The sequence below is a fragment of the Mesoplodon mirus genome (genome assembly GCF_964341445.2).
Source record: "Mesoplodon mirus genome assembly, chromosome: 14".
In the NCBI taxonomy this organism is placed as follows: Eukaryota; Metazoa; Chordata; class Mammalia; order Artiodactyla; family Ziphiidae; genus Mesoplodon; species Mesoplodon mirus.
This window is the reverse complement of record NC_138990.1, coordinates 11,878,350-11,998,689: the sequence shown is the minus strand read 5'-3', so window position 1 is coordinate 11,998,689 and position 120,340 is coordinate 11,878,350. Positions and strand designations below refer to the sequence as shown.

At 51.2% G+C, this 120,340-nt stretch overlaps 1 protein-coding gene across 1 annotated transcript; it reads right to left on the bottom strand.

The window, feature by feature from the left end:
- Positions 1-10,286: 10,286 nt before the first annotated feature.
- Positions 10,287-68,554, bottom strand: PAX8 (paired box 8). The gene is made up of 12 exons (XM_082642787.1): positions 68,501-68,554; positions 68,058-68,165; positions 37,024-37,189; positions 34,363-34,560; positions 32,920-33,008; positions 32,512-32,637; positions 32,104-32,279; positions 27,717-27,837; positions 27,054-27,260; positions 19,877-19,978; positions 12,896-12,982; positions 10,287-11,430 (listed from the first exon to the last, which is right to left on the bottom strand). The coding sequence occupies exons 2-12, from the start codon at positions 68,080-68,082 to the stop codon at positions 11,354-11,356; spliced, it is 1,374 nt and encodes a 457-aa protein (XP_082498913.1). The 5' UTR covers positions 68,083-68,165; positions 68,501-68,554; the 3' UTR covers positions 10,287-11,353.
- Positions 68,555-120,340: the final 51,786 nt, after the last annotated feature.

Genomic DNA, 120,340 nt, shown 5'->3' with positions numbered 1-120,340 from the left:
GTTTGGCTTTAAGAAGATGGAATGACTTGAGTGAGCCTAGAATAGGGTAGATTATGGCCTGGAGATGTTTTTATACTATGCATGCAAATTTTCTGTAAGTCTAAAATAAAAAGGGGCGGGGGGAGAGAATGCCCTGGAACCTTGGGACAACCTGGCTATCCACATCTGGCCACATCCCTCTCCCTTTCCCCGATCCCCCAACTTGCTTGCTGCCTGTACTTAGGGGGTTTCCTGAATGCCACACTCTGTGTAAGGGCCCCTTTCCACTGCTTCCTCTGCCAACACCTTTGCCTCCAGCTATCCTGCATCTAACTGGCCCCCATCTCTACCTGTTCCCTGCCTTCTGAGGAAGCGATGCTCCGTGCATTCTTGGAACTGACCGCCACCCCCTCGTGCCCACACCCCTCCCCCTCCCCGTGTCCTGCCTACCCTGACCTCGCCCTCAGGGGTCCCATCTGGGTTTTCGGCCTATGCTTTACCTCTTCATTATCTTGCCTCGAAAACAACTTGAGGTATCGCCATCATGAGGAAAAAGAAAAGCCTGCACTTGACCGTCTGCTGCCTGTAGCCGAGATCCACGGATGTGTGGTCTTTTCCAGCCCTTTCCCTCCCTCCCCTGGTCCCGTTCACACCTGGCACGTTGGCCTCCAGCCACTGCTCCCCACTTACGACCCTCAATCATCAAATCCAAAGCCTTTCCAGCTTCCTCACCTCTCGGCGACCTTTGGCCCCATCTGCCCCCGATCTGTGGAACCTGCACAAGGCCCAGTGTGATCTGGTCAGTTTGTTAGCTTCTTGTGCTTCCGTTTGCTTCTCTATAAAATGGGGATAATGGCACTACTTACCTCACAGAGTTCTTGTGAAGATTAAGTGAAATTATGCACGTAAACAGCTCAGAACAATGCCTGGCACAGAAGGAAAGCCTGTTAGCTATTAGTACCGGCCTTGCTGGCCTTCCTCAGGCACCCTCCCGCCTCTGGACTCCGGTTCACATTCTGCCCTCAAACGCGGGGTCCTGCTCCGAGGCTGGGCCTCTGCACTCAGCTCTCCCTCTGCCTGGACTTTGCAAGTGACAGATGTAAACTCACATGGGCTTTAGCAGAATAGGACATCGTTTGGCTCCAGTAACTGGACAGTCTTTGTCCAGGTCGGGCTCCACACTGAGCCAGGAATCTGTTTTTCTCTTGTTCTTCTCCCAGGCCTAGGAGGGCAGGGGCAACCCTCACGGTACCGAGGTGGCCCCAAGAGCTCCCAAGACTCCCTCTTCTTGGTACAAATCTAGTGCGCAGAGAATGTCTGCTCGTTGGAAATTTCAAACTCAAGTCCAGGGTAGGGTCTCTTTTTTTTTTGCGGTACGTGGGCCTCTCACTGTTGTGGCCTCTCCCGTTGCGGAGCACAGGCTCCGGACGCGCAGGCTCAGTAGTTGTGGCTCACAGGCCCAGCCACTCCGCGGCACATGGGATCTTCCCGGACCGGGGCACGAACCCGTGTCCCCTGCATCGGCAGGCGGACTCTCAACCACTGGGCCACCAGGGAAGCCCTAGGGTAGGGTCTCTTTGAGCAGCATACCTTGGGCCATGTGCCCACCTCTGAGCCAATCACTAGAGGCCTCCTTCCGAGATGGGGGTGGGGTGTGGAGGCAATGCCACCCAAAGGATGGGGGGGACCAGCTGCTGAGAAATTCGGAGTGCTAGCACTGGGAAGAGGCAAAATCCATTGCCGTCCACCTGCCACCTCCCCCGTGAAGCCTTCCTTGACTCTTTCTCCCACCGTTATTCCCTATCACATCAAAGCCTAACTTTCTACACCCCTCCCCTGCCCTCCCCTCCTGTCTTTCCTGTCTCTTTGCTCCCAGTAGAACATAAACCTCCCAAGGGCGGGAACAGGGCTGGTTGTTTTCCATCGTATCCCAGGGCCTGACTCCTGGTGTTGAAAAAGGGAAATCTCAAAACCTTATCCTCCCTGGGCTTCCGGTACTCCATGTTCTCCTGGTTCGTCTTCTACTTTCTTGCATGTTCTCTTCTGTCTTTCCTCCGCTTGTAACCTCCCCCTGGCCCAGCCTGAACTCAGCCTTTTCCCAAGGGGGGGACTCTCAGCGATCTCAGCCGGCTGACTACAGGGCCGTCGGTTTAGCTTCTGGGAAAAGCCTCCAAATCTAAGCTTTCAGTCCTGATCTTTGCTCTGAATTTCAGACCTGGAGTTCTGTCTGCAGGACGTGGTCCTTCAACAAATCCTCGTGGAAGTGGTAACTTTCTGTACAGATGTTACTCATTACACGGCAGAGTGAACTTAGGATCATCTCCCCTAAACCTGTCCCCAGCTGACTCCCCTTTTCTATGGATGATTCTGTGACAGGTCGTCCATTGCTTTGAAAGACAACATACCAGGATGATGAGGAGATGTGAGCCAGATGGGCCTTTGCTTCACCTTGGGTGTCAGGTAGAAGCTTCTGATTTTCTGGATCTCTTTGTCCCCATCTGGTGTGACACAGGCAGGGTGGGGAGGAAGTCCACGCACAGAGAGGCGCTGACTCCCTCACTGAATGAATGAGGCCTGGTCAGTGACCGTGACAACCCTTTCACCTGGCCGCCAAGGGACTCCAGGCCGATTTGCAGCTCAGGTGCAGCCACTCAGGACCCGCTCTTCCACCCGTTCTTTATTTTCTGTGCTCCCGATGCTTTCTTTCTTATTTGTATTTCACTAATTTATGGCATGCATTTCCTGTGAGCTGTCTCAAATCCTCTCTGGAACAAGGTGGGAATACATTAATATTTAAAATAAAATAAACAAAATGTCAGCTTGTGTGTGTGTCTTAGGCTGGAAATTCCTTAAGGGCAGGGACCATGTCTGTTTATATAGCACCTGGCACGGTGTCAAATTGAGGCTTAACAAATGCATTTTGATGAGGACGAGAAAGAAGCTGCCGGCACGAAGATACAGAAGTTTGGATCTCACCCTCGGGCCAAACCTCATCCAAACCCCCTTTTCGCAAGGGGTAACCTTCCTCAGGCCCCAGCCAAATCCTCACCCAGTTCCTGACCATCCAGGCTCCTTTCCGTCACCACCGCCCGTCCGGACTCCCCGTAACCAACCCCGTCCTCACCTCACTCCACTCTCACGAATGCTCCCCTTTTCCCCAGTCACCCCGCACTCGGGTCTTCACCCCAACACGCCCAGCCCACCCTTCGACCCTTTCACCCCGTGCCCCAGCCCCGCGGGCCCAGGCTGGGCAGCAGCGTGTGCTGCTAGGCGATGCCACCGGCTGAGTGTTTCAGGTGCCAAGGCACGCGTAGGGACCTCCAGCCAGGCGGGGACCTGGAAGAGGGAGGGGAGGGGTTGAGGTGCTTCAAACCTCCAGATGCAGCAGTTAAAAAGAGGACAGGGGCAATGATCCTTCAAATTGCCACATCTGTATAATCTGCCTTTTATTTTCTGCTTCATGAAGTTTTATTTCCCATTATTTATTCACCTCCCCCTCCTCCCCTCCCCCACCCCTGCTCCTCCTTTAGCAGGCGACATGCTCAGATGGGCCCGGAGCCTTGGCCTGGGTCTCCGCCCCCCACCCCCGCCCGGCTGCTGGGAGAAGGCACCTGGTCCCCCTCCGATGACGCCCTCTCCTCTCCCCATCGTTGTGTTTCAGCCCCTAAATGCCCCTCCCTCCCTCCTCCAAGGAGAGCTTGGTGGAAATGTGCATGGGGGAAGGGGTCACAGAGGTGAGGCCTGTCCCCAAGGCCCCGGTCCCCGTAACCACCCCGAGCCAGAGCTTATGGCCGGGAAGGACCCAGGAGATGGAGATGTTGACCTCACAGCCAGGTGGTGTCTCCCCGCCACGCGCCACCCGCCTGCCTCCCCTCCCGGGCCTCTTCCCCACCCTCTCTACCCAGGACCCTCTTCATCGTCCCTTCCCTCCAGTTCTTGGACCTGTGGTCAGTGTGCAGGGGGTTACTGAGATGGGAAGGAGGCGGACCAGCCAGGGCTGCAGGGAAGTGAGCTTTTAGAGGCCTTGAGCATCCCCTCACACACACCCCCCGCACCCCGCTCCCACTGTAGGAACAAAGATGCAGCTCAGAGAAAGACCCGGGCCATCAGGTTCTAGTTAGTCATGGGGGGCGGGGGGAGGCAGGCCTGCAGTGGCTGCAGTGGGGTGAGAGGGTGTTTGGGAAAGGGCGCTTACGTTGTGAGTCTCCTCGACGTTGAGTCTTCTTGCCTAGCGCCCTCCTTAGCTGTCCATGGGACACAGAAGCTCGGGACAATAGCCCTTTTTCAGGCCCGAGGTTGAGGGTTTGCAGTCAGTGTTCTTAGAGGCTTCTTCTTGAAGAAGCTATGGAGGCTCAAGAAAGGCCTGGGAGGGGCATGAGGGATTTTGCAAATCTTACCTGAAACCGGACAGCACTTTGTAACACCTCTCTTTTGGCTTTCATCCCTTTCCCATCTTGCTCTATACCGACTTTTATAAAAGTCTCATTTTTTTTTTGCCGTACGTGGGCCTCTCACTGCTGTGGACTCTCCCGTTGCGGAGCACAGGCTCCGGACGCGCAGGCTCAGTGGCCATGGCTCACAGGTCCAGCCGCTCCGGGGCATGAACCCGTGTCCCTGCATCGGCAGGCGGACTCTCAACCACTGTGCCACCAGGGAAGCCCAAAAGTCTCATTTTTAAAATAAAAGCTCTGAAGTTTCTTAGTTTTATTTCGGGTGACGGCGGTGGTGGTATAATCCCGTCCAGTTCATCTTATTTTCTTCTAGGTGCCTACCACAGGGTCTGGCACAGAACAGGTGGTTTATGAACTATTTCTGAATGAACGAATGAATCAATGAATGTGAGAACTATGCCTTCTCAGGCCCCAGACTGTATTAACTGTGGCTAATTCACTTCACTCAGGTTTCTGATTTCTGTCCCAGCCTGGAATCCTCTGGAAGCCTGGCTTTAGCCCAGCCAGCTGAGGCAGGACCCCAGGGCCCCGGGTGGGTGGGCGACCAGAAACCAATCCCCCCGCCAACCCCAAACAGAGACCAGATTCCGCATATGGAAATATGGTGTTTGCCTGATGGAAAATTACCAGGGGAATTTGGGAGAAAGAGGGCTTCATACCTGAACCAGTCAGATGAGTCCCGTAATGCCTTTCACTGCCCAGGTGACTACTGAATCACGGTGTGACGGCTGGACATCATTCTGGCCCGAGCCACGCATTTTACGGCCAAGGAAGCTGAGGATTTCCCTGGGGTTGCCAACCGGGAGGCAACCAGGGCGGGGACACAGCCCCACACCCAGGCCTGAGCTCTGGAGCAACGCTGTCCCCCAGGGGGGTAAACAGAGGTGTTATGACGACCATAAGTGACAGCTCCAGCGACACCACAACCTCAGCCCCTAGACTGGCCGGCCAGCAGGCCCTTTCCCTCGTCGTCACCATCCGCAAAGAGGGCGGCTCTGGGGAGGGCGCGGCTGTACTTTCTACAAGTAAAACCTCAGTCCTCACCGCGGCCAAGAGGCCTTGCCCCACTTCCTTCTTTCTTACCCTCTTCTCTCTTTCTTCCCTTTGGTGGAGAAGTAAGTTTCCATTCAGACCGAGCTCACCCGTATTGATGAGCAATGTCTTTGCCGCAGCAAGGTCCCCTGGGGAGGCATGTGGGCGGGCTGGGGGATGCTCTCAGGGCCGGGCCCACGGGGGTGCACTCCTCTCCCCAGGGGGTGTATGGGGGGAGCCAACGTTGCCCACAGCTAGGGGCCTCCACTCAGGGCCCCCAGGAGGCAGGAGCAGGACGTGAAAATCGGGGCCTGATGGCAGTGGAAGGGTGGGCTGGAGGGGAACGAGAGTTCCCAGGCCTGGGCTGTTCGTGAAGCTAAGTAACGCCCTCCTCCCTGTAAAAAGCAAACACATCTAAAACAAACGAAAAGATTTATTTGTAAATGAAAGCGGTTCTCATTCAAGGCCGGCCCCGGGAAGGAGTCGAGGCAGCCAGCAGTCGGGCTGTGTGTGTGTGATTGTGCGCGCACGCACGTGTGGGCTTGGGCTCCCGTTACACGGGGGAGGACGCCTTGGCTGGAGAGGAGGGGGAGGGGAGGTGGGGAGTCTCAGAGGAGGGGGGGACCGGGAGGCGCGGTGGGGGGAAGGGAGTGGGCTTCATGCTGGTACTAGTTTGATTTATCCCTAATGAGTTCTCAGCACATGGCTGCTCCCGGCTCACTCCGGGGGCCAGCGCGGCCTCCCATGGGCCCCAGCCCGCCCCCGACTTCAGAACAGACGCCACTCACTCAGAAAAGAGCCAATTTCCACACTGCACAGTCTGCTTCACTCAAGGGGAAATCACATTTCCCCGGGAGAGCCGGAGGCAGCGCTTCACTCCCCAGCCTGGCCGGCTGCCACCGGGTACAGATGCCAAGGAGCTGGGCCCCGACCTCCCTTCTCCCCCAGAACAAAGCCCCACTTCCCCCAGCCCTCGCCCCAAATCTCAGGGCAGCCTCTCAGCAGCTGGGGCTTAGCCTTTGCCGCTCAGCGAGAGAAGGAGGAAGGGTGACGTCCAGGGCAGGATGCTGCCGGGGCCGGGACCGGCCTTGCCTGCTTCCTCCAGCTTTGTCCAGGAAGCCAGGCACCTGGTTTGGTTTGAGGGGCTTAGAGATGTGGCGATGGGGTTGCTGGTGGTGTGTGTGGGTGCATGCGCTCGAGCAGGGAGCAGTAGGGAATCGGGATCTGCCATCAGGAGATAAGGACCTCCAGCATCCGTGTCCCGAGAGCCCCCAAGAGCCAGAGGAAGAGAATAAAGTAATGAGAAGAGTAAGAAACCGGAAGGGATGGAAGGAGGGAGAAATGCTTCCAGCCTTTCCTGAGCAGACACGGGGAAAGTCTAAGCCCTCCCGAACATTCACTGCAGACACAAAGGTCTCTCAAAGGAATAATTGCTTCGGACTCAGCAGAAGAGAGACTGGAATAAGAAATTAAAAGAGGTGGGAAAAGGAAAGAGAAAGGTGCGAGGGAACCGGGATGCTTTCATCACAATCACAGCGGGCGGCTGTGGGTAGCAGGCTGGGTCACTCCCTGTCTGCGGGTGTCACACAAACTGAGGCAGAGGAACAATCAGACCGCTGCCTGCGGTGGAAATGCTTTATGACCCTAAAAGTTGGAGAAGGGGCGGCCTGGGGGGACATTAAGGGTCAAGGATGGAGGCTCCCCCAGCACTCCCCTCCAGCCCCAGAGCTCCTTCCCGGCCTGCAGGCTGACCTCTGGGCCTTTCATCCAGGACTATTCCCCAAGTTGGGAGTATATGGCAGTGCCCCAGGTGGCCACATAACTCCATCCCTTCCTACAAAGTGATGGGAGCCTGAGGTCTCTGCAGAAGCCTGGCCACATCCAGCTACTCGAGGACTTAGATTGGGATGCAGATTTGGCCTCAGATTAGGGGTCGGGCTGTGGCCCCAGCTCCTCTGAATGACCTTGAAAGATCAAGTCATCTCTTGCTCTCAGTTTCCCCAAGGGCAAAATGGGGCTGGATGTTCAGAATTGGAGACACAAATGGATGTGAATGAGTTTTGTAAACAGACAGAAACTAAGCCTATGGGAGAAGGGTTATTCTATCTTCTGAGGATGGGGGAGTTCAGGGAGGGCCAGGGAGGGAGCCCCAATCCCCCCTGAAGCTCAGGGCACTGACTCGGGACCCCGAGGTCTCCAGCCCCCTTGTCCTGTGCCCACCCCCAAAGGACGAGCCTTAGGAAGACTCTGGTGGGAAAAGTTGTGAGTATTTGGGGAGGGGGCCGGGAGGATGGTGAGCGCAGTGGGAGAGGGGAAACCTTCGCAAGCCCCTCACCTCCTCTGGCCTCCTACTTCCCCATGTGTAGACTGTGGCCACGCTCTCCTCTCACCTGAGGTTGTTGTGAGGGTTGAATGTGTGTCTGGCACACGACGGGCAGAAGGTACATGTTCTTTAGTAACAACAAATGCCAAGAATATTGGCGAAGAGACAGGAGGGGCTGGCCTCGGAGCAGGACTCCCAGCTGCCCCTGCCTCCCCCTGCCGCAGGCCGTGGGGTAGGGGCCAGAGGGTCACAGCAGCTCCAGTCCACCTTAGAAAGGTGGGTTCTGCCCCACCTGGTGGGCCCAGGTAGGGCTCTAGCTGCTCTGTCTTCCAGCAGGAAACCCACCACCGTGCAGGGGCTGCCTGGCCCACACAGACCGCTGAGCTCCAGGCACCCTGGGCTCTCCTGGCCGATGCTAGGAGGGCAGGGGGCACTGCAGGAGGAAGGGTGAGGATGACAGGCCGGGGAGAAGGGCCTGGAAAGCTGAGGAAGACTCTCTACACAGGCAGTGAGAGGGATGGCTCCAGGGTGCAACGGGGGTGGGGCGTGGGGGGGTGGGGGTGGCAGGGCCCTCGCTGCCCTGGGAACGCCTCGGGCCCAGGCTTCGTCCCCAGTTCTCCCGCCAACACACACACTACTCCCATATGCCTTCAGAAAAACCAGGGCTTCGACCCTGCTACAGAGTCAACTACCTCTCCGCCACTTCCCACGCAGCTACCCACGGACACTCCCCACACTCCCCAGCAGGAAAGCCCCTTTCTGTGCATCTGTGCCTCCCATCACCTGTCCTCCCCACCCTTCCCCTCCTACTCTTTCTTCACCACGACCCCGTCATGTACCTCGCCAACTTGTCCCAACACCACCCCCGATGTCAGGGCACCTGAGATCATCTCTCTCCCCAAGCACACAGACGGCTGTATTTTCCAAGCCCCGAAAGGGGGACCTGCGGTTTGACTGTGGACGGAGTGTCTGGAGCGCTCCTGGCCGGGACCTGCTGCACCTGGGCCATGCCACACACTCGCCGACACCTGCTCTGAGCAGAGTGTCCTGGGGGGGCTCAGCTCACTTCGAGAAGGAACGGGAGAGCTGAACCACAGTCAGCCAGCAAAAGCCCAGCCCAGGTCCCTTTGTCATTCAGGGCTGGGAGAGGCTGCCAGGGCACCAGTGTCCCCAGAAAGGGTCTGGCTGTGAATACAAAGGATCGCTCTGCAGGCTCTGGTGGGGCACCATCCACCTCTCAAGGTGATTCCTGGGTGGGGACTGTCTTAGGGCTCTCAGGAACCCAGATATAATGGGATGCAGTCCTGCCACCATGGCTCGTGGCTGGAGGAAAATCCTGTTATTGAAAACTGAGCCTCATCTCAGATCCGCTCAGAAGTCATGGGGACTGGTCTTCTTTGTGGGGGGCCCACTCTATGCCATCCTCAGCGAGCATTCCTCGCCTCTCCTTTGGGAGGACCAGGGAGGTCAGAGGCCCGTCTCTTAGCCGCTGCCTTCCCAGCCTGGGAGCCCCTGGTTGGGGTGCTAGTGGGGGATGAGGAAGCCCCTCCTCCACCCGACTCGACCTCAGCTGTTATCTGCCCAGCTGTCGGCATTAATCTGGCCATCCTGCCCCCCGCTCCAGCTGGGTCCCTCATGGAGAGGGTCCACGCAGACACCAGGCAGCCGCTGGTGGTCCAGGCACCCTCTTGGGGGCAGAGACCTGGCAGTCACCATTGTGACATGTCCTCTAAAATCTCACAGAAGGAGGTTGTCCTGAGTCCTTATAGTAGCTCCCTCACCCCTTCCTGGCCTCAGCTGCTTGATTGCACAGTCTTGCCAAATACTTAGGAACCAAACCCCAAAAAATTAAACTCTCGGTGGCAGTCTCAGAACTTCCCTTGGGTCTAGAACCCCCTGGCATCCCTGATGAGAGAGCCCTGTGCAGTTGGGTGAAAGTGCTGGACTTAAGGTAAGAGGACTTGATTGAATCTACCACTTCCTGCCTTGGGCAAGTTATTTCATTTTCTTCTGAGCCTCAGTTTCTCCATATGTAAAATAGGGCAAATGGCAGCTTAATTTATGTGAGGCCCCCATCCAGCAGAGCCCAGTAACCGTCTTCTCCCTTCCCTCCTCTCCCACCTCAGGGATCCTAAGAGCTGTTTACGTGGGCTCCAGTGTAGAGCTGTTCCCGGATCTGCCACCACCAACCTTCCTGGCTGATTCTCTGGCTTCCTGTTAATTACAACAGCAACTACCTGTGGGGAGTCTGTGATTGGCCAGGCACTGGGCCACGTGCTTATTTGATGCTCGCGTTTACTCAGAGTTGGCACAGTCAAAGCTTGGGAGACGTGATTTGCCCGGTGCTGACCATCTCTTTGGGGCAGAGGGTGAATGCTAAGTCAGGGGCTCTCTCCCTTGGGCATTCGTGGTCCTTTCAATGCCTGGCCCCAACGTGAGTTCGCTGGCCACTGGGCTCTGAGGTTCTCTGGAGAAAACCCAGCCAACCCCAAAGCTGGAGACTAAGAGTCATGGTTTATTGAGTCACGTGGCAGTGGTGGGTTGTCTTTAAAAAAAAAGAAAGAAGCGTCAAGGGGAGAAGCCCGACATGGCAGGGAGACAGGTCACTGAGAGGAAAAGGGCAGCTTGACTCAAGCAGAGCCTCCTTTACAGTATTTACAGTCAGGCCTGGGGAGGGGAGGGCAGGAACGGTGGGAGCCAGAGAGGAAACCGCCATGGCTGGCTTTGCGGGGGTTGTCTTAGGGTCTCTCGGGTAGCTGTGGGCTTGGCAGGGCTGTTGGGAGGGGAGGCGGGTCCCCAGCCATTGTGCCTGGCTCTGCCCTGGGCAGGGCTGCACCCCACCCCCAGGAGCCCGGGGGCTTTGGAATGTCTGTCTCAAGCTGCAGTAGGCTCAGCCAGGCTGAGGTCTGGCTGCCAAGGGGTGGTTCCGTGGCGGGGAGCACCTGGGATGGAGCTCCTACGTTCACAGCAGCAGGTAAAAGGAAGGCGGATGACCACCTTGACCACCAGGCGGAGCTCCTGGTTGGCTGGACCCAGCATTCAGCCTGTGGGCCAAGAGGGAGAGGAGCAGAAAGATCCAAGCAAGCTGCACAGAGAAGGTGGTGCCTCTCAAGGCAGCGGTGCGGGAGAGCCTTCGCACCCGCTGCGGCTTGTGGGCTGGACGGAAGCGCTTACAGCCCGCGGCTGCTAGAGCGTGTCGGTGATGGAGCCACAAAGGTGCCTCTGTGTGTCCCTGACCCCGTCGTGGGCCCCATGTGCCTCTCAAGCCTCTGGCCGTCCCCTTTTCCCCCCCCACTTCTCCTCCGAGTTTGTCTTTTTGGAATGGGACAGTTCTGTCCCCCTGGGACTCCTGCCCCTCATTAAGGAGTCCTGGAGGACAGCGTGGTCTTCTCCAACGTCGTCCGGTCTCTCATGGTTCATTGAGTCAACCACACAGGGAGGGAGCCGTGATGCTGGATTTGTGGTTATTTTTCATGTAATAAATAAAGATTCCTTTGTGTGACTCTCTGGGGCCCGTCCCAGGCCGAGTCCTTCTGTGGCTCAGTCGCTCCCACTGTCCCCATGGCAACTACAGATGGTCAAAGGCCGCGGCAGTGGTAGGTGGCGCGCTTGGCCTTGATGTGGAACTGTAATAATACGGGGAACCTGGACACGTTCGCAAAAAGAACAACAACACTGCTGGTCAGGAGGGGAACCTGCACCGCACAGCCTCTCCCTGCCTCCGCCAACCTTTAAGACAGCACAGGTTAATCATTGATCCCCAGGCCTATCTGATCATCAAAGATTAACTCCCCTCTGGCCCTATTTCCTCCTTCTCTGGCCTCACCTTTGAGTTTCTGGCCAGAAGGAGAACAGTGGCTTCTTGCCCCTCCCGCCATGACTCCTTTGACCTTCAACACCCTTGTATCAGGGAGAGGGCAAGAGAGAGCAGTTACATTTGGGACCCTGGAGAGCCAAGTTCACATGGGGAGATCACTGGGGCTTTCCCCAGCCTTGCCCAAAAGGTGTGAGGCCAGAGGATCTTCTTCTGGGGAAGCAGGGGGACTGGATCCTGACCGGTCAAGGGGGATGCACATTTGAGGGCCTGCACCGGGCAGCTCTGCACACCTGCAGGACGGACAGCCCGGGAAGGTTCCATGGGAAGGGCCTGTCTCAATGCTGTCAGCCTTTCCGGCTAAATCGAACAGAAGGGTGGCTTGAACTTATCTGGCAAACAGAACCCAGCTCAGCCAGCCTCCTAGTCATTTCTGGAGCATCAGGAGGAGAGGGAGCGTCTTGGGAATGGACGGTCCTGCCAGGCCTGCGACGGCGCCCTTGCGGGTGGCCGTACCGCACTGCGGCTTCTGTCCGGCTCAGGTTTGCTCCGAGACCCTTAAGGCCATCCCTCACGGAGACTCCAGTGGGATCCCTCACGTTCCCCATTAAGGGGCCTGGTTTCCTGAAAAGGTTCTCTACCCAGCCCAGGCCCAGGGGGAGACAGGGGCTGAGGAGCAGCCCCACAGCTCACTCTCTGTTCCTCCTGAAGCCTGTCCACATCTCAAGCCAAATAACAGGAATGTGGTGGAACAGAGAATTTCTGTGTAAGGGCTCAGGTGCTGAATCGTGAGTATTTTTGAGTCGCTTAGATGGTTAATGCGGGCGACAGGATGGCATTGTTCGCAATCAGGGTGCTCCCCAGCAGGGCAGCTGGCACTCCTGCAGGGCGCCCCTGCGACAGCGTCTGCAGCTGTGGGACTCTAAGTCCCTGAAGGCAGGGAGTCCCCCTCCAAGACTTTTCTGGAGTCCACTCACCATTGCCCTCCCAAAGCCTGAGCCCTGAATCTTACACAAAACAAAAGATGTAATAGAAATGGCCTTGGGATGGAGAAGAGAGAGAGTGATGCACGGAAGTCTCTCTTTCTCCTGCCTCTTCTCCCAGGTAACCCGGTACCCTGCCTTCCCTCTATCTGCTTGGATTACGGAAAACACCTGTCTTCCCGGGCCCTCCATCTAACTGGGGCCTCCCAGGTCTCAGACAACTTTTGGCTCAGCCTTGCACCCCACCCCCCCCACCCCCCCCACCACCACCACCGCAGAGCAGAGGGCCTGGGCAGCCCCAGAGGCAACTTACTCAGCAAGCTGGAGTTGGGGAAGCGCCAGGCCTCGCTGTAGGAGGAGTAGGGGGTGTGGCCATAGGCGTTGCCAGAGTATTCGCTTCCTGTGGGAAGAGAATGTGAGAGACCCATGAGGTGGAGGCACCAGTGGAAGGCTGGGGATGGGGGACAATGGTCTGCAGGGCAGGCATCGAGCGAGTCCTCCTCCATCAGTCCTTCGAGGGCCCCTCAGTCTGCATCATTTGGGGCAGTGCCTTTTCCATCAGGAACTGGAGGTCCTGCCCCATCAAGATCAGCCCTCACAGGACCCCCAGGAGGTAGATGTTAGTATTGTGCCCATTTGCCAGATGAGGAAACAGAGGCTTGGGGATCTGCAGAAGCTCACACAGCTGGAGGGTTTGGTGGAATTTGGAAGCTGTGCTGTGACCAGGGCCCAGGTTCTAACCACTTCTGCTGCTGCCTGGACCTTCTGTAAAAAGGTCTTTCCAGGAAGGGCCAATGGGAGTGAGAGGGGTTAGGGGTCATGGAAGGACTCAGTAAGGATAAGCTTTGTAGCCTCCCTAAGTATGGTTTGTTAGGGAGGGGCGTGTGTTTGGTTGGGGGGGGGTTTGCTGAGGATGAAGGGAAGGAGAGGGGAGGGCATCTGTGTCCTGGGACTTGCTCCATAGAGATGTGTGTCTCATTTCAAATCTGCCACTGCAAGCCAATTCAGTGCACGATTTACACAAAGCAAATCAGATCACCTCTTTCTGCGAGTGGATTCTTGGCTTCACCAATGGAATTACTTACCAAAAAAATTACTTAAGAATTCCCTTAAATAACAAAGCAGACCACCGCAATTACTGCTGGGGCTTGGGACGGAGCGTAAAGTTGGCAAAACACTTTCCCACACAGTAAGCCCCTTTATTCTCATAACCTTCCGATGAAGTGCTCATCAGTAGCCTCTATAGAAGAGGCAACTGGAGTACGGCACCAGTGAGTAGGGGGCCTCAAATCACACAGCTGGGAAATGACAGAGCAGAAGTTGACCTGAGGGCTCTTAACTTGAAGTTCCAGATCATCCATTTATGTACTTAGGAGACAATTTCATCCACAAAGCCAGGTTCCCGCCAACCCTGAGCTCTGGTGAATCCACACGGCCTTCCAGAATCTGATCTGCTGTTGTGAGCCTTGTGCTTTCTGTGGTTCCTTCCTGATCTCCTTCCCAGAGTCTAGAAGAGAGGCTCAAAGCTGCCTGGCTCTGGAGCTGGCCTGCCTGGACCCAAATCTCCATGCTCCATTTCCTAGCTGTGCAACCTTGGACAAGTCACTGAACCCCTCTGAGCCTTGGTTTCCTCATCTGTAAAATGGGGCAGATTATTGTCCCTATCTCATGGGGTTTTGCTGAAGATTCAATTTGATAACACACATCAAATGCTTAATGAGCACCATGCTTGGAATATAAGAAGCAGTCAAGAAATGCCAGCTTTTATGATTTTCCCATTAGGTAGGCACTAAAATAAAGCTCAGTAGAGCCTCACACCAGTCATCCAACCAGTGTTAAAGCCTGAGCTGGGGTCAGTAGGGGCTTCTTCCCTGCCATAGAAGAAGGCAATTGCACAGCAGGAATGGAAGCGAGGAGGAAGAGCCTGAAGCAGAGGAAGGTAGTAACCTGGTCCTTGTCCAGGGGGTCAGCATAGGCAGTGGTAACAGGAAGTTCCTTAGGGGCGGGGCCTAAGTCTAACACAGGTCAGGAGCCCAACAAGTACATGTATAAGAAGGGAGGGAGAAGAAAAGCAAAGGGATACATACAGAAAGACAGAAACTAAGAAATGATCTCATCCAGGGATTTCCCTGGCGGCCCAGTGGTTAAGTCTTTGCCTTCCAGTGCAGGGAGTATGGGTTCGATCCCTGGTCGGGGAGCTAGCTTCCCACATGCCTCGAGGCAAAAAAAACAAAACATAAAACAGAAGCAATATTGTAACAAATTCAATAAAGACTTTAAAAATGGTCACATCAAAAAGAATTTTGTAAAATTAAATATAGTAAAAAAAAAAACAACAAAAGAAAAGAAATGATCTCATCCAACCGTTCATTTCACAAATGAAGAAACTGCTGCCCAGAGAGGGACATTTGCCCAAGGCCACATGCTCCCTTAGAGCCTGCTAGGACTCTAGCCCCCAGTACTTTTTCCTGTATTCACAATGCGACCTGTCCTGCTTACTGCTGGGTTCAGCGCACCCTGGAAGAAGCCGATTCTACGTTGGTTGCCCAGCAACGCCCTCGGGCTTTGACCCCACCTCACCCAATGCCAACCTCAGCGGCTCCAAAGGACAGGAAGAGAGGTGGAAAGTTCAATGTGTTTGCCCTCTCGCCGTGTTACTTCTTCATGCATTCACTCACTCACTTGCTCACTTATTCACTTATCCAACACACACTTACAGAGTACCTATCTGCTTCGGTCACTTAGAAGTTGGAGTAGGGTACGGTACGCAGGAGGTGGTACACCCCCTGGGTGCAGCATCCTCCCACCACCAGATCTGTCAACCCACCTGCAGCCAAAGCAGATGAAATGTCCCTGCACCCATGAAAGGCCAACCCATCCTCTTTGCTCTGCATCCTGCCTCACTCCCCTGTCTGAGGATTTGGTCCCTACAGTTTATCCCTTCTCTGTACTCTTCATCAACGTCTCCCTTTCCAATTCATCACTCCCTTAGCCAGCACACAGGCTCTGCCATCTTCTCTTTTAAAAATCCTCTTCTTACCCCACATGCCTCTCCAGCTACCAGCCCTTCTCCGCTCCATGGTCTCTGCCCTCACCTCCTCATCCCCCTCCAATCAGGCCAACGCTGATCTCTTCACATCTCCACGACCTCTACCCCGATCACTCCAGTGGTCACCTCCATGTCCATCACCCTCCTCAACCTCTTAGCTGGCTTTGATTCAGTTCACCACTCCCTCCGTGCCTCTGGGTTTCATGATGCCAGTTCTCCTGGTTTGCCTCCTAACCCAAGGGCCTTTCTGACTCACGGGCCCTGCTCGTTCCTTCTCTGCTACGTCTCTGAATGTTGAAGACTAGCCCAGGGCTTGGTTTGTGAGCCTTCTGTGATTTTCCATTCACATTCTCTTTCTAGTGATCTTGTGTAATCCCTTGGCGTTACATAACCGCTTTGTACAATGGCTGAGATGTATGCCCTAGCCAGGATTCTTTCCTGACTTCAGACACACATCATGTGCCTACGGATGTATTCAACTGGTTATCCAGGCGGTGTCTCAATCCTCATATGGCCCAATGGAACTCTTGACTCCCACATGCCGAGTGCTCTACCCTTCCTCTTCTAACCTCCCACATATATACTTGTCACCGCCGTCCATGCCGTTCCCCAAGCCCCAAACCAGGGACTCACGCTTGTTTACAAGCAGCCAATTCACTAGTAAGTGCAGTTGGTTCTACCACCAAAATCCATCCTCAGCGTCTCTGTTCTCCTCCCCTGCTACCTCCATGGCCCACACCACTGTTATGTCCTGTACGAGCTACTGCAGTTGTCCTTCAGTTGGTCCGTTGGTCTCTGTGCTTCCTCTCCTGACTGTCTACAATTTGCTTTCCCAGCGGCCTGAGTAGCTTTAAAATTCGACCCATCCACAAACAACATCTCCTCATTCTGTAGCGCTTTCGCCACTCATTCACTGGTCTTAGATATTTCACCCTCTTTCTTTGTGTGATCATGCTACACTAGTTCCTGCCTTGGGGCCTTTGCACTTGCTGTTCTTTTGGGCTGGGGTCGGTCTGCCCCAGTTTACCACTTGGCTGACCACTTTGAACACCTTCTCAGAGAGGCCTCTCCGGATCACCCAATCTAAAGTAGTTATCTTCTCTCCCTGTGGCTCTTTATTACATCACCCCATTTTATTGTCTCCCCAGGGCTTATCACTATCTGAAATTATCTTGTTTATTCATTCACTGACTTTTTTACTACACTTTTTTCTCCACTATTAGGCTGTAAGCTCCATAAATCGAGGGACCTGTCTTGTTCACTGCTAGATCCCCAGCATCCCATACCATAGATCCTCAACCACTCTTTGTTAAGTGAAACATGGTGAATGGATGGTAGGATGCAAGGATGGTTGAGAGGGTGGATAATGGATAGATGAAGAATGGATACGTGAAAAGATGTATGGAAGGATGGATAGAAGGATGGATGGATGAATGGATGGGTGGATGGATAGATGGATGGATGATGGAAGGATAGAAGAAGGGATGGATGGATAGAAGGATGGGTGAATGGATGGGTGGATGGATGGATGAATAGAAGGATGAATGATAGAAGGATGGAAGAATAGATGAGAAGATACACGGACGTATGTAAAAATGTGTGTAAAGATGAATGGATGGAAAGATGGAGAGATGGGTGGATGGATCCATCTATCGGAGCTCTCGGTACAGCTCCAGAACTGGTTAGAGGGTCATTAACTGGATCGATGAGACAGGAACAACAGCAACAACAATCAGAAGGCACAACAGAAGATGAATGGATAAGAGAAATCTGTGCCCTGATCTGGGTCCTATGTTGCTCTCCTAAAACACATGTCATTATTTCTGGTTTGGTGGGAAGCAGCGTGGTGTAGTATGCTAGATCTGAAAGAATGCTAGATTTGAAATCAAAAAAACTGTGTTTGAACAACCCAGCCACTTAGTATGGTTATGACCCCGAGCACACTACTTCGCTTTTCTATGCTTGTTTCCTTATCTACATAAAACTAAGATCATACCAGCTTCCCAGTCTTATGGTGAGGATTAAATGAGAAATAAATGTATTCCTCTGAATGGCCAGGCACACAGAAAGTGCCTGACAAATGATCTCTTCCTTCCTTCCACAACTGATTGAAGAATGTCATTGGTATGCCTTGCTTTGAGCATTTTGTCTGTACCTAGCACACAGTAGGTGCTCAAGGAAGGTTTGATTTTAATGGAAGGAATCTCGCTTCAGTCAACTTGGAGATTGTAACCACTGGTAAGAGATGGACACGAATACTTTTTCTACAAAAAAATTCCTTAAGAGTTCATTTGCACCATGGAGTTCCTAGGAACCAGGGATGCATTTAAGTAACATTGCATTTTCTGAAAACTGATTTGCATGTAACTTACTGGGAGCCCATCCACCTTGCCAGGCAAGCCCCCTCTTGGAATTCACTTTGCAGTCCATGCTGTACCTGTGTTATTATTATTTTTTTTTTCCACAACACCTACTCAGGGTGAGGTCTTTATGGAAACAACCTGGGGGCCTTTGATGAGAGGCCCAAGCCTTCCAGCTACCTCACAGGTCAGACTCTGGGCCCCAGGAACCACCCCTTGCCCTGGGCCTGCCCCCAGGAACGATCCATAATTAAGAGAAAAGCCCTGTGCTTTACGTCTCCTCCTCCTCTTCTAAGCAGGCGGCAGGGAAAGGTGGAGAGGTTGGAAGGGGAATGGGGGGAGCTGACTGGAGCCTGGGATTTTGATTGAGAGGCCCCATTATCCACACTCTTAAAAAAATAACCAAATCTTTTCCTTTTTTATCTGGACCAATCTCATTTCACGCTCCAGAAGAGGAAGGGAGGGAGGGAGGGAGTCTGGGGCCAGGAGGGAGAGAGGAGTCAGTATTCTGTATTTTCAACGCTGCATTAAGCACATCGCCAAGGTAACCAGGCAGCAACAAGTGCCAGCTCAGCGGGTTCCCAGGGAGCGCAGAGCCTCCTTCCCTCCCGCGCTCCTCCCTCCCCTCCCTCTGCCCAGGAGAGCCCAGCCCACCTGCCTCGCACAGGGCACCCGAGTGGGTGGCTGGTAAAGAATAACCCCTGCCAGTGGGGGAGGGATACAGGCCTGGGTGAATGCCTTGAGTCTCTGGAGTCAAAGCCAGAGAGGCTGGTCCAGGGCTGGCAGGGAGGTCACAGATGCCCTGATTGATTCAGCGCCCCTTCCAGAAGCTCCAGGTCCTCAGGCCTCTCTGGGCAGTGCAAATGGTTCTATTCGACCCTATCCATCCTGGGGTCCTTCCTATATGTTTCCTAAAAGAGTGAGACTCGTCCAAAGAAACTCTCATTGTCCTCACTTGTCCAGACCTTGATACCCCGGGTCACTGCTGGGTGAGGACCACACTGGTGGACAAAGAGACCCCAGTGACTGGCAGGGAGGATTCCAGAACAGTCCAAGTGATGATGGAGAAGTACTCCCAGCTCATCTCACACTTTATAGTACCTTTGGAGTTCTCAGGCCACGGGTCCTGCCTGTGCAGGGTTGAGTGAGTGTGAGGTGTGAAGAAGGTTGTATTTCAACCATCTTCACTGCCATCATCACCAACACCATGCAAACTACCTTCCCATGCAAAATGGGAAGGTAGTCAAACCTTCCCATTCTGGAGACCCCACCTAACCTGCTGATTTTCTCTCCATCTACACCACGTGCCAACAACCACAATGCTTCACCCTTGTACCTTCTTCCATTGCCCCATGTCCTGCAGGCCCATGAGATTCTGCCTCATCCAAGGACTCTTGGCCAGGTGACAAGACATCCTGTTCTGCCCAGGTCATGATTTTACAGAAAGGGTAAACTGGGATTCACCAGAGTTAAAGAACTGGGAGACCACGGGTTGCTTATAGGCTAGGCTTAGGTTTAGCTCACAGTGTTCTGATGGCCCCCAGCGGCCTCTCCATCAAGGCTCACTGCATCACTGGAAGAAATGGCAGAGTTCCGATTTGAACACCAGTCTGTCTCAGTCCCTCCCTTTTCATCATGGTGGGTAAAACAGGAGCATCTGGGAAGAAGATGCTGGGGCTGAGCTGGAGAGAGTTATGGAGCCAGGACTGCACTGAAGTCTCTTCTCCAGGCATTTATAAGAAGATGCACCTCTCAGTCCACCCTTCCTTGCCCTTTGGGAAGCCTGTGCGAGGGGCACAGCTCACCTCTTGCCCTCTCTTGCTCTGCCTGGGGCCACCACTTCCTCTTTGCAATGCTTCCCCTCCTGCCCAGCCCCTCCCCTTACCTGCCACCATGCCTGCGATGGCAGAAGAGGCATAGCTGCCCTGTCCACTGGTGGGGATGTGGGGTGGGTATCCAGGCAGCGTGGGCCCCACCATCTCTCGCCCTGGAAAAATACAGCAAAGTGTCATCAGGTGGGCCACTGTGGGCTCCTGTACTTACTGTCTTGCTCCCCTGAGGCTCAGCAAGCCTTCCCTCTGCCATTCCTGCTCTCTCCCAAGTCATTCTCCAAACCCACTTCCTCCCCCGCCCTCCTCCTCTGAGCCCAGGCTCCTCTCTCCTCTGCTGGCCTTGACCAGGCCACAGGCTCCACCATGCAGGGTGTCCTGGTTACTGCAGTCCTCTATGGTTCCCTGTTCTCCAATGATTTTATTTACACAAATCTTATTCATCCATAAAAATGTCATGGTATTGGAGGGAGGCTGAGGGCTATGTCTTCTGGGTCTTTGTGGTCCCCCCTGGCATCCACATAGCAGCCAGCACAGCTTGACCTAAATAAATACATTAGAGGCCACTGGACTCAAAGCTCACATCTCCAGCTCCGAGGAGAACCAGGAACAAGGCCCTATGAAGGGATGGCAAAGGTGTGGCCTGGTGGCCCATCACTCTCCTTTTCCAAACCTGTGGCAGATCTTGCTAATCAATCACTGCACTCTTTGCCGCTGAGCCAGAGGGAGGGTCCTGCCACTCGACCTGGCCTTTCAGGTGGATACAACCTATCAGAGTTGCAAGAGACGTGAAACATATCGCCTCTTCCTGACGTGGAAAGGAGATGTGGGCTGACAGACCGTGTTTACACAGGCCCGTGAACCACTGACATCTGTCCACGCCATTCCTGAAAAGAACCATCTCTCTCTCTGTTTATCTATAAGTTGTGGGTAATACTCTGGCCTTGGTGACACAGAGGCTGCTCTGTGAAGTCCTGATTTCCCTGGCTTTGCCTCTCCTCCACATCAGGTAGTCAAACCTTCCCATTCTGGAGACCCCACCTGACCTGCTGAGTTTCTCTCCATCTACACCACGTGCCAACAACCACAATGCTTCCCCCTTGGCCCTTCCTCCATTGCCCCGTGTCCTGCAGGCCCATGAGATTCTGCCTCATCCAAGGACTCTTGGCCAGGTGACAAGACATCCTGTTCTGCCCAGGTCCTGAACACTGTCCCAGCACATTTATGAATAACTCCCATTCCACTCTCAAAATGCCCCAGTTTGAATGATGAAATTATTGGGTCGTCCTAGCTTGTGGCGATGTTTTTACAAGGGTTCTGAACCTCAGACCTATTGACACTTGGGGAGAGATAATTGTCTGTGAGGAACTGTCTTGTGCATTATAGGATGTTGGGTCTACCCACTAGATGCCAGGAGCAGTTCCCACCCAGTGTGACAACCCAAAATGTCTCCAGATATTGTCATATGTCCCCAGGGGGGCAAAATCACCTCTGAATGAGAACCTGTGTGTTAGATTATCACCATTACCAGAATGCCTTTACCTTTTCCACACTGGGGGCTAGGACTTCCATAGCCTCCCTGTGACCCTCTGTCAACCAGCTTACCGAGTCCACCCCCTCCATGGCACTGTTTGTCCAACTTTCCTCCCATCCATCCCCCCGAGGCCCTTCATATGTCGGGCGCTTCAGGGGGTGCCTAGTAACAATGGGAGGGAAGGTACCTCGCATGGAACCCTGTAAGTTGTCAATACAGCAGTATCTCCCTCCTTACCTCTAGTTCTAGAGGTTCCCTGAAGACCGTTCATTCATTGGACAAATACTGATGGAGTAACTCTGATATCCTAGGCACTTTTCAAAGCACTTGGGGATACAGCAGTAAGCAAGAATGCTAAATTAGCAAGGCTAGGCGCTACGTCATGATGGGGATAGACTGGGATGGGCATTGGAGCCAAGTCCAAGTCTGGGGGGGGCGGTCAACAAACAAGACCAGGCCTACTGGACTTCTGCCTTTCCTCTGCAGGGAAGGGTCCAGGAACCAGAGGACTTTGGTCCTCATTCTGCTTCTACAACTAATTTTCCAAGTGCCCGAGACCAGCCACCTACGTACCTCAAGCCTCAGTTTCTTCACATGCAAAATGGGATAAAAAATAAGAGTAGCCTTATACACCTTGTTACTATTACCAGAATGTTATCAGCATAATTCAGAGCTAAGGTTACATGCCACAGGTGAACACTGATTCGTGCAAAGGACACATTCTATAAATTGTTACATGTCAAGGGAAACCTTATAGAATAAATCCTATTGGAAAGGAGCCATCGGTTTATTATTTAAAATTGTGTGAATGTTTTTGTAAAAATGAACAACACCGCCTAATTTCCTAATTTGTTTGAGTATAATGTCCAGCAGTGGTCAGTGCTGGACCAAACAGAAAGGAACCCACTGGAATCCGACAGATGGGTCCAGTTCACTTGACACAGGCCTGAACAAATGAGGGCTTGGCCACACAGGTGAGGAAAGGGAAATTTCAATATATTTAGAAGGATAGGGAGAAGTAGGCAGAAGATATACCAAGGGAAAATCTGATCTTTCTTCGAAAAAGACTGCAATACGATCAGCTCTCAGACTCAGCCCCTTGGACCCTTGGATGAAGCCCCTGGTCAGGTACCAGAGCCCATGAGAGGCAAGGAGTGACATGAAGCCTGTGTGGGCAGGAGGAGGACACATGGTGTACGTGACATGAGTAGGAGAGTGATGGAAGAGGGTGGTGGCTCATTCAGGCCTGATGCCTTTTCCCTTTCCTCTTCCCTCCCTACTTCCGAGAGAGAGACAGACAGACAGACAGACAGACATCTAGGTCCAGATTGTGGCTGAGGAACAAAGTACTTAATTTTCCTGACCTGCACCTTCCCGTCTGTCTCAAGAGGAGCTAGGCTAGATGACAGATTATAAATTGGGCTCACCTTAATTAATATTTGACTGATTGGTAGGGGGCTTCCTGGTGCATTGTGTTGAGAAGGATTCTGAGGCCGCATCTGTGTCTGCTGTGATTGGGGTTGGTGGTATAGCTTGGCTCTCAGGCCACCTATTGGCTAGGGTTGGCCTAGGGGCTCTACAGAGCTCTTTCCGGCCCTGGAGCCCTGTGGTCCCACATTCCCCTTCATTCTCCTCTTATCCTGTCCCTTTCCATCACCTGGTCCTGCTGCTTCTTGAGCTTTGCAGCTCAGCGGGCAGACCACCAGGGTGCAAACTCCCCTTAAGCCACAACTTAATTTAGTCACCGTTGCACCCATGGGTCCCATCCCACGAGAACTAGCTCCCAAACTGCTCCTTGGGAAACTGAATTCACCAGCCTCACTCCCCTGTATTCTGAGATTTTTCATCTTCGTCTCCCCTTAGTCACCTAACTTTCTCCTAGTGGGATGGAGGTTTCTGAATCAGATGCTGGAGCAAACTCCTGAAGCCTTCCTCCCCTGAAGCTTGGCCCCCTTGAAAAGCCTGCTGAGACAGTCTTCAGGACGGCCTTCACCCGGACTCCGTACCATCAACTTTCCCACCAATCTCGCAAGACTCTGCTTCAATTCCTTAAATATGTGGGTTTCTCCCAAAGCCAAGAACTTTGCAACCTTCTTAGAAATGAAACCACAGAAGCCATAAGGCGGAGGCACCCTTTCACAGCCTATTTTATGGACTTAATTGATTTTTAAGGCTCTTCACCACAAGTTTATCTTTGGTTTGTAATTCCATCTCCTCTGTACTCAAATATACTTCCACTACAGTCCTATGTTTAAGAAGCTGACACAGACACAGGTCTACATTGACTGGCTGGGAAATGGGGTTTTAGCAGAGAACACTAGCACCCCAGAAATACCGGTAAATGTTCTAAATATCGGTAGAGGCCAGGATCAGAGCCAGGACTTGCAGGAATTCTGAGGGTAGAGGTGATTTCAGACCATTTTATCCGCTCCCTTTGATGTCTGCCCTCTCTGTGACCTCTTTTCAACTCCTTATCTTGCTCTGATAGCAAGGAGAATTTATGGCAATCCAGAAATCTCTTTGGCAGGATTAAATATAATTTTGCACAAAAGGATGGAGGCGGGTCATGGGCACTTTGATGATAAAACCGAAGTCAGGGCTTTCTCATCAGCTGAGCGGGACTCAGCCCTGGAACAGCCAGGACAAGGACAGCCTCAATACTGCTCTCGGCCAGTGTGCTGGGACCCCAGACTGGGGCATCTGATGGGAACTGGGAGTAGAGTTAGGATCAATCCTCCTGTTCCCCAAACCCCGAGGTTTCTTCTTTCTTGGCTGATTAGGGAGAAGTTGAGACGCGGATAATACCACCCCGGACATCGTACTGGCAGAGACACTGGGCTGGGAGGGGACTTGACCCCAGGGAGGCGGGCAGAGACCTGGCGGGAGGTGGCAGGCAAGGTCCATAGGAAGCTACTCGGAGGAGGAGAGCTGGGAGGGTTCACGTAGGTGACATCTCATTATGGAATGAAAATTCGCCTGGTCCTCCTTCGTCTCCTCTGTCTGCAGCAGCAGTACCTCGGATTAACTTGGTCTGGACTTCCTTTTGTTTTTTTCAAGCTCACCTCTTCCTCCTTTGGATAGGTTTCCAGCCCCCAGACTCTTGAGATCATTCCCCTCCTTTTTTTTTTTGGCTGTGCTTCATGGCTTGTAAGATCTTAGTTCCCCAACCAGGGATTGAACCCAGGCCCACGGCAGTGAAAGAGCTAAGTCCTAACCACTGGACTTCCAGGGAACTCCCAGATCATTCCCCTCCTAAGCTGCTTTCTCTCTGCCGTGTCCCCCCAAGTCCGCTCACTGTGGCTCAGCCACGTGGGAAGTATTTAGGTCCAATCTTGACCAGAGGCGGCAGGGGGGACACTCCTTCAGGAGCTCCAGGCCAACACATGGGCTCAGCACGGATTCTGCCATCATGGGCCTTGTGCCTGATCCACGGGGCGGGCCTAGCTCTGTGAACTGCGGCCTTGACTTGCCTCCTGTTCTCGGCAACCTCCTGGACCCAGCCGCTCCAAGCCTGGCCACTGCTTGCTCTTCTCAGAGCCCCTGCCTCTGGGGGGGGGGTGCCTCTTCAGCCCTCAGGCTGGGCTCTGCAGACTTCACGGGGGTCACACCCTGCACATCGGCCTCACCTGGGCCTGGCTCCGGGGGCCAGCTGTCTAAATGACCACTGGGTGTCTGCTGCCCACTGCTTTGTCCCATGGGGGCCTGACCTCCCAGTCCTGCAGCTGGCTCGGAGAGGGGGCACATCGATTAAACTAAGAGCTCACAGAAGTTGGAAGCATCAGCCCTGATGTGACTGCATGGTGGCTGGGGGTGCTTGAAGCCCTAAAAGGGGAGAAAGCGTGGGAGCTTTGGGGCAGGGACTTTGCACTGAGCTGTTGCCACCACACTTCACACCACCACCCAGGTCTGTGCTCTGATATATCTGCTTCCCACTGCCCTGTGTCCCTCCCGCTCCTCTCTGGCTGGTCCTGCCAAGACTCTCCACAGCTCCCACTGCAAGTGAAGAACTGCTCCCCGTCACCGCATGCTTCACCCACACCCTCATCCCTTACCTGCCTCATCCCAGCCCTCCTGGCCCCGGCCCACCATGCGCACAAGGCAGGCAGTCTTGCCCGGTGACTGGGCCGGTCCACCCCACAGTGGATGTGAGTCTCTTCTATTCCCCCCTCCCTCCCTCCCCATCCCATTTTCTCTGGCTGACATCACTTCACTCAGCTCACAGAGTTTTCTTCTTTAATCACTTTGGTCAAAACAAATGACCCATCTCCGCTGACTTCACCCTCTTTTGAAATTCTGCACTGAATCAACACTTTCCTCCTTGCTTCAGACCCTTACACATTGCCTCTCTGCCCACACACTGGGCTTCCTTTATGAATCCTTTGTCTCTGTGCCCACCTCTTCCAAGAGGACCTCCCTCATTAGACGCAGGGATGCACAGAGGAAAAAAAAAAATCCTAGGTGCCAGACAGACATAAAACATACAGACAGTTACAAGAAAGGGTCAGTGAACTTGAATAAGAGGACCGTGTGGTCCCTCTGGGCGGGCAGAGGTCTGGTTCTTTTGGTGCAGTGATTTTCAAGTCCAAGGGCTTTCCGTGGGCAGAGCCCCTACTTCAGACAGAGCAGCTCTTCATTTGTCTGGTTTGGATACCTGGCTTCTGTCAAAGGTTTCATTTCAAGAGAGTGCTGCGAGGTCCAGCAAGTTTGAAAACCACTGGTCCAGAAGGGCTGGCCCACTCCTGGCTTCCCCCATGGGTCCTGGTTCAATGCCTTGGACCCACATCTGAAACTGTCTCATCTCTGTGGCAGCCCTTTAGATACCTGAAGACTGTTATGGGTCTCTGCCCCCCCATCCCTACCCCTCACTCCACCTCAGGCCTTCTCCCTGGCCAAGCCAAACACCTCCGACTTTTTCAGCCACTGCTCAGACCCTGGCTAGACGGGCTGATGTCCTTTTGCCAGGGAGACCCAGCTCTGCTGGGGTCTGACCCACATGCTGCATGCAGGCGGAGCCCTCACCATGGTCCTATTCAGGGACTTCGGCCAGGCCCTTCTCTCTGGGCCTGTCGCCCATCAGTGTAAGGAGAGATTTGGTCTAAATGCCCCTAAGATGCTTCCAGCTTTAAATGTTTTGAGTTGGATGAGGTTCCTGATGGGAGGTCCCTGCTCCCCCCTCTCTTGGGTTGGTGAGTCACTCTGCTTGAGTGTCCTCCAAGGGTGACACTCTTAAGCTGGGCACAAGGAGAGTTACACTATGGAGATCCAACTGGGGCTTACCCTCTGTCTTTAGAAATTTGATCCAGAATTTGGCTCCCAAAGCCAATGCCTTTCTCCCTCCAAAGTTTTCTTTTTTCCTTCTTTTGTATGTTTTACCCAGACCAAGTGTTCAGGGCTTTACGGAGCCTGGCTCCTGGCCTTAGGGTCCCTGTTCTTCCATGGGGCCTTGGGTGGAGGTTCTGGAAATCTGCCGGGCACCCCCAGAGTGCCTGCCACCCCGACGGTCTGACTCTGCAGGCTCGGAGGGGGAACATCTTGGCACCTCCACAAGTTGCCGGAGGAATCAGGAAATGGGGTGATGGTGGAGAGGACTGGGGGCCGGAGAGGGGGCTGGACCCACAGCAGGGGACCGGCGTCCGGCCCTGAGGACCCCCCTCCCTCCCCCCACGATGGCTGCACAGCCCGGGACCTCCCTGTCGTACCTGAGAGGAGGGCCTGGCCCGTGAACTGCCCGTACACGGAGGCAGCATGGGGAAAGGCATTGAAGGGCGGGACCGAGGCACCTGCTGGGACCCCGGAGCCGACTTGCTGCAGATCCAAAAAGGCGGAGCTAGATAAAGAGGAAGGGGTGGAGCTAGAACTGGACACCTCGGGGGTTTCCTGCTTTATGGCGAAGGGTGAATGAGGATCTGCCGGAGGGAGGGAGACAACAAGGAGAGAGGGGTGTGAGATGATGGGGTGGGAACATGCACAAACCAAGCCATGAGGTGCGGGAGGGGTGCGGCGGCGCGGGGCCGGGGGGCGGGCTGCTCCCTGAGGCTGGGCGTGGAGGGGGGAGGTGGGCGGGGCTACGCGGTGCCCCTCAGGCCGCGGGAGGAGGGGAGGGGCCGCTCGACCTCCCTGCTGTGCCTCTGTGAATGTAGACGCGGCTTCGTGTGCCCTGCGCTGGGGGGCAGGCGGAGGAGAGGGGCCGAGGATAGAAGGCGAGACCCTCTGGACCCGCCTGGAGGCCCAGCCAGCAGAGCCCCACTCTGCTCTCCAGGCCCAGGGCCGTAACACCTTCCTTCTCTCCATCCGCCAGCTCTGCCCTCCAGCCCATCCTGGCAGCTGGGGCCACATGGCCCAGGAGATTCCGGGCATCGTACCTGCCACCACGGGGTAGGTCTGATGAGTCGAGAGGTTGCGCCCCAAGGGTGTATTGGAAGGGGTCAGGGTGGCTTTCCCGTCGTCCAGGGCGCTGTTGAGCAAGGGCAGCGGGTAGAGGCCCTGGCGAACAAAAAGAAGTCAGTGCACAGAGGCCGTGGGTCGCAGGCCCACCTAGAAACCCCGCGGCCCAGTCTCCCCAGGAAACACTCCCTTCCTGTGTCCCCCCTTCCCGCTCAATCTCGACTCCACTTAGCCTGCTTAATTGGCTCTTATTCTCAGACTCACAGCCCTTCTGTTTTCCTCCCAGTCCCAGGCTCAGGACCTTCCCTTCCGCAGCCCCGGAATTCAATGCCGGCTAGTGGTGCACAGGCCAGGCACAGAACAGAGCAGCTCCTTCCAAGGACCACGCCCTGCCTGGACGCTGGGCTCCTTCCTGGTCTCCTCACCCTGTCTGGGCCCACAGAGAACAGGATGCAGGGCTGGGGCAGTTGGCACAGGAGACTGTTCAGGTTGCTTTGCTCCATTCATTAAGTTATTCTTCTCCAGATCACAAATGCAGGCACAGAGAGGTCAGGAAACTTGCCACACTCTCACAGGGGCCGAGCCAGGATTTAAACCCCAGGGGTCTGGCTCCAGGGCCCATGCTGTCAACCGCTGCTCTGCAGTGGGTAACATCATGACCACTTCTTACACTTGCAAAGAGCGGACATTAGATTTTGCCTGTGTTATCCTGATCCGTTGCCCCCAGCAGCCCTGTGACATGGGTGAGCAATATTAGGTCTGTTTTATATGCCGAGAGCCTGAAGCCCAGAGAGGTAAATGTCCCAGGTGCGTATGAGACAGAGACTAAATCGAGGACAGCAGTTCCTGACCCAGGCATTTTCTCCTTCAATAAAATGACACACCCGATACCCCAGCAGAATAGGTGGATTTCTCTCCCCCCGCCCCATATCCAAGCAAATATAAATGTGCACATTCAGCTTGAAGATTGTAGGGGGTTAATTTGTTTAAAAGATTCTTTATCAGGTACCTGGGGATTTTCTTAGTTATGACCTCATTTTAGATTTCACTCGGCCTCCCCTGACATGAGCAGGCCATCTCCTAAGATGGCCTCCAAGAAGAACTTGTTCAATTAAAGGCAACGGTACATCACCCCTCACCATGACTCCCTCCCACCAGGGCACGAGGTGTGTGCTCACACCTGCTCCCCATACATGGATCACACACGTCACAAATGCCCTGTGTGAACTAGTGTGCAAAACTGAAATCAAGGCTTGCTCCGTGGTTACATAACGGCTCCTCTAAAGGCAATCGCTTTCAATGATTTCCATCGAGCTGGGTTCTCCAAGGAGCCACAGCAGTTTCTGGTTGTGTGCCAGGCACTTCTGGAAGCTGCAGTCAATTCTGGAGGCCACAAGGGCACCATTATCATGTAGCAGCAATTACTGACTAAATGGCGCTCTGGTTCCATGCCTTCCGGGGGGGCTTCCTGCTTCTAGGCAGGATGGAGTTGCTTAGAGCCTGGCTTAATGAAATTGAACAAGATGCCTAACTTCTAGAGAGTGTAAGAAAAGTTTAAAATGCTTTATGGATATGTTGATTTGATACCAAATACCTTCTCAGAATCCTCTAACTTTCTAAAATTTAGGCAATTCAGTGAAAGACAAACCAACCTATATAGTCAGACATTTCGGGGATGTTGCACTGAATGGCTTAAACATCCCCATGATGACTGGATTTCTTACTGGGATTGAACTTGAATTGGGGTTCAGAGGGCACAATGCTTTAGGACTTGGGTGAGTTTGAGCCCTGGATCTGCAAGGACCCGCCAAGTAGCTTTAGTCTCCTTGACCTCTCAGAGCCTTGGCTTTCTCACCTGTATAACAGGGATAATAGAATCTGCTTCACAAGGCTGATGTAAGGATTAAATGAGATTTTATATACCTACATTAAATGCTTAGCCCAGAATGCTTGGTAGCACAAATGCTCAATAAATAGCTATTTCAGAGTTATGTGAAGAGTCATAAGCTCCCCAAAGCTTGAGTCTCTGTCTTCATAATATTCCCATTCTGTTGATCTGCTTCTTGATGCACTTGTAAAATAGAGGAACGAGGGCTGGGCAGACTCCTAACTACGCCTGGTGGTAAAATAGCAACCAGAAGTGAGGCCACAGGACGTTTCTGTTGAATGCTTTGCCCCTTGTTGACTTTATAGAAGAGATGGCCATGTCTTCGCCCCATCCTGAGGCCAGGTGTGAGGACCTGTGCTTCTCTCCTGGCTCCCTAGGCCAGAGGGCCTTCCTGTGCCCGGTGAGGACACACGGAGTGTTCCTTCAGCAGTGCTGACAGCGCTGAGGGTGGGAAAGGTAAGGAGCCCCGGGCACAGGCTGGGTTCTCCCTGCCGCTCACCACCGAGCAGGGGAATGGAGGACGGAGTAGGTGACTGGCTGAGGGGGGGAATGAATCAATTATGGGCGCGGTGGAGCCTCTGTCTTCTCATCTGTAAGGTGAGGGGTTGGAGTAGTTCCGTGGTTTTCAGGCTCTCTTTTTCCAGTCTTCAAATAAGAACTCACATAGGAGCATCGTATTTAAAGCAGGTGAAGTGAACGGATCTGAAGGAAACCAGGGCCGGCAGGGCTGAGCTCCACGACCATTCACTTCCCCAAGCCCTCTCTACGTTCTCTGGCCCTGGGTCATCTCCACACAAACGGGAAGACTGGACTGGGTGGGCCCTGCGGTCCCTCTGCCTCAAGACTCTCCATTGCATGACTCCCCATGTACATATGCCAGCTTGGTGCTGGGTCTCGGGGCTCCTTGTAATCAAGCAGGGCCCCTTGTGGGGCTCAGGAACAGAGCCAGGAAATGGCTCTGCGGCCCAGCGGGTCTCAGCAGCAGGGTTTCTCTACTCTCCCAGGACACTGGGTTGTGCAGGCTCCGTCTCACACAGCGGGTTCCCGCAGGCCCACCGCTGTGGCCCCATTGGGCTCCCCCACCCCCGCCCCACCCTGCCCCGGGAGCCATGTGCTGCCTTGCGGCTGAGTAGTGCCCGGGCCCTCTCCCCAGGTCTGCTGACGGCCAGCCTTCTCTGCAGCCCTCCTGGTTGCTACAGCCCAGGCTGATAAAATCGCTGACGCAGATTGCCTGCCCAGCTGCGTTGCTGGCATCGGCCCAGCAGCCCAGAGGGTCACTGGCAACGGTTCAGTTGATTATTGGCATCGTCACCATTGGCCTACTCGGATCTTAAAGATGTACGGGCATGCCTCACTCCTGCATCCGGTGACAGCGTGTGCAGAGAGGGCTGAGCAGACACCCGCCTAGAGAATCCTCAGCTGGTTGACCAGGTGGGGTGAGGCAGGGAGACACTGCAACCGCAGTGTTGATAAAAGATAATGAACCGAGAGGCCAGCGGGCCTGGCAGTTCGGACGGAGGTGTGGAGTCTTTGTTGGGCTCTGTGGGAGACCTTGGACATCTCTGCCAGCTTTTCACAGAAGCCAGCCCACGATAAGCCGTTTCACCTGCCCTGAGCACCGGAAATAAAACTTCCCTTGTAGCTTGTAGTTTATTGTGCTGGATTTCTCAAGGCATTCACTCAATCTACCTTTACTGAGCATCTGTTATAAGAGGGGCGCAGTGTTAGGTGCTGGAGACAAGAAAAGATGTTTTGAGATGCTGCCCTGTCCTTAAGAAATCTGCTGTGTCTTTACATCTCTGTCCACTAGGCAATTACACTACCCCGTGAGTTCTGGGGGGCAGCCACCCGGACGTGCAGAAGCAGGGGCGCGGGCGAGATGAAGCATGTCTGAGGAGCGAGGAAGGATTCGTGGACCAGGTGATGCTTGAGCTGAGTCATAATGGCCGAGTGGTATTTTTCCAGGCAGAGAAGTGGGAGGAAAGGCATTCTGCGAGGAGGGCACACCGCGTGCTGGGGCAGAGGGGCGTGAGCAAGTGTGGCGTGATGGGGAGCGTGAACAAGGCTCACGGGGTGGGCAGGCGTGAGTGGCCCAAGGCGGGGCTGGAGCTGCTGGCGGAGGTCATGCTGTAGAGGCCGGAGCTGCGGCTTTATTGCTGTGGGACCTGACCCCACCGTCTAGGGAAGTCACCGCGGCAGGGGCATGGCATGGTTGGCTGCATTGCCCTAAGCTCAGAGGCTGTGGGTGAGGGAAGGCAACAGGGCTGGGAGGATGAGGAGGAAGAAGCTAGCGTCTGGTGAAACAAAGCCTGTGACGGCCTTGGAGCTGCAGGAAGCAGCACGCGCCTGAGCCCATCAAGCAACTCCTAGCTGCTTCCAGAGCCGCAGGCTGATTAGGGAACTCTCAGAGCCCGTGCCTTGCTCCGGCAGCACCCCCCCACTGTCTGCTAACCTCCCACGCCCGGCTGGCCCCTCACCTGCTCGCCTTTGGTGTGGCTGGGGGAGACATAGGCCTCCGGGTACTGCTGTCGATCAAAGGGGCACTCAAGCGGCTCAAGGTGGTGCTGGCTGAAGGCGTCCGTGCGAAGGTGCTTGCGGGGCCCACTGCCACTGCTCTGGGAGTCAAGGCTCAGCCGACAGCTGTCCTGGTCACCTGGTGGGTGTCCCCAGGCAGGGAGAAAGCTTTCAGGGGCCCGTCCACCCATCCCCCAGGCCCGAGCTGGGGAGCAGACTTGCTTCAGGGGAGGGAAAGGACCAGGCTCCCTCAGGGTGGCTTAGAGACCGGCCCGAAAGCCCTGGGCCGCAGGGGGCTTGTGTCCCATCAGAGCCTCAGCAAACTGCCCTCCTGCGCCCCCAGCCTGCCCTCGGGTTCCCACAACACTCACTGTCGTCCAGTTTCCTCTTGCTGTCGCTGCCGGGCTGCGTGATCCCCAGGAGCCCGTTGATGGAGTAAGTTGAACCCAGAGAATCGGACTGGGGAGACTCTGGGGGCGTCACGGCTGAGCTGGGGACTGCAGTGGGGCGAGACGGAGGGTCAGGACGTGGAACTGACACCCCTCAGAGCCCCTGCTGCCACCGTGGAGGGGTCGGGGGCACCGCGGGTGACAAGGGTCTTGCCTGAGGTGGTTCCACCCTGGAATATTTCAGAGCAAGGCTGTGTCCCGACGGAAGGGCTCCGTCTACACACCTGGGTGTGTCTGTGTGGACGTGTTTGTGTGTGACTCTGGGTGTGTATGCAGATGGGTGTGCGTGTGCAAGGGGCTGGGTGTGCCTGCGGCACCCTTGGTACTCACTCAGCGTGTGTCCTGGGCTCAGGGACTTGGTGGCCACGCAGCCATCCATGGGAAGGTTGAATGGTTGCTGCACTTTGGTCCGGATGATTCTGTAAGGAAGACGAGAAAGGCCCTTAGAAGAGAAGGAAACAGGGCTCCTGGATGCCCCAGATCCAGTTGCCTTTTTGAGATCCCACTTGGGTATCTAAAGGCACCTCAAACTCAGCCTGTCCACACTCAAACCCGAGACCTTACTCCTCATGCCTGGTCCTTCCCATTTCACGATTAGTCCCCCTGGTCACTCAAGGCATAAATGCACGTGGGGCTCAGCATCTGCCTCCCTCCCTCCTCCATCGAGCCTGCCATCAGGTTCTGTGGGTTTGACCTTGTAAATCTCTCCAGCATCCATCCCTCTCTGCGTCCCTCACTGCCAGCACCAAACTCTCCCTCCAGGGTCACTCACTGGCCCACCCCTCTCTGCTATTGACCCTTTCTAATCTTTTCTTTCTATTGCAGCCAGAGTGGACTTTCTGAAATGCAAGGCAGCCTCGGGCTTAACGTCCGCCAAGGTTCTTCCCATTGCTTCTAGGTCAGAGGCGAGAATACGTAGCACGGTGCCCAGCCTCTGAACTGCAGCCTTTCTTCACATCTCCACCTCAGCCGACTTCATGCTCCCCTTCCTCCACCTACTGGCTTTCTTTCAGCTTCTTGTATAAGAGCCTATTCGCCACAGGGCCTTTGCACGTGCTGTCTCAGAGCTCCTTTCATCATCCCCCCCGCCCTTTCACCTAGTTAACTCTTATTAGTTATTTCTTACTCCAGGCATCATTTCAGAACCTCCCTAAACAAAGTCACCCTCTGCCAGCTCAATACCCTCATATTTCTCTCCTTAGCCAAACTTAGAGCTGCATTTCTTACAGTTGTTTGCATGGGCACTTGATTAGGACTCGATTAGTGTGTTTTCCCACTGGACTGTAAGGGCCACATGGACAAGGATTGTGCGTCCCCAGGGCCTATACGTGAGTGACTTATATGTGAATGAATGAGTGAGCAAGTGAATGAATGATTGAGGTGGTGAGTGAATGACTAAGCAGAGGAGTGGGTGTTTGGATGAGGCCCAGTTAGGGGGTCTCGTGCCTCGCTCAAGAAAGGATCAATGCAAGAGGCAGTTTCTTTTATTGAATGAAAGTGGATCTGATGTGTGGGGAAGGAGACTGCAGTGGGTACAGTCTGGGTTGGGGACGGGGCGAGGGGGCGGTGTGGTGAGGAGAGGGGTGAGGGTGGGGATGCCCATGGCAGTGAGGAGGCTGGAGGGGGTGGTGCCTGCCCTGGGCCTGGGGCACTTCCGGCCTGACTCTTCAGCATGCCGCCCCTTCCCAGGCTCCGTTCCACTCAAGCCAGGTCTCCGTCATGATTCCCCCAAAGCCCGGGTTCCCCGGCCTCTGGCTGCGGTGTCCCGCTCACCTGTTGATGGAGCTGACACTGGGCACAGTGTCGTTGTCACAGACACCCTCGGCCAGGAGCCGGTCTCGGATCTCCCAGGCAAACATGGTCGGGTTCTGACGTTTGTAGTCCCCGATCTTCTCCACCACCTTGGGGGTGGCCACCTTGGGCTTTGAGCCCCCTATCACTCCAGGCCGGATGCTGCCAGTCTCGTAGTACCTACTCCAATAGAGAACCCCAAAGAAGTACCCAGTAAGCAGGTGGGGTCTTTGGGCAGGAACTTAGCCAGAGACTCTCGTTCCCCTCCGCGGCTTCTGGGGAGGGGCTGGGGGGTGAATCGTGCCCCCAGGGCCGGCTTCCAACACGATGTTCCCGGCACTGCCTGTTTCCCTTGCATGGGTAGGTTTATGCCGCTGCCAAACCAGAACTCTCTTCAATAGACCTCACCCAGGGATACCTGGCTTCTCTCTTTCCCGTCGTCCCTCTGGCCAGTCTCCTGCGTCTGAGCACCTTATGGGGCACAAAACACCTCCCTTCTTAGAAAGGGCACTTTGACGAATGTGCTCTGTGGGTACATACAGGTTCACGGTGGCGGTTTGCTCTGTCCAGCTTTTCTTGGCTGAAGCATGACTTACTGTTCTCCTTGGCCATCCTGGTTTTACCCCTCCCTCCCCAGGAAGCCAGCGGGGTCATTGGGCTCTCTGCCCTGCCTTGCTGGTTTCACCTTTGTTCTCCATAAAACCCCTCCACCCCTCCACCCCACCCCATACCCCCAGCCACTGGTTTCCCACCAGGTTACACAGTTCAAGTTGAGGCTGGTCCTCATGGACTCTGGAACCCCAGTCTGGCCTGGAGCCCTGGCCACGTCCAGCCCTCTAGGCTGAGCCTATTCTCCCAGGGTCTCCACGCCCCTTCCCCGCATCCCTCAGCAGGATAGCCTGCCTCCCCTCCTTGGGGAAACTCTGGTCTCTTCTGCCATGAAATAAGATCTCGTTCTTTAAAACTCCCTTTATGGGCTCCCCTGGTGGCGCAGTGGTTGAGAATCTGCCTGCTCACGCAGGGGACACAAGTTGGAGCCCTGGTCTGGGAGGATCCCACATGCCGCGGAGCAACTAGGCCCGTGAGCCACAACTACTGAGCCTGCGCATCTGGAGCCTGTGCTCCGCAGCAAGAGAGGCCGCGATAGTGAGAGGCCCGCGCACCGCGATGAAGAGTGGCCCCCGCTTGCCCCAACTAGAGAAAGCCCTCGCACAGAAACAAAGATGCAACACAGCAAAAAAAAAAAAAAAAAAAAAAAAAAATTAATTAATAAACTCCTACCCCCAACATCTTCTTTAACAACAAAACAAAACAAAACAAAACAAAAAACTCCCTTTATGTGTCACCACCCTCCGGCGCTCATCCCCTCCGTGGGATACTGCAGCCCATCTTGGGAACGCCTCTCCTGACCCCAGCCTGGGACCACGCTTTTCCCTGACAACTTCGGCCAGGAAAGCAGGGCTTTCCACATTGAGTTACAGATCAGGCTTTGGTCTTTTTGAACCAGAACTCCTCCTGAATCCACTTACAGGTTGGGTAAGGGAGATAGGTACACTGAGCTGACACGAAGCCCCGAATCCCCCGTGTGTGGACTCTTCCCACCCGAAGTGGCCCTCCAGGGTGGACTACACGGCTGCGTCGGTCCAGAGCTTCGCTGCTTCTGGTCCCTCCTGAACCTTTGGGTTAGCGCTTCTTTTTTTTTTTTTTTTTTGCGGTACTCGGGCCTCTCACTGCTGTGGCCTCTCCCGTTGCGGAGCACAGGCTCCGGACGCGCAGGTTCAGCGGCCATGGCTCACAGGCCCAGCCGCTCCACGGCATGTGGGATCTTCCCGGACCGGGGCACGAACCCGTGTCCCCTGCATCAGCAGGCAGACTCTCAACCACTGAGCCACCAGGGAAGCCCAGGGTTAGCAGTTCTTAACTCTGGCTGCAGGAAATTAGAATCACTCGAGGAGGGCTTAACACTATACCGAAACTTGGACTCATTCCCTGAAAGTTCTGCCTTAACTGGGGTGGGCTGGGGCCTAGACATCAATTTCTTTTTCAGATTAAGTTTCCCCAGGTGACTCTACCGTGCGGCCAGGGCTGTGAACTGCTGCTCTGGAGTTAGTGTCCGTAAGTGTCACCTGGTTATCTCATAAAAATCACAGCGTCCGGGCCTGGCTCCCAGGGAGGCTGCTGTAGGCGTGGCCTGGGGCTTAGGAATCTGCATTTCCTCAAGCAACCCCAGTGCTTCTGTGGCAGATACTCTGGGAGTTACGGTTTGAGAAACACAAACTCAGACGTCCCTCAAGCTGGGGTTAGACCTCGGGAGTCAACTCTGATCATGTGTCCCCTCCCCAGTGGCTCCCTTCCCTTGGTCTCAGCAGGGGGAGGGCCTTTGGGGAAGATTCTTCTGCTTTAGGAACAAAGAAGTCTATAGAAAATGGAACATGGGGCAAAGGAGACCACGGGGGAGGGAGAAATGAAAGGAAGGAGAAATGGACAAATGAGGAAGGAAAGGCAGGAAACCACAGACGGGCTTCAGATGGGGGAAGCCCAGAAGCACCACCACATCCTGTTCAGGTCCTGTGCAGGGGCCCAAGCAGGACACCCCACGAGCCCCCGAGAGGGAGGGCTGTGAGGGGTGAATTTCGAGCTTACCTGCCAAGGATCTTGCTGACACAGCCATGGCTGACTCGGAGCTGGCGGGAGATGTCGCAGGGCCTCACGCCCTGGTGGGCCAGGTCCACGATGCGCTGACGCACCACTTCGGGCAGGGGTCTGCCATTCACAAAGGCCCCTCCCAGCTGGTTCAGCCCTCCGTGGCCTGAAACACAATAGTCCGGGGGACAGTTGTCAGGGCCACCAGGCAGAGAATCAGCCTGCGTGTGGACATTGGATGTTGAGAAGCCCCTGAACTTGAACTCCCACCGTGGGTCACACCCTCTGGCGTTCCCGCTGCACCCTGTCCTGCTTCCCACCTCTGAGGAGGGCTAGCTCGGGTTGGCGGGCTGAGGGGCATGTATGATGCCACAGAGGGGGGACATCCCACTTTGAGGACCTTTTGGGGGGTCTCCTCTCAGACCCTCAGCACCTCCAAATAACAACCCCAACACCTCCCTCCCTCCCTCTAGAAAGTATCTAAAGAGTTGAGGATTCAGGCTCTTCCTACTCTGATACTGAGCTCTGTGACCTTGGGGAAAATCCCCCTGTTCTCTCTGCGTCTCTGTTCCTCATCTATAAAATGAGGGCATAGGATGAAATCAGTGGTATTTAAGTTTCTCATTCTTGTTCTTCTTTTGAACCATAGGGACAGATTTTTTTTTTTTTTTTTTTTTGCGGTACGCGGGCCTCTCACTGCTGTGGCCTCCCCCGTTGCGGAGCACAGGCTCCGGACGCGCAGGCTCAGCGGCCGTGGCTCACGGGCCCAGCTGCTCCGCGGCATGTGGGATCTTCCCGGACCGGGGCACGAACCCGTGTCCCCTGCATCGGCAGGCGGACTCTCAACCACTGCGCCACCAGGGAAGCCCCCATAGGGCCAGATTTTTAAGCACGATCACGTTGAGAAACACAGACACAAAACAATAAAAGGAGAGCTTCTCTGGTTGAGCTTGGACAGAGTGGGCCCTGTCCGTGGGTTCCCGGCCTGAATGGCCCGAGCACTGTTAGGGGTACTGCAAGGGCAAAGGCAGAGGCCTCACTGGCCCACGTTCCAGGGCCTCCAGGACTGACATGTCGGGCTGTGGGCGGTGGTGCACAACGTAGACACGCTTTGATGTGCGCCTGTCTCGTTAGCTGCCTTCCTGACTGGCCTCTACCCTCTGGCCCCAGCCTGTGTTTCATTCTGAGCCCATCCACCTATTCAACACATATTTACTGAGTGTGTACAACGTGCCAAACGCTGCAGGCCCTGCAGATGTCGAGGTGAATAATGCAGATGTGATCCCTGCTTTGGGCTCATAGGGTTCAAGTGAGGATCTAGACCGGCCAATGACCATACCACATGGTCAGTGTGGGACCGGGGACATGCAGGGGGTTATGGGAGCCCCTGGAGGGGACCAAGCCCAGGCTCAGGGGACCATAGACGGGTTTCTGAAGAAGTCTAAGTGGAGACTGAAGATAAAGAGAGGTCAGACTAGAGAAGGACATGAGGAGGAAAACTGTTCCAGGCAGTGGGAACAGCATGTGCAAAGGCTTAGAGGCAAGAAGGTATCTGTTCGATTTATCAACATACTTAACTCTCTAAAATCCCTAGATACAGGTTGGGCTAAGTTCAGGCCTGAGATCTTCCTTTTGCCGATGAGGAGACTGGGGCTTAGAGATTTTCAGTGACAATTGATGTGACTCAGCTTATATGAAGAAGAGCCAGGATCTAACCAGGGATTAAGGCTCCCATCAGAGCTGCTGGGTGAGCCCCACTCTATGGCCAGAACTGACCCTGGAAGCTTGGCACCAGCCATGCACTTCCACACTGGAGGTGCCACTGCCCGGGAGCCGAGGGCGTCTTTTCACACCAGGGGCATGATTTGGTGATCTGGGATGGCAGAGCCCCGGGGGTGGGAGGCAGGGGGAGCAGGCAGGGGAGGAGGAAGAGCCAGTGCCAGGCTTTCTGTGTCAGCCCGTTAAGGGTTATTTACGGCCGAGGGTGGGATGTACCACTGCTAGGCACACCGTGCCCATTACGGCCCACTGACGTAGCACGTTCAAAACTGCCCCTGCAATGTCTCCTCAGGGGCCCAAGCTGTTTTCAGCAGAGCAGTGAATATCTGTTTTTTTGTTGTTTTTTTTAAAAGAGTCTATAAGCGCCTCTGGCCTGGGCACTAAGTCCAGAGGAAAAACCCGCTGGCAAAACATCCAGCAGGAGGGACACGATGATCCATCTCCCTGGTGGAGACAATTGGGTGACCTTGGGCGCTGCTTCCACCTGTCCCGTTCTAGGCAGCTTGTCCTAGCAAGTGTGCTTCCACCAGGGCTGGGAAGACATCCCAGATGGTCAGCGGAGGGGCCTGCACCCACTCCTGAGCCCGCTCCTCTGGCTTCTCATTGGCCACAGGTTGTTGGTGGAAAATAGCTCAGCCATTTGACGCTCACTCCATCTGAGCTGCTTTTCGGCTCTTTTGGGTCCAGACACTGAACACAAGGGGGCGCCAGACAGCCACCCAAACAGACAAGGCCTCCCAGCTTTGTCCCCATTTTCCAGAATTTAGGCTCCCACGTGGTCCATGGAGCTTAGATGTGCTAGGTTCTCTACATCTAGAAACGAGGGTTCCTACAGGTGGAGCTCTTCACCCCTAGAAAGGTAATAGGTTTAAAAAGCCAAACGCCATTTCTTGGTGGCATGAACTGGGAATTGTGCCTAAAAACAAATCTACCCCGTTTCTCCATTGAAGCATGCGGGCCATCGTCCTAAATCTTCCTGAAGAGCTGATCAGGATCCTTAGAAACCCAAACTCTCAGGAACCCTCCTGAAAGGTTATTTACTAGATCAGCCTGCATCGGTATGGAGGGAAAGACGTATTCATAGCTCTGGCTCCTAAACTGTGAAGTCTCTGGTGCTTTATTTTATTTTATTGGCTTCTGAGTTCTTTGTGTTACTGCGCAAAGGGCATTGGCTCAGACTCCTGTGTTGACTCTGCCTGTTTTAATATTTTTTCACCAGTTTCTTTTATTCTGTAAAGTTGCTTAAACTCTTCTAAACAATTCTTTAAATCTCCTTTTGAGGAGTAATTTCTTTTTTTCGCCAAGGCTGCTTCTTCTTCTTCTTCTTCTTCTTAATTTGTTTATCCCTCTACATATATTTTTTTTATCATGTAGTCTTTTTTTTTTTTTACAGTAGGTCCTTGTTAGTTATCTATTTTAAATATAGCAATGTGAACATGTCCACCCCAAACTCCCAATCTATCCCTCCCCCCCACCCTTCCACCCTGGTAACCATAAGTTCGTTCTCTAAGTCTGTGAGTCTATTTCAGTTTTGTAAATAAGTTTATTTGTATCATTTTTTAAGATTCCACATATAAGCAATATCATATATGTCTTTCTCTCCATATATTTTTAATACATTTTTTAAGGGTTACACTCCTTTTACTTCCTGTTTTAATTTTATCATTTGAGAAATTTGGGGGTTTTTTCAACCATAGTGTTTCCATCCACTGAACGGAAGCTAAATAACACTATTTGTAGTGTCTGCTGCTGACCTAGGCCAAGAGCTGGTAAAGAAAATTTCAGAGAATAACTAACTACATGTACACCTCCACCTTAGCCCCATCTTCTTAGAATAATAGTTCTTATTGTTTGTATATTACAGTTTTCATCTCTTTTGATCTCAGCACAGATATACCAAGTACCTACCATGAATCAAAGCACTGAGGAGATCACCTTGAACAAGACAAGAAACCTGGCCCTCAAGGAAATTACAATCTTTGGAAGGATGCAATAAGATAAATTGGAAATCACCATGTTAGGGGAGAAGTTTCTTGAAAGAGATAAGTCAGATGCTAGGGGAGCCCGTAAGCAGTCAGAGGGAAGCTGAAGTGTGGAATGACCAGGAGGTAACCAGGTGAAGAAGCTTCCACAGGAAGAAAATCCACACACAAGACTTTGGTGCTCTCAAGAAATGGAGAGACATTTACTGTGGCTGTCGGAGAATCAGGGTGGAGGATTTGGAAAGAGCCTGCTGGCTGCAGAGGGAGACGGGACCTCTGCTTTGAGGTTTGGAGCTCAGTCCCCATCACGGAAGGGCTTTTGTCCCTCCTGTGTCCGGTGCGGGGGAGTAGACGCCTTTGGGTGAGTCACCATCAAACGCCCAGAGGTGGGTGCATCCTTCCTTCCTGACCCAGGGAGCGCCCGGCCGCCCACAATGCTGACCACCTATCCGTGTGGACAGGGTGGGCTCTGAGGCCGGAAGCCAGGAACGAGTGGGAAGCGGGGAAAGGTGTGACCCAGGAAGAGGTTTGACGCTTTCTGAACAAAGGCCCTTTGTTCAGGCCCTTTGTATGGTCTGGAGGGTGGAGGAGAAAGACGAGATGGCCTGGACAGACCCAAGCGGGTTCTGAGTGTGAAGTCTGCACACGAGGGGATGCCAACTTGCCTGGGGGCAGAGAGCACTGAGCCTACAGCGAGGGGGTCTGCAAAGCTCTGGCTGAAGCCTGCTGTTCAGAAATGTATACTTCGGAAAAGTGACCATCTGGGGAGGTCTTAGGCCTTTCTTTGGACATTCTTCACTCCTTACAGGGCTCTGAGGAGTCGGGAGAGTAGGAGGACAAGAGAGAGGTCATTGCCCCAAACTCTTGTTACATGTGTGGATACCCAGACCCTTGAGATGCAGGATAATTTCCCTGTGCCCCATAATCCTTTTTTCAATTTTAATTTTATTTTTCTTGGCTGCACCATGTGCACGGCATGTGGGGATCTTAGTTCTCCAACCAGGGATTGAACCCATACCCCCTGCAGTGACAGTGCAGAGTTGTAACCATTGGACCACCAGGGAAGTCCCTGTGGCCCATAATCCTTTGCCCAAGTCTCAGTCACAGCGCTGGCTGCACCGAACAGCATCTTGATCTGTTTAGATTCTTTTATGAGTTCTCAAGGGCAGGGGCCCCATCTTTGTCTACCTAGCACCTGTCACAAAAGTTTAATTAATGTTGCAGTAAATACACGTGGCAGAAAAATGCTTTACAAATGTGAGGGGCTATTGTGATGGTTGGTGAGTGGATTCCCCACCGCGGGACCCTCGAGTCCCATCATTGGATACTTTCCCCCTTTCACCTTCTGTCTGATTCCTCCCCAGTCCGAAAGTGACAATGGTTCAATGTGCTGTGAAAATTTCCACTTAACTACCTGGGGGTTTTTGTTTCAGCCCCAAAGAGTATCAAGGTGAGCATCCGAGCCTTGGCAGGACTATAGTGGGGGATTCAGCAGCTGCTTTGGGAAGTCCTGTAAATCTCGCCACCAGGCCTACTCTCTCTCCCCAAGGAATGGCGGTGCCAGCACTACCCAGTCTCTGACAATCTCAGTTCAGTGATGTCTCCCCAGCATGCTCACCTGCAGGCCTGTGATCTCCCACTGTAACCTCACAGCAGCCCCTGTTGGCTTGGTGCCTTCTGGAATAAAGGCCAGGGCCTCTGCCTCAAAACACTCCTAAAGAAAACGCTCCAGGACCATGGAAACCCAGTGTTCCAACCTCTTGTCCCACCTTCCACCCCAAGTCTACACTCCGGGTCCCTCCAGCATCTATGAGGTGATAGGTCACCTGGGCACATTAGACCCTTGGATTAGGACAAAGGGGCCAGCACACCGAGAAGCAGCATTGTGCATCTGGCTTTACCCTCAACTTGCTGCATGACCTTGGTCTCTGCGCCTTGCACTTCTCCCAAGGGTAACCGGAGAAGAGAGACAGTCGGTTGGTAAAGCTGCCGATGGGATCCTCGTCCCTTTCTCACTGATTCCTCATCCTTCCACCTGTTCTGGAACCCAACTCCATACACCATCCTCCCATGTCTTTTATATGAGTTACGTCTCCCTTTTGACCAGGTCCATCGCCTGGACCTACACACACAATTAAATCCATTTATACTGCCTCCCCAGCCCCTGCTTACAAAACAAAACAAAACGAAACAAAACAAAACCTCCCCTTGACTATGAAACTTTTCCTTCCTATTGTTTTCAACCAAATTTCTCAATAAGTAGTCACACTTGGCTGTTCCTATTTCCTTCCTTTCCTCCCTTGCTGTTCAGGGGTCACCTCACGACGTGCCTCATGCTTAGCAGGTGCTCAGATGCTAGGAACTCGGTGGACGGCAGGTGGTGGAGGGTGCTAAGCCCTCCCTCTTAAAGAGGCTTCCATACAAGGCTTGGTCCTTGGTCCCGGTTCCTTGTGTTTCTCTTTAACGCAGCTCTCTTCCCTCATTTGTTCTGTGATATCTCTTTTTTTCCCAGGCTTCTCTCAGATCCCAGTGCTGTGCTTACTCTACACCATCATCCATGGTGATCTCACCTACTCTTATTATTTCACTTACCACCCCTGTACTGACGGCATCGTGGGCATCCAGGTATCTCCAGCCCAGATCTTTCCTCTGTTTTTATATTCAACTTCCTATCGGAAATCTCCAGGTGATAGAGGCACCTCCTCTAGGGTTGTCTTGGTTGGTCATGACATCAGCTGCCATGCAAGCATAAAACCTGTCCTTCAGGGCTTCCCTGGTGGCGCAGTGGTTGAGAGTCTGCCTGCCGATGCAGGGGACACGGGTTCGTGCCCCGGTCCAGGAGGATCCCACATACCTCGGAGCGGCTGAGCCTGTGAGTCGTGGCCACTGAGCCTGCGCGTCCGGAGCCTGTGCTCCGCAACGAGAGAGGCCGCAACAGTGAGAGGCCCGCGTACCGCAGGAAAAAAAAAAAAAAAAAAACCTGTCCTTCAGCTTCATCGCATGCCACCTCCCACCACACTCTCCGCTCCACACCCTCACGGGCCTTGGGCATGACCTTGGAGCTATTGGTGCCTCCTCCTGCTCTGGGGCCTTTGCACATGCTGTTCTCTCTGCCTGGCTTCTTTATCTCTGAAACCCTAATATCTGGTATAATGCTTGATGCACAGTAGGTACCCACTAAATGCTGGTTAAGTTAATTCCTGGAAGGAAGGAAGGAAGGAGGAAAGGGAGGGAAGAGAGGGAGGGAGGGAGGAAAGAAAGCAGGTCCAAAGCAAGCTGAGTGAAGCCCACACATTCTTTGCCCTCAGCAGAATTCTGTCTCTTTCAAAGACATATACTCTTAGACATGAGTTGTTTAAAAAAAAAAAAAAGGAGTCCAGACATCATGGCACAGGAAAAGAGAGGTTTGCCTTCCTTCTGCAGGAGCCATGGGATGAATGCAGGGGCCTTCCTGTTGGCTTTTACATCCAACCTTCAAGGTCAACATTAAATGTGTGGCACTTGCCGGGCTCACACCTTTGCAGGGAGCGTTACAGCCCACACACTGCCCTGTAGATCTGGCAGGAACACTCTGTGAGATGACTGCTATTGTCACCAGTTTACACCGATGAGAAAACTGTCACCAACTTGAGTCTTTGGGTTCTAAGTTGGGAAGCCTTTTCCTTCTAACCCTGGCTGTAGAGGGTTATGGAGAATGATAAGGAATTTATAGCTCCGGTGGCGAGATTTCAGCATGCACCGAGGGAAAGAATCACGAGAGACAGCTCCAGCTAGGGAGGACCTCTGTTTAGTAGCAAAAGCTATCCCACTGGGGAACTCGGACATCCCAGACTCAGAGGCCCACTTGACAAATTTCTGACTCAGGGCTGCAGGGTGGTGCTACCCCTTGATGTCTGCCAGGGTCCTATCAGTAAAAAGATTTGCTACCCCAGATCTCACTGCCAGGGAGCTCAGCACTGTGTTCTGGGTTCAAGGCCAAGTACGCAACCAAGCCAGTCTTGGAATCCTGTTTCTTCAGACCTTTAAGTAGAGCATCGGTCAGGGGCTAGTCAGGAAACACAGACCTGTTTCTAGGTATTTCAACAGAGGGGCTTTCATGGAGGGACTTGCTTTTCTAGGCGTTGGAGGCTGTAAGAGCACAGAGGAGCACTGGGGTACCCCTGAGACAGTAACTGTGGAAGAAGCCACCATTCGTAAGACTGGGGAAGCAAAGGAAGAGGCTGGAGTTATCAGAACTTGGACATTTGGAGGAGGGGCCCAGGGAGCTGGGGCTTGGACCTCCGAGGTGATGGCACCTCCTGGCTGCTGCTGGTATATCTGAGGGGCACAGGAGGCTGGTTCCGGGATTGCTGGTCTCTGGATCACCTGCTGCTGAGGCAACACTGACAAGAACCACATGCAACAAGAGGAAGGCCCTGCACCATCCTCCAGTCTTCTACCCCCTGTCACATGGCCCACTTATCGGTCCCTCATAGAAGCCCAAACTGATAAGCAGCTTGCAAATCTGTCCTCTCACCCTGATGAGCGGCTGAGGTTCATCTATTCATTTATTTTCATGCACTGAATCTGTGTAGGTAAAGGTTAGAAGAGCAGGCTCAGGAGACAGACTGCTGACATTCAAACCTCTGTTCCACCTCTGAATTTGGCATGGACTTCACCTCTCTCCACCTCTCTTCCTAGGTGTGTTGTGTGATCTACGTAACACAGTGCCCATATAGCACTCAGACAAACATTCTCCATTACCACCTGCTCCCCTGCCAGGCACGGCTCCAGGCTCCGGGGATACCTAGGGATCAAGACAGGTGGGTCTCCGCCCTCTTGGATGGTATAGTTTTCTGGGAATGGTTTCAATGTAATGAACTTACTTTCTCAGCAAGTGGCAAAGCTCTCCCACCCCATCTACCCTATCTTCCTGCCTGGATCATTTTCTGCTCTTCCTCTTCCAAAATCCTTAGTGATGAGCAAAGGGCAAGGTTCCGGAATGCCCTGAGGGGCAGGAAGTAATCCCAGTTCCTCTCTCCCCTCCTGGGTTCCCTGCTAGGTGGTTATTCATTGATTCCTGGGCTTGTTCTTGTTGATTTGTTCTCCTGGCCTGTTGGCCACTGTCCCTCTTGTGGGGCCTCCATGCACTTTAATTCAGCACAAGAGGCCCCCAGGTTGTGAGACCATGAGGACCAGCTTCCGGCCTCCTACACTCTGAAGTTCTGGCAGGTCTGAGGGTCCCCCAGAACCCTTGGAATAATAGGGAAGAAGTCTGGCTTCTTTGCATGCTCTTGACTTAGATCAGCCCAGAGGGTAGGAAGGTTCAGCCCTATTTTTTCATGTCCAACAGGTAGAGAGGGCTGGCAGGGATGGAGGGAAGGAGACAGTCCCCTGGATTAGTCTCTAGGTGGGAAAGAGCCAAACTTGGCTGGTATTTTACCAAGATTGGACTTAAAAAAAAGAGGAAAGAGGGGAAGGAGGAAGGGAGAAAGGGTTACTTTCAGTATTCACCCCCCTTCTCCCAGGAGTCAATGCTTCGGAATTAGACTGACAGCCAGCATGGTGGGAGGGGCTCACTCTGGAGCCAGGCTGAGCTCCCTAAGTGCATCTTCTCATTTAGTTCCCATAACAGCACATTATCCCCATTTTGCAGATGGAGAGATAAAAGTAGAGACTGTCTGTAACTTTGCCCAAGGCTGCACTGGGGCAGAACTGAGACTCAAGCTGAGGGCTCCCGGATGTCCCGGCACTGCCCCTGGCAGCGTGTGGTTATTCTGGATGGACAGTCAGACCCTTCTCTGAGGGCGCATGTGTCTTCACGTCACCTACCAAGCATGCGTGCATTGCGAAGCCCACTTCAGAAGCCTCTCTGGGTTTTCATTTGGTTGGGGCTGAATTTTTCCTTTTCTATGACTTTCTTTAGCCAGAGAATGAACGGAATTACATTAAATTTCTCCCTCTTCCACGTTGGCTGATCCTCCTCCACTCTCTTGATTTCCATCCACCCGCGCTCCCTTTCTACCCCGTCTTTGCTGCTCGGGGGGTTTCTTCCTCCGTCCCCGGTCTCCTCCCATTGCCTTGCTGGCTTTTATTTCCATCCCTTGCTGATGGCCCCTGCTCTTCTCAGCCCCTTCCCCAGTCCCCTCCACTCCTGTCCAAGACAGCAGGCCCCTCCCCTGCACCTCTCTCCCACCCACTCACCCTGAGCTTTCCCTCCTCTCTACCTTCCCCCCGCCCCTTACTCCTTTGCCTGAACCCCCTCCCTGCACCGTCCTTATCATCGCCTGCATGACTGCTCTGGTTCTTTATCCCATCTTCCCCTCAAAGGCATTCGCAGCTCGGCTGTTATTCTTGTATTAGCATTGAACCCATTAAAGCTAATTTGTTTGCCCTAATCTCCATTTATTTTTCCCTAGTTGATATTAGATTTCCCTTTCTACTGCTCCGGCATGATTTTCTCTTTGTCTTCCTAATGGTCCACCCCCCTCTCTCTTCTTCTATTAATCTGGTTGGCTTTACTGTGTGGTTTCAAGGCCTTTATCCACCTCCCTCAGCCCTTAGATTAACTCTGTCACTCCCCTCCCAGGAAGGGACCCAGGGAGTGGATTTCCAGGGTTGGAGCTGCTGTAAATGTCAGTGGATCTCTAAGCTCCCTCAGAAAAGTACTTGATGAGAGGCCCTGACTTGTCCCGAAAGTCTGGAAGGCTCGGAAATGAGGGGGCTGAAGAGAGCTGGAGGTAAGTGGGACGAAATGTGCTGTTCTGAGCCCAGAGGGGTCACCCCGCCCAAGGCCTCCCAGGCTGGGCTACCCTTCGGGGCTGTCTCAAAGATTTCTGGGGCTTCCCTGGTGGCGCAGTGGTTGAGAATCTGCCTGCTAATTCAGGGGACACGGGTTCGAGCCCTGGTCTGGGAGGATCCCACATGCCGTGGAGCAACTAGACCCCGTGAGCCACAACTACTGAGCCTGTGCGTCTGGAGCCTGTGCTCCGCAACGAGAGAGGCCACGATAGTGAGAGGCCCGCGTACCGCGATGAAGAGTGGCCCCCACTTGCCACAACAAGAGAAAGCCCTCGCACAGAAACAAAGACCCAACACAGCCAAAATAAATAAATTAATTAATAAAACTCCTACCCCCAACATCTTCTAAAAAAAAAAAAAAAAAGATTTCTGGAGGCCTCTGGAAGCTTCTCAGATCCCATAGATTGTGTACCAGGACGCCAAACAGCATTGGGCCACTTTCTTCCTGTGACTCATATTGGGCACCATCTCTCCTCCAACCCTGTTTCCCAGACTGGAGACATACTCCCTCCTCTTCCTGAAGAGGGGAAGGCTTCTCTCTGCGGATGTAGCTTTGGGGCAGCTAAAATGCATCCCGCATCCTGGCCATCATGTTTCCCAGGACAGAAGCCGCTCAGGATCACCTCTCAGGAACCTTCACTATCCCCTACCTTCTTCTCCACTGACCTCCCTGCTTCACAGCCCTCCATCGGAGTGTCGTTATTGGCCTTTCTTGGGGCTAGGGCTCTGCCTGTCCCCTGGACGCCTAGCTCCTCGAGGGCAGGTGCAGTGTCCTATCTGACCGTATAAGGTTGCATCGCGGAGAGGAGAACGGTGCTTCCTGGGGGCATTCAGAAACTTTCCACCTTGGTCACTTCAACCATAGTCTCTTGGCATGCTGTCTGTGTTTTTAAAGAAGTTCCTCTGGTGATTGCCCAGAGTTTTATGTCCTCTCATTAGATGGTCAATAAATACGTATTGAAAGCATGAATTAACTGATTAAACGCGAACTTCCAGTCAAAGGCTGCACATGGGACTTGCCGGTGCTTTCTGGAGGTTTCCTAGAGGTCATTCTTGTCTCCTTCCCTCCCACGGAGCCTCTTAGATGCCTCCAGACTCCTGGCATCACGCACCCGGGGCTGCAGTGGGAAGGGCCAGGGCCCCTGCATTTGGGGGAGAGCGGGCATGAGGCAGGTGGTCAGCACCCACACTGAACCTGCCCTCGGAAGCCCAGCATCTGCACAGACCACTGTGCTGTACCTGCACCTCCCCCTGGGGTCAGAGGCCTGCGGGTATTCATGCTGTTTAGTTTTTTAATGATTCTATATTAAAGCAATTTTCAGTTTATTAGATTTCAATTCACTGAGCTCCCACTCTATGTCTAATAATATTCCAGGCTACATGTATGTGGGGAGATGGCTTCTGACTAGAAGACAGCGTGCTTGCCCTTGAGAAACTTACAGGTTAATCACACCTGGCACCTTATAGAACCTTAAAGTATTAAAATCCATTCACAAGCACTATCTCCTCCAATTCTTTTCACAAGCCCATGGAATACCCATGGGGTGTGTGTGCACATTTCTGTGTGTATGAGTGTGTGTGTGTCTGTCTGTTCCTGTCCCTCTGTGTGTGTCTGTTCCTGTCCCTGTGTGTTCCTGTCCCTGTGTGTGTGTGTGTGTGTGTGTGTTTGTCTGTTCCTGTCCCTGTGTGTGTCTGTTCCTGTCCCTGCGTGTGTGTGTGAGTGTGTGTGAGTGTGTGTGTCTGTTCCTGTCCCTGTGTGTATGTGTGTGTGTGTCTGTTCCTGTCCCTGTGCGTGTGTGTGTTTGTTCCTGTCTGTGTGTGTGTCTGTTCCTGTCTGTGTGTCTGTGTGAGTGTGTGTGAGTGTGTGTGAGTGTGGGTCTGTTCCTGTTCATGTGTGTGTGTCTGTTCCTGTCCTTGTGTGTGAGTGTGTGTGTGTGAGTGTGTGGGTCTGTTCCTGTCCCTGTGTGTGTGTATGTCTGTTCCTGTCCTTGTGTGTGTGTGAGTGTGTTGTGTGTGTGTGTGAGTGTGTGTGTGTGTGTGTGTGGTGGGTATGGAGCCCTCAGGCCTGGGGCGGGGGCAGGAGGGGGGCCTAGCCACCCTGTGGAGCCAAACAGGTAGGAACAAATGAAGAACAGCTGCTCTTGTGAGCCCGACACACTGAGCAAAATCTGTGACAAAAAACTGCATATCGGTGGCTACCACACCTGTCGACAGGTGGTTCCCCAGAACCAGGCATGGTAGCAAAGCAGATTATACACTCTAAAAGCCACTCAAGGCTGCCTGAGAAACAGGAAGGCACAGCAGAGCAGGCTCAGCCTGTAGGCTGTGGTTTCAGGGAGGAAACGGGGTGTGGGAGGCTGAGAGCTAGGAGACCTGGGTCCTGCCCACTCTGGGACCCTCCTGTCTGTGCCTCAGTTTCTTCATCTGGCTTGAAGGGCACAGATCATGTCTACTGTCCCTTTAGTCCTAATATCCACACCTGCGGGACTGCCCTCAGGTCTGGGAATAGAGGCCAGGAGCTACCAGAAGGGGGTGCAGATATAGCTTTGTGGGGGGACTTTGGGCAACTTTCCATGGAGGAAACTCCCAGGGGGTGGCCCTGAGGCCACCTGTAGAAAGACGAGGGACGTGGCACACAATGGGCCCTCAGGCTGTGCGTGACCTGCATGACAGTGGAGAGAGATGCTCTGATGATGGACGATTGAGGGAACGTGTACGTGTGCAAGGCTGCGGGGCATGTCTGAGAGGGTCCCTGGCCAGGAAGGGGAGGCCACCTGCCCGATGCCACAGACTCACTTCATGGCAGAGCCGGGCAGAGCTCACATTTTCTGACCCAAGTTCCCATTCATTCCACATCCCAGGGGGGCCCTTTGGGACCTCAGTGCCATCTCAACTGGGGCCATCTTGGCCACAGTGAAGGAAAACGGCGGTGGGGACTGGATAGACTGTGTTCCGAGCCCAGGCACAGCCTGGAAGAGTCCTGATCCTCTTATCAGTTTGCTTGTCATTTGATGTTCTTCTGTGGCGAACCTAGTCTTGAAGCTCTTTTCTGGGGGTTCTGGGTCTGGGAAGCAGAGTCCCTTCCTCTGTGGAAGCATGGGGCTGTGAGAAACAAGAAAGGCTCTCGAGAACACGTGTCGCTTCTCCTCTCTCTGTCGGTCCCAAACCAGGGCTTCTACAGCTAGTGTTACTCGGACCCAAAGCAGCTAAAGGACTAAGTGGGGGGCTGAGTTAGACCCACCACCTGCAGCGCTCAGATTGTTATGCATTGAACTGAGTCCCCCAAAACTCCCACGTGGAAGTCCTAAGCCCCTGTGCTTCGGAATGTGACCTTATATGGAAAAAGGGTCTTTGCAGATGCTCGAGTTAAGATGGGGTCATTAGCGTGGGCCCTAATTCAATGTGGCTGTGAACTTTTAAAGGGGGAAATTTGGACACAGAGAGAGACACACAGGGAGGGAGAATGCTATGTGAAGACTGGAGTTATGCTGTCCCAAGCCAGGGAACACCAACGACGGCCAGCATATCACCAGACGCTAGGGGAGCACAGAACAGATTCTCCCTCTCAGCCCTCAGAAGGAACCAACCCTGCCAACACCTTGTTCTCAGACCTCCAGCCTCCAGAGCCCTGTGACAACACACGTCTGTTGTGTGGCCCCCTAGTTTGTGGTACTTTGTTACAGCAGCCCCAGCAAACACATGCACAGATTAACGAAGTTCTAGCTCAGAGCTGGGCACAGGAGGCTTGGGGAAGCCCCCTTGGGCTCCTCTCCTGGATGCCTGGTCGCCCCTCCAAGTGACTTTCCAGTATAAGGCAGGCTCGGTCACAGGCAGAGAGCAATCGCTTTCTAACATCTGACCCTCTCTAGGTGCACCTGCTTCCCTTGACACCGCCATCCTCCCACAGAGCCGCCGTCCTGCTCCGTTCCCGATCCTTCCATCAAGTGGCAAATTCTCCTTTAATGCAAGAGCATCAACACATGACACAGCAAAGCTTCCTGCAGGCGTCCATCACCCTTGCCCAGCCAGGCCGTGTTTCCCCCAAGTCCACCAGGACTTCCAGGCTTCTCCTCCTTTCACGAACTTTCTGGATCCAGTCTAAAAGTTGGTTATGAACTCACCCAACATTTGCAGTGCCCTTTCAAAGTGCTGTCAGGTAAGTGATTCTGAAATTCAATTCAGCAAATATCCATTGGGCCTTGGCTGTATCGGGGATGGATCTTCACCATCATTCTATGGCAGGGGGAGGGCCTGGCACTTTGAACCCATCTTGTGGATGAAGACACCATCTTGGAAGGTTAATGGCTTCTGCACAGCCAGTTATGAGCAGACCCGAGACTGCACCTGAGTCCGACCCACTCCTGTCTACTGCCAGATGGGAAATCTCTGGGTGGAGGGGGTGCTGGGCAGGGAGAAGGGCTGTCTCTTCAGAAGGCTGGCATGAGAGACTCCACGTGGGATTGACCTCTGGTTGGGACTCAAGGTGGGCTGACTCCAGATCTGTGGTTCTCCAATGCTGATCTACAGCAGAATCACAGGCAGCCTGTGAAGGATGCAGATTCCAGGACCCCACATTGCTTAACAGAGTTCCAGGAGCTTCTGATGCTAGAGACCACACTTGAGAAATATTTGTAACTTTCAAAAAGGTTCTTTCGTTTAGCAAATATTTATTAAGCATCTAGCATGTACCTACTGAGTGCCAGATATTGTTTGGGGAAGTTTTTTTTTTTTTTTTTTTTTTTTTGTGGTACATGGGCCTCTCACTGTTGTGGCCTCTCCCGCTGCGGAGCCCAGGCTCCGGACGCGCAGGCTCAGCGGCCATGGCTCACGGGCCCAGCCGCTCTGCGGCATGTGGGATCCTCCCGGACCGGGGCACGAACCCGTGTCTCCTGCATCGGCAGGTGGACTCTCAATGACTGCGCCACCAGGGAAGCCCCATGTTTGGGGAATTTTATTCCCAATCTACAGAAGCTTGTAACTATTGGTCCTCACAGATGGATCCTAAATCTGGTCAACCACCCTGCCAAGCTGAAACCCAGTGTCCACCGGGAAGGCCCGCTACCAGGTGAGTCTGGCCCAGGCCTGCCAGTGTTTGCCACCCCCAGTGGTCACTTCTGCCCAGCCTTGCTACCTTGTATTGGAGCCCAGGCCAGCAAGATGCCCCAGGACCAGGGAGGCATCCCGGTGGGGCAGCTCAGGCCTTGATGGCTGCCTCGGTTTCCCTAAATGGCTTCTATCCGTCTTTCCTCAGTCCCATAATGACCACTTATTATAAAGAAAATAAGAGTAGTTATAGCAATATCATGGGAAAAGATCAAGTGTACTTCTTGTCGGGAAAACTTCATTTACAAAATTCAAGTGTACAAGTTAGGTTAACTAGTAAGACAGTGAAACATGTTATTGGAGAATTATGTGAAAACTACCATCATGGAGATTTATGGGGCCCTCACTAGGTCATTAAAAGTGAGGGTAGGGCTTCCCTGGTGGCGCAGTGGTTGACAGTCCGCCTGCCGATGCAGGGGGACACGGGTTCGTGCCCCGGTCCGGGAGGATCCCACATGCCGCGGAGCGGCTGGGCCCGTGAGCCATGGCCGCTGAGCCTGCACATCCGGAGCCTGTGCTCCGCCACGGGAGAGGCCACAACAGTGAGAGGCCAGCGTCCGCAAAAAAAAAAAAAAAAAAAAAAGTGAGGGTATCAGAGAGGGTCTGGTTAAGGAAATAGAACCTGAACAGGGCTTTGTCAAGGGGGTGGGGATGGGGACGATGTTCCAGGCAGCTGCCACTGAAGGGGCAAAGGCACAGAGGTGGTGATGTACATGGTGTGTTTTGGAAACAAGACTACTTAGCTGGAACATGGGTTTGCATACGGAAATAGTGGGAAATAGGGTGGGGGGGTGGGATCGAAACTTCTCGGGTTGTACACCAGCGGTTTGCCCACAAACGCCTGTTAATGATTGGATTAAGAGGAAGGGCAAGCAGGACTCTAAGATTATTTCGGAAAATCACCAGGCTCAGATTCTCTGGAACAGGGCGGGGAAAGGTGGGAAATCAGAACATTTTGATAATGTGAATCATCTAGCAATCACAGATTATTGCTAAGTTGTTCCACTCAATAAAAGCACCACAAAGCCCAAAGAGGACAGAGTCAGTGGGTACACAGCTCTAGCAAGAGAACTAAAAGGAACACGGAAGTCAGCGACAAGGGAAGTGTGAAGGCGAGCTGGCTGAGGACGGCAGTTTCCACGCACAGTGAGCAAAAAGCCCCGCCACATGCACATTGAGTGCACTTGACCCAGGCTTCCTGATGGCAGGGTTAGAGAGGACCTCTTCATCTGGCCTCTCTTGTCCAAGTCCCCCACAGTGTGTCTGAACCCCAACTGTCTTCCTATTGCTGTCCCCCGTGTTTCCAGGACCCTGGGCCCTGGAACCTGCCCACACTCCTAGGATGTCACGTCTCTGCCCCTGCTGGTCCCTCCTGGGTCCCCTGTCTCAGGTCAGGCTCCCCCTACCCCACCCTACTCACAGCCCAGCTCGTCTCCCTCTCCCACTAGCTCAGCATTTTGTGTCTCGCTGGACTGAAACCTTTCTTTTCTCTCCCCACTTGTGGCTAAAAGTCCAATTTGCTTTCTTCTCTCTCTAGAATGTCAGCATGAAAGCAGAAGCATGGTCTCTTGAGTCCTGTAACCCCAAAGCCTAACTCCATGCCTGCCATACCGAAGGGCTCGGTGGATGTTTACTTACTGAACCGAATATTAGGGGAATGATGCCCTTTGAGACAACTTGGAGTCAGAACTCCAGGCTTCTGTGGCCAGGGGATGCATGACTGGGGAGAGCACGTCATAAGAACTGGAAGTAACTGAGCATGGTTGAGGGGGTGTGTTGAGAGACATGCACTGGGCACTGCCAGGCTGGTGCAGATGTGCCAGGGAGTTAGAGCCAGAGACCAAAGGGACACCCGGTGCTTCCTTAGGAGCTGGAGTAAAACCTGAGGTGATGCAGGCACAGCGTCCAGAAGGAGCACCCACTTGGGAGAGAAAGAGGCCAGGAGGAGAGGAGACAGGTTCATCACAGGACAGTAGAGGGCAGGGAATAGTAGCATCTCTGGATAGTGGACCACGTGGTCTGTGCATCTGAGTTGGAGAAAGATAAATCATGATTTCTATGGCTGGTGTTGTGGGCTGAATGCTTGTATCCCCCAAATTCGTTCGTTGAAGTCTTAACCCTTACTGCGATAGTATTTGGAGGTAGGACCTTTGAGAATTGATTAAGGTTAGAGGAAGTCATGAGGGTGGGACGCTCATGATGGGATTAGTGCCCTTATAAGAAGAGGAAGAGACACCAGAGCTCTCTTTCTCTCCAGGCTCATGCACTGAGGAAAGCCCATATGAGGACACAGCGAGAAGGCAGCTGTCTGCAAGCCAGGGAGAGAGCCCTCATCAGAACCTGACCATGCTGGCACCCTCACTTTGGACTTCTAGCCTCCAGAGCTTCAGAAATAAATGTCTATATTTTAATCCAACCAGTCTGTGGCATTTTGTCATAACAGCCTGAGCTGAATAAGACATGTGACTGGGATGGAAATTTCAGAGGTGACAGGATCTTCAGAGAAAATCTCAGGCAGAGGTGTTACGGCTCTAGGTGTGCACGAAGGAAGCTGAGAATGAGACAAAGGGGCAACTGCTCAGAGTGTGATGGGCGAGTGGATGCAGGCCCAGTGAAGCTGAGTGACAGGAGACCCGGATCCAGTAGCCCACCTTTTCTGTGTATGTCTTTACAACCCACAAAGCAACTGGGTTCCTTAAATGACTGACGCTCACGTGCTATATTGGACCATGTGCCTGGGAAGAAGGGGCTTTGTCGGGAAGGTAAAGATGAGAGGAGGGGCACAGGGACGTGGCTCCTTTCTTTGGATGGTGGCAACGTAAATTCTCCACGATGGAAATGCTCTGGATGCCTCCTGACGCAGGCATGGGGACCTCATCATTTCACAGAATTGGGGCATCACAGCCACTATGTGGACATCAGGCAATTCCAGCCTCACATACAGTCCAGCTGTTCCCAGGGAACAGGGCATCTGGAGGGTCCCACAAACAGTTCTGCCGAGAGCCCCACAAAACAGTAAGCTCAATATAGCGAAAATCAGAATGTGCCGCTAAATCCAATCCTAGGTCCTAAGGAAAACATGCGGTAGTGGCCATCATATAGGAAAAAAAAGTACACCTTTAGCTCAAAGGTATTTTATCCACAAATGTACTTTTTCCTGCCACCATTACTCTGTTTCACTATATCAATGAGTGGGCACCTCTGCCCGCTCGGCAGGAAAACATTGTTTGAGAATCGCTGATTTATGCAAGTTATACAAGTATTTGTTGATCCAATGCACAAAGTATTCCTGATGCACCCCGTTGTTCGTAACGATCAGTTCCTGCAGTACTGCATCAAGCGTGGCATTGTGTGTCCACAAGACTGCGGTTCCTGCTCACGTTTCCCCCGTGGGTTTAGTGCACGGGCGTGCATGTTCCTAAAGACCCTGGGCAGGGCTCCCGGGGATTCGGAGCGAGGACATTCCCGTGGTCTGAGCAGAGGATCCCACTGGTGACAGCCCTCAGCCACCTGCCTTCCATGTTTTAATCCTCGGTGGACCAAGAGGCCAGAGTCTAGAACAGGCAAGTCCTGCTGCTGTTGTCTGCCCTCTTGGTAACACTGTCCCCATCTGAGAAGAGTCACCATAAACCCCAGAGCCCAAGCGTTGACAGTAGCTCCCACACTGGCCAGACAGGTGACCTGTCCCTGGGTCTCATTTGAAAACAAGGTCTCTGCCGGGCCCCATGGCTACCGACGTCCCATAACTTAAGTTGGGGGTCTGCAGGAGTCATGGCTGGACAGGGAGTTTCTCTGCCCAGACCTCAAACCATAGGTTTCAAGAACAGGGAGGTCACAAGTCAGTGACCCCATGCTAGACCGACTACAGTTGATTCCCAAGACAGAGCAGGTGCCCCGGATCTCTGGGACCTTGCTTTCGCTACTATGTCCGGTGTCGTGGACTCAGTCCGGGATCATCAGCTGCTCCTATAATTTCATGGCTGTGTCTCTTGGGGTGTCTGAGAGTATGGACTTCTTTGGCCGCCTTTTTTATCATCCCCAGACCAAGGACAGTGTTCCGTGCACACGCGTGTGTTTATGTGTGTGAGAGGGTGAGTTTTGTATGCACATGTGCATGTGTGTGTGTGTGACTACACGTCACCCACGTGTGTATGAATGTGGGTGTAACTGGGTAGGTGGGTGTGTGTATCACAGAATGCAGACCAGGGTGAGGACAGCCAGGCAGCCAGGGTACAAAATTTAAGGAGGCGCTTACTTTCAGGGCCTATCCTGCCCCTTAATGAGTCCGAGAGTGGGGGGCTCCTTAAATTTTGCACTCTGGGTGGCTTTGTGCCTCACCCTTGACCCAGCCTTGGTTGTGCGTATGTGTGAATGTGTGAGAGTGTATCTCTATACGTTGGTGTGTATGGAAGTGTGTGTTGTGTATGTGTATGCATACGTTTGAGTGTGTGTATGAGTGTATATGTGTGTGCACTTGTGTCTGGGCAGTTCTTACTGGGCTTTGCCATTTCCATCAGCAGCTGTAGGGACCCCTTCTCATCCGCCTGGGTCAGCCTTCCCTCTACCCCGTGCCACCCACTGAAAGGCAGTACCCTGTCTCAGAGAGCCCTGGTTATACTCATGGGGTCTGGGGCAAGGCACAGCTCTCCCGGTCTCAGTTTCCTTGTTGGTAAAATGTGGTGTCAGGGCCTCACCTTTTCTGGCCTTGAACAACTCCGGGTCTAGGTAGACTACTTGGTGTAATGAAACCTATAAGGCTCCTGTGACACGTGATCCTCAAGTCTAGAAGGTGAGAGGCACGGAGATGAACATTCCTACACAAAGTAGGCTGCAAGACATGCCATAAAAATAAAGTACTAGGGACCTTGGGGAGGAGGAAAGGAATCCAGGAAGGTTTTAGGGGGAGGTGGCATTGAGCAGGGCGGGCTGAGGATGGCTGGGCCGTGTGCATCACAGACATGAGGTCCGTCGGGCCTCCCAGCAGCCCGCTGAGCCAGGGACCACGGGTCCACTTCACCAGCGAGGGAAACGGCTCCTGAGGTCACACGGGTGCACGTGGTTGAATGGCAATTCAAAACCACATGTGTTGGACTCTCAAGGCCCCACCTCTTCAGCCACCTCCATCCAGCAGGGGAAGAGGCTCCCGGGCCTCAAGATGGGCAACATCTACACGGGGCAGACCGATGAACACACACAGAACAGTCTGCAAACCATAGAAGGCTGTGTGCAACGCTGTGTGCAGTTGCGTGTACACGGCGGGACAGAGAGTGACTTCCAGGGAGGCGGGGACAGAGAGCCGTGTGGACGGGGGCATGACGCACTCCTGCCTGGGCTCTCCCGGAGAGGTGGACGCCTTCCAGCCAACCCGACCCAGCCAGGCTCCGAGGAAAGCAACTGTGACAAAGCAATCAGGGCAGCGTCTGTGTGGCTGCGAGCAAGACTATGAAGAGGGGGACACTCACAAGAGGGTGAAGCCCGAGGCCCCAGGGCAGGTCTGTCTCAGTTAGGGGTACCTGTCCAACCAGCTCTGAGGCCAGCAGGAGACAAGGGGCTTGTAGGGCTCTGGATCTTTGGGGCATTGTCATATCACCAGAGAACAAGGGGACTGGAAGGCTTTATTTTTTTTAGCTTCCACATATAAATGAAAACATAACTTTCTTAATATGAGGATTCAAGTGTTTGGAAAGTGTATCACTGACTACATATAGTATAGACAGGCCTTGTCACACTGTCTAAAGGGAGACGTCTTATAAAGTCTGCAAATCTCTGGAGACACGGGGATTAAGCATTGGATGGGTCCAGCAAGGGTTCTGACTTGGCCCAAGTGAGCACATCTCCACGGCACTTACACCTACAATTCTGCAACATTTTGCCAGCCATTTGGAGCCCCAGTGTAGACCATCGTGGAGTTGGCTGATCCAACACAGCCTCACCTGCTGCCTTTCTGGAACAGTGAGTGCTCCAGGGATCAACCAGACTCCAGAAGGCCTGATGAGTTTTATCTGTTATTGGTGTCCACATGGTAGTGGCAGGGCGGCTGCTGGTGATTAGTGACCTTTGGTGCTCCCACCACCTGGGTTGTTAGTTTGCAGTCCTCGTCCCGTTACTGAATTGTTTTGTCTGATTATTTCCCCTCTCGGTGCTGTGGGTCTGCTGCCTTTGAAAGGGAATCACAAGACTTCAGCTCCCTGCCCTGAGAAGGCGCCTCTCACCTCTGTCATTTACCTGGAATAACCTGGCAGTGGATGCCACCATCACTGGTGTGATGCCCTGCACACAGCAGGTGGCATCCGTGAGGGTCTGTGAAATTGAATGAAACCGCTCACCCTCAGATTCCAGCTGGACTCCAGCTCCTCTCCTGCCCCAGCATCCTCCCTCCCAGCCTCTTCCTCCAATTGGAAGTCACAGCCAGGCACCCGAGGACATGTCAGGAGATCATCCCATTCCTGCCACCTCCATTTCGACAGTCATCAAGAACAATCTCAGGTTCAAGGGAAAGAGCAAAACAGAGCTGGAGGCAGGGATTTGGTGCTCAGCTAATGCCAGGCTTTTAAATGTCAACCAGGGTTTGCTATCATGCCAAAGCTGGATTATTATTACACAGAGTTGGAAAATATAAGACAGGAGGTAGGAGTGGCGCTGGAAGGAAGGAGAGACAAGAGGGAAGAAGACAGAAGATTTGTGGATTTTTATTTTTTTTCAATAGACATATGGTTCTGTGTCAGTTAAGAACCCGTACACAAGGCACATCTCCCTGTGGTCCTGTCTCAGCTACACACATAACATAGATGCATGCCCACTCCAGCTCATCTTTCCTAAGACCAATTCTACCAAAACCCTAGAATGTTCTGGATTCCAACATAAAGTCCACGGGCAGCCCATTCTATCATGAGCCTACTGTTTCCCCTGGGATTGGGTTTTCTGGTAAAATGGAATAAGGAATCCTTTTCCAGACTGGGCTGGCGTAGCAGGTGATCATAGCCCCAGGGCTCTGAGTCAGCACTTCCCATGAATTCTTTCATTGAATCCAACACCCCTAGGTTTTAAGCCTATTATTTTATCCGGGTGGAATATTAAAAGGTCTGTCCTAAATCTTAACTGGAGCCAAATTTTGATGCTGGTTTTCAAGCTCCTAATGGAGAGTTTCAGAGGAAATACTGAGACAGTGTAAGGTTTGGACATCTGTGCTGGAGGATTTTGGGAGATCCTCCTCCCTAGGGACCCCTGTTCTGGAGCAGGGAAAAATTCTTGAGCAGCTGCTATGTGCCAGGGGAGGATACTGGTTTCACTTTCAGTATCTCCTAGAAACCCTGCAATATCCCCGTGTTTTATGCAGAGGAAACTCAAGCCCAGAGAGACAGCTGACTCGCCTAACGTCACACAGGGAGAAAGCAGCAAGGTCTGGTTCGCAGGCAAAGCCTCTGAGGCGTAGCCCCTCCTGCCGCCTGCAGAGGTGGAGAGGTGGCCGCAGGGCCTGGCTTCACAGTGGCTTCAAAAGTCTCTCGCCCCCTTGATGCCTCACGGCTGCCCCTGAGTTGATCCCAGGAATAATAGTTCTCCCAGAGAAGCTGAGGAATCAAACGCAACACATACAAGTGGGCAAACACGCAGTTCACACGATGACGGTAGATTAAGCTGCTTCTCTTAAATGCATCACCCAACCAGCTCCCGACTCCTCTGCTGTGCTGGTCTGACAGCAACAATACAGTCGCAGTGGACTAATTAGCACTAATGACTCAGGTCACTCCAAGGCCACTTAGGGAAACAAGTGCAGAAGAGAACACGGATGAGCACTGGGGCTGAGGACAGGAGAAGAAAGAACAGTTCAAAAAGAAGGGAGGGAAAAAGTGGTCTTCCTCTCTCCATCTCTTTCTCCGCTTAAATCAAAGATGGGTTTGCATCCAAGAAATGCAACCAGCCAGGAGCTGGGGGGCGACTGTCCACAGCCTAAAGAGGCAACATGAAAATTTACCCCCTTTCCAGGTACTGGTACAAGTGGAACCTCAGCCGAGGCGCCAAAGGAGCCGACGACTTGATTTTGAACCCCTGAGTGAGAGGGACCCCCAGGAAGCAGCAGAGGGAATGAACCTAAACTTGGGGAAATGCTCCCCACTGGCTGCCTGTGGATGGGGCACCTGGGGACAGCCCCTGACTTCACGGGCGGGTCTTCCCAGTAACTCTGGAGCTGTTTCCATCACACCCACTAACTCCAAAGTCTCTGAAATGTACCCAGTCAGGGAGGCCCAGTGTGGTTTGGAGATACCAAGGGAGTATAGTATACCCGCTGGCTTACAATTTATTGAGGTGCCTGTGGGTAACTGTTTTTTTTGGGGTGCAGGTGGAAACACAGCAGCCTGGGGGGATGTGTTGAAAGAAAGCTCCCTCTCTCTGCCTTTTCTAGTGGCTGACCATCTCCTTCCACCTCACAGGACCTCCAGGAGGGACACCAGATAGGGACCACTGCTCCCATTTTGCAGATGGGAAGACTGAGACAGCCTGTTTTCATTGAGCTGGAGCCTTAGGGACACTGATGAAGAAACCAAGCTGACAGACCGAAGGCCCTACCTGTTGCTATCGGTAGGAGCCCTTGAGCCCCCTCACCAAGGATGCCGGCCCAAGTTCCCAATGGAGCTGCAAGCGTGAACCCATCTAGTGCTGCAGGGAGTTTTGATGAGCTGGACTTTGGGAAGGGGGGCGCTGGAGTCAGATCAGGCTCACTGAGCATCCGTTCTCTCCTCTGCTGTAAAAACGTCCATAACAAACCTGCCTGGTAGACTCCTGAGAATTAAATGAGACAGTGGATGTGCCCTCTCCCAGCAGAATCCCATACCTGTAATAGCCCTTGGAGATAAAAATCAGAGCTTCCATTTACCGAGGGCTCACTAAGTGCCAGGGTGTGCCCAGCACTTTGTGTATTGGGTCTCTGTCTTTGGATATGAACGTGGCATGAGCAGAGCTGGAGTGGCTGTGGGCTGCCTGTGCTGAGCCTTGGCAATCCTTGGCATTTTATATGGCATTCGGGACCATGGGAGGATCCTCAGGCATTAACACAGAAACAGCACCCGTATATCCCTGGGGGACTCCTGAACTTCCCTCCCCTTCATCTTGGACATGCCTCAGCAAGGAGACGCTGGGTTCCACCCCGGCCCTTTGTTCTTTCTGGGGAAGGAGCCCCAGTCAAGGGAAAGCCCAGACTCAGTGACATGAATTGTGGGTTTAAAATAGAAACGTTCCCATGAAGATTTTTCTGATCCATAGTCCAGGTACGAGACATGTGCTCATCTGGGCCACCTGGCCAAGGGAGAGGTCTGGAGGGGTTTTCAGAAACCCGAACAGGCGTGTCAGCCCTAACTCTGGACCTCAGGACATAATTACAAATGGTCAAAGATCTACTTAAAAGTGCCACGACCGCAGATACATAAGGAAGGGTGGATACCCCTGCCCACTCTATCCTGACCCAGAAACTCTATCCCAGGGTCACTGACTGTGGACTGGAGAAACTGGGATTGGCCTGGGAGGGTGAAGTTTTCAGGAACCAGGAGACCCTTGGACTGGATTTCTTTGTCCTCTTTCCCCCAAAGAGAAACACCTAGCACTTCTGCTGGGAGCAGGCATTGTACACACTTCCTAAGCAGACTGTCTTTTAGCCCCGTCTCCAAAAGAACCTGGGCAAAGGTGCTCCAGAAAGAATCACTCCCCCAAAGAGCTCTGACTTGAGACTGCATTCTCTTCTTTTTAGAGAGTGCATTATACCCCCAAGATCTACGTCTGAAGGGAGTGCGGGCTCCTGGGGGCTAGTAACTCCGTCTTTCCTCAAGTCTCAACTAAAACAAAAGCAAACTGCCATCTGAAATGGGGGCACAGTCCCCTGCCCTCTCCTTTTAAGATCATCTTTTTTTTTCTTCTTCTTCTTCTTCAACGAAATTGTGTCTTTTATCTTTTGGATCTTAGTGTACTCAGAACCTCGGAGCTCAAAGCTTTCTCAACGCAACTGAGAAGTCGGCACCTCTCGGATTGATAAATGGAGCGGCTTTAAAATGCTTCGAACTGAAGACAGACCAACTGTGGCGAGAGAAAGTAAACACATCCCCGCACCAGTCAACCCTAGCAAGCTCCTTGCTGAGATTACAAACTGCAGTTCCTGCCTGAGCTGGCAAAGGATGCTGGAGCAAGCTGGGGTGGGGAGGGGCACAGCCACAAAGCAGCTTCCTCTGCCTCCGTCAGTTGTGTCCCAGAGGAGACGGGTCACCTGGGAGCCTCCTCAGGACCCGGTTTGGATGTTCCTAAGCATAGCCGCCTCTGCCAACTGGTTTCACGCCTGGAAATGTCCCAAGAGAAGAGGGAACCAGCTTCCTTCTTTTGATCTAAAGGGGGGTTCCTCTCCCTTACCCCCGCACTCCCCGTGTGCAGGTGAAATTCGCCAGTGAGAGAATGGGGATTTTTCACAAAATAGACTGAGATCGCTACATAATTCGATATGAATATTTGAGGAACTTTTCCCATGAAAAAATCCATACTTTAAACACTCCCCCCCCAAACACACACACAAATTGTTTTTAGGAGAACCAATTAATAAATGCTAATTCATCCAGGCATATCTCCACTAAATTACTGTTTCATTTAATTGTGGGGGAATTTTCCATTACTAAACTCTCCCTCGCTGGGTTTTTTTTTTTTTCACATTATTTATATATTTTTTTCAGTTTCACTAATAGTGAGGTTGGTATGCGATATTATCTGCTGTTTGTACGTCTTAAATTTCTTTTTCATTTAAAATGTTTCCTCATTCTTGCAGCTCCACGTAGTCTGGGAGAAACATCATTAAAAGCAGACAAGATTTTATACATAAATGATGGAAACAGTCACTGGCTGAAGAAACGGGCACAGGAGAGCGTCCTGTCCGATGGCGCCGCTCTGATGTCAGGCGTGCATGGGTGTGCGGGAGCATGGGTGTGCGGGAGCGTGTGTCTCCACTTTGGGTTAATGTGGAAATGTTTTCCTATGTCAGTGAGTCACAAGTCAATCCACGAAAAGACTTGTGGGTACACAACTAGGAATGAAGATCACAGGGGCTTGAACAATAAAAATAAACAACACTTGAATCTCTTTTTAAGCCGCCAGCGGACAATGTGTATTTTCTTGCTTCCTTTTCACGGACACCAAATCCAAACTTTGACATCTAGATACCCCAAATCCAGACCAGCTGGTCCCCAAAGATCCTGCCATTTTTATGCATAGAAAATTGGGGGGTTCCAGTGATGGTTAGGGGTGGCTTGAGATCGCATTCCAAAGGACATGTTTTGAGGTAGCATTTTGATTTCCTTATAATGAATGGCAAAGTTGCCATGCACCTGGCTACCGTCATTTCTGAAATAAGTTCTTTCATTTTTTTCTCTCCAGCCACCTTCTTGCCCTCTCTCCTCCCCTCCCCCACGGCCTCCTTTCAGTGTCTTTCTTTTTCCCTTTAGTCTTCCCCTTCTTTCTCTTTCACGGTAACACATTCTGGAGGATGTGAATGATTAAACTGTTTACTCCAAGGTTTGAGGTTTAGGTATGAAAAGGCATGTCACTGTAAGTAAAGTTTCACCTTTATACCCAACTCTATCAATAATTACAGAACAAGGATGACTGTTAGTAAATCTTTCTTACAGTTAGCTCTTAACAAAAAAGGGATGGCATTTATTCTGAGTGTACTGAGTTCTACTGATCTCACTATTCACAAAAATTAATTACAAAGCTGAGTAACCTCCAAAATGAAGTCAGCATATAAAGGGATCAGGAGTATATCCCTGGGAAAATGCATACCCATAAAACATGTGCCACATTAAAATTCGAGAGTTGAGGTCATAAATAGAAAGTTTTGACATGTTATTATAATAGTAGATGCTTTCCTTTGAACCAAAATATCTCTTAATAATTAAAATTCCGAGATTGATTTTTGTGTTGTTTTCCTACAATTCCTTTGTCCTCTTCAGCAAAATTAAGTAGAATCCTTTCGGGTACAGACGGATAAAATTAATTAACTTTCCTTCCGCCCCCAAAATGTCCCAAATAAATGCTTCCAATAAACATCAAAAAGTGTCAATTAGAAATAATTACTTCTTATCAATCAGTAGGGCAATTAAAGTGACAAAGCTTGAAAAGATACTTATCTTAAAACTAATTCACAAGGTAGCTAAATTATCTCCTAATTAACTTGTATTGAGGAGGGTGGGAGGACGGACCATCTTGAAACAAAGATGAATTGAGGAACCCCAATACCTCTTTATGGTCCTCAAGTTCCTCAAGACTGTTTTTCATCCTGAGACCTTATTTTCAACCCAGGCAAGAAACCTGGGCAGAAAATAGATCTTTGGCTCCCTTTGCCCCTTTTTAAAACCAAGAGGAGGGAACAGGGCTTTTACATCTGTGATTTAAGGAAGTTAGAGATAGGCTCCTCCTTGATCTAAAGTCTCCTTTGACTCCTTGAATAACCTAGTTTCAGGAGCTGAGGGAGAGGGCTTCTCGGAAGTTATTGCGCATAACTTTTAATGACAACCTGCTTGCTTTTTACTAAACTCTCTTCTTCGTGGATACAGTATTGTTTACATTTTAATATTTATGTGGCTTTTCTCGTGCATCTCTGACTATTTAAAAAAACGTTCTTGCTTTAGAGGATCTTTGTTCCCTGATGCTACAAAATTCCCAGTAGATTTTATAGACCATTTTATTGCTGACCACCGGCAGGTCAGAATCATTCACTCTTCGCTCTCCACATCCCTCCAGAAAAAAAAAAAATATATATATATATAATATATATATAATATTAAATATATATATATTTTTTCTTGCTTTAAAGAGCTCTCTGCGAAGCAAGATCAGCCGAGAGCGAGCCGCAGAGGGTGAGCCAAAGCGGCCTAGGAGGCAGAGGCCGCGCAAAACTTTTCTCGGGCATCTCGGATTTTTGGAAACGGTGCGCATGGCCTCGCTCCCGCGAAAAAAGGCCCGCGGCCGCCTTCGCCCCGGATTCTGCTCCAGGGGAAGCTTCAAGGGCCGCTCTCCAGGCAAGGCCCAGGCAAAGCCGAACTCAGAAATGGAAGTGCCTGGGGAAAAGAGGGAAGTCCCTAAGACCTACAAGAGAAATGGGCTTATAAAAACAGGAGGGCTCAGCTTATGAATTTAGCTCTAAATATAGGCAATGGTGTCAACGGATTAGAAAGACAGAGGGTCTCTCCTTCAGGTTTGCCTAGAGAGGATTTAGAAAAGAAACAGGGGACAGTCTTGAAGATTTTGAGCTGTGTTTTAGGCAATTTTCTTCTGTTTCATTAGCATTAAATTAAAGGAGAAAGTCTCATCCTCCCTCTGCCTCAGATTTTTTTTTTTTAATTTGTTTTGGGGAGAAGATAGAAGAAGCTCCTCTGGCTCCTCTAGACAGAAAATTACCTCTGTCCCAGGCCCTGCCAGGGGTGGACGGCTCCCTCCCCAAACCCAAGGGCGAATTGCCTCAGAGCTAATGGAAAAACTGTGTCTCCTCATCTGGGTCTGTTGCTGATTTAAAATAAAGTACAAATAATTGTGTCCTTTTTCTTTCCTTCTTTCTTTCCTTTTATTCTAACGAGTGCTTCTGTAATGAAAATCGGTAGCGAAAACAAAATCAAGCCAACCCAAGGGGCCGTGACATCGTCTTATTTCTCGAGCAGCGACATAGAGGAAAGGGTCTGGTCCAGCACGGTAAATTCGAGGTCCGGGAGCACCCACTCCTATCACCGCTAGAAAGGTCAGGGGAAGGTCGGGGGTTGGTTGGGGCTTGGGGGTGAGAAAGGAACCCAGAGCCCAGCAGAAGCGGCGGGACCCAGCCTGGCGTGGGATCTGGCACCTGGCGCTGTGCGCTCGGCCTCGGAGACCGACCTGATGATCCCGAGGCGAGGGGATTGACGTCTCTCGTTATACCCCCGTTTGGCTAAAGACTAAGGGACTAAAACCTGGTCCTGGCCTCAAAATGTGGTCAAGGAGCTTGAGTGGGGCCCAGGCGGGGGTGGGGGCGGGGTAAGGGGTGCCAGGCGCTCCCCTCGGTCCCCTGGATCGTCGATCCCACCGCTCCCGGGGAAGGGCTGTGAGGTCTCCACTCCGCGCCCCTGGAGGCCCGGCGCCCGCAGAGGGCGGCCAGGACTGCGGTGGCCCCAGTCTCCTAGGGGCACCGGGGTGGGGAGGGAGCGTGCTGCTGACTCCGTCTCCGGTGGTAGAGCGAACCCGAAGGAGAAACCTACCGGCTCGCCGGGGGGGGGGGGGGGGTGCCTGCGCCTCTGCCCGTGGAGCCTCGGCCCCCAGACCCGAAGCAGCGCGGGCGCAGCTCGGACCCGCGGCGTTCTGGGCTAAATTGAGATCTCAGCCGCGCGCCGCGCCCGATCCGACCCTCCTTATTATAACAAATGTCCCGTTTGCCGAGCGGGACTTCATATTCGCCGAGAATTCATCTGAAATATTGATTTCCTCTCACTCCACCGGCCCAAATCGATAGCGCTGCGCCCTGGCCCCATAAATCGCCTTCCCCGCGGCCGGCCCAGCTCCATCCATCACCGCGGGCCAGGCCGCGCCTCTGCCCGCTGTCCACACTTGCTGAGCGCCTGGTCGGCCGCGCCCACCGCGTCGCCCGGTCCCGACCCTGCGGCTGTTTCCTGGCACAGACCACCCCGGCCTGGGCCAGGAGGTGGGAGAGAGCGGGAGTCGTGTCCAGGGACACCCTGAGCGCTTTTGAAGGGCCTGGGCCCGGGCGCCGGTGGGGAGGGGAGTTCGGCCCGTGGGGGGCTTAGTCCTCGCAGGCCGGACGCCCCGATCGCGGGTCCCCGCCTGCCTGGTGCTGGGCAAAGAGGAGTCCGAGAGCCCCGCAGTGCGCTCTCGGCTCCCAGGCCCCGGACCGCGGGCTCCTTTCCGTTTGGCTGGAGAGGTGCGCTGGGCTCACGGTCCCGCCCGGGAGCCACGGGCAAGAGCTGCGCGCACCCGGGGACGAGGGCTTAGAGGTCGTGGGCAGGGGAGCTGCAAGTCCTGCACGGCCGCGGCGCAGGGCCTGAGAGCGTGCAGGAAGGATGCCCACTCTCATGGGCCGGGCAAGACGCGGCTGGGGCGCGAAGGACACCCCGCTGGCCCCACGGAGAGGTTCTCGCCGCTCCGGGTGGCCCGCAGAAACCCAGGCCTGAGGAGGGCAGCTCCGCAGGGCCGGGAGGGATCTCAGGGCCGGAGAGCGGCGAGACGGCAGCCACGCAGAGCCAGGCCGGAGGCGTCCCCAGCTGCGCCCCCCACGCACGGGGTCCAGCGAGCCGCGAGCCTGCGCTCCCCAGCCCCACCGACCTGAGCGTACGCACGGACGCACGGCGACGCGAAGGCTCGGGGGTCCCGGCCACTCCGCGTCCTTACCCGATCTGATGGAGTTGTGAGGCATCGCCGGGGAGTCACTCGCAGCCCGCCGAGGGCTCAGGGCTTCCTCACGCAGGTCCCCGCTGCGCCCACCGCCACGCCGCTGCCCTGCACAGACCCAGGGGCAGGGGCATGAGACTCCCTGCCCGCTGCCTTAGACCTCCTCGCCAGGCCCTACCCCTGAGGCTCTCATCGCGAGGCAGGAGTCGCAGGATTTTTAGGTGAAGTGTGGCCAACCTCAGCCCAGCCTAACACATGCGCCCGGCTGGAGGATCCGGCGTTGGCATCCTCTGAGCAGCCCCAAACCCCAGCCCGGTGCCCTCTACATTTGCCGCCCCGGCCTTAGCCAGTTTAACTCGAGAGAAAAAAGGCTACCGGGCTTCCTGGGACCCTCTCCCTTCTCGAATCACCCCTTTCTCCCAGTCAACCCCTGGGAGGCCTACCTGGCCGGCCAGCCACAGGCCTTCACTGCCCGGGTCCGCCCGCGAGGATGCCCTGGGCCCCGCGCCTCTCTCCTTCCGAAGTTTGTTCCCATCCACCCGGCATCGCCGACCGGTTTTATCCCGCCAGGGCCCGGAGAGATGGGTCTGGAGAGGCTCGAAGGCCGCGGATTGGCTGGCTGGGTGCAGGGGGGTGCAGGAAGGGGAGGATTTTGCAAGGGGGACATGGCTGAGTGGACTCAGGAGTTAGAAACATTCGCTGGAGCTTCTGTTTCCAGTGGAGAGAGGAGAGGGAGGTAGCTGGGCCCTAACTCAGCAGGCCTGGAAAGATCTGAGGAGTGGGCGCTGGAGGCCTCGGGGCCTGAGGATGAGGGTCTCTGGGTCCCCCCCGGGGTCAGTGACACCAGAAGTGAGAGACACGCCACCTCTCTGCACCCTGCGTCCCCTCCTCTCACCCCTAGTCTGCTCAGGGGATCACCTTTTCTTTTGTGGGAGGGAACTTTGTTTCATATGCCTGGTTCTTAAGGTAGATGCCTGTTCTCAGGGCGGGAGGCAAGATGGTCTAACCTTCTCACCACTGGTGTGGACCTCTTCCAGGGCAAAATCCTCAACAGCCCCTGAACCCATTCCTTCCACACCAGCCAGGATCCACACCTCACATTGTTAAGTTAATGAAAATGGTCCACCTAACCTACTCCACGGGAACACCTTTCTCCTTCTAAACACGCAGCCGCCAGCCTCCTTGCTTGCTCCCTGAGGATTTTGAACTTGGGAAAAGAGTCCAGAGGACGGGCCATGAGGGCCTAGATTTCAACTCAACGTGGAAGGGTATTAGAAAGGGACAGGATGAGCTGAACCCTGCCTTGTCTGCAGGAATCAGCAGCCTTGGGGCCGTGTGGGCCTGGGTGTGGATAAGAAGGACTCCCTTGGGGTGGGAATGAGAAGCCCTTAGAGGGGGTGAAATCTGTCCCCCTCCTTCCCCACAGGTCTTCTCTTCTGTCGGGGGAAGCGGGTACAGGGAAGATTGTGTGGGCAAACAAATGTCCTGCAGCGCCAGCAGGCCGGTGGGGCAAGGCCTGGGTGCTCCCCAGTCTCAGGCTGTGCTCTGGACTCAGGGTTATATCTGGGAGGACAGTGATGCTCCTGGCCTTGGCGGGGGACAGCTCTGGGGTACAGAGGCTTAGAGCTGCCGGCGTGAGAGGGAAGGGATGGCACAGAGGCAACTGGGGAGATTCAGAGGGATGTGTGCGTGGGGGTGTGAACACACACAATTTTTCTTAATTAAAAAAAAAAGCTCTCTCTTTCAGGTTAATCCACTTCCTCCTCCCACCCAGCCTCGCTAGTTTCTCGATTTAGCAGAAATTAATGATTCTGTGAAAAGCAAAAGACTATGTATGTTCCAAAATGAATCCTCCACCCCATACGTGGCTGTAAACAAAAAACAATCTGCGCTTTATTGTTTTAAATGCGTCTCAAAACTTGTTATTTAGAATCACTCTGTGGTTTCAAAATGTCCAGATATTCCACTTCTCTGGTCAGACCTCCCGGCCGCACCCCAGAGAGAGAGGGAAGAAAGGTGCTGGGATGAAAGTGGGCCTTGGTGTAGGTCCCACGGACCCCAGAGGCCAGTTTGCTGCTCTGGTGCCTGCCCTGTTGTCTGTAGGGGAGCGGTGGAGTGCGGAGGCCACGCAGAGACTGTCCACCCAGGCTGCCCTCCCACTTCAGAGACAATGCTCCAGGGTGAGCCTGACAAGCCCTCATCCAAACAGTTCTGCAAACCTCAGAGCGTCTGCCCAAGCTGAGGGGCTGACAGGTACCCAGAACCTTGAAAACTTCTGCATGGTTCTTGCCAATGCTTTCCTCCTGTTCAACAAAACAAGGTCCCCTCCTCCCTCCCCCCCACCCGTGTTTAGCAAAACTTCTCAAAGGACAAAAACAGCAAGTTATCAAAACAGTCAGGTCCCAATTGTGAGTTCATTTTTTAAAAATTCATTTTAGTATGAAAACGTAATATGCAAAAAACACATCCACACACCCCGGACTGCAGGTGACAGCTGGCGGCCAGTAGGAGGCTCCACAGAGAAGTTCTTCCAAAGCCAACAAGCCAACAAGCAGTAAGAACACAGGGCGCTCCACTGCCTCTTGGTCTGGTCCTGCTTTCTAATTACAGTGGGATTGGAATAGGACCTAATTATTTTCAACTAAGGCCAAGAGAAAGGTTATTAACCAGTATCCCAACCCTTTGCAAATGTAGAGGTTGAAATGATACATATATAATTATATATATATATATATAATTTTTAAAAAATGCCTTTTATCACTGTTTTTTTGCAAACAAGAAAAATTCATGATCCTTTTAGTTAAGCATAAACATGTCAAGCCTTCCTTTGATGTAATTAAACTTTCCAAATAAATTTAGCATCCTGACTATGACACTCAGAGCAATGGGAAATTGAGGACATGCTTTAAAAACTAAAACACCTTCTCAGCCTTCTTCTCGGATTTGATGTCCGTAAGCCTTTCACGCTGAGACTATCACCTGGCAACCTGTGATTTAAAGCCAGTTATGATTTTTTAAACTCAGTGTTTTTCCAAGAATATTTAATTCATTGCCAGTATGAAAATAAATCGAGAAGAGAGAGTAACTCTGGTTTCCTTTAAAAATTTGACAGATCTGGCCACAGATCTAAGTGTTTCTTCGTAGAAATGAATTACCTTGCAGTTCAACATTCAAAGAGTTTAATATACATCTCAGGTAGCTGCCTAACCCCACTGAGTATTCTGTGATTTTTAAATTCTAAGTTGATCCACTGAAGCTTCAAAAGATGGTTTTTCTTTCCACAGTTCAGCTGAAATCCACCAGACTGGTGGTAGGGTTTGTTAGGGTTGAGACTGAGGGCGTTCCCTAGATGTGGGATTTTGGGTGTTAAAATACGGAACTGTCCCAGGGAAACCAGCATGAGTTGGTCATGTTAGCTGATAGAGCTGGGAAGGAAGGGGTTTGGGGTCTTTTAATAAGCAGCCAGAGTTTACACTGTCTCTGGGCTGGGTGTTTAACTGGCAGGTGGAATCCTGCCTCCTTCTGGATCAGGCCCTTGACCCTCTGCTTGCTTCAGGGGCCTCTCTTTCCCCCTCACCTCCCTGTATCCCAGGACCTCTTCCACCCCTTTGATATAAAGTCTCAGAAGTTTCTCTCTGCTAACTGCCCAGAGGCCAGCCCTGGGGGAGATCCCTGCCCCCAACAGCCTTGGGGGAGATCCCTGCCCCCTGCTTACCTGCCATGTCACCTTCCCCTACATGGTAAACAGTCCCGGGACTAAAGTGCATCCTTTGGGGAGGAAACAGCAGCTCTCTACTCTGAGTTAGAAGGCAAGCGTTTCAGCCCTGGCTGTGTGAAATGGGACCATTCCCTTTCTCTGAGCCTCAGTTTCCTCTTCTGTAGGATGTGGGTGTGAGTGAGGAGTGGGGAGGGTGAGACCCACCTCATAGCCTTGTTGTGACGGTGAATAGAATTATGATGGTAAAAGCCCTTTGAAAACTGCAGCTCTGTACAAAAGTTAATTATTATTAGACAACAAAGGCAGGGCGATACTTCCAAGAAGGGTAGAGGTAACACTCCTCTAAAATTTTGTTGTAGATGTTGGTTCCTTTAATCCTTTCCCAGCAGCACCGTGAGTTCTTCAAACAGCTGTGTGACTGCTGGGTGATGGACAGGTGAGCCGTTGAGAAGGAAAGGGTCAGTGAGCGTGTGCTCGTGTGTTGGGTGCAGGGTGGGTGTGGGAGCTTCTGTGGGGCAGGGGTGTCTGTGAGGGGGGCGATGAATAGTCCCTGGCCCAGAAAGAGGGGAGCAGAACCAATGGCAGAGGGGGAGGGCCAGCGCCGGGGCAGAGCTTCGGACCCCCTGACTTCACCATCTGCCGAAGGCAGAAGTGCTCAGGGCACCACCCTCTCCCCCGACAGACCTGTCCAGTTGTGCCCCAGCCACACGGGATTCCTACCCAGTCCCACACCTCAGGAAATGGCCGACAGCCTGCCCTGAGGCCTCCTGGCGGCTGTGTCAGAGAATCAATCATTAATTACCCCACGCTCCTCCCCCCACCCCCAGGCTTTCAAAACACAGAAATAGAAATACAGGTCCTGGCAGGTGAAAGGAAAGTGGAAAGCAGTTTGGAAAAAGCCACCCGTGGCATCTGTCCAGTTGCTTTTGGGGTTGGAGATGTGTCCTGGGCACAGGTCTCTGGAGATCTTTGCCCACCCCAAAGCCCCTGGTGGCTGCCACCTGGGCTGCTGTGGGGGACGTGGTATTTTCAGGTTGGAGTAAGAAAGAACCCCACTGGGGAAGCAGAGAGAAAGGTAACAGAAGGAGAGGAAAGGAGCAATGTGTAGAGGGGATAACACAGGTCAACTGTTTTTTCTTTTTGAATAGTTTTTTTAAAGTTACAAATAATGACCTAGGCCCCTTGGCAACCCATTTTGCAGATGAGAAGACTGAGCCCCAGGAAAAGTGAGTACCAGATCTGAGGTTACCCAGCTGGTAGGTGGCTGACTCGATGTCCAAATAAGCACTAGAGACCCAGACCTGGCCTTAATGTTGGAAATTCTGCTCACCCCAGCCTAGTTCCCTCACTCCCCAGCACCTACCCCACATCCCGTCAGGAAGGAAGGTTCTGGATCCCAGGGAGTGGCCAGGGTGAGGTCGGACTACCATGGCCAGAAAACTTTCCTGCCCCAAGTGAAAAGAGCAGCTCACCAGGCAGGAATGCCCTCCCCTTGGCCGGGCCCCTGAGTCCAGCCCAGAGCAGCGGGGGTCAGGACACAAGAATCCTCTCAGGCCAACGCGCCAGGGTGCTGGAGTGGGCTGCCATCCTGACAGCTGTTCTTGGGGAGGCGCCAAGGAAAAAACCCAGGTCCTGGGCTTTGCATCAGACTCAGGGTTGGCTTTGTTCTCTGTGGCCTTGGAAGGCCAGAGGTTCCTGCTGTTGGCACAAATCACAGATCAGAGCCTGGCAGTGTCCAGGGCCCTGATGAAAGCACCAGAGACCCTGGTGGTAGGGTCGGGGGAGAGGGGAGAAGCGGAGGGATAGAGAAGACTTGAGAGCTCTAACCTGCTTCTTGCCCCCAACCTTCACTGCCTGCCCCCTGGAAGGCTGCCCGCATTCTGAGCTGAATAATCCTGGGCGACTTGCCATGCTTTAGGCCTTGGCCGCCTTCAAAACTCTCCTCCCATTTAGACCTCTTTCATTCTCCCGCAGACCCTACAGCCCCTGCCTTCCCTGTGTTTGGAGGAGCAGGGCTTTGGTCCCCTGTTTTGGTCTCCATGCTCCAGTGTCGTAGTGGTGTGGCCACCCTTGGTCCCCATGAGAGGGTAGACACACCGTCAGGTTGAGGGAACTCTAAGCACAGTGTCTCCTTCTAAGAACAACAGCTACCTCTACTATTATTTACTAAGTATTACTAAATGCCAGGAACTGTCGAGTGCCTTACGTATAACCCCATTTATTCTCCACAACACCCAGTGAAATTGAGTTTTGAGGCAACATGGGCATAGGGGCTGCTCTGGGTCACCCTGTGGCTGGGCAGTAGAGCTAGGATGGGAGCTTGGACTCCTCTAAGACCTGTGCCAGCATCCTCTCTACTCCCCCACGGGCTGATTACAGGCACGACAGCTGTAATACCTCCAAGAAAGCTATTGGAACAAACTAGGGAACAAACTAGAAAAAGTGTCTTGTTTGTCAGTTTTGGGGGCCACCAGTGGCTTATTAGGAAACTTGGCATCTAGTAATGAGATTTATCCTTCCGAGGCCCACGGACAGGCCAGGTAAATGAAAGAATGAAAAAAAAAACCAAGGTGGGAGTCACAGTGACTGTATGCTCACTCACTTGGCAGAGCACAGACACAGAACACATCTTTGTTATAAAGCAGAAACTAATAAAAAAAAAAAGAGGGAGGGGATATAGGGATATATGTATATGTATAGCTGATTCACTTTGTTATACAGCAGAAACTAACACAACACTGTAAAGCAATTATACTCTAATAAAGATGTTACAAAAAAAAAGTTCATCATCCACCTATACATTTTCCTTTTTTTTCTTCTGTTTTTTTCAGCTGTATTGAGGTATAATTGACAAATAAAATTGTTAGATGTTTAAGGTGTGCTTTGTGGTAATTTGATATACGCACACATTGTGAAAGGATTCCCATCATCTAGTTAATTAACACACACATCATCTCATTTATTCGTTTGTTTATTTTGGTGAGGATGTTTAAGTTCTACTCTCTTAGTGACTTTCAATGATATAATACAGTATTATCAACTATAGTCACCATGTTTTACATTAGATCCTCAGGAACTTATCTACAAAAGAGAAATTGAGTTACAGATGTAGAAAATAAACTTATGGTTACTGGGGGCTGGGGTGTAAAAGGGGGGAGGGATAAACTGGAAGATGGGGATTGGCATATACACACTTCTATATATAAAATAGATAACTAATAAGGACCTACTGTATAGCACAGGGAACCCTACTCAATACTCTGTAATGGCCTATATGGGAAAAGAATCTTTAAAAGGTGGATATATGTATATGTATAACAGATTCACTTTGCTGTACACCTGAAACTAACACAACATTGTAAATCAACTATATCACAATTTTTAAAAAAAACCTATACCTTTTCTGAAACTTCTTAAAAACTTCTTTCCATTTTTAGGTACATCATCTTTACATAAGGTAGCATTTCCTTTTCTTTGTCCTAAACTGCTCGTTTTAAACCTCAGGGCGTGCTCTGTGGGCCTGATAATTTCTGTTCGCTTCATCCACATTCCTGATCTCTTTACAGACAGTCATCCTGTTGCTCTGAGACTTCAGTTTTCCAAGTAGAATCACTTCCCTCAAGCTCACTCTGGAGGATAGAGCCCAGAGTCCTGGGGAAGGATCTTTTGCCACTTGAATCCTGGCACCTACCCCTCCACAATGCAGAGAAAGGGTAGGAGTCACCATTCTCTGTGGGGCTGGGAATCTGACGCTCAACGCTGGAATCCTGGCACAGTCCTGCACGGGCTGTGTGAACTTGTGCTGAGTACCCACCTTCTCTGAGCAGAAGTTTCTGAGTCTGAGCAGTGAGACTAATAATGGTATTTCTCTTCTATTATGTTGTGATGTTTAGGTCAGACAGAGCGCTTGGAGCACAATGAATGCTCAGAAATGGTTAGTGACTGGAAATAAAACTAGTCACAGGGACTTCCCTGGCAGTTCAGTGGTTAAGACTCTGCACTTCCACTGCAGGGGGTGCAGATTCCATCCCTGGTCTTGGAACTAAGATCCCTCATGCTGAGTGGTACAGCCGAAACCCAAAAAACGAGTCACAATACAGGTGATAGAGAGTGTTGCTCATGGACCTTGGGGTGGTGTCACTGTCACCATACTCAGGACACCAGGAGACACCGAAAGATTCCAAAGGACAGTGGGGTGAGGGCACTGGGGAGAAGAATTGAACTTGCTGGTTCCTGGGACAATCAGAGCACAGGATGCCCAGGCACTTGTGAGCTGCTTCATCCCTTTCCACCCCCATCTGTGGGTGTGCACTTACCCCAGGGTCCCTGAGACTGCCCACATGGACCAGACCAGCTCTGTTCCCTGAAGGGGCTGCCGAGTTATTTAGCCTGAGAACTCTCCTCCCAGACACTGTTCCCTTGGCTCCGAGGGTGGCGCCCAGAACATAAGACCTCACTCCTGGAGGGGCAGGCATGGGCCTCAGCTTCCCAGTGGGGAGATGTCTGAGCTAACTGCCACTTTTCTGATTCATTGAGAGGCCAGAATCTTCTCTAGTTTTCTTTGTTTTTATTTATTTTACTTTTAGCTTATACACGTAATAAATCATAAATAAACAATAATGATAAATGTCTCCCTTCTTGCAACCCTTAGCCCGAGGTAACCCTGTTATCTATTCAATATTTGTTCTTCCAGACCTTTTCTATTCATACCTTATGTCTGTAACTATAGAAATATGACTGCTGTTTGGGGGGAGCGTGTGTTTTAAGATGCATAGTATCAAATACCGGAAGTAAGCTGCGCTCTGCAAGTTGCTTTTATTCACCCAGCAATGTCTGGAACATCTTTGCATTTCAAGACATATAGCTCTACCTTGTCCTTTTAAACTTCTCCATCAGAGCCCAAACTGTGAAGGGGATAGAGTCCAAGCAACTATCCTCCTTTTGATGGATATTTCTCTCTCATCTGCTTTGTTATATCAAAACTGTTCTGCGATGAACTCTTTGTGCACATACGTGGATAGTTTCCTGGAGAAATTGAAAATGAGAAATGGGATTGTGGGAGCACTGGGTGGGCACCTTTAAAATAAGGATGAACTAATTGGCTTCCCTCAAGCCTAGTCTGGCTTCTCTTTTCATGACTCTTTTTTTTGTTTTTTGCGGGCCTCTCACTGCTGTGGCCTCTCCCGTTGCGGAGCACAGGCTCCGGACGCGCAGGCTCAGCGGCCATGGCTCACGGGCCCAGCCGCTCCACAGCATGTGGGATCCTCCCGGACCGGGGCACGAACCCATGTCCCCTGCATCGGCAGGTGGACTCTCAACCACTGCGCCACCAGGGAAGCCCAATGACTCTTGAATGTCCCTTTCAAGAGGGAAGGTAGGCAGGATGGGCAGAGTAGGAAAGTGCCTGTGAAGTTTCCTGATCCAGGGGCAGTGACCACAGTGTACAGAAGCTCTGGGTGGGCATCCTGACTGGGGAATGTTCTTCATCCTGAGGGCATTCTGGACTGCCTCAGACTAATAAGGGAATAAAGAGAGGGTGGTTTTTAGCCCCCTGGGATCCCAAGGCCACCTTCACAGGTCAAATTGGATGACTGAGTTTCGTGTTATAGTCTCTCCTTCAAGGTTCAAGAGAGAGCTGGACTTCCATGCTTGGGACTCGGCCTCTCCATTCTGGAGCCTGAGGAGCTGTGAGAGACCTGAGGTTATGATACAGTCCTGCTCTGAGCTGTGTGATGGAGGGAAAGTCACTCACCCACTCTGATTCTCAGGTTCTCATACTTAGTAAACAATCCATATAATATTCACATCCTATCAGCAGGGTTGTATGAAAGTGATTTGTAAACTGTTAAGAAATGTGAGGGATGATGAATTTGAAGCAATTATGATGCTGAATATAACACCTGGATGACTTCACCAGGAGAGCCCTTTCTCTTTCCCTCCCTCTTTCCCTTGTCTTCTTCCTTCCTTGCCTCCCCACCCCGCACCTCACCCTCACTTCCTCTTCATGTATTTAGTTGTACAAATATTTATTGAACATCTATTAAGTGCTGAGCACAAGGCCAGGGCCTGGGAACACAGTGGTGACCAAAACAAGAATCATGTCTTCAGGGAACAAGTAGACAGGTTCTGCAGGGAGGTGTGCTCCCTGCTGTCATGGGGTTGGGGTGGAGAGCAGGAGGCGAGGGCACCTCACAGAGTCTTGGCTGTTCAGAAGGGACCTCTAGCAGAGCCCTGAAGGGAGAGGCAGAACCAGCCAGGCAAACAGAGGAAAGGGAGGACGTAGAATATTCTGGCATGAGCAGAAAAAAAAATAACACGTGTGAAGGTCTGGAGGCTGGGGGCAAGAGGGGAGATGGGGCAGGCACAGCTAGGGAACCGAATTCACTGTAGTGAGAAATACAGTGGAATAATAAGGGGGGTGTGTGTGCACACAGGTATGGTGAGGGCTGAGAGATGGGACTGGGAAGTGTGCATGGTTGGATCACAGGAGTCCTTAGTCATGTTAAGGACTGCGGGACTTTATCCTAAAAAGCAAAGGGGCGTGTCTAAAGGGATTTTAGCGGGGGCGGGGTGGGGGGGGAGGAGTGGCCTGACTCGTGTTCTGGAAAGCTCTTCCTGGTGCAGGGTGAGAATGGGTTGGAGGAGGCCAGGCTGCAGGCTCGGGCAGGCTGTGGTACCATAATTCCCTGTGGGCTAATGGGAGCGGTCAGGGTGGAGAGAAGCTATGATGGGAATGGGGTGGTGGAAATATTGTCATGGTCACCTGTGGACTCTCAGTTTCATATTTAGCCTGGCGGTGATGAGTTGCAGCCCTGTGAAGACCAGATTGAATATAAGTGCTAGTCCTATCCTATCTTCCTATGTTTTCTGGAGGGCTCAGACCTTGGGTCCCCCGAAGTGCAGGCAGATCTGGCTCTTCTCACCTTGAAACCTCCCAATGGCCAAGGGGACGTTTCTGTCTGATGACAGATCAGACAAGAGAGAACGGAGATGTTGGTCCAGGACCCAGGCTGTCATTGATGAGCTGGGGAGGAGGCATGCGCGTAAAGTTGCCCAGGATTTTGGATTTCAAATCCCACCCTGATCTGGACGCAGATAGCACCCCTGTGGCTGAGTGACAAAGAAACAGTGACCACGACAAAGGAGGGGGTGGAAAGTTACACAAGGGGTACCTGCCTCTATGTAGGACAGTAACAAAAGAGGACTGGCTGAGAGTCAGGAGCTTAGGGTCCCAGACTTGGGACCAAGGCTGTGGGACTTTGGGGAGGTCACTCGGTTTATCTGGGCCTTGGTGTCCCCAGCTCTATAAAGAAGGACTAAGGGGAGGTGGAAAGTGTACTGGCTTTCAAGTACCAGTGCAGAGGAGTATCTCCTGGAGATGTGTCCTGAGTGAAAAACACTCAATATCTCTATACCGTGTTTTCTCATTTTCAATACAAAGTGCTTAAGGACATCTTCCTTGCTAATCTCATTGACTGGCTCTTGTGAACCCGTGTACATTGAAGCACTTTGAAACCCTAGCAGTTTTAATAATAGTACAGACTAATACAACTCTTTTTTTTTTTTTGAACCCAGCCTAAACCCAGATTGGGGCTCAAACCCACAGAGCCGGGACTCAAACCTGGCCAAAACCCTGACTGGGACTTGAACCCGGCCCAAACCCACAGTCTTCCAACTGAGATCACACACCTGGTCTCAGGACTTAATGAAGCTCAGGTTCTTGATGTCTCATCGCAGAAAGAATTCAGTGAGAGACAAAGCGATAGGTAGGAAGTGGATTTATTTAGAGAGAAACACATTCCACAGACAGAGTGTGGGCCATCTCAGAAGGTGAGGAAGTCCTGATACAACTCTTTGCAGTGAATAAATGCTACCTTATCCATGATCTCGTTTAATACCTACCTATTGCTCTGTGTAGCTACTACATAACAACATACAATACTATGTATCATACATATTATATGGTCTATATTGCTCTATATAATATATATTGCTACATATTATATACATATATATGTATGAGATTCTAATATATTCCAGTTCACATTCAGTGGCTCCCCAGCTTCCCCAGAGAAAATGACAAAATTCCTAAGTGTCCTCTAAAGCCCTACTCTGTTGGCACCTGCCAGCCCATCACTTCCCTCATAGGTCTCCTCTCTTCCCCTCTTTTGTTCTGCTGCATCCACACTGATCTCTTTGCTTGCTCCACCTACGCCAGGCTGGCCCTCACTCTGGACTTCTCCGTTGCTGTTCCTTCCCCGGTGAGCCTGGGGCTTGCCGCCTCACCTCCAAGTCTGGCTCAAATCACCTTCTCAGTGAACCTATATCCAGTCCCCCTACGGCAAGCCTCTCCTCTGACTCTTTATCCTTGTTACTCTGCTTTGTTTCTCTCCGCCATCTGACATAGTATGTATGTCACTTATTCATTTGTTTATCACCTGGCTTCCCCCAGGAGCAGGTAACAGGCATGAAGACAGGGGGTTCCCATCCATTTTTCTTGCTTTGGTGTCCTCTGGACCTAGAACAGTGCCTGGCACACAGGAGGAACTCAGTAAACATTTGTGTTAGTGTGGGTATTTGATGGGCATATATATGAGCGGCAGGGATAACACAGTGACCTCATTGTGACAGTGTGATTCTGGGCATTGGACACACAGCAGCTAACAGGACGAACTCTGGACAAAAGTCTCAGCTGTGCATGCCCCTCATTGGCTCCTGGCAATTAGTGGTGGAAGCAGAAACTCAGTAGCTCTTAACTTTTTCCGTGGGAATGCTGCCTGCCTCTCTCTTCTTTGTTCCTGGCAGCTTTAGGTCCCCTGAGTAGAATCTGGGTGGGAGTTGGGCTCAGGTCCTGGCCAGGGTCAGTGGGAGGCATACAGGGAGTGACTTCCTTGCCCCCCTATCCCAGGGGCAGTGGGAGTCAGCCAGACCCCCTTCCTCCTCTTTGGCATTCAGTTCCTCCATCGAGGGCTCCAGATCTCTGGGCAAGGACAGAGCACCTCCTGCCTAGGGGACATGTGCCCATGTGAGCACTGCTGGGTTGGAACAAGCCACACTACCAGGTTATTGTGCTAAACATGCAGGTCCCCCTGCCAAGCCACCACACCCCATTCCACCACTGCCAGAACCTTTTGGGGGTCCTAATTTACAGGGGCCTGAACTGGGGAGGGTGTTGTCCCAATGGTCCTAGGGAAGGAGGGGTCTTTTCTGTGAGACCCACTTACTCCGGCTTCCTCTGAGATCCAGGGAGAAGGAAGCAACAAGCCCACTTTGGCTTTAGGCCCCACAAGGAGTGGCAGACATCGACAAGACCATTACTGTTTGACTCTTGGGGTCACTTTGGCATTAACCATTGTCCTCCAGCATTTGCTTTGGGTGCGAACGACTGTTATCACTAACTTTGATTTTTTAGGAAATCCGTAGATGTTCCTCCTGTTGTGACTGTGTCCAGGAATTCCCAAGAAGTCCCCTCCTGGAGAAAGATCTTCCTTCACAGAACTGATCCTCAGCAGGTCACTGGACAAGGATTTGGGGCTACTGAACTCTGGGTGAAGTCTGCTAAGCTCAGAGAGAGCTTGGAGGGGTGGGTTTCTGGGGAGTTAGACTGAGCTGTCAGGGGGGACAGTCCATGTTTCCTACTTTCAAGCTGAGTAGGCTTGGGCAAGCTACTTAACCTCTCTGAGCCTTAGTTTCCTCATCTATGAAATGGGGATGATAATGCCTATCATACATGGTTGCAGATGATCGTGAAACGAGATCTGTAAAATATTGGCCTGCACAACAAGACTGTGTCTGTTACTGTCCTTCTAGGAGTGAGCGGTCCTACAGGGCTTTGGACCGTGGTGACACTCGGGCAAAACTCACTGTCAGGTTTTATTTCACAGGCATTTAGTGACTAAGGGATCCCAACCTGCTCAGGCCATTTATGTTTTTCACTATAAGTGATTCTAAGGGAGAGGGCATGATGAGGTAGCATTCAGCTTGGTGGCCACAGCAAATTCAATTTTAACAGGCAGGTGAATAAGGAATATTCCTTTGCTTAGTGCACTGTAAGATGCTCGAGTGCCTGGTACATAGTGAGTGCAAAAAAGAGGTGAATCTGAATCAAGGAGCTTGAAGTCATCCAGGCCACCTTGGGTTCCAGGTATTCGTGATGTGTTTAGAGATCCCAGTTCGGCTTTGTTCTAATCCTCAGCACAGAGAGGATCTAATCCTCCCTTTGCACAAAGAGAGAGGGAGAGACAGTAACCAGCATTTACCCTTCTCCATCTTACTTTTTTTTTTTTGCGGTACGCGGGCCTCTCACTGTTGTGGCCTCTCCCATTGCGGAGCACAGGCTCCGGACGCACAGGCTCAGCGGCCATGGCTCACGGGCCCAGCCGCTCCGCGGCATGTGGGATCTTCCCGGACCGGGGCACGAACCCGTGTCCCCTGCATCGGCAGGCGGACTCTCAACCACTGCGCCACCAGGGAAGCCCCTCCATCTTACTTTTGCAGGAAGGATGTTGGTCTAGAGGCTGGGACCCAGGTACTCGAGATACCCTTGCCCATAACCCTGGCTCTTAGGGCCCAGCAGGTGATTTCTGCATCCCATGTCCTGGCTCTCCAGAATCATCCTCAGGGGAGCACATACTCCCCTGCCACGTGAAGGGAGGTCTGGGCACGAAGAACATTGCAATTTTTGAGCTCCTACTCTGGGAGCACAAACTATGTGGCAGGTGCTGCGCAAGGTACTGTGTGTGTGCCATGTCCACTGTTCTCGGTTTCCCTCACCCCTAAAGAAAAGGGCCTGAGACCTTGAACTTTGGAGTTGGTTAGTCTTGGAGGCTCTGCCCTGCCACCAACTGTAGGGTTTACACATGTGATTTAGCCCTCTGGGGGTCTCAGTGGCTGAGATGGGGATAATTAGAACACCTACATGGCTGTGTGAGGATTAAATGAGATAAGAAAAGCATACGGCCCAGGGTTTACAAGCAAATTTTTAAGGATGATGATGATGAAGATGTTGAAATAGTGTGGGCTCTAAAAGGCTCCCCTAGATGCTACTCTCGACCTCATGGCTACTTGGGATTTCCAGCTGGCAGCAGAATGGCCCTGACACTGGCAGTCCTGGGAGCCTGACTCTATTTTTCACTTGCTTGGTCACTTGGGGCCAATTATTTCCTCCAGACAATTTTGACTGGAGTCTGAAAGTTTGGTCCTAGGGTGCTGGGCCAGCGGCACTAAGTCAGAACTATTGCACAGGACAGAAAACCCCTCTCCTTCTCCAGGCGCCCAGGCCTTGCCCTAAGGCGGCAAGGTGATGCCGCCCGCTCTTCGGTTTGGAGAGGGAGGAGGGAGGGGCCGCGAGCAAAGGGCGAGCCCCGCGTGGGCCCGTCTCCCCCGGCCCCCAGCAGCGCGGCAGACTTGCTCTCTTCCCACCGGCTGGGTCTCCAGGTGCCTTCCTTTTAATTAAAGGTTCTTAGCCTTCCGCTACACTGGCCTTCATTTGCATGGGATCCTTCGCTTTATGCAGCCTCAGTATCACAGTGAGCCAGGAGGTTAACGGAGCATCATCGCGCGGTGCCCTGGAAGGCGGGACAGAGCCCACTGCGCCCCGGTTCCCTGAGCGTTGCTCCCCGGGACTCCGCACGGCGGGCGGGTAGAGCTGCCAGCTTTCCAGCCCCTTGGCCGCCGCGCCTGGCTCGGCCCCGGGCCAACGGAAGCAGAGGGGCGGCAACTTGCTAAGCCTGCGCGGGCGTGGCCCCAGCTTCCTTCTTCAAAGGGCCTTTACAGACCGAATCGGCCTTGGTCCCTGAAGCCAAGGCGAGTCCTCTAAGTCTCTGCAGCCTCAGGGCTGGTCCTTGGTGCGTGCGTATTGAATCCACGAGGAAGGCAGGTGTTTTCCAATCACCCATGTTTGCCGGCCCCTGGACTGAGTTCTTGTGGTATTTAGGGACAAATCACAACTCCTATCCCGAAGGAACTGATGGCTGATCAGGGGAATTGTATTGGAGATTACACAAAGAACCGTGATGTCGGGTAGAGGGTGGGTAAAACTGCAGGAAGGCTTCACCTGAAGGGCACTGGAGTTCAGAGGGAAGCAGGAGGAGAACCGGCAGTCAATGCCAGACACTTACTGATTAGTATTCAAAAGAAGATTCTGATGCTTCGAAGCATCAGGCAAATTCACCACGGTCACGTAGATGGCTTAAACTCAGGCCCATCATTTCTCAGGAAGAGAGGAAGCTCCACCTTGGAAAGACCAGACTCCTTCCGTTTCAGGTGCTTATGCTCTAGTGAGAAGATAAGACACAGACCTGGGAGACTCTAGATCAAGATCTTTTCTTCTGACCCTACACTTGCCTCCATCTCATGGATCTGGCTTCCTCAAGACCTGACGTCTTCTCCATAATCTCTCACCAGCCTGCTCAGTGCCCCACTCACCTGAGTCTCCTCCATCACCAGGTCTGTACCCTGCTTCTCCCTCTGGATGTCCTAATGTCTCAAGGCCAGGGAAACAAGAGCAGGGTCAACCCTCCTCTACGTGGCTGGTCCTATCCCTAAAGATAAGGAAGAGGAGATGCAGAGCAGGCTTCTTTATCTCTTGCTAAGTTGTTATCCCTTTTCCCAGATTGACTCTGATGATTTACCTGCCAACTTCTGTGAACCAGCTCTTCCTTTTCTACAAATCCCTTTTCTTTTCCTTAGACTGGGAGACAGACACCATGGGGTAGGGTACCGGGGGTTGCTGTGATTTCTTCCATGTAGTGTCTGATACAGAGAAGACAGCAAATAGTGAATGAATGAGTGAATGGGCTCAGAATTAGACTCAGTCTTCCATGTTAAAGACAGAGGAGAAAAGAGACATAGACCAGAATGTGGAAGGGTTCAGAACCTCTTATTCACTGGCTCATGTCCCAATAATCTTCCCGAGTGTAAACCCAGGGGCTGTCATGACATCAGCCCCTCCTGCAATGCTCCAGAGGAAATCAGGCAACATTCCCACTCAATTTATCATGTGAAGCTTCTGGAACTGGGAGCCCAGGGGATTCCTTTGCCTTCTGGAGCCAGCCCAGACAGACAGACAGTCAGTCAACACCATTCTAGGCCCAGGAAAAGGCAGAGTAAGCTCAGGATTTCCTTTAGAGGTTTGTTTTCAGTGCAAAAATATTAGTACCTCCTTCCTCTTCCCTACCAGAGGGTGAAGCCCATGGAAGATAAAGGTTTTTCATTAGCATTTTCCCAGCCATGCACCTCGGAATGGCGTGAGTGCCCCCCTTTCTCCATCTCCCTTGCCACGTGTGCCTTGCTGAATCGGGAGAGGTGGGGAGGCTACCATGAAAGAAGGCAGCAACCAACACCCCCAGGGCGCTTCCCAGTAGCATAATCTCATATCACCCTCATAAACAATTGATGAGGTGAGTGTTGACCCGTTTCACAGATGAGCAAAGTGAGGCTCTAATGGGCTTCCATACCCAAGTCCCCTAACTATGAGGGTTGGAGCCAGGATTTGGACCTAGACCCTCTGATTCCAGAGACCAGCGGTCAGTGACCAGGAAGACTATCTGAAAGGCAAATGGCTGGGCAAGACCCTTGAATCTCCAGGCTTTGGCCTCTGGACAAAGAACATTTGAAAGAACAGCTTGCTTGAAATGACCCTCAGTAGGTGTCTCCTCTAATGAAGGCACTGTGACTCTAGAGATGCTTGTCTTGAGAAGAGTGTGACAATATCAATCCAAAGGCCCATCGGACTTGTTAGCAAACCCTGGGCCATTCGATTAGCTTACTGTCACCCAAAAAGTGAAAAGCATGACCCTCAAGGGCTAGATCTTTAGGGCAGGTACAATTTGCAGCAGATGCAGTGTTGACAGAAAGCTTATAGTCTCAGGTGGCATTCATAATAATAGCACCTCCAAGATAAAGGTGCTGATATTTCCTCCGCATTCCTTTTGAGTCCCACCATACCTGGGTTGTGGGTTCAGTTCTAATGACCTTCAAAGGAGGAGGATGAGAAACAGAAACAGAGGGGACCAGGGGAGCATAAAGGGACTCTAAACCATACCTACTGAGGATGAGTTAAAAGGATAGAGGATATTTTACCCAAGAAGAGAAGACTGAGGGTGAAATGGAAGGTGTAGCAAGGAGCTAAGCCCCGCCCCCACTTTGCCCCTCAACAACCATGTGAAGGAAATACCTTGGATGTGGATCTTCCAGACCAAGTCCAACCATTAGATGACCGCAGTCCTGCTTGACAGTTTGGCCGTAACCTCTGAGCAACCCTGAGCCTGAGCCACCCAGATGCAGAGCCCCTGGATTCCTGACCCTCAGCAGCTGTGTGAGATAATAAATGTTTGCTGCTCTAAGCTGCTAAGTTTGTGGTACTTTGTTACACAGCTCTAGATAACTAAGATAACTCATTCTTCTATCTGCTCTGAGAAATTCTATTCTTGGCCGCAAGAGTGATTTGTCAGCAGACGGCTCAGAGAATACTTTCACTGCTAGAGCAAAAAAGTAGAATTTCTTCTTCTTTCTTTCTTTGTCCTCAACTGACTTCATTGAGCTTTAAACCTGCCTCTAGCCCTGATGTGGAGATTTGGTGAATTAACACATCAACTGCTTCTTGGCATTTTAAATGTAACTGTAGTCAAATTCCCAAAGGGAGTCTCTCCTCCCAGAAGCTAGTCTGGAGATATCAGCCATGCCCCTCTGAGTCCAGTAGTTGCTTTATTCTGCATTGGCTGGACCTTCTGGATGAGACAAGGAGTCATCCTGGGGGAGAGATCACATGGCCTTTCCTAGAGAGAAGTTGGAACAAATGACAGCAATGGGGGTGGAAGGCAGTGGTTGAGGTTGGTAAGACTCACCTTTCAGAGTCAAGGAAAAAGAGAGAGAAGGTCCATCAGGAATCAAGTCTCAGTCCCCACACTTCTTATCTGTGTGTGCAGGTGTGTGGCTGTTCATCTTGCAAAGAATTAGAGGCCAGGACCAGCGCTGGACACATGTCACAAGGTTTGTTCATTTCTTTCTCCTTAGTTCTGATTTCCTTTTACAGGAAAGGGAGCTAGCTACAGAGCAGGGAACACAGTGTGGGTTGGGGGAGAGGCAGGGACAGCAAACATGCCCAGTCTCTGAGGACTAAGGCAAAGGAAGAAAAAAGTCCAGGAGAAGCTGGTCTGGGTCTGTGAAGGAGGTCTGGGCACTTAAAGTGTCCTTCTGGGATTCCCAGACTGTCCTCTGCTGTTTTCTTCCCATTGACTAGACTCTACCTGTAATTCAGGTAGGTGCCACCAGGTGGAGAAGTGTCTGGATTACAACCTCTTGACTCTCAGGATTTCCCACCACCATGGGTAACTAACAAGATAGAGAGTTGGACTATCAGGTTCAAAACTGTCCACAAAAAAAGCACAAAATACTCATTACTGAGGAAAGACTCCTCCACTAACAAGCACTGTAAATTTATGAAATTACTTATCGCTAATTCTCTCCAGGACTTTGTTGCCTTATCTTTAAAGTGAAAGAGGCAAGCAAAGTGATTTCTAATGTCCGGCTCTGAAATCCTAGGATTCCAGGGACTTCCCTGGTGGCACAGTGGATACGACTCCACTGTCCCAATGCAGGGGGCCCAGGTTCGATCCCTGGTCAGGGAACTAGATCCCACATGCATACCACAACTAAGACTCTGCATGCCACAACTAAGGAGCCTGCCTGCCGCAACTAAGAGCTGGTGCAAACAAAATAAGTAAATAGGGGCTTCCTGGTGGCGCAGTGGTTGAGAGTCTGCCTGCCGATGCAAGGGACACGGGTTCGTGCCCCGGTCCGGGAAGATCCCACATGCCGCGGAGCGGCTGGGCCCGTGAGCCATGGCCGCTGAGCCTGCATGTCCGGAGCCTGTGCTCCACAAGGGAGAGGCCACAACAGTGAGAGGCCCGCGTACCGCAAAAAAAAAATAATAATAATAAAATAAAATAAAATAAAATAAATAGATAAATAAATATTTAACAGAAAATAAATTCTAGGATTCCATAATATAACATTTGTAGTAAGGCTCATCTTAGTTATCTTTGATTTCTCCTACTTCCTTAAGGCTGAGGGATCTCAGCTGTATTCCCCACCCCTTCCTTTCCCATGGTTTACTTGAGCTATGTCTCATCAATAACCATTCAATGTCAATTTCCTCACCTTTTCTCCATAAAATAAAAACAAGTTTCTGTATTTCCATTCATCCATTCTCCCCTTTGTCTTGGTGTACAGGTGGACCTTGGAGATACTGCACATTCAGTTCCAGACCACCACAATAATGCAAATATCACAAAAAATGAGTCATACAAATTTTTTCGTTTCCCAGTGCATGTAAAAGTTTATGTTTATATTCTACTGTAGTCTATTAAGTGTGCAATAGCATTATGTCTTAAAAAATGTACACAACTTGATTTAAAAATACTTTGTTGCTAACCATCATCTGAGCCTTCAGTGTGTCATTTTTGCAGTCATAACATAAAAGATCACTGATCGCACACCACCAAAACAAATATAACAATAATGAAAACGTTTGAAGTATTGTGGGAATTACTAAACTGTGACATGAGTACATGAAGTGAGCAAATACCGTTGGGAAAATGGTGCCAGTAGACTTGCTTAATGCAGGGTTGCCACGATAATTTGCTAAAAACACAGTATCTGTGAAACGCAATAAGGTATGCCTATATTAGCCACAAGTTTTGTGTGCTTTCTTGGATTCCTCCTTTCTCTCTCTTGTTAGGTGCCCATTCCATTCTGAGTCATCTCTCCACTTACGGACTTGATCACACCACGAGATCTGGTGTTTTGGCGGACAAAGACTGAAAGAGGTAATCCAGAAGTTCAGGGGCATTTGCTCACTGTCGAATAAATCTTGATTGGTGGGAAATGAGAGACTGGAGGGGGGTCAGATAAATTCCTCTCCTCTTTTGGTGGATACTTCAAGGTTTGATTTCTCTTTGTAACTCTTACAGAGAAGCTCAGCACGTTAAGCAAACGTGCCTCATGGGTGCCCCACTGTGTGTCTTCACAGCTTGTTGTGAAACTGCACAATAATGCATTTCATCAAGTGCTTCACATCTTCCCTTCCCTTCCTTCTGATTTTTCCTAACCCTCACTGTCCTGGGCTTGCACATTTCTCCTCTATAACGTGTGAGCACTTCAATCTTTGCCTCAGGCTCTGCTTTCCATAGAATTGAGGCTAAGACAGTTGGCCTCAGACAACAGAGTGCCTCCCTCCCACTTTTTAAGGCCAATTCTGTCGATTGGGTTTTCCATTCAATCTCTTTCTGCCTCCTCTACACTTCATTAACTATTCTTCCTTTTTTTTTTTGGAGATACAATAGTTACACTAATTCTTTCATTGTTTTGAGTTTCCAACTTCTCCCTCTCTATGGACTCCATTCTCTTAGTCTGTGAACACACTCAAGGATTTCCATGAAAAATGAGCATTCCCTTTACTAAAAGTGTTCAATTCCGTTTCTTCATGAACAGATTCTTACAGTTATACTCACTGCCTGTATCTGTTTTCTAAGGCTGCCATACAAAGTACCACAAATCGAGTGGCTTAAGGCAACAGAAATCTACTTTCTCATGCTTCTGGAGTCCAGAAGTCTGAAATCCAAGTATTGGCAGGGCCATGCTTCCTCTGAAACCTCTAGGGGAGGATTCTTCTCTGCCTCTTTCAGCTTCGGGTCACTCAGCCAATCCTTGGCTTATGGTGGCATAACTCCAATCTCTGCCTTTATTCACATGGCTGCCTGCCCTCTGTGTGTCCGGGTCTTCACATGACATTCTCCTCTCTCTTATAAGAGCACCAGTCCTATTGGATTAAAGGCCCATCTAACCCTAACCCTAACCCTAACCCTAAACCCTAACCCTAAGCTTAACCTCATCTTAACCTGATCACATCTGCAAAGACCCTATTTCCAAACAAGGTCACCTTCACAGGTACCAAGGGTTAGGACTTCAACATATCTTTTGTGGGGACACAAATGTTCTCTCTGCCAACTCCTCCCTTGGCTTTTTGTAGTTAGGTTTCTTTCCACATCTTGTTACTCACGGGGTTCCCCTGAAGGTCATCAATGTCAAATTCAGTGGCTTTTCTCAGTCCCTATCCTTGTGACTGCCCTGCAGTATTTGTCATGGTTACCTTTTCTCTCCTCCCTGAATCCCTCTGCTGAGCTGACATCCGGGTACTGTGCACACCCGCAGCTCCTTCTGTCTTCCCTGCTGTGGCAGGTATACCTTCTTCTGTGTCTTTTCCTTCTCCCCCCATCTCCAATTCAAAGTGCATTTTAATGTTGGGGCCTTGGTCGTATTCTCTTCTTTCAACTCATTCTCTCTTCTGGCCTACTCCCAACCTTCATGCTTCAGTGCCCTCTTCGAAGTAGATAACAAATATGTCTCTCTGGCCCGACTGTCCCTCGAGCTCAGGGCAAGCATTGCTGCTTGGAAATCACTGAAGAGCCTCAAAGGTAATAAATCCCAAGCACAACACATTCTCTTTACACACACACATCACATACACACAATCACACACACATCACACACACATCACACACATTCCCTGATCAAAGGAACAACTGTTTCTCTTCTTGGCTTCCCTGTTGCTGGTAATAGCACCACCACCCTCCTGGTCTTTATTTTCCATGCATTCATGTCAGTTTCTGTGAACTTGTTCTGAGGTTTCCAGAAATACTATGGCACTTTGAATGTGGACAGGCTCCCACAGGAGTGGGTGTGACCCATCCAGTGACATGTGCCTTATTGCCATTATCGTGACCCCAGCTTTAGACTCAGGCTATGGAGGCCCGAGAAAGTCTGGTCTACACTTGATTCTGCAGGCTGGGACTCTCACAGCAACAAGAGCAAGAGCATGTGTAGCTGACAACCTAGGCACATAGATAACTCTAGGCCTGGTTTCAGATGCAATGAGGCCCAAGGGCACCCTCTCTCTCATATGCTGTTTGTTTGGGGATATATGATTTCCACACTAATTCTGCAATTTTTTCAGAATCTCTGGTAGAGAACCTCACACATTGCTAGCTTCCTATAAATGTGGTTGAATGATGGAATTTGCCTGAGTGCTTATCTCAGCCATAAAAGTCAATATGCTTGCACTCAAGGATCTGTAAATAAGCAGCTGATGCTACTTCTCTGCAGCTCAGCTCCCCAGAATCTTCATTCCAGGCACAGCCAGGGAGCATAATCATGGTGACGTTTAAGATTCAGGACTGGAGACGACTGGAGAGATGACTCTTCACTTCATCGACAAGGAGGCAGACATTCTGAGACATTCAGGGACTTCCCTGGGACCCCCTGTGTGGTCCCCTTACATGCTAATTGCTTTTATTTACTTTCTTTTTAGAAAGGATAGCATTGACCTCTGCTGACCATTCCTGGGATGGGCAGAGGGGGCCTCAAATGAGCTCACCTGCCTGCAGTGTGTTGGGTGGGGGGGGTGAGGTGCTGTCCCCCACTGCACCATGGAAATACTGCCTGGCGGCAAAGCATCTCGGGATAACTTTAGGGATATTGTTCCGGGGTGGATGCTTGGGGTCTGGAGGGCTCAGTAGAGGGAGGAGGGAAGGGAAGGAGTGTTCAGGGGTTGTCATGTGTAGGGAAATATAAACCTTTGAGTATGTCCCAGTTCATATGGAGCCCAAGTATATGTTCTGTTCTCAAGGACTCTGCTGGGACCTAATGGCTTCTTTCAATAAAGGAATCCTCACCCAATAGCTGAAAATTTGGTCAGTCACATATTCAGCACTTCTTTGTTGGCGGCCTATTGCTGTACCTTTTTTTTTTTTTTTTTTTGCGGTACGCGGGCCTCTCACTGTTGTGGCCTCTCCCGTTGTAGGGCACAGGCTCCGGACGTGCAGGCTCAGTGGCCATGGCTCACGGGCCCAGCCGCTCCGCGGCATGTGGGATCCTCCCGGACTGGGGCACGAACCCATGTCCCCTGCATTGCCAGGCGGACTCTCAACCACTGCGCCACCAGGGAAGCCCCTGTGCCTTTTCTTGACACAGCAGTTCATACACAACAAGACAGACCAGGAGTACAGGTTTTGCTTTATCTGATGTAATATAATTTATTTTATGAGAGAGAGAGAGTATGGGATGGGTGCCTAGACGTAACCTGATGTCCAGGCTCTGCACAGGAAGCTGACAGCTCCAGGAGACGCTGTGTGGTCTGGGAAGGTCTTCGGAATCTGGGAGCCAGTGAACAGGCTCGGGCAGAGGCGGAGTCCAGCCAAGGAGGAGGCAGGCTGCAGGCATCACAGAGGAGTGGGGACCACATGTCGCCAACATTCAGGTCCCCTGTTCCATGAAGCCTTCTTGGTCTCAGTGACCTTGTTCTCTGACACTTGGTACTCACTGCATATGGCCTCATTGGACCACTGTCACCTGGGCTGGGGCGTCAGAGGGACTTTCAGGATACAAGGGAGGAAATGGAGGGTTAGCCAGATGGAATCATCTACACAAAGTCCCACACGTGGATGCAGCAGAGCCAGGATAATACACACTGAGGCCCCCCGAGTGCACATCCTCCCCTGGGCTGCCTTGCCATCCCCCTGCACCTGTCACCTGTCTCCTTCCCATCTAGGCTGGCGGTGCCCGCGGCCACAGGGACATTTCCTCCAGCTCCGTGCTGGAGATGAGAAAGCAGGGAAGCTGTCTGGCTGCGGACCTACTGCACACCAGGTGCTGGCTAAACAGCACCTCACTTGATCCTCCAACAGCCTTACGAGGCCGCCCAGGTTTCCTAACACTGCAGTTCAGGACCTTGAACTCAGAGTGTCCTCAAGTCACCCAGTCACTTGCTGGGATGCAGCTCCCAGGCGCACGGGGCAGGCAAGTGGAGACTGCACGGCCTGCGAGTGATACATGGAGAGCGTCACCTCCTGCCCGACAGGAGGAAGATAAACAGCTCCCCGTTAAATCTCACTTAATGCCGAAATTTTAAATTTATTCAGCTTGTGTTTACTGAATCGAGAGAACGCCAAATAACATAACGTGCTTCATCTCACATGTTCCTACTAATGAGAATGCAAGTTTTGCTTATTTTTTTTTTTAACATTTCATGTGCTTTCTATTCCCCCCACTTCTTCCTCTAGTTGTTGGCTTGGATTTTCCTCTGTTGCCAAATTCTGGAAAGTTTGGGCTTCTTGGGTGTTGGTGAGGAGAGGGCCAAAGTGGGCCCAGGGCAGAGGGCAGGGGGATAGTGCCCTGCGCTCTGGAGAGACAAAAAGGATGGTTGGAATGACCACGGGAATATTGGCAACGTTTGTGGGGTTGTGGTGTGGCTGTGTGTGAGTGTACGTGTGTGTGAGAGAGTATGTGTGAACACGTGTGCATGTATGTATGAGTCTTTGTAAGAAGAGAGACTCCACTTTTACCTTAGTTTGATCTGCTCACTATGGGTTTGTTAAAATGAAGGCCTCCCTCTGGCCGTTTATCCCACTAAGGTCAACTGTCTGGCTTCTGAGAGGGCAGTTATGGGGTATACTGGGCAGCCTTCACCAGGGCAGTTATGGGATATACTGGGCAGCCTTCACCCAGCCAGCAGGAGCTCCAAAAACAGGGCAGGGAGAGAATGCCAGAGATCAGCAGAGCTCGGGAGGGCATCTGGAAATGGGGTCAATGTGGGGACAAGCTGGGTGGTCTCATCTGGGCTTCCTTGGGGTATGCTGGGTGGGAGGAGAGGGTACGGAAGGGCGAGCTGTCAGGCCTTGGTGGCCTGAGGGGAGGGGGGCGCCCTGCAGAAGTCTGGAATCAGGGTGGGCTGTGTGGGGAGCTGGAGTTTGGGAGGAGGAAGGCTGGAGAGATGCTGATGGGGCGTGGGGCCGGACCAGGAGGTCTCCATGGAGGGGGCACACGTTGAGGGGGAGAAGAGAGGGAGATGAGTCTGATTCAGGGCACCGGAAACAGGATCTGGGCGAGGAAATGGAGAAAGGAGACGGGATGCAGGCCTTCCTGGGGCCTTTCCAACTGCATGCTGCCCCAAACTGGCTGCACTCTGGTGCCTCCCAGCTCCATGCAGACGGACTCCGCATACTCTTAGATGTTTCTCTGCTGGGCCGGCAGAGCAGGGGTCTGGCTCGGATGGTAGCAGCTCTGGGTGCAGCACTCTCTGTCTTCCTCTCGTCTGAGAGGCTGTCTTCCCTGGGCCTGGCATCTTAGGAGGGCTCATGCCTTTTGGCATTATCCAGGAAGCTGGGGCTGCCATGGGATCTCAGGAAACTGGAGAAGTCTGTGGTGAGGATGGAGGCTCCAGGTGAATGCTAGAGGCCCCCAGGCCTTCTCCCCAGGGCAGGAAATTCCAGTTCTGCCCCTCACTGGGTTTGTACCCTACATGGAGTCCTCTTCCTGTCTGGGTACCAGTTTCCCTGTCCAATTAAAGGCAGGTGGTCACCAGCTCCATCTATGGCCTAATTCCCACGGCCACCTGCCCAGGCAGCCCTAAACCATGGTGTCCTTTCCCCTACCGCCCAGAGCAAGGCAGGCAGGTAACGTGGGTATCAGAGGTCCTGGGGAGCAGACACCTGCTTTAGCAGGGAGTGGGGAAGCCCCAGGCCCAGCCTCTGCCACCTCCTCCTGTTTCCGGTCGCCCAGGTTTAGTCCTCTCCCCATGCCGCCAGTGTCCCCCTCTGTGGTCCCACCTCCAAGGCCCATCAGGATGGCCAGCCGTCCCAGGCTCCTCTCTGCTCTGCAGCTGCAGCAGGAACTTCCTCTTGACACCCCCCGTGCCTCCCTCTGGGCCCAGCTCTGTTCGGGGTTCCTTCAGGAGGAGGGGGAGAGGGATGGGGGCTCATCCCTCTCTTTTGTGCTCTCTTTTCCTCCCACTTCCGCTCCCCTCGCTGCTCCGGGTGACCTTTCACCCCTCCCTTGGATGTCCCTCAAAGGCAGCTCCTGTGGTTAATAACTTCGGCTCGCAGCCCCACACAAAGCCGGGGCCGGAAACCATTGTCCTGGGGACAATGGCCGAGCAGCCCAATAATGAGGCGGCCACAGTGTTGTCTGACATCCTACGTTGCCCTGGCAAAGGAGGAGGGGCAGTGGGGCTCGCTGTGCCCTCACCTCCTGGAGCTGAATTATTCCCCTCGCACATGGCAGTTCCTCTCCCCGAGGGGGCACCAGGCACCTGTGCCCTCCCATCAGCTGCATGTCCCGGTGATTGCAAGCTGGGTAGCTGTCCCCTGGAGACACCCCAACATACACCACCACTGCTCTGGCTTATTTCGCTGCTCCCATGTCCTGAGTCAGGGCACCACAGAGTTCAGCAGTTGATTGGTTCTGGCAAATTGATAAGGTTGGGGAGATCTCAGCCTGTACCTGATGGGAAGCATGACATCTGGCCCGGGTTCAAGGACTCCTTCCTCTCTTCCTAGCTGCATGACCTTGGGGAAGCTGCTTAACTTCTCTGAGTCTCCACTTATTCATCTCTAAAAGCAAGAGTGGGATGGGAGCCAAGGGGAGGGCGCTCAAAAGTTACCTGACAGGTGAGTACCTGCCACATCCAGGGGCTGCCCCGCCCTTGTCACCCCTGTGGGGGACATGAACTTCTCTAGTTGTGGGAGTGTCCCTGCCTCAGTTACAAGTTCACTTCTTTTTTATGCAGCCCCCTGTCTTGCATCCCAAACCAGATTGTAAATCACTCAGGGACATGAAGTGCCACATGCTTTTCCCCCATCTCTCCCGCTTCTTCCGTCTGCACAGTGTTGGGTTCTCAGGGTGGTGTAGGGATCCCACTGAAGCCCCAAGAATTGGCGGCTGACACATGCAAGAGGATCTAGAGTGGTTCTCAGCCCTGCTGTCCACTACAATGACCCGGAAAGGTTTAAGAAATACTCAGAAATTTTGACCTAATAGGTATGGGCTGGGGCATCGTGACTGTGTGTATGTGACATCGGTGCATATGACAGGTGAGAATATTTTTAAAAACAGGTAAAGAAACACTGATTTGTCCCCTTGGAAAACATGCCACCTCACATTCATGCTTGAGCATAGCCCTTCTCTAGAGGGAGAAGTGGACGATGTCCTGAGACATTCTTGATATCCTTGAATACAGTGTTCTTTCTTACAGCTTTACTGTAAGTAAAAGATTTAGGTTTAGGGATAGTTTTCTTTTTAATTCCACTTTACTGAGACATAATTTGAATCTAACAAAATATACTTATTCAAAGGGTACAGTTCACGAGTTTAGACAAATGTGTGCCCATATGGAAGCACTGACCCAATCGAGATACTGAATAATTTGTCATCCCAGAAAGAGCCCTTGTGGACGTGAGATTTTAAGACCTTCCCAGATGATTTTGGGGTGCAGCAGCGTTTGAGCACTGTTGCGGGCCTGACACTCATGTTCTGACAGTTTCTGCTTTGGAGTCTCAGAGAGGTTGTCCAGGACAGCATTACTCATGCTTCGGCACGCACAGCATCACCTGGGGACCTGGTTCAGTGCCGATTCGGTCCCGGGGGAAGGCCTGGGACTCTGCATTCTTAATAAGCTCAGCCCACCCTTTGAGACACCGGTTCCAAGTGTCTCATTTTGCAGATGAGGCTCAGCAGGTGGATGTGGGTGCCTTGAAAACCCTGGTTTCAAATCTCCTGGCCTAATGACAATCATGTCCTTTGTCTTCCAATCTCTTTTTTTTATCTCAACCCAAACGCTGACTCCCAAACAAGTGACGCAGCCATGATAAGGGCTCTCTCCTCTTTCCCTCTGAGTGTTGTCACCCCTTCCAGCCCTGGACCCCCTTGAGTCACCTTCCTGGGAAAAGGCCTCCTACTCTGTCTCTTTCTGAATGATAGACCCGCTCCCTGTCAACATCTACCTTCCCCATTCTATTCCATCGAGGATATGCATCAATTCAACTTAATGAGCAAGTGTTTATTAAGCAATATCACTGGGCCAGGCCTGATCATACCTTTGAGGAGGAAGGTAAACCAGAAGCTGTGATTTGGTTAACCCAGAAGGCAAGTGATTAACAGCATAGATGGGCTGGGAGAGACCTGAGTGATCGCCCCTTATTTTACAAATAGTGTTTAGGAGAAGCCACCCACCTGTAATCCCAAGTGAGGAGCATATAGCGTAGACCTCACGGAAGAGGAGGGATTTGGGAAGGACTTTGAAAAAAGTATACAAGAGGCTGTGAGAAGACAAGGCGGGGTGTCCTGGCCGAGGGTAGGGAGGAGACACTGCTGATGGAGACTGAGCCCCATTTTCTAAGAAAATTGGGAAGAGGTCCTGTGGACTTGGCTGCCCAGACAGCTGGCATAACCTCAGGCTGCCAGGATGGTCATCACTGCTGGGACATGGAAGGTGACACTATGCTTCTCCCCTATTCAGGTTTCTTCCGAGCACTGTACATAGGGTTTCCCTTCCAGGAGCTTAACTAGGGTGTGTGCCAGGGGTGGTCTGGGGATTAGGTCCCATGAGTACTGGGATCTGGGGATGACTGGACACAAGGAGAGGAGATATTTGGTCTGGAGGTACCTGGGGTCACGTTTAAACATTAGCAAAGCTATCACGTACAGTTAATTAGTACTGTGGACTTTGGAGAGATGTGGGTTTCACTTCACCCTTGGGCAAAACTAGGTTCTAACACCCTTCCCCTGAGATAGATGGACCCACATGGGGAGAAAGGAATCTTCAGTCCCTGAATGTGGACAGCTGTCAGACATCTAAGCTTCTCTGCCCACTCCCTGAGCTTCCACCAGGGGATGCCGATCATCCCGCTGGTCTCATGTCTATCTTTGTGTCTGAGGTGCAGCCTGCACAGCAATTCCCCTGTGGCTACCTGGCTGCGACCAGAGGATAAGGTACCCATTTTCTCCCAGAATAGATCCACACCCAGAATTTAATGGTTACAGGCAGGAACACAGATGACAGTATAGCTTTAGCTTTAGGAAAGAGGAAGACAACAGGGTTCTATCATGTGCATCTGAAGGATCTTTAGGTATCTGAAAAAATAGCTCTGGAGTTTTAATAAGAGGTTGGTGCTGATCCTGAGGAAAAAGAACAAAACTGGAAGCATAACCCTTCCAGACTTCAGACAATATTACAAATCTACAATAATCAAAACAGTATGGTATTGACACAAAAACAGACATATAGGTCAATGGAATAGAATAGGGAGCCCAGAAATAAACCCACACACCTATGGTCAACTAATCTTCAACAAATGAGGCAAGAATATGCAATGGGAAAAGACAGTTTCCTCAGCAAGTGGTGTTTGGAAAGCTGGACAGCTGCATGTAAATCAATGAAATTAGAACACACACTCACACCATACACAAAAATAAACTTAAAATGACTTAAAGACTTAAATATAAGACATGACACCATAAAATTCCTCAAAGAGAACATAGGCAAAACATTCTCTGACATAAATTGCAGCAGTATTTTCTTAGGTCAGTCTCCCAAGACAAAAGAAATAAAAGCAAAAATAAACAAATGGGACCTACTCAAACTTATAAGCTTTTGCACAGCAAAGGAAACCATAAACAAAATGAAAAGACAACCTACAGAATGGGAGAAAATATTTGCAAACAATGCGACCGACAAGGGATTAATTTCCAAAATATACAAACAGCTCATACAACTCAATATAAAAAACAAACAACCCAGTCAAAAAATGGGCAGAAGACCTAGACATTTCTCCAAAGAAGACATACAGATGGCCAACAGGCACATGAAAAGATGCTGAACATTGTTAATTATTAGAGAAATGCAAATCAAAACCACAATGAGGTATCAACTCACACTGGTCAGAATGGCCATCATTAAAAAGTCTACAAATAACAAATGCTGGAGAGGGTGTGGAAAAAGGGTAACCCTCCTACGCTGTTGGTGGGAATGTAAATTGGTGCAGCCAGTATGGAAAACAGTATGGAGGTTCCTTAAAAAACTAAAAATAGAGTTACCATTTGATCCAGCAATACCACTCCTGGGCATATATCCAGAAAAGATGAAAACTCTAATTCTAAAAGATATATGCCCCCCAATGTACATAGCAGCACAATTTACAATAGCCAAGACATGGAAGCAACCTAAGTGTCCATCACCAGATTAATGGATAAAGAAGATGAGGTATATATATATGCAATGGAATATTACTCAGCCGTAAAAATGAATGAAATAATGACATTTCCATCAGTATGGATGGACCTAGAGATTATCATACTAAGTGAAGTAAGTCAGACAGAGAAAGACAAATATCATATGATACCGCTTACATATGGAATCTAAAAAATAGTACAAATGAACTTATTTACAAAACAGAAACAGACTCATAAACATAGGAAACAAACTTATGGTTACTAAAGGGGAAGGTGGGGGAGGGATAAATTAGGAGTATGTGATTAACAGATACACAGTACCGAATATAAAATAGATAAACATGGATCTACTGTATAGCACAGGGAATTATATTCAATATTTTGTAATAACATATAATGAAAAAGAATTTTAAATTGAATATATATATTCTTTTTAATATATGTTTAATACATATAACCTAATATATAAATTTTATGTGTGTATATATATAAAACCGAATCACTTTGCTGTACACCTGAAACTAACACAATATTGTAAATCAACGACACTTCAATTAAAAAAAAAAGAGGTTGGTACTGAACATACAGAAACGAGGGTTAAGATAGCAGTGAGGCTTATCTAGGACGATCATGAGGGTCCAGATTTCTGTGGATTGAATGTCTTGCAGGGTTTTGGGGAGGATCAAACGGGAGTGGAATGTGGCCATGACCAGCCTTGCGAGTCAGCGCAGCCTTGCTCCAGCCAGCTGTGTGTCCTTGGTTATACCAAGGGTAAGCTTCCTCTTCTGCATGATGGGGAGATTGCCCTCAAGATATTTAAGGTTTCTTCTAGCTTAGACACACTGGAATTCAGTGGTTTTAGGGATTCAATCCAAATTCCCATCCAGAAGTGGAAATCAAGGCTGAGCTGGACCACCTCAGGGTAGTGGTGGGGTCCGTGTCCAGCAGTGCTGGTCATGGGTACTCTGGGAGGGCCCGGAGGGAGAGGGGGAAAGGACGATTAGGATGATGTGAGATGGGGAAGAAAGCAGTGGATTGTCCTCAGTCCCTCCAGCCAAGCACTGCAGAAGCTTTACCTGCCCGCCAATTGTCTGCCAGTCAGACTTGGAACATCCCCACAGGACGCTGCCGGGGTGGCCTGGCCCATGTTCCACAAAGCAGCAACAATTGCTGGTTAATTACACAGACACAAGGTGAGGAACACAGCTGTCTTTAGAGTCAACTCATAAGGAGCTGCAATTTCTGCAATCAGCTGCCGGCCACATATGGGGAGCTGGCTTTTCAAGTCCCAGGGGAATAGATCCACAGGGCTTGTCCATCCCACACCGTGCTGTACACTAGCTCTCTGCTGGGAGGGCAGAGCTTGCTCCTTTTTCTGGCTCCATTGCCCAGGGAAGGATGCATCAGACAGTCTGGGCTCCAGCACTTCAGCCCTTTGCTCAGGTCGTGTGTTCATCTCTCCAGCTCAGATATTCACCCCTGAAAAAAAGCCTAGACCTCAGCATGAATGCATTCTTAGCAGACAATGAATAGCTGGAGAACACTTCTGATCAGCAGACCTGAAGGGTGCTAGGATGCAGCCTTCGAGATGGAAAAGCCAGTATGCCTGGGTCCCAAGGCATTCTTTCCCACTTCTGTGCATTGGCCCCAGAATACATCTTAACACATGACACCAGTCAATGGGATCGCCACATTCAATGAACACTTGACCATCTCTTGGGTCTTGGAAGATCCCACATGCCGTGGAGCAACTAGACCCCGTGAGCCACAACTGCTGAGCCTGCGTGTCTGGAGCTTGTGCTCCGCAACAAGAGAGGCTGCGATAGTGAGAGGCCCACGCATGGCGATGAAGAGTGGCCCCCGCTTGCCACAACTAGAGAAAGCCCTTGCACAGAAACGAAGACCCAACACAGTCGAAAACAAATAAATAACTAGCTGCTATTAAAAAACAAAACAAAACAAAACCTTAAGACCTGATCTCATTTGGACTTCTCATGGCCTGAAGTAGACATCCTGTTTCTTTCAGGGAGTTTTAGAGTTCAAGGACTGATGGGGGACATTTCATCTTATGCACTGAAAAGAAGAGTCTTACTGTCATACTAACTTGGGGCTGAGACCAGCTCTGCCACTTAAAAGCTGTGTGACTGGGCTTCCCTGGTGGCGCAGTGGTTGAGAGTCCGCCTGCCGATGCAGGGGACACGGGTTCGTGCCCCGGTCTGGGGGGATCCCACGTGCCGCAGAGCGGCTGGGCCCGTGAGCCATGGCAGCTGAGCCTGCGCATCTGGAGCCTGTGCTCCGCAGCGGGAGAGGCCACAACAGTGAGAGGCCCACGTACCGCTTAAAAAAAAAAAAAAAAAAAAGCTGTGTGACCTGGGGAAATTTATTAAACCTCTCTGAGCCTCTATTTCTTCATACAGAAACTAGCCTGTTGGAAGTTTATTGCGGAAAGTTGCTGGGATCAGCACCTGAGGAGGAAGGGAAGGAAGCAGGATCAGGCCTAGGCGGAAGCTGACTGCGGTATACAGCACACAGAGCTCTAAAGCTGGGATAGCCCTGCAGAGTTGTCCTGAGTTGGAGTGATGGGTCCGGGGCTTTAAAGCCCCATATTGACCACTCATGGGATGTGGGGCTTGACCTTGGGTGAATTTGGCATTTTTCAGCCAAGTGTAATTCCAGGGAGATCTGAGAGATGGCAAATGAGCCCTTCACTCTTGAAGGGGGATCGGGGTGATGCCCTACTTTGCTGTGCTGTTCTAGGACTAAATAAAATAATGGGAATATACATATAGCACAGGGGTGAGAATGGAAGTGTCCAGTCGACATCAGGTCCTTTCTCCTTCCCCAACCTCTTTCGCTTGGTTACAGACCCTCTGCCTGTCTTCCAGCTACAGGGGGCAGAATCCACAGACCTCACAGAGACCTCAGAGGACCAGAGGGCAGACACCTCACTGGAGAACCTGCTTCCATTCAACAACCTGGCCTGGACTACTTGCTGTGGGGCGTGGAAGGGTGTGCATGTGTGTACACATGTGTGGGTGTGTACGTGTGTGTCTGGTGTCTGGGCATCTCTGCCAAATTACCTATAAGCTCCCAGGACAGGAATCATTTCTATTATTTCATGCTCATCTCCCAAGTAATTCGTTAGCTTAGTGTAGCAGGTCCCAGTGGATATTTGTAAACAAGATTTAAATCTCTTTTTTGTTTATCTGCTTCAAAACGTGCTATACAGCATACATATTTAAGAGAAAGGGATTTAAGTGGTAGATGGAGGGCTACAATATCCAACCACACAGGTATTATAAGACCTCAATGTGGCCACACATATGTAAGCGTCGTGCAAGCTGAGGGGCTCAGTGCAGTCCCCGTGAAGAGGCTCCTGAAAGGCCTTGGACAATTGTGAAGCACAAACGACATGGAAGACGTTACTATAGTCGGTGGAGGGGCACTGCGGTTGATGTAGTGATGGTCACAGCTACCTTGCCAGGTACAATGCATTTGATTTTCCTCAATCCTCAGGACCCTACATGGTGGGTGCTGTTTCTATCTACCTTATGCAGATCAGGAAGCTGCGGCTCAGAGAGGTCAAGCCACAAGACCACACTGACCCAGCTCATAAGTAGCAGAGCTGGGACCCCCATCTAGCCTCGGGCCATCACTGTGCTCCAACGCCTCTTTAGCCAGAGGTTCCCTAATTTGGGGGGAAAAGAAGGTGCACCTGGGCATCCTGTGGAAAAAGAAAAAGCAGGATTGTGAGAAGGTAAAATGGCTCATCAGCCCACAAAGAGACTACAGGGGATGGTGACTCCCCTCCTGAAGTGAGGGTGTGGGATTGGGGGCAGAGGAGAAAAAGTTTAGGAGCTGAAATGAGTTTGTAAAGAAGGTTGTGGCTCTCCTTCCCCGGAGACCATGACAAATAGGCCACAGCAGCCATCGGTGGCAATAATCAGTGGTTCGCTGCTCACCAGAAACCAGGGTGGGCTGATTAAAATATCGACTGGGGTCAGCCCAAGCATCCTACTTCCAGAAGGCGTGCTTTGCCAGAACACAAGTTTGCAGTCCAGAATGCCTGGGGGTGGCATTTAGTCGTCTTAAATTCCTTTATTCCACTCGTGGACCTTTAACAAGTGAATTTCCCCGGTGCAATTAAAATTGAACTTGGGTCATTGATGTAACATCTCAGAGCCCTCACAACTGTATAACGGTGTGTGTGCCTCCATGCTCAGAAGTTGGCTGCTCCTTCCTGGGAGGGGCCATGGGTTCTGCCTCCTTGGGTGTCCCAGTTGCCCTGAAATCTGTGACATGACCGAATAAGTGTGTACAACTAGAGATCCAAACTTCTCAACCCCATCCTGATGCTTGCACCTGGAGATGCCTGCTCTTTACTGCTCACCCTTCCCTGCCTTCTAGCTCCAGACCTATTGGCTGGCTTCCTAGTTATGGGCTGTCACCCCTCTGACTGGACCCCTGATAGTTTTTCTCTAGGGCTCACCTTGGCTTCCCTTCTGTATGCGTGCCGTGCTCACCATTTGGGCTTTGTCTACTCTGGACTCTGTTGTAAAGTATCCCCTTGGATAAGGAGCCCAAAAATGTGCACCTCAGCCCCCAGGACTGGGAGAGACAGGAGATGCAGGGGCTTAGAGGGAAGAGGGATGGGGGAGACATTGGGACCTCAGCTCCCCTACCCAGCCTCTGTCATTTAACTTGAGGTTCCTCATCTGCAAAGTGGGGACAGTTATTCCTACCTTCTGGATTGCTTGGCAGTGTTTGCAAATGATGTGGCACACGCTTTGGAGATGCTTAATGAAAGATGGCTGCCATTACTGCATTGCATTGTGATTTTTATTAAACTGTGACTGCTCCCTTGAGGACTGGGTGGTGGTAAGGAGAGGCGGTGAGAGAGGAGAAGTCACCTCTACCCGAGAGACAGGCAGACAGAAGGCTCAGGAACAGGGGTGCCCTCAGCGGGGTGGAGACAGAGTCCTGGAAGTATCATTGCTGCTGCTGCTGCCGGAGGCTTTTCATGAACCTCATTTGTCGTGGACCTCAGGCCCTGCACTGCTGGGAGCTCTGTGTAGATCCCAGACCAGAGACCCAACATTACCAGCACTCTTTGAAAATTTGGGTGGTCTTACCTTCAACAAATCTTCCCCATGATCACCAGATTGCTTCCAACTTCTCAGAAGGGAGGGTGAAAGTTATGAAGGAGTTCAGGAATCTGGACCTTTGCGTAGAAGAAATAGTATTAAGCTTTAGAATTCCCGCATCAGTCAATCACAGTGTAGCTGAGATCCTGCGCATCTACTAGGAAAAGAGCTATCATATAATATGCTTGCCATGTTAGTAAGTAAACAATGCATCTGAAAGTGGAATATACTGTATCTGCATTTGCCCTGAATACTGAACTCGGAAAGAAGTAGAATTTCCTGGGGAAAGCAGAAGGTGTAAACTTTTGTACGAACTCTGGGGAAGGAGGCGAGAACGTTCAAGGACTTTTCAGGTTGGTTTCTTTATGGCATCTAATACCACACTCCTTTTCATTGATTCAGATGGTTCACTTGCGCACGGCTCTTGCATTTATCAGTCAATTTTTGGCGCAGAAATAGAATGACTAGAGGAAGTAGGGGATAAGAAAGGGAGGTTTGAGGAGGAGGAAATTCAGACGAGAGGGGGAAGGAGGGAAACACACAGATTTCTTTACAGACGCTAAAACATTGCTGATTTGATCAAATGGTTCAGGGTCTTCCGCACTAGCTCCTGAAGGAGAGGGGCAAAGAGGTAAGGAAAACAACATGCTCAGGAAGAGAAAAGAAATGGTGGAGAAACAGCAGAAGGTGGACAATTATTCATGCCTGACATTAGGGTGCTGTTCACACAGGACACCCTGGTTGGGTAGATCAGTGGTGGGCACTGAGTGGGCAGCTGGCAGAAGGAATGAAATATTTGTAAGGTCAGGTGTTTATACTGAGTTTACATGTACCTGAAAATAAGGGTCGTATGTTGGGGAAGGGCATAGGGTGGTGGGCGTAAGCTTTTCTTCTATTCTTCTTCTTCTTCTTAGGTGGTGTCATCCCATTTTATAGCAGTTGATTGGCTTTAGTCCTTCACCCCACACATATTAAGTGAGCCTTCCCTACATTCTACTTCTTGGGGTTCAGTGATGAGTACAAACAGACAGCCTCTCTTCTCAGGAGCTTCCAGGCCAGTGGAGGAGAGGAACACGAATGAATGCATCACACAGATGCACATACATCTGCATTAGTGATCAATGCGGTGCTATACGGTCTTTAATGGAAGCATTGCACCCGGCTGTTTCTGCAGTGAGGCTTCTCTAAGGAAATGATGCTTGAACTGAGATCTGAAGGACGACGGATGCCAAGTGGGCTGAGAATTGAGAAAAAGTGAGCGGGCAGTGTGGGCAGCAGGCACAGCAGCCGCGTGGTGGGAAGAAGCCCGGGGCGAGGGACGTGTGGCCCCCCAAGAAGGTCATCTCCGCTGGGGCTGGACAGGAGGAGAGTGTGGGGAGGATGGGGCTTAGGAGGCGGGCCCCTTGCAGGAGCTACAGGGGAGGACACTGAGGCTCAGAGAGGGTAAGCGGTTTGAACACTCTCACAGCTCATAAGAACCAGACCTGGGATTCCATCCTCATGGCTTGGAAAGTCAGTGCTCCTTGGCGAATGTTTTCACATACTGGGTACTTTGTTCAAGGTGAGGACTTGGGGAAGACCATCCATCTTATTATCCCTCATTAAAACGTTAACAGTAGTATGTATTGGTAATCAAGCATCTAGAATCCACATGCAACACCGTGTTGTAATGTCTTATACTAACATGAGCATTGATTACACATGTACATATAAACGGTCAAATTCTCACTTAATGTTCAAACATACGTTACTGGAACCTTTCTGGTGAATGATACCACAGCAGAAGAATACGCAGCGCTCTGTTAAGTGGAAAAGCGCACCCCCAGGCGCACGGGCAGGAGATCGCAGCCACTGCCCGCCGTGCTTTGTGGGGTTGGACATTCGCAGACATCCTCACTCTACGCAGTAGATGTGTTCTGGAAAACTCATCTCTAAGTTGAGCTCAGGCGACTCAAAACCGGCAGGAAGCCTGAAGAATCCCTTCTTCCAGAACCAAGCTTCATGCTTTTACACGTTTGTATGACACGCTTCTTTCTTTCTTTTCTTTTCTTTTTTTTTTTTTTTGTATGACAAGTTTTCTTAAAGCGGGACCGACCTGGAATATTCCAGGGCTGATTGTGGAACATTATAACAACAATTTTCTGTCTTTATGTGAGAAGATGGTAGGTGTATAGATTGCAGGTCTAAATTATATATTTTCCTTTTTCAATTTATTTTTTTATTTAAAAAAATTTTATACAATTTTTAAAGGTTACACTCCATTTACAGTTATTACGAAACATTGGCCATATTCTCCGTACTGTACAACACATCCCTGTAACCTATATTACACCCAATAGTTTGTACCTCCCCCTCCCCTACCCCTGTATTCTCCCTCCCCCACCTCTCCCTACTGGTATACATTTTTCTTTTTTAACCTGGTAGTTACCATACAGGGTCTCTATCTAATGATCTATACGAATGGAATGACTTTGGCGTTCTGTGCTAAGCTGGGAGGCTTCTTGGCAGAGCTAACATGGGATGATGGAAGCTGGGTGGCTGACCTTCAAGGTCTCCTCCTGTCCAGCCACACGCAGCATCTGTAATGAACTGCCCTCCCCCTGGCAGGATGTGCCTTGTGCTAAAACCACTTCTCAGCGCAGCCTCCAGTGTCTTGCACTTGGTTTCATATGCACTGCTGTGGCTCCTTACCTCCATGACCTCCAAACCCACTGCTGTCCCCTTGTGGGTTTTTCTGGGCCCTTTGACTCGCCACTGGGCCAGTCTCTCACAGCAATCAACCTCCACTTTCCTCTTGTCACCATTTTGTCTCTCCCAGTGGACAAGGTGAAGTTGTTGATAATGTACAATGAATGTACCTATTGGATTCCTCCTTGAGGGAGGGCCAGGGTGTGAAAGGGGCGGGGTCCAGATGATGGAGAAAGCACTCTGGAAGCAAGCCCACCTGGGTTTGAATCTTGGCTCCACCCATTACCTGTATATGACCTTGGCAAGTTATTTCATTTCTCCGAGCCTCAGTTTCCTTAGCTATAAAACGGTGAGGACAATTCTGATCTCACAGGGGCGTTGTCAGGATTTAGCAAGATATAGTATGTAAATCCATAGTAGGTGATAACGCATGATAACTCTCATTTTATTATGAACAGGGTGGCACACAATAGGACAATTTTGAGGGCGAGCTAAGAGTTCAGCAGAATTCTGGACATTTGTCAAGTCCAAGGGGCAAATGAAGAGTCAGAGCTGAGAGATGGTCCTCAAATCTAAGTGAGGCAGATACTGAGCAGATCAAGCTGCTTGAGGAAGGGTGGGGCGCAGTTTCAGATGAGCCTGGGAGGCAGACCTCAGCCCCTATTCACCGACCACAGACTGCCTGGCCCCAGGGGTGACAGTGGTGGTCTTTTAAGGACCCAGGAGTAGCCAGACAGGAACACGCTTCGGTGATTTAATTCATTTGCAATGTCCCTTCCCTGACAGGGAAGGTAGAAAGTTCTAGGACAAGCTAAAAATCATCCTCTATTTAAAAAGCTACCCCCAGCAGTCTTGGGGCAGGGGCTAAATTAAAAAGCAAAAAAAACAACAGCAAAAAACCCTCAGTGATTTCTAATATTTTTTGAATACAGAGGCTTGGGAAGGAGTTGGCCACTGGGTTCATGACGAAGGCGTGACTTCTGTGTAGCATTGGGGGGAAAAGCCCTCGGGATTCCTCTCTGGGTACCAACCCCATCCCAGAAAGCCCCCTCCGCCATCTGATTGGCCCGGGTTCTTCCAACCCTGAGATCGTTTCATGTGTCACTCAGTTTCTCCCTTAGCTGTTCTCATTTCAGCCCGAATAAGTTTGAATCTGTGTCGCTTTGACTAGTACGGCTCTGGCAGTTACTCGTTAGCTCTTTTTGTTTCTAGGACTGAACTTCCACTTGTCTCCTCAGTAGCATTGGCCTCGGCAGGTCCCAAGTTTCATGCTATAAAACTGTGATGGTTTTATTGACCAATTAAGATAGGTTAATGATGATTGTTTTTATGAAAGGTGGCGGGTCACCCTCTGGACAGCGGGTTGAGCAATGTCATCTCAGTCTTAATCGTAGATCGTAAAATGTTAGAGCCGGAAGGGTCTCAGAAGTCATGTAGTTCAGCCCTCTCATTTAGCAGGGGAAGGAAGTGAGGCCTTGAGAGGTTAAACTCTGGATTTAAAAGGCCAGCCAGATAGAGTTGTGGAAGCACCAGGAGGGCGGGCTTTTCTCTTAGATGATTTGATAAAGAAGCTCTGATCTCTTTCTTATCATCACAGAACTTAGGCCTTCCAAATGCTAGATGCAAAGATGATGCTGTGATCGTATTTGTAAGGCTGATACATGAGCAACTGTGTATTTTAAAGGCTAGGTGGCCTCTAAGATTTTGATCAACTCCGGCATTAGAGGCATTATTTTGTATGGAATGCATGATGCTGTATCTACAATAATTGATTTATTTGCTTAACTTCTTTCTCCCGTAAAGAAGCTTCTTAAAGACAGGGCTATGTCACCCATCTTTGTTTCCCTTGTAGTCTTGCTTACAGTATGTGCTCAATAAGACATTTGATGAACGAACGAATGGGTGAAGACATTTTGAACATGTGACAAAGAGTAACCAGGTTCTTGAGTGAGTTTGAGAGCAGAGTATATTCTCATTCAGTTGGCAACACTTGAGGAAAGACCAGAAGCATGTGGAGTGGAAGTGGAATTAGTTCTGAATTTTTTTTTTTTTTTTTGTGGTACGCGGGCCTCTCACTGTTGTGGCCTCTCCCGTTGTGGAGCACAGGCTCCGGACGCGCAGGCTCAGCAGCCGTGGCTCATGGGCCCAGCCGCTCCGCGGCACGTGGGATCTTCCCGGACTGGGGCACGAACCCGTGTCCCCTGCATCGGCAGGCGGACTCTCAACCACTGCACCACCAGGGAAGCCCTAGTTCTGAATTTAAATAAGGGGTGCAGCCTAAGGTTTTTCTGCAAAAAAAGAAAAAAGCCACATCTTTCCAAATCCCACTGAAGCTTCTTGGCTCACGAAGAGTCTGTAAAGACTGAAGATGGGACATGGGACCACCTTGAGTGGGAAAAGAGGTTTTCCAGATGAGGACACAGTTGGCTAACTAAGTGGTCCAAGGCCATGCTGCCAGCTCTTAGCATCTCTGGCACCAGAATCCAAGGCTCTGGCAAAGTCTGCCGCCCCTTCCCGGGCTCCACTCACCTCTGCATTGTGCAGCGAATTCCTCCTCTGCTTGGGAGAAATGACCATGGGAATATGAGGTCCCCCAGTTCTCGGAAACAAGAAGAGAAATGTGGGAGTACATTTCCATTCAATTGCACTTCAGCAGACTCCGTGCTTAATACCTCCGGCTCTAGACTCAGAGGCCCCACCTTCCAGCCATCACCTGGCTCTGTCCTCACCTGGAAGCCCCACTGGCCTCTTGGCCAGAGGACCCTGGCCACTGGTGCTCCCCCTCTGCCCAGCAACCTCCTGTTCCCGAAGGAGGATGGGCTGATGGATTTCTTCTATCTCGCTGGATCCTGCTCATGGTTGCTGATCTGGGCATCTTTTATTTTGTTTTATTTTTAACATCTTCATTGGAGTATAATTGCTTTACAATGGTGTGTTAGTTTCTGCTTTATAACAAAGTGAATCAGTTATACATGTACATATGTTCCCATATCTCTTCCCTCTTGTGTCTCCCTCCCTCCCACCTTTCCTATCCCACCCCTCTAGGTGGTCACAAAGCACTGAGCTGATCTCCCTGTGCTATGTGGCTACTTCCCACTAGCTATCTATTTTACATTTGGTAGTGTATATATGTCCATGCCACTCTCTCACTTTGTCACAGCTTACCCTTCCCCCTCCCCATATCCTCAAGTCCATTCTCTAGTAGGTCTGTGTCTTTATTCCCATCTTACCCCTAGGTTCTTCATGACCTTTTTTTTTTTCTTAGATTTCATATATATGTGTTAGCATGTGGTATTTGTTTTTCTCCTTCTGACTTACTTCACTCCGTATGACAGACTCTAGGTCCATCCACCTCACTACAAATAACTCAATTTCGTTTCTTTTTATGGCTGAGTAATATTCCATTGTATATATGTGCCACATCTTCTTTATCCATTCATCCGATGATGGACACTTAGGTTGCTTCTATCTCGTGGCTATTGTAAATAGAGCTGAGAATCTTAATCACCCAAATGAGTTTGCAGCTGTTACTTCTCATCAGAAACACATATTTAGTGCTATCTATAAAGTGTTGGGTTCCACACAGGGTGCTGGGAGACAGGGGATCTACCCCGAGGGTGACAATCAAAAATTCGATCTGTTCCCCAGGTCCCCTTGTCGGCACTTGGGAGGGAGAGGTGAGGTGCAGAGAGCCCCCGGCTTTGTTGATAGAGTATGGTTTCCACCTGAGAACCTATCCAAATCCTCCTTCCTTCCCTCCTTCCTCTCTCTCTTCTCTCTTCCTTCTTCCTTTCTCTCTTTCCCTTCTCCCTTTCTTCCCTTCAACAAACATTTACGGAGCACCTACTAAGTACCAGGGGTTAAGTCAAGGTGGATGTTGTGGAGAGAGGGGCTACAAAGGTTGATAGACCCTGGCCTCTCTTCGGGAAGAATTTGCACAACTGAACTGCAGAGAGAAAGCAAAGCTGTGCACAGATGTAAGTGTGCAAAACTCTGGCACAGAATCCACAAAGCACCCCTGGCAGGTGTACACAGAGTGGGGTGTTTCTGTAGGAGGCATGCCAGTGCAGGTGGGAATCAGAGCTGCTATCGGGTGGGGCATGGCATTTTAGCTGTTCCTCCAAGGACAGGCACGTTGAAGGTGAGCAGAATTGACGGTGGTTTCTCTCCGGATTCTCCACATCCAGAAATAGCCTTTTTAAAAAAACTGAAGTATAGTTGATTTACAATGTTGTGTTAGTTTCTTGTGTTCAGCAAAGTTATTCAGTTACACACACACACATGCATATATATATATATATATATATATATATATATTCTTTTTCAGATTCTTTTCCATTAAAAGTTGCTACAAGATATTGAGTATAGTTCCCTGTGCTGTACAGTAGGACCTTGTTGTTTATCTATTTAATATATAGTAGTAATGTGTGTCTGTTAATCCCAAGCTCCTAATTTATCCCTCCCACCCACCCCTTTCCCCTTTGGTAACCATAAGTTTGTTTTCAATGTCTGTGAGTCTATGTCTGTTTTGTAAATAAGTTCATTGGTATCATTTTTTTTAGATTCCACATATAAGTGATATCATAGTACATTTGTCTTTCTCTGTCTGACTTACTTCACTTAGTATGATAATCTTTAGGTCCATCCATGTTGCTGCAAATGGCATTATTTCATTCCTTTTTTATGGCTGAGTAATATTCCAGAAATGGTCTTTTCCTTCTCCACTGCGCTTTGTCTCGTCTCTCTGATGGCATCAGCGAGATTCTGGAGCTGGCTCTGTGGGTACCTTTCCCCTTCTCCCCGAGGCAGGTCTGGCTGCCCACCCCTGCCCCTGCCACTGGTGGCCTTCTGAGTCTTGATTCCCCACGAGTCACAGGGAACTGAGGTCTGCCTCAGTGCTTAAAATGCAGTCCGACAGCGATGTGGACTTCTATATTAAGGAAGCATAGACAAGATAGCATTTTAAGAACTTTAATTTTTTTTTAGATAATAAAAATTTTATTACAAATGTTTGTTTGGCTTTTATAAGGAAAGACATCCTATCAAATGCAATTAAAATACTGACACAGAAAAAAACTTTAATTTAATAAAAAATGTGAGCCATAGTAACAGGGAGAAAAGTCTGATTTTAAATAGGAGATAAAAATATCTCACACATAGAGAATTTCCAGATAGGAACAGCACCATTTGGGAGGGTTTAGGAAGCAGTCTTCTATCAGTGGGAGAGCTTCCTGGAGGAAGCGGGCTTTAGGGACTGAAGGAGCGGGTTTGGGCTGGAAGGCTGGGTGCTCACGCGCTACACCAGAGCTCCTGGAGGGCAGAGACCATGCACACATTCCTGGTTCCTGCAGCCAGTGGGAGGTCCGGCACAGTCGTGAATGAACCATGAACTAATTGTGTGGGTGACAGGTGAAAGTTGGGCATATTAGAGGAAGCTGAGAGTGAGGGTGAGTGAAAGGGGCTGAGAAGATGGTCTGGGATAGAGTCAGGCTTTGGGGGCACCTTGCTAAGAGCTTTGAGGCAGAGGGTTCTATAAGATGGGAAGCCAGTTCTGGGCTGTGAGGAATTTAATAGCCTACCAGGGCTTTGGGTGGGGATAATGGAAAGGATGGGCCCCAGGAGTCCGGGAGTCTAGCAGTGGCTCTGATGGTAGCACCCCCATGACCTTGGGCAGGTCACTTCTCCTCTCCCACCTTGTTCACCACCCCATCATTGTGGATGGCTGCTGTGTTCACCTCCTCCTTTTTTGTTGTCGGGCACCCTGGGAATCCAAAGGTGGCTTTTCACCTTGGTCATGAGGCCAGACCAAAGTTGAGTGGGTGGTTTGCAGGCTGGGAGGAGAGGCACAGCTGAAGGAGGAAAGAAGAAGGATGTGGTCTAAGGTCCCAGCACTGGAACAACTGAGAAAGAGGCCAGAAGCTACAAAGTTTGGCAACAGATTTATTGTTGAGGAGTCAAGACAAAAATAAGGGGAAATGACAATCGTACCCATTTACTGGGTGCTTAATATACCTTATCTACCTTATAAGATGGTTATTATTATTATCCCATTTTATAGATGGGGAAGCTGAGGCTTAGAGAGGGAAAATGATTGTCTAAGGTTAACACTGTTAATAAGTGGTAGAGCTGGAATTTTAAAACTTGGTTTTTTAATCCTACCAGAGCTCTTAGCCACTGCTTTAATCTGCCTTCTTTAAGTCGATTCACTTATGAGGCTTCATCTGGGTTTTTAAATGGTGTCGTGTCATGATTCCTCATGAGGGGCAGGCTGGGAGGCATTGTGGTCCTCAGGGTTCAGACCATGGAACTGAGGATCGTGTGCACATCGGGCTGGGAGGGCAGGGCCATCAGGAAGGAGAGCTGGGGATCTGCCATCAGGAGGAGGTGGAGAGTAAGAGGTCTTCTCATTTGTAAAGTGCTTTCCAGCTTTTGCCTTAAGGGATTCTCATGACGGCTCTGGGATTCAGGCATGGATTTTTTTTTTCAATCCCCATTTTCCAGTTGAGGAACCTGAGGCCTGGAGAGGTGAAAATAATTGGCCAGGGTCATCTAGCTGGTAAATGGCAGACAGCAGACCCTGGTTCTCTTTTCCCTGGGCTGTGCTCCTTGTCAGGGTTGGACGTGAGGTCCCCAGAGGATGCTCACTTTGCTGGAGGGTTAGAGGGCGCGGGAGCAGAACAACCGTGACCCAGGTCCTAAGAGCTGAGGGCAGAGAGGTCCTGGAGTACATGACCCCATCCTCAAAGCCCCACGCTGGGCAGAGGCCTGGGGTCTCACTGTCTGTCCGAGAGTGGCATAGCCTGATGCCCAGGGCTAGAAGACGACACCAATGGCACAGGATCCAGAAAGGAAAGATTCCTCCCCAAATGGAGTTCCCTGTGGGGTCCCGTCTCCAGGATCCCGAGGGTCAGGAGAAGGCAGGGCAGGCACCGCAGGTTTGGGGCTGTCTGCCATCTCTGACCTTGGGTATCAGGAAGCGCTTGATCAACATAGGCTGTTTGAAGAGTAATGCTGATGGGCAGAACGCCCAGCCCTGGGCTGCCGTGGGAGGAATGCGTGCTTTGGAGACAGACTGCTTGGGGGTCAAACCCCAGCTCTGCCCCTAACAACAGCTTCTTTACTGCCATAAAGCGTGAATGAGTGAATACATATTCATGATATTCGATGAATTTCATTCATTTTATGAGCCTACTATGTGCCGCTGCTGTGCTAGGGGCTGGGGATAGTTCTGTGATCCACACAGACAAGAGCCCAGCCTTCACAGTGTGGACCCCCATAGGTACCACTTCCCTCTTCCCGTCTGTAAAGCTACACGGAGAGTTCTCCCCGAGGTTGCCGGCTCCATCCCAGCAGCCAGGGAGGAGGAGGAGGTGAATGGGAGGAGAAGCAGAAACTGGCGTTGGGGATGGAGCGGAAGACAGGCAGCTCCGTGGTCTTCCTTATCTGGCTGCCCTTGCACCAGAAGAGAGCTTGACAATGATGATCTCACTAGTGTTCAAAGCTTCCCAGGGGAGACCAAAGGCAAAGCAGAAAGCACTGGAGTGTGCTTGTGTTGACAGCTGAAGGATCAGAGTGCCTGGCTGGGGATCACAGACTGCGGGGGTGGCAAGGCACTGCAGAATATGAAGGCCCCACCAGGCCAAGTTCACCGACCACGGACGCTCAAGGGAGGCTCCTTTTCCTAATCAACAGCCTGCACTGTGCGCTAGATGCTTTTCCACGTGGGTAACATTTTCCAGTCCTCCCTAGCCTGGAAATAGGGATTATCGTTCCCATTTTCTAGATTAGGAAACCGAGGCACATAGGAGTCAAGCGGTTTGCTTAAGGCCACATAGCATCATCATAATAGTAAGGATGCAGGTTCCCCTCTCCTCTCTATAACACACACACACACACACACACACACACACACACACACACTCACACACTCAATGCAGTGACTGGAGACGTTCTCTCTAGGCTGGCTAACATGGTGGACCAGGATGACCTCACTTGACCTGCATCCTGCATCTGTCCACCTGGAGCAGGCAGCGGGGACAGAGGTGGGGAGAAGGACAAGGAGGGTGACCGCAGGCTCCCCAGCAGCGCAGGACACAGAAGGTGGAGGAGGGCAAGGGGCGTCTCTGCTCACCATCCTTTTTCCGGTCTACCTCTTGACCAGACATCTCACGACCCCTTTGGAAATTCATTTTCTCGTCTCGTTTACTTTCATCTCTCCCTCTTCCTGATTCATCCCTTGCTCTCTCTTTTCTTTCCCTCCCTTCCCCCCTCCCCCCTTCCTCCCCCCTCCCCCCCTTCCCTCGACTTCCTCGCTCCTTCTCCGTTCCTCATCCCCCCTCTTTTTCTACTCTTTGTCTCTTTATCTCCTTCCCTCCTTTTCTGTTTGTTTTTCTTCCCCGGGTGCCCCCATCCCCACCCACCCCTCCCTCTGCCCCCACCCCCACGCCAGGCTGCCTGCATCTGCGCCCGCAGTCCTCCCTCCGCCCTCGGCCCCGCCCTCCCCTCGCCCAGCTTCCCCACTTCCCTCGCCGCTCCCGCTCTCGGTGATTTATTACTTGCCCTGCTGCTTCTGACAAACTATTTGTAGGAAAATGAGATTTGGTCCGCGCTGGATGGCTCCTCTGGAAGGCAGGCGTGGGGGTCGGGTGTCGGAGCCCCCGTGCGGGGCCCCCCACCGGAGCCCACGGCGCTTACGGAGCTCTTTAAGATAAATGAGCAAAATTAAGAGACTCACTGGGGGAAGAAAACACTGGATGGCAGCGAGCGCGAGCGGATGGTACGTGGTTTCCTCCCAGAAATTCATCCACGTGCGCCCCACTGGGGCCTCCCCCATCGGCCGCAGTACTCCAGGGAGCTCCCTCCCCCAGAAGAACTTCCAGCCTCGGGGTGCCTTTCTTTCTCCCCCAGGATGTGGCGCTGAAAAGGGCAGAAACCTTCCTAGAAGGGCACAAGCAACAGATTGGGGCTGGAGCAGCAGGTCCCTGGGGGTGCCTGGGAAGAAACCGGACAAAGGCGGACGGCCTTGGATGGGTGGGTGCACGTGGCCACCCGCGTCTGAGGTCCGGGCTCCTTCAGTCATACCCAGATCCCACGGGAGCTCAAACAGCTTCATGTCCTGGTCACAGGCACCACTCAGGACAGGACAGGAGGCAGTGGGAGGTTTTGGCTGCGGCCAAGCCCAAGGCTTCACCTCCGAGGCAGGGGGTTAACTCCTCTGGTTGTCTGCGCAGCCGACTGTAAGACCCCTGAGGGCAGGTGGTAGGTCCTGGGTTTTCCTGCCCTACCTTAGGGCTGCCTCATGGTAGCCCCCAAGTACTCTCTATGGAGGAAGTGACTTCACCAACGCAAGAACGTCTTGCAAACTCATGCCGCCATTTTCAACTCCCATGGGATGTGCACTGGTACCAGTTTTTCAGACGATGTTTTCCCTTATTTTAAAAGCAATACACTTATTAGTCTGTCAAACATTAAGAAAATCGACATAAGCAGGGGCAGGAAAATAAAAATCACTTGTGAAGTCTACAGTTTGGTATCTATCCTAGTTTGAAAAGAAAGGTCATGTTGTACACATTGTGTTGGATCTTCTTTATCCACTGAATATTGTGCATACCTACCTTTTTATATTAAATATCCTCCTAAGATATAATTTTAAATGGATACAGTTTATTGATTTTATGTTTGTATGTTCTGTGGACGACTTCTTGAACAAGGCACACGTTTTTGTTCATTTTGATTATTTCTAAATTTTTGCTATTATAAAGATACGCCAACCTTAGCATGATCCAAATTATCCTATTTTTATCATAGTCAGTGATAAAAGCAATGATCTCCGCTCCTTCCTGGCTTCATAAGAAGAAGATGTGACATATCTTAGAAGTCGACAACTCCAGTGGGCCTGATCTGAGAGCTCACCCTGGATCGGCCCTTCTAGAACTTTATAGGGTTTCAAAGACCACCGGAATCTACAAACCAGGGCGATCTGAGAATGTTCTGCCAGCAAGACAGGCAAACAAGCCTCCAGCTTCTCTAAGAACCAACAAAGACACAGTATTTGAAGAAAAAGGGTTGTTTAGCTTGAATCTTTGTAAGACATTTGCAAATAAAATGTGAGCCAAATGAATTACGTAATTTAAAAACCTACTAATTTCAAAGTGTCCTAAAATGTAAAACTTGAAAATGGCAGGACCATCCTAAGAGTCTAGTATGAAGACGGTCTAGTGGCATATGAGTGGAGAAGAAGAAAGGAATTTGAGGTGTAAAGATGTTGCAGAAAAATTTGGAATTCAGTGACCCCACACAGGTAACCCAAGTGATCAGGCACTCTTGAGGTGAAGGTTCATCACCTTTCCTTGGAAAACAAAGTGTCCATCTTTATGTCTGTTGGTCAGCCTGGAGCATGGAAAGCTGAAAGATGAGGCAAAACAATCTGATCATTTGTATAAACAAATAAAAATTCACGTGTACTGTAGTGAGATCTCTACGGATGCAACGCTTCCAATCAATCTACTTCTTGGGGCCTCTGAGGACACGTTACATCCCTTGTTATAAACTTCAGTGTCCTGAGTGGCTCTCTGAGGCAGTCATGTGAGGAGGGAGGAGTCCATGAACTATTTTCAATATTTGAAAAGATACGTGGATTACTTACTATACAGCATCTTGGGCTAATACAATGTCAGTTTCTCTGCCTTGGGTTGATTTCTACCAGCTTATGATACTTCTACGTATTATCTCAAATGGATTGCTCTGATTGACATTTTTCTAGGTCTTCGATTAATACACGGAAGGGAAAGCCAATTGTTTAATAAACTCAGTCTGTTTTCCCTAGTCACGTAAGAGTTCACGGTGGGTAGTAAAGGGGGTCTCTGAGGGAACGAGCTTGGGATGCAGAGTAGAATGTCACCTGTGGTTCTCTGCCACTGCCACTGAGGCAAAACCTGCCCAAACAAGAAGATACTCTTGACCCTGCAGTTGACAGCATGGTGGGGATTTCCTAGGAAAATCCATTCAAATCTCTTTCTCTTAGATCATGAAAGAGAGAGATGACATCTATGGAGGGTGGGTGGGGCGGAAGGCATCCATTGATGACTGGGGAAGAGGCATGAATGTGAAGAAAATAGGGACCTCAGCCAACAAAGATGATTCATGGCTGATTCAATCTGGAGGCCCCTCACTTGATTTTATTAGTAGGAAGAGATACAATGGGGGGATATGGGGGTGGGGGAGAGAAAAGAAATTAAAACACCGTGATCCCTTTAATACGGTCCAAGATTTACTCTGCATAATCCAGCCATATTCTTGATAAGAAATGCATGGCTCCTCTATCCCCAGTAACAGAATGGTGATCTTTATGGGGCCGGCGTGAGGAAGGTGGTGGGCACAGCCCCCGTCACATTAAACTGTCTCATTGAAGAGGCAATTTGTTTGATATTAAGAGTTATAAAAATATCAGTGCAGAGCGGTTATGCCGGGGATATTGCACAAGCCAATCTGAATTTTAATGTAGTGTGAGCAATAAGCACCATATTTCCTGTGCCTACGCCACACTCCCTCTCTGCAAATATTTGAAGAGAAAAAAATAGAGTTTTTGAGTGTCTTGCTCTTTTCCACTTCTGCCTCGTGCGGGCTCATTCCTCACCAGATGTGTGGGAGCTGGCAGGGGTTTCTGGGTGCCTGGGAGCCAGCAGCCTCCTTGAAATTGATAGCAGAGAGAATTAGAAACATGGCCACGTGGACCGGCTTCCCACACCCGCTGTTCACGCCCCTCTCTCACGCAGGCATCCATCCCAGTGCTGCTCAGGAGTCAGTCCTCTCTGCCCACCAGCCTCTCAGGATTGTCATTCCAGGCATCCTTTAGTTTTCTTAATCCAGTGGAATGCCATTTCCCAAGCATCCCACCCGCCTCAATCGTCTAAATCCACCCTAAAATGCTCTTCTTATCTTCTCACCGTGCCCTGGTCCCATCCCCTCTCCTCAGCTAGCTTCTAGGTGCGTACTTTGACCTCTTCTCTCTGTCTCCTTCTATCAGTCTTCTCATAATTTCCATGTACTGTCATTCCTCTTCCTTCACCTCCCAGTCACCTCGTCCCTGCCTCTTCTCCCATAAATATCCATTCAGCCTTACAGATAGACCTTTCTGAAACATGCTAACCAATTAATTTCACTTCCACAGGGCACCTACTCCACCTCAGGCACTGGGCTTGTAGCTGAAGGAGACACAAACATAAATGACTGGTGGTCTCTGCTCTCCAGGGGCACACAGTGCAGTGGGGAGTGGGGCGGGAGGGGCCAGACAAGCACTCTGGTCATTTTCTTATTTTTTTAATTAAAATTTTTTATTGTTGATTTACAAATGTTGTGTTAGTTTCTGCTGCACAGCAAAGTGAATCAGCCATACGTATACGTATATCTACTCTCGTCTAGACTCCATTCCCGTATAGGTCCTTACAGGGCACCAAATAGAGTGCCCTGTGCTCTACAGTAGGTTTTTACTAGTTATCTATTTTATATATAGTGTGCATATGTCGATTCCAATCTCCCAATGAATCACCCCCCCACCTTACCTCCTTGGTAACTGTAAGTTTGTTTTCTGCATCTGTGACAATTTCTGTTTTGGAAATAGGTTCATATGTCCCCTTTTTTAAGATTCCACATATACGTGATATCATATGATATTTGTCTTTCTCTGACTACTTTACTCAGTATGACAGTCTCATTTGGAGCAAAATGAGGTAAGATCCCCAAGAGACATCCAAACAAAAGCATCAGAGGACCTAAGGAGGGAAAATCAGAAATACGTCACAGAAGGGTTGGCGAAGCAGCTGGGCCTCCAGAGGGGATGAGGGTGACAGGTGGCGATTGGAGAACTGGGTGGAGAAGAGTATATTTCAGACAGAGCAAAGAAAGGCTTGGTGGGAGGGATTCATGGGGAATTTTTAAGAGATAGTGAGTCACCCAGTTTGCTTGAAGAGGCTCAGAGAAGTTCAGGGGTATGTCCAAATGAATGAGAAGTAGAGTATGATCTAGTACCTGGGGTTGTCTGATCCCCAGTTCAGGAGACTTTTCAATATACAAGAGCAGGGATTCTCAAAGTGTGGTCTGCGACTCCGGGACTACCTGAGACCCTCTCGGGGGCCTGTGAGGTCCACACTACTTCAAAATCATTTGCTTCTGCCTTGCTCACTTGTTCCCGAGTGTACAGTGGGTTTTCTATTGTACATTTGGAAGATCTGCAGAGATCAGTGAGCTAACATTTTCCAAGTGACCAGTGCGTGACGTTACAAATCACGCTTGGGTGAAACATCCACTCAGGATGCAAATCAGATCGATGCGTTTAAAAGTAGGAGGGAACAAAAACCTCGTTGATAGGGTTTCAGATTCCACATTGCGAATAACCTTTAAGAAACTGCCATTTGTTGAATTGTGAGGTCGTGTCAAAGAAGAATGCCCACAATTATCTGAAAAGGAGTTAATAAATACTACCCCCATTTTCAACTACATGTCTGGGTGAGGCCAGAGTTTGTTCGATACACTTCAGCCAAAGCAACATATGGCAACACTGAGCGTCAAAGCAGGTGTGAGGAGACAGCCGTCTCCTATTAAATCAAACACTAAAGAGATGTGCAAATGTGGATACTAATGACCTTTGGCTCACTTGGTTTTCAAAATATATT

Bases quoted from the DNA above. Each gene is read 5' to 3' on its own strand.
- PAX8 (XM_082642787.1), bottom strand. From the start codon at position 68,082: ATGCCTCACAACTCCATCAGATCGG. The intron at 37,190-68,057 runs GTAAGGACGCGG...ATTGTGTTTCAG, and splicing joins TCACAACTCCATCAGATCGG to GCCACGGAGGGCTGAACCAG. The intron at 33,009-34,362 runs GTGAGCGGGACA...TCTTCCTTACAG, and splicing joins AGTGTCAGCTCCATCAACAG to AATCATCCGGACCAAAGTGC.